The sequence below is a fragment of the Neolamprologus multifasciatus genome, chromosome 12 (assembly GCF_963576455.1).
Source record: "Neolamprologus multifasciatus chromosome 12, fNeoMul1.2, whole genome shotgun sequence".
NCBI classification, from domain to species: Eukaryota; Metazoa; Chordata; class Actinopteri; order Cichliformes; family Cichlidae; genus Neolamprologus; species Neolamprologus multifasciatus.
This window is the reverse complement of record NC_140450.1, coordinates 17,623,627-17,765,952: the sequence shown is the minus strand read 5'-3', so window position 1 is coordinate 17,765,952 and position 142,326 is coordinate 17,623,627. Positions and strand designations below refer to the sequence as shown.

General features: G+C 40.9%; 6 protein-coding genes and 1 long non-coding RNA gene across 16 annotated transcripts in view; 3 read left to right on the top strand and 4 right to left on the bottom strand.

Annotated features, from left to right (window-relative positions):
* Positions 1–1,732, bottom strand: part of gtf2h3 (general transcription factor IIH, polypeptide 3) — a 5,841-nt gene extending 4,109 nt beyond the window's left edge. The window contains exons 1-5 of one of the 2 annotated variants that reach the window (XM_085179683.1): positions 1,445–1,732; positions 1,102–1,219; positions 897–1,003; positions 392–534; positions 239–301 (exon numbers count right to left, since the gene is read on the bottom strand). In XM_085179683.1, the coding sequence (XP_085035809.1) occupies positions 239–301; positions 392–534; positions 897–1,003; positions 1,102–1,219; positions 1,445–1,446 (433 nt within the window). In that variant the 5' untranslated portion in view covers positions 1,447–1,732. Of the gene's footprint in view, positions 1–238; positions 302–391; positions 535–896; positions 1,004–1,101; positions 1,220–1,272 lie in introns of both variants that reach the window. The other variant, XM_085179684.1, reaches the window with a different exon arrangement.
* A 268-nt stretch (positions 1,733–2,000) lies between these two features.
* On the bottom strand, positions 2,001–7,082 carry LOC146506741 (Rieske domain-containing protein-like). Its single transcript, XM_085179687.1, has 5 exons — positions 6,607–7,082; positions 6,131–6,255; positions 4,342–4,563; positions 2,949–2,983; positions 2,001–2,798 (listed from the first exon to the last, which is right to left on the bottom strand). The coding sequence occupies exons 3-5, from the start codon at positions 4,535–4,537 to the stop codon at positions 2,508–2,510; spliced, it is 522 nt and encodes a 173-aa protein (XP_085035813.1). The 5' UTR covers positions 4,538–4,563; positions 6,131–6,255; positions 6,607–7,082; the 3' UTR covers positions 2,001–2,507.
* Positions 7,083–8,114: 1,032 nt separating this feature from the next.
* Positions 8,115–19,513, top strand: LOC146506740 (uncharacterized). 3 transcript variants are annotated; one of them, XM_085179669.1, is made up of 16 exons: positions 8,115–8,457; positions 9,759–9,844; positions 10,555–10,664; positions 10,743–11,429; positions 11,635–11,797; positions 11,908–12,005; positions 12,366–12,575; positions 12,823–12,910; positions 14,418–14,539; positions 15,730–15,835; positions 15,926–15,997; positions 16,102–16,211; positions 16,399–18,419; positions 18,527–18,947; positions 19,112–19,205; positions 19,272–19,513. In XM_085179669.1, exons 3-16 carry the CDS (start codon positions 10,606–10,608, stop codon positions 19,419–19,421), a joined length of 4,401 nt encoding a protein of 1,466 aa, XP_085035795.1. In that variant the 5' UTR covers positions 8,115–8,457; positions 9,759–9,844; positions 10,555–10,605; the 3' UTR covers positions 19,422–19,513. The 3 variants fall into 3 exon arrangements, with proteins under 3 accessions (XP_085035795.1, XP_085035793.1, XP_085035794.1); XM_085179667.1 differs by having other exon boundaries at positions 8,116–8,457; positions 11,629–11,797; XM_085179668.1 differs by lacking the exon at positions 9,759–9,844 and having other exon boundaries at positions 8,116–8,457; positions 11,629–11,797.
* Positions 19,514–21,074: 1,561 nt separating this feature from the next.
* LOC146506739 (ubiquitin-associated protein 2-like) lies at positions 21,075–39,017 on the top strand. Of its 6 annotated transcripts, none has more exons than XM_085179674.1 (30): positions 21,075–21,186; positions 23,071–23,208; positions 23,432–23,509; positions 23,642–23,752; positions 23,904–24,060; positions 24,205–24,282; positions 25,321–25,384; positions 25,611–25,699; positions 25,858–25,910; positions 26,086–26,150; positions 26,327–26,558; positions 26,652–26,901; positions 27,057–27,194; positions 27,415–27,551; positions 28,266–28,498; positions 29,059–29,194; positions 29,315–29,354; positions 29,632–29,758; positions 29,955–30,027; positions 30,133–30,352; positions 30,558–30,649; positions 30,986–31,036; positions 31,226–31,304; positions 31,708–31,908; positions 32,006–32,176; positions 32,750–32,854; positions 32,959–32,991; positions 33,335–33,408; positions 35,543–35,734; positions 38,167–39,017. In XM_085179674.1, exons 2-30 carry the CDS (start codon positions 23,113–23,115, stop codon positions 38,260–38,262), a joined length of 3,471 nt encoding a protein of 1,156 aa, XP_085035800.1. In that variant the 5' UTR covers positions 21,075–21,186; positions 23,071–23,112; the 3' UTR covers positions 38,263–39,017. The 6 variants fall into 6 exon arrangements, with proteins under 6 accessions (XP_085035800.1, XP_085035797.1, XP_085035796.1 ...); XM_085179671.1 differs by having other exon boundaries at positions 28,957–29,194; positions 29,955–30,012; XM_085179670.1 differs by having other exon boundaries at positions 28,957–29,194.
* Positions 39,018–44,177: 5,160 nt separating this feature from the next.
* Positions 44,178–124,629, top strand: pcsk5b (proprotein convertase subtilisin/kexin type 5b). Of its 2 annotated transcripts, XM_085179909.1 has the most exons (37): positions 44,178–44,856; positions 48,520–48,624; positions 58,797–58,949; positions 61,628–61,771; positions 63,693–63,769; positions 69,131–69,219; positions 71,024–71,196; positions 74,342–74,554; positions 76,108–76,208; positions 82,470–82,573; positions 84,542–84,659; positions 87,931–88,119; positions 91,919–92,055; positions 92,523–92,642; positions 92,864–92,966; positions 95,842–96,035; positions 98,444–98,528; positions 101,561–101,664; positions 101,786–101,924; positions 103,089–103,204; positions 111,195–111,297; positions 111,574–111,710; positions 113,557–113,766; positions 114,765–114,833; positions 117,886–117,946; positions 118,038–118,183; positions 118,738–118,944; positions 119,305–119,388; positions 119,625–119,811; positions 119,907–120,121; positions 120,452–120,694; positions 120,813–121,046; positions 121,139–121,319; positions 121,426–121,643; positions 122,117–122,217; positions 122,367–122,577; positions 122,773–124,629. In XM_085179909.1, exons 1-37 carry the CDS (start codon positions 44,677–44,679, stop codon positions 123,177–123,179), a joined length of 5,658 nt encoding a protein of 1,885 aa, XP_085036035.1. In that variant the 5' UTR covers positions 44,178–44,676; the 3' UTR covers positions 123,180–124,629. The 2 variants fall into 2 exon arrangements, with proteins under 2 accessions (XP_085036035.1, XP_085036034.1); XM_085179908.1 differs by lacking the exons at positions 111,195–111,297; positions 111,574–111,710; positions 113,557–113,766; ... (12 more) ...; positions 122,367–122,577; positions 122,773–124,629 and adding an exon at positions 104,922–107,292 and having other exon boundaries at positions 44,198–44,856.
* Positions 50,235–58,800, bottom strand: LOC146506738 (uncharacterized). The gene is made up of 2 exons (XR_014877170.1): positions 58,666–58,800; positions 50,235–51,168 (listed from the first exon to the last, which is right to left on the bottom strand). It is a non-coding gene; the product is annotated as an uncharacterized LOC146506738 (long non-coding RNA).
* On the bottom strand, positions 123,257–131,583 carry rfk (riboflavin kinase). Its single transcript, XM_085179910.1, has 4 exons — positions 131,047–131,583; positions 129,962–130,113; positions 126,209–126,311; positions 123,257–126,036 (listed from the first exon to the last, which is right to left on the bottom strand). Exons 1-4 carry the CDS (start codon positions 131,126–131,128, stop codon positions 125,861–125,863), a joined length of 513 nt encoding a protein of 170 aa, XP_085036036.1. The 5' UTR covers positions 131,129–131,583; the 3' UTR covers positions 123,257–125,860.
* Between the last annotated feature and the right edge of the window lie 10,743 nt (positions 131,584–142,326).

Here is a 142,326-nt window from a genome sequence, read left to right as displayed (position 1 = left end):
AAATGTCCTCTAAAGTCAAGATTAACAATATTTTTCCTGCACTACCTACATATATGTACGTCCATTTGACATTAATTACAGTAATTTTGTAAAAAGCTATAAATATAAATATCTGCTTACAGTTTCCAGCCTCTGTCTTACACTTCCTGGCTGATTCTGTGGAGTCGTGCACTGAATGCACTGTTTATTATTGCACAGCATGTCATAAATGATAAAACGGTTTGCATGAAAAGGATACAGCAGAGAGCTTTGGCGAGGGATCCGGCCAACAAAGTATCTGTTGAATTTCCCGTCACTTCAACTGAAATTATGTGAGATACACTGAATTTTAGGGAGCACTGTACAACATCTTTAAATACCTCAGAGTTTATCCTCGTAAATACACGCTTACTTTTTGACATTATGTTCCTGATCTCTTCAGCAATAAGGCTATTGGCAGCAGACAGGAGTTCATATTTTCCATCTCCGCTTGAGGATACATCATTGCCACCACAGTCTTCTCCACTCCAGCTCTTACTGGGATACAGGAAGTGACTGAAAAAGTGAGTGGGAGAAAAGCGCGTATGAGCAGCGACAGCAGCAAAACATTAAACAGACAGTACTTTATTCCTGGAAACTAAAACTAGTGGAAGAAATACTCAGACCAGCATATTGGATTCTACACCCACCAGCTAAACTGATGAACAGTTTGCACTGCAAACAGATGAATAGTTTTTGTTCATCTGATATTGTATTTCCTTGATTTTAAGACGACTGCTATTTTTTATGTCCTAATATTTATATAATATTTTTCACATGATGGTGATTCTCTTCTTAATATGGTTTACAAGCCTGTGTGTGGACCTCAGAAATTCCTCTGTGCAGTGAAACCCAGTGAAACTATCGTATGAAATTACCTGCCCTGGCAGTGGCTAGCAATGACAGCCAGCTTGTTTGTCCTAGCCATGGCCATGTGAGCGTTGCCCATCACCATGACTGCATCCATACACTTGGACAGGGTGAACTGGGCGGACACAGGGGTACACGGAGCGTTGTTTAGCATCAGTGACATTCAGAAAAACTTTAATGAGTCAGAGTAACCACAGACATCACAGCTAATACCTGTGGATCCCGCTGAGCCTGCTGCCCCCACCATATGGGGTTTACATCCACGACGATCACCAGGAGGTTGATTTCATCCTCTAGGCAACATTTTTGAAAGAGATTCATCAAAAAGCACCTGAGTGTACAAAATAAACGATGCAAAGACTCATTATGAGCCAGGCTACATACCTGATGCCATCACGGCGGATTATTGTCTTGAAAAAGAGATGGCTTCTATTCTGCTGCTCTATCTTTTCTTAGTGCTCATACTTTATCGTAAACTTCAAACAATCTGCAGACAGCTAGAGCGTATTAAAGTCCAGATAGTTTAAGAAAAGCAATTATATGCAGGGATACGGACATTATTTCTCATCACTCACACCGCTGGCGTCTCCAGAGGAAACGATTTCTTTCTTCTTCTGTGGCTTTTCATAGCAGACTACAGACGTCCGGCACACTGCTGCCACCTAGCGCCCATTTTCTGTAGCGCAAATTCTTTGGTCTATACATTCTCTACATTCATGGTCATATAAACCAACCCTTTTTTTCGTTCTTAAATCTCTCCATCTATCCCTTATCTTCTGCTCATCCAATTTAGAGGCCCGCTTGAACCCTTCCCAGCTGCCATAGGGCGGGAGGCAGGGCGGTCTGTAAAATACATTTATGGATGGAAATTCCATCTATAAATTAATTCTAATATTTCTTTACAAGCTTCAGATCATCATCCTGTTCATGTGCTAGAAAAAAACAACAGTTTTTTAATCTTTTATAGAAAATTATATATTAGATATATAAAATTCAGCAGTATCACGACAGGGGGTTATCAGTTTAATTTAACTAACTGATCACCTGAGAAGCTGTGCAAGTGCTGAAGTGCTGCAGTGCTGCTGTAGATTTCACAATTTAAGCAGTTACAGTTTTGAATCTTTTTAAAATTGTGTTTTTTATTGCATAACAGATCAAATTAGACGATGCATGTTTTATTTTTCATCATACTTTGAGTTAAATAGTTAATGTTTCAATGATTTTCAAAATCATTACATTCTGCTTTTTTTGCACACAGTCCCATTTTTTCTGGAAAAATTGATCCCCATTAAGGAAGTTTAATAACAAGAAAAAAATAAAAACATAATGATAATAATAACAACAATTATAAAAATTCACATATAAAGTTATAATGAAACACAATGATTATTTTGTTTAAAAATAACAATAATTTAGAAAATATAACTAAAAACAAACTGTGTATTGGTCAGCTGTTTGTATCAGCTTCAAAATAAAGAGTTCCTGAGGAAGTCACCATGCCAGATATTTACTGATTTTATGCACGTCTGCAGAACACCATGTTTTCTATATTATTACAAGATCAGAGAGTCAGTGGAAGACGAGCAAAGCTCCTTAAATTGTCCCTGAAGCATTAAAGGTTATGTCTTGGGTTTGGCTTTCGGCTTGGCTTTGAGTGAAGCGCGCCTGTATTTCTCAGTCTGGTAGACGTCTGACTCGATGGCTTCGCTGGAGTCATTGAGCGTCACGTATACATCCCTGTTGACCTCAGTGACCTTATGAACTCGCTGTTTGACACCCTTGGAGCGCCAGTAAGTCCTCAGCGGTTTGGCTGTAGGGTCATCCACAGCTTGGTAAAGCGATTCCCCCTCTGCGAGGGTGATCTTGTACTTGTGCCAAGGACACACGATGCACAGTCGTCCATTGAACTCCTAAAGGTAACACAGGTCAAAAGATTTTTTAGATATTACAGAAAAGGTTGAGTGTCAGACTTATGCACAGCTGTTTACAGTAAACGAGTCAAAAGGTGACTGATTTTCTTAATATACACCAGTAATCAGAATAAACAGCAGAAAACTCACCTCAATGTCTCCATACTGTAAAGCACCACCTGAATCTGTCCATGAAAAAAAAACGTGGCATTATGGACATCAACGACGAGCCATAGAAGAACATATACTTTGCAGTGTACAGGGTGGGCTATTTATATGGATACTCCGTAATAACATGGGAATGGTTGGTGATATTAAAGTCCTGTTTGTGGCACATTAGTATATGTGAGGGGGCAAACTCCTCAAGATGGGTGGTGACCATGGTGGCCCTTTAGAAGTCGGCCATCTTGGATACAACTTTTGTTTTTTCAATAGGAAGAGGGCCATGTGACACATCAAACTTATTGGTAATGTCACAAGAAAAACAATGGTGTGCTTGGTTTCAACGTAACTTTATTCTTTCATGAGTTATTTACAAGTTTCTCTTTGTTCACAGCCATTGACATGTCGAAGAGGTTAACACGTGAGGAGCGGATCGAAATTGTGTTGATATCTGGTGAACGCAGTAACCGGGTCATTGCAGCAGATTTCAATGCAAGACACCGTACGAGACCACCCATCTCCCATGCTACAGTTAGCAAACTGCTTGCTAAGTTTCATGAAACTGGTTCAGTGTTGGATTTGCCGAAATGTGGACGCAAGAAAACTGTCACTAATGAAGAAACATCAGTGGCTGTCCTTGCTTCATTCAGCAATAGCCCACAGCGTAGCACTCCCCGCATGTCACTGGAGAGTGGCATTAGTCGAACATCCCTTCGGCGGATATTAGCTACTCACAAATGGCACCCTTACAAACTCCAGCTACTGCAGCATCTCAACGAGGATGACCCAGATCGGCGCACAGAAATTGCAGAATGAGCAAAACAAAAATTGGAACAGGACGCTCAGTTCACGCAGAAGATTTTGTTCAGTGATCAGGCAAACTTTTATGTGAATGGTGAAGTTAACAAACAAAACCACCGCTATTGGTCTGACACTAACCCACATTGGATGGATCCCTCCAAGACTGTTGGAACAACAAAAGTGATGGTTTGGTGTGGTATATGGGGTACAACGTGTTCACGTGTTAACCTCTTCAACATGTCAATGGCTGTGAACAAAGAGAAACTTGTAAATAATTCATGAAAGAATAAAGTTACGTTGAAACCAAGCACACCATTGTTTTTCTTGTGAAAACAAACCAATAAGTTTGATGTGTCACATGGCCCTCTTCCTATTGAAAAAATAAAAGTTGTATCCAAGATGGCCGACTTCTAAATGGCCACCATGGCCACCGCCCATCTTGAGGAGTTTGCCCCCTCACATATACTAATGTGCCACTAACAGGACTTTAATATCACCAACCATTCCCATGTTATTACGGTGTATCCATATAAATGGCCCACCCTGTACTATGGATTATCTCAGCAGAAGCAGTACTTACGGTAGCAGTGCACGTCCATTGCATAAAGCTGCCCCTGGTGGTGCACGACCAGCACATCTCTGCATCCGTTCACCAGCTTTGTCACACGGCCAGCTTTGACAATGTCCTCCTTCTTTCCAATTAAGTGGGAGGTAGACAAGTTTGAGGAGGAGGAAGAGGCAGAAGAAGTCTGAGACATCTCCTCCTCAGAGGACATGTTGATCTCTTCTTATAGCTGATATTCTGAATAAAATGAAAAAGATTATGCTTATGAAAAGAACAAAAAGATCACTTTAATTTCTTATTTTATGTGGACTGCTTATTACACTCCAGTTACAAAACACACAGAAAATATAGTGTTTGTCTGTCTCTTTTTATAACTACACATAGAACCCCTCGGATGTCTTCATACAAGTAAAGTCACTTAATTGTCTACCTACTACTTTCTTCAGAGTAGTATGAATTATCCAAAGGAAAAGCTGTAAAACCTATGAAAATACAGTTAAAAGTCCTCTGGCCACCGGGCCTCAGGCCCAGAGGCCAGAGGCCTGAGGGCACCCCACCCCCGAAAGGGGCACAGCTGGGCCACAGGTGCCAGGCCCTGCCAATCGGCCACCAGGAGTGAGCCGGTACATACATGAGCGCCCAGCCCCAGACACCAAGAACCACCAATACACCAACGTCTGAGGGCATCAGCCACTGGCAGGGAGTGTGGTGAGGGGAGATAGGTCTCCATACCTCGGAGAGCCTGAGATGTTCCCAGAGAGGTGGAGTCTAAGACCCAAGCTGACATATAGACACAGACAAACAGACACATGCAGACACAACCGTGCATTCCCACCCCCATATACACAAACAAATACTCAGCACTCACCTGACGTGGAGACAGACACAAATAGACACTGTACACACATTCACACTCCCCAAACATACTCTATATCTCAGGTCTGGGTACCCCTGCCCCAGAGGGGCAAACCATACACAGACCCAGGAGATGTAACCCTTCTCTCAGGGGTGGAGGAAAGCAGACCGCCTCCTTATCTGCAGTAGCAGGGAGGCTCCGCATCCCAGACCCCAATCCGACGGCCAGCACCTCCTCCCAAATCAAAATAATAAGTGTAAATCTGGTTTCATGTTGCCCACAGACAATTTCAATATAACTGCCATGAAGAGTTTTCGGTTATTCTGGTATATTTGAGATATAGACTGATGTCATTGCTGAAGTCACATGGATGAACACTGTAAACAACCTAATGTTCTTTTTGTACAGTTATAGTTAGACATCTTCTTTTCACCAACCTGCACATTTACTGAAAAATATTTTTTATATATACCTAGATGATGATGATGATAATAATAATAATAATAATAATAATAATAATAATAATAATAATAATAATAATAATAATAATAAGAAGAAGAAGAAGAAGAAGAAGAAGAAGAAGAAGAAGAAGAAGAAGAAGAAGAAGAAACTGTTTTCCTTTCCAAAGTTCATATACTGACTTAAAAAACAAACAAACATTGTAAATCCTTTCGGAAGCGATAATCTGTCACTTTGACTGGCTTTGTACAGATTATGTAAGAAGTCTGTATTTTGTCCAGGGATACTCTCCTGCCACCTGTTTTCATCTATCAAACCTGACGGAGGAAACCAGCGTTGAGTGACTAAAACACACAGAAATATGCTAGCTAATAAGGTTCACATTTACACATAAGAAACACATAACGAGTAACGCGTTCTATTATATTCTATTCTATTCTATTCAGCTCTATTTCTCTAAAACGCCAACTCCATAAAGCGTTTAATTACCTTTTCTGTAATTTCACCGTGAAGTCAATGAGCGGCTGTCATGCTCGGTCTCTTTCGTTGCTGCTGAAGAGCGCTTCGATCACGTGTCAGCACGTTATCTTTCTAAAACAGGCCTCCTGAGAAAACTGAACATGTGTGAAATTATAAAACGTAAACTAAACGTCGAAGTTTCAAGAAATCTACGAGTGTTTGAGGTTTGAACAGGAAGCGCCAATGTTGTGTGTTACATCGAAATACGTCCCCGGTGAAACTATACAGAATGCAACCAAAGGAAAAAAAACTTTCAGACAACATTTCACTTCGTGGCAAATCTGTCCGAAGTAGTTCACTGTTGCGTAATTAGTGTGTATATTTGCGTGTTGAGATATTTTTTTATTCATGCGAGGTAGACAAAACAAAATAGGGGAATAACAGAAAATTAAAAATTTGTGGAAAATGATACAGCAGTGCAGTCTGCACACACTGCGTTTAATTACCTTTTCTGTAATTTCACCGTGAAGTCAATGAGCGGCTGTCATGCTCGGTCTCTTTCGTTGCTCAACAAGTGCATATTGAATTGAGAAAAAAAAAGCTTCACACAAAAAGAAGCAATAATTATGTTAATAAGGACAAATACAATAAAAAGCAAGTACCAAGATGAAGAAGTCTATAATCACCCATTTGTGTATGTCTTGAGCATTTCTTTATATTTTGATTCCAAGGAGCCAGACTTTATTGTGATTTTTAAGTGCTCTTAGGCAGTCGTTCGGCCGGTCTTTAGGAGATTCTTTTTTCTTTTTTTTTAAAGGAAATTTGCTCCTTTTTTACTCATTTCCAGTCCAGTCTTTGCACTGGACTGTTTTCGGAGGAATTTCTTTTTGTTTGTTAATCTACTTAACACTGACTTATAAATCACTCATAAATGCATCTAATGAAAGTGTTTTCTCTACACAGACAACTTAACAATGAACCTATGTTAAACTGTATGTTTAGGCACTTTGTTACTAGCAGCTTGTTCGAAAGCATATAAACTTTCCCATTTCTTTAGTTTAATATGCAAAATAAATAAATAAAAATAAATGCCAAAAGTAAGATACCAGCAAGGTGATTCCCAAAGAGCTTTTTTCTTTTTTTTTACATATTCTTTGCTAAATATAACGAAATGAGGATTGCATCACGGGTTTTGCACTGACCTGTATATTTAATATATAGACAGTGCAACTTTAAACCACTGGCTTTCTACTTACAATTATCTCTAAAAGCAACCATGAAGAAGCTTACAATCGTATTGGAGTGTATCAGAGTGTAAACATTTTGTCTGCCTATACGGGTGTCAAACTCATTTGAGTTAATGGGCCACATATATCCCATTTTGATCTAAACTGGACTATGCTAGAAAAACTAGATTGTATAAACTAGCAAAGAATAATAACCCTGAGAGAACCATGCAAAATAAATCCAATTTTAATACATGTAAGTCTTTACATTCATTGTCATTAAATGCATCGGTGACACATGACAGATCATATTGGATGAAGAAAAGGATAAAAACTTGTATCCTGACTCACTGTAAGTGCAACAAGATTTTATGCATTTATGGTTTAAAATGTTTACTTTCCATTCATTTTTACTTTTCTGAAGCAACACTGGCCTGCATTAGCCGAACATTTTTATTACTTAATGACCTCGCTGTAATCTGACCGATGAGCATATAATAAATTATTTATACAGTCATTGTCCTCGAACAGCTATCCAGTGGGCTGAATTGGATGCTCTGGTCCCGGGACTGCATCCCCCGGAACTGTGCGACAGATATATTTGTGTCATTGTCTTTGAGGATATATGTATACAAGATTTATCTAGACTGAGTAACCCCCCCCCCCCCCCCAAAAAAAAAAAAACAAAACAAAAAAACAACAACAACAAAAAAACAAACAAACACAGTTTTAAAATTCTATATTATATAAACGCAGAACATACACTGTAGCTCGTAGTACTGCCATCTCTCAGTATGCTGTAATACCTGTAAGAAGGCTTTCTGTCTTAGTGGGTTTGTTGGTGGGCATTAAGCCGTCCGAAGGATTATCATCCCTCTGTCATGCTGAACCGACCGGCTGTCCTTCGGAAATATGTTAACATGAACATTTCCTCTTTTCCGTGAGGACGAGCAGCGGGAAAACAAAGCGCTCTTCTTCCTCAACCGTTTCCGTCGTCATGGAGACCCTCTCCGTGTACGGAAATAGTGGTCCTGCTGAAGCTAGCAACTTTGTGAAAAATCAAATTATCTATTCAGTTGGCTCTGCGTTTGCGGCTATCTGTTGCTCTTTGCGTGGTGTGGACTTGATCTGGTAAGCTTTGTAGTGATTTTCGCATTTTAGAAAAAGAAAACTTATTTGTGTCAAAATTAGCGTAATCACTTCTTAAACTAAACCAAGCACAAGCATGTAAGTGGGATCCATTCAGGGGCGAATCCAGGATTTTTAAACCGTGGTGGCACAGGACGGCAGTAGCAACCAGACAGGGGAGTCCAGGAAAATTCTAAAAGATTATATCTGCCAGCTATAACTGGAATCATAATTACATAATTAATATGTAATGTCAATGTCTGTTTTGTTATGTAGAGAACCATGGGATTTAAAATCTTTCAAGTTTGTTTCTGAATCTATACACAGTTGTAATTGACCTCAGGTCAGCAGGCAGCTTGTTCCAGAGAATTAAAAGTGTCCTCAACAGATTTAGATTCAGTTCTGGATAATAGACCCGAACCACTGAGAGCTTGACTAATAAATATATTTTAAAGGCAATTCAGTGTTAAACTGTCCTTACGTATGTTATACGTAAGGACTCTCGCTTCTGCAATCTGAATTAGTTGAAGTAATCCGACTAGTGATTGGGATAATCCTTCAAATAGAACATTACCATAGAATAACCTGGTTTATATTAATGCATGACACATTTTTCTCAGATTCAGTTTCAAATTAAATATATTAAAAATGAGAAAATGTTTAAATTACAAAAATTTTTAATAGGTACAAAGCTGTTTAGTGACATTATTAATATGATTACCAAAAGTAAGATTACTGTCCAAAATGATTCCAAGGTTCCTGACTTGCTCGCAGTGTTTCAGAGGACGGATGATGAATATGAACAAATCTTCTGTCTCTGATTTGTTTAAGTAATTTCTATTTAGTGTAATGTATAATGGTATACCGATTTATTTTTAGGTTTAAATTTTTATTATAATAATAACCTATGACTGCTAAATAAATACTAGCTGAAGCTGAAGCAGTACAAAGAGCAATAAGTGCCTCCAATACAGTGGTAATAGAAAGCAACATAGCATAAGTGCTTACGTCTAGAACTTTAGTAACTCTACTTACTTTCCAGCACTGGTCCCATCCATGCTGTCATGACCAGCTGTGACCCAAAACAGACACTGCGTGCAAGCTTCAAAGATTTATTGAACAGGAACTTAAAAATAAACATTAAGACTTGCAATGGGAAAGCCTCTGATTAGGAGGTTCATTCATTTTGTTGATAAAGATTCAGGTGTTTGATATTTGAACTTAACTGGATTCTTACTTGAATCCAGGCAAACAGGCAGGCAGTTTAGTATTTCGGTGAGTAAGTCCACAGTTTCTTTCTGCAGGAACAGACGAGCTCAGAATATCAGGTAACTGCTATCCACGGGGAGAGAGCTCTTCAGCTGACAAACGGATCTACTTAGAGAAACAGGTGACTGTAGCGCAGGCAACATACTCAGAGAACATCAAAAAGCCTTATTACCACAACCATAGATAACAATCTGGCAGAGAACAGTAGCTCGAGTTAGTTCTTAAGTGCTGATAAGTAATGATTAGATTAGAAATTAGTGCACTGGCTGAAGAGCAGGAAACCAGGTGGCTCTGCTAGGGAGTGGTACATGCCCACCTCAACCTATGGCCCAATGGCAGATCAGTCACATTTCAAGAGATAGGAACTGGGATTTCCTCAGCATTTACTTTATGCTCTGCAGACATGAATATACATTAAACCCCATTCAGTAAGTTATATAGCACAATTTGAAGTTTTGCAGTTACTAAGGCAGGGCATGAAATCCCAGTATGGACTCACCAAAGTGACTGTGGCTTATGTTATGTATGAAGGAGAAGAGGCTGTCTCTCATGCCTTACTGCAGAGCTTTTGCAGCAACTGGTCAATCCTGTGTAGAAGCCAGCAGCTGTTTGTATGTGTTTGCTATATTTATCATATTTGCTACTGTACAGAAATGTGTGACGACTGCAGCACACTCCCCTTTCTCCTTGCTGGCCTAGTGTCAGATTTCGACCTGCTACCAGTATCTTCTGCTTTGCTTACCAACAACAGAGTAGTGTGGTAGTAATGACACAATGACCGGCCATTGGCTGTAAGACGAAAATACTGAGGGATGTCTCTGCCACTTACAGGGCAGCTGGAGTGAAGTAAAGGAAAAAGGGAAAAAAGAAGAAGAGAAGGAAATGACACTTTGTCTGTATGAGTGTCTGAGAGCGGTCGGGCTACAGCATCACTATGCCAGGTAAGAGCAACCACAAGCCATTCAAATTGGCACTATTCTGCTATAAAACAATTTGCCTCCTCCTTTCCTGTGCTTCAGGTTTACCTCAGTGGGTGTTTGTCGTACAGCCCACATCTCAGTGCTCACCATGGAGGACTACCCCCTGCTGGGGATACACACAATGGAGGACAGGACTCGGTTATTTCAACTTGTCCAATTTGTCAAAACTCTTGATCTGGAGGGCCTTGGATATGATGATGATGATGATGATTATCACTATAGCCATGGTGGACGCGTCGAAGGCAGCACTATAGTGGATAGCAGCTTTTGTCATGATAGTGACAGCATTTTTGATGATGAAGATGGTAATGGAGCTGCTGTCAATAATATAATTGCCAGCACTTTTACCAGACCATCACATGTTCGCAGGCGACTTGATTTCAGTAATGAGACCAGTGATCATCATCAGCGGTTGTCTCATCCTGTTGTTCACGTTAACATGAGTTATGCCAGATATGAGGAGTCCATTCGGAAAAAAGGATCTGCTACCTCTGTGCAACATCAATATAGGCGAAAATCCAAGCCTGCAAATGTGACATCAAACACATTTAATCACAAACCTTTGGGTCACAAAGACAGAAAAAGAACCACAAGGAAGAAAACTCTTTATACAGAAATGGACACCGATGGATGCATGTGTAAGCCAACACCTGTTTATGAAGCAAAGAGAACAGCTGGATATAACTATGGACTACCAATGTGTACTCCTCCTGCTCAGTGCAAACAGTGAGTGTGGTCTATACTGTCCTCTACTTAAACTGAATGTCATTGATGACAGCAGTATACATAAATGACAGTTCGAAAAAAGCAAATGTAAACACACTGATGAGACAACATTTTTGATGACTGTCATTGTCTTTATAACAGTGTCTCTTTATAATATTGAGTTTTTCTACTGTGATTGAAATTCTAACTCTAATTTGAGAGCCAGGCAAGCAGAAGAGCAGCGGATTAAGGTGTGTGTGAGGAAAAGACCACTGACATGCACTGAGAGCCGACAAAGAGAGGCAGATGTTGTGACAACTCCAGGTGGAGAGTGTGTGATTGTCCATGAAGTCAAGGAAGCCGTGGATCTCTCACAATACATACTGCAGGTGAATGTGCAGAGAGGAGACAGTGTACTCTAACCAATGTCACGGTATTTGAATTACTACTTTAAGGCCTTTTCAAGCCTTTCCTGTTGCTTTTTTTTTTGTCCACACAGCACAAGTTCTACTTTGACCAAGTTTTTGGGGAGAAAAGCTCCAACGAAGAGGTTTATCACCAAACAGCATATCCTCTGGTGCAGCACATGCTCAAAGGGTAGAGTTGCATTCATGGAAATCTTGCTAGAGTTGTACTAACTTGATTGAGTGTGCAGTAAACAGCATATCATTACACCAAAAAAAGCAGTGCCAATGCTTTAGTTAAATGGACTTTGTGCAACTTTAATTTAACAAATAAATTTTAAAGTATAATAAACTAAATAATAAAAAAATCCAGTACAGGTTGTTAAATGAAATAAACATGCACAACAGTACATCTCAGTATGGGCAGAAAGCACAAAAATGGCCAATTTAAAAAAGTGAATTAGGTTAAGGGTATTAATTTACACCACATTAAGGACATTGTTTGTATCAGTGTATCCTAATCGTCTATACTTCTTTGTGTGTGTGAGCACAGAGGCAAAGTCACCTGCTTTGCATATGGCCAAACAGGTGCAGGGAAGACTCACACCATGCTGGGTTCACCTGCCATTCCAGGACTGTATGCTCTGGCAGTTCAGGACATCTTTGCTCACCTGTCAGCCACACACTCATACCAGCTGGTGTTTGTCAGCTTCTTCGAGATCTACTGTGGTCAGCTGTATGACCTCCTGGACCACAGAAAAAGGTCTGTGTTTAAGTTTTGGGGGGGTTGTGTTAAAAGTGCATGCAGATTTTTGAGCTGGACGCTGCACTGGGGGAATTCATATAATCTCTATCTCACTGGGGTCATTTAGGTTTTGGTAACATTATCATAAAATTGAGATGCCTGGATCTAGGGTGTCCTCACTTCTTTATTTAGTATTTTGCTCAAAGCCTCAGAGTCTTTCTTCTGTATTTGTATCTCTTAATCTTTCTCTTTCTTTCTTCTGCAGGTTATTTGCTAGGGAGGATGGACAGAAAGTGGTTCACATTTCAGGGCTGCGAGATGTCAGAGTGGACTCAGTCAGCTCTCTGCTGGAGGTTTGCCTGATTTTCTTTACAATAAGTTATATTATTTAAAAAAATCAGTGACATATTAGTGTCTCTGGCTTATGATCCATCACAATTCACTGGTTACTTTAGTGTGTGAACTACAGAAAGAAAAATGGTTAATTTTAATGTGTGTGGCTGTATTTCAAAAAGAAATGAGAAATAAAATTTACTGATCGGTCAAGCAGGGTCGCAGGACAAATTAATCTACTTCAACACCAAATAAAGTGTTTGAGGTTTGGAGCATTATGACTCAGGTCAGTAGTAAAGCATAAGTATATGTGAGTGTATCAACAAATTATAGCATTGACCAGATTACTGAAAATAGTATGTAATGCTAATGTGAAGGCCCCAACCATAGTAATGTGAGAGGACCTCTCCCTCCATGATCATGACCAATAACATAATAAAATTCTTTCTTCATCACTTTGTGCATACAAATCAACATAGATATTCTCACAGTAATGACTCTGTTAAATGGTAAATGGTAAATGGCCTGTATTTATATAGCGCTTTACTAGTCCCTAAGGACCCCAAAGCGCTTTACATATCCAGTCATCCACCCATTCACACACACATTCACACACTGGTGGTGGTAAGCTACAATGTAACCACAGCCACCCTGGGGCGCACTGACAGAGGCGAGGCTGCCGGACACTGGCGCCACCGGGCCCTCTGACCACCACCAGTAGGCAACAGGTGAAGTGTCTTGCCCAAGGACACAACGACCGAGACTGTCCAAGCCGGGGCTCGAACCGGCAACCTTCCAATTACAAGGCGAACTCCCAACTCTTGAGCCACGATCGCCCCAAAATGGTTTGAAGTTAATATTGTTCAGTCCATCAGGAATGATAATTTGGTGAAATTGTATGCAGTGTGTATGGTGATTATGCTTTGAAAATGGAAAAGGGTCCTTAAAATGCAGAATATGACCTCAACTTTGAATACAATTTGGGTGAAGATCTGTTAGGTCATTATTTTTTGTAAGTTTGACTCAATCTGACCAATACTGTGGGAGGCGAAGCAATTCCTGTAAATTCTGGACAGACAGACAATGGCGTGACCTCATTGCTTCTTGGGAACAGATGAGCTAATGCACAGAAAGATTCCAAGATCTTTTCTCCCTGGAAATAATAAGAAACAGGTCCCCAGCTATAACTGAACTGAGTGTAGCAGTTGTTCTTGCACTTCACTTTTATATTATGGTCTCACAGGTGTACCAGTGTTATCTTAGGTTGGGGTGAGTCACAATATCAATATGATTTGATACTAAAATTTTTATTAAAATATGCAAGCACTCTAAACAGATCCCCCCAGCAGTTTGACTTACCAGAGTCATTTTGATAGTGTTGCTGTCTCATGGGCATTTTTTTTTCTGTGATCCCCACCTCTGTCTTTAATAACCTTAAATACGTGAAATCTTACCTAACAGTAAGTATGATTTCTGCAATCTCCTCAACCTAGTAAGAGTAGTTTCCATCTCTCCCCTCTTACTCAGGTGATTTCTCAGGGTACAGCCGAGCGGACACAGGGGATGAGTGGCGTGAATCCACTCTCTTCTCGATCCCACGCCTTGCTTCAGATTCAGCTTAGAGATTCAAACCAGCAGATAGCTGGCAGGTGAGTGACAGGTAACGCACTTCATGATGTTACTTTTTTCTTTCTCTGAAACCATACTTGAATTATTGATTATTGATTAGTAGGGATGGGTATTGATAAGATTTTCACGATTCCGATTCCATTTTCGATTCTGTTTAACGATTCGATTCTTTATCGATTCTCTTATTGATTCTTTTTAAAAAAAGGAGAACACTAAGGTCAAATAGCTTAGAACTTTGTTTTATATCTTCTCTTTGAATGAGATAGAAATTTAGGAGTAACATGGCCTTACAAACCCAACAGTGAGATCTTAAGAGATCCACAGCCTACGGCTTTTCAATGGGGTGTCACAGGGTCACCAGGAAAAAAATTGTAAATGTAAAATAATAAAATAAATATTCTTCTGTAGCAATAAAACAAGAATATCCAGTAATGTTCCTGCCTACAATTAAACACATTCACTTACCTAAAATCGGGGCATCTGCTGTGGCAAATGGGTGCAAACCTTTGACCACAAACTTAGTCACTGCTCGGTGACATTCGTCTATCCTGGCCTGAAAGGAGACGCTAACGGTAGACTGCAGCGACAACTGCCAGCATCTGAGCCAGACTCTGTCTGTCTCTCTCATCATGGTCACCTAAATGCAGCGCACAGTAATGGCAGGTTTTGTAATAAGGCAGATCGCGCTAACATAATATGCACTGTTAGTTGATTATTTACCTGCCGCATTAACGGGAGAGGACGTGAAAACGTTACCGCTGCTGCTGGGTTGAGATTCACGAGTCCGGAGCGGAATTAAAAACACGACATTCATTTAAGGTTATCGCGTGTTTTGTGAGCAAATGCTTTTGCATATTCGTAGTGTTTCCTCCCTTAAATGAAATATCTACTTTGCAAGTATTGCAAGTTGCCCTGTTGTCATCCTTTCTCGTAAAGTATAACCAAACTTTTGAGCGTTTGAGCCGCTTAGGCGCCGTGTTTCCTGCCAGGTAAATGACGCTCCGCAACGTGGTGACGTCATTCGGGGCGACTGGAATCGATAAGGGAATCGTTTGCAAAAATGGCAAACGATTCCAAGGAATTGAAACAGTGGGAACCGGTTCTCAACAAGAACCGGTTTTCGATACCCATCCCTATTGATTAGTAGATCAAACAAGGCAACATTGTCGGTGTAAAACGACTGACCTAGCGTGTGTGTGTGTCTGCGTAGAATGTGGTTTGTGGATCTGGCAGGAAGCGAAAGAGCATCCGATGCCAAAGAACCTGACAGGCAGAGCCGCATGGAGGGAGCTGAGATCAACCAGAGTCTGTTGGCTGTAAGCTATAGAGATACGTGCTCACACACTAAGAGGCCCAACATAAATTCAAGGATGTTCATTGACATTGTTGATTTTTATTTCCCTCAGCTTAAAGAATGTATCCGGTCACTTGATCAGGAACAATCGCACACACCTTTTAGGCAGAGCAAACTGACTCAGGTGGTAAAAGCTGATGGAAATAGTGACACGAGTATGCATCATATGGCCGATTTTCTGGTTTCTCCACTGATCCTCTATGTTTTGATACTGAATTCTTTTCCTAGGTTTTGAAAGATTCATTTGTCGGTGACTCAATGACATGCATGATTGCCAACATTTCACCTGGTCACACAGCAACGGAGCACACACTTAATACACTGAGATATGCAGACCGGTAAGTGTGCACATGTCCAGGTATAATGAGGGGAATTTAATATACTGTATTAGTTTCTTAAAATATTTATTGATATCTTTATTGTGTAAAGCCATGCCGGGTTTCAGTGCTCTGATTTTATATTGTATGAAATGGAAAATTCTATTAAATTCAGTCTTTACAATCAAGGTTTCTTTAATATTTTCAGGGTAAAAGAGTTGAAAAGACAAGGAGGGCTGAGAGGAAGAAGAAGAAACAGAGGCAAGACAGCAGCCTCGCCCAAACAAAACCTGTTCAGCAGCACCACTGGTAGCACTGTTAGCAGTAGAGGGAAAAGTCCTCCAAAGAAGCCAAAGTTAACAAGACAAAGCGATTCTTTCGGTCCCACAACTCCTACGACACGGTCACCCGTGAGGAGTGCATTTCTCTGCTCCACACCCAAGAACACCAAATGTGGAGAGGAAGCAAATGCGAGACGGAGGGGAGAGATCAGACTTGAACATATTTCTCCAGTTAGAGGTTGGCTGAGAATAGGTGACAAAAGGCATCGGAGAAATGGAGCAGATGAATTAGAAGGGGGGAGAACAGGAAATGACAGTTTAAAAACTATGGAGAGACAGTCTGTTAGTCAGCAAAGCCCCAGGGCAGTGCTGGTGTCGGGACAACCAAAAGACAAGCATGTATGGAAGGTGCAAAGGGAGGGAGAAGCTCATGAGACTGATTCATTTTTTACTGAAAGTAAATCTGACTCCTGTTTCAGAGAAGAAGAACATGAGCAACATGCTATGAAAGGTGGAATAAAAAAAGGTGGAGAGAATGGAGATGCAAATAGTAAAGGGGAAGGGATAATACAAAGGGAGTTACCAGAGGCCAACGAAAGGGATAAGGAAAGAGAGAGGCATCTGAGATGGTATCACAAGCAGCTGCAGCAGTTTGTGCCCTCTTCTGCTTCTTTATCCAGCCAACTCTCCTCACCCTCTATATATCCATCTCCCTCTTCCTCTACTCAGCCTTCTGTCTCTCACCTCTCCATTTCTTCCCATGCGAATCATGGTTCGGAACTGGTTTTAGATGGATACACAACCAGATCTGAAGATAGAGTTAATGGTAACAGAGGATGGGTGTTTTCTCCCAGCACTGAGATTCTGTTACAAACTGAAACCTCTTCGATCTCCAATAACATTAGTGAAGAGGATGCTAATGGAGACAGTGGTGGTGTTGGGGAAAACTCGAGGGCATCTTTGGAAGGAACATGGACAGGATTTGAACAAGAAAGGGGTAGAAACGAGAAGAGGAGGTCACTTGAGGCAGCAACTGAAGAAAGACAAAGAAGGAAAGAGAGGAGGCCAGCTGAGGTGGAGAGGGGAGAAGGGAGGTGGGTGTGGATGTCAAATGGGACAGCAGGTGCTGTCTGCTTTGACACAAGTGAGACACAATTGTGTCAAAGCTGTGATTCACAAGACAGACTGGGAGTGGGTGTGGCAGGACTGAATGCCTCCGATGACCCAGCTGATGGAGTGTGGAGTGCGGGGAAGGGGGGAGCAGCTCAAAAAGGGTGTTTATTGTCTGCTCACGTGAACAATGAGGGCAACAGCCTCATTAGCTACCCCCCTGCAGAGCGGCCCCTCTCCCTAGACTGTGAACATACCAGCACACTCCTGACCCCAGATATGCTTAGTGCTGCCTCTTTTGAATCAAAGTGTACGAGAGTCATCCCAGAGGCAGTGCCATCAAACACAGAGAGAGAGAAAGAACTATGGTTTGTTGCTAATCCCGGTAAATTGCCAGCTACATTACCTTCCACTACTTCCATCACACCTACTGAGCCCCTTAACAAACCACCAGAAAATCCAGCTCACACTCAGCTACATAACCATTCAGAAGTCAAAAAGTTGGTTTTACCTCAAAATGAGACTCAGGTGGATTCTTTTAGCTCCATCATGGAGCCCCTCAGCATCTCCCAGCTTCAAGTGGATCAACAGGCTGCTACAATCTCTTTCCTGCGAGGGGACAACAAAAACACCTTGCTCAGTCCTCTTAATGAGAATAGAGAATACAACAAGTGGGAAGAGATGGAGGAAGTTGTAGAGGACGAGAATACGGGTTTGCAACTGTCTTTCGTGGAACTGCCACAGGCAAAGACGCACTACCCTCCCTTATCTGACACTGCGACAGCTACGAATCACACAGAGGGAAAACAAGACGTACATCTCAGTAATTGTTACACAGGTATAAGTATAAATTCTGATGGTCGTGTGTGTGTGTGCGTGTGTGCGTGTGTGTGTGTGTGTCTTTAAACAGGTGTGTCCACAACCTTGTTTTGTTTTCCTGTGCAGGTATTCCTGAAGATATTTTGGGCTCCTCACAGGATCAAGATAGCAATCAGAAGCAAACACCACCAGCTACATTCAACAAGCCTCCTACATCACCACTTAAAAAATCTACATGCACTTCTGTGCAAGGGTTACCCAGTTTACAGGATTTAATGATAAATGATGCACAAGTTCCATCAGAATATGCACATGATAACCACGAAAAACTTACATTAGCTTCCATTTTAACACCACAATTAGAAAGTGTCTCAGGTTACACACCAGCAAGCCAGTGTCACACAGTATATTCAAAGCATTCCTCCAACTCAACCACTTCACTCCAACCAAACAATCTTGGAGAGTTTAATGATGAAGAAAGCACCACTAATCACCACGTTAGACCCACGATCCAGCTGTTTAACCTGGACGACTTAGACCACGCAAAGTAGGTCCAGAATTCTCACAATTTTTGTTAGTGTAATCATCCAAAAAATATTAAAATAACACAAACATATTCTTGTGTATTTAATAATATTAGAATGATGCACAAAAAGGGGTTAGTTTAATAAAACATTAATGCATATTTTTTTGTACCCATTCTAACTTTAGGTGGTGTATATTCAAGGCCCACTGGGAGCAGCTAAAAGAGATGGAAGCTTTATGTCGTAAAGAGGGGAAGCTTCTGTGCCAGCAGCCTGATATGGTGAGAAATAAAGCAACAAAAGCAACTCTTTACATTTTTTTAATGTACATACTCTTTTTCTGTTAGGCATTTTTAGAATATGTCCAGCAGCTGGAGGAAATCATGGAGGAAAAGGCTCGGTGTGTACACAGCATGAGAGCTCAGCTGCAGCCATATCTGAAGCCCATCACCTCAATCCACCCACAGGGAGCAGACGATCACAGATCAACTAGTTGAATTTGAGTTAATAATACTTGTGTTTTTGTGCAAGGTCATCATATATGCTTTGTTATATTTAAGTAAATTGAGCTTGATGAGTTCTTGGACAACTGTCACTTGATGTGTTTGATGTCAAAATGCATGATGCACTCAGGGTTTTACTGGTGAAACGTGCAATCATATGTTTTTCTTTCATGGTGACAGTAATATATATGGAATTCTGATTCTGCCACTAAAGATAGTTTTTTCTATCTATTTTTTCTTATTTTACTTATAGTTTCATATTCTTTTTTTCCCTCAGCCTCTGTCCATGAAAACTACTGATTTTGTAATTTTTTCATTAAAGAAAATCTTTGGTTTTAATCTTAATGCATGTTTTATTCACAGCACCACTATCTGGACAAAGCTAAATCTGTGTCTCTGGGACGACAACTCATAGAACCACGCATTTGTTTGAGCTTGATCTCAGATTGTAATAGAAATGCTTGCTTAGCAGACTGTTTTCTAGTGTTAAATTTTTAAGATTTCAAGATTGCTGATATCTGTTATGTTGTGATCTCTGAATTTTAAATCTTCCTCTTTAAATGTCATTGGGTTAGGGTAATGTATGCACATTTTCCCACAGAGTGCAACTGAAAATGAATAAAACAAGGACTAAAAAAAAGTATACCCAAGTACTTCTTTGTATTAAAATTATAGCACATCCTTCTACATTTTATCTAAGCTCAATTTGACATTGAGTTTTGTGCTGAGTCTTCTGATAAATAATATGAAAGCAGCATGCATGAAGAGAACAAAAAAGTGGTGGAAGTGACAAGGTGGAAGTGGGATTACATCAGGGATTGGCTCTGAGCCCCTTGTTGTTTGCAGTGTGATGGGCAGGCTGGCAAATGATGTCAGGCATGGGTTTCTGTGGACTATGATGTTTGCAGATGATGTTATGAACTGTATTGAGAGTAGGGAGCAGCTGGAAGGAAGATGAGAGGTGGAGGTACGCTCTGCAGAAAAGAGGAATGAAAATCAATAAAAGAAAGACAGAGAATGTACATAAAAGATAGGCAGATGGGTTAACAGTGGCGATGCAAGGAGTTGAGGTAGTGAAGATGGATGAGTTTTAATACCTGGGATCAGACATCGAAACCAATAGATGCACAAGAGAGGTGAAGAACAGAGTGGAGGAGGTGGAGATGAGTGTCAGAGGTGGTTTGTGAAAGAAGGATAGAAGCAAGAGTAAAAGAGAAGGTGGTAGTAATAGGATATACAGTTCGGAGATGGTGGCACTGACAAAAAGACAGGGCAGAGAGGAAATTGTTAAGATTTTCATCACCAAGATGGAGAAGATTATAAAGGGACAGCTCAGGTAGAGATGTTTTGGACATGTGCAGAGGAGGTATGGAGGATATTGAATATGGAGCTGCCAGCCAGAAGGAAAAAAAGACCACAGAGAAAATTCATGAACGTAATAAAGGAGGACATGGAGAAGGTAGTGTGACAGGGAAGGATACTAGGGATAGGGTGAGATGGAGGTAGACGATCCGTTTCCACATAGAAAAGGTAAAAAAACAAACAAAAAAACATTAAAATTGAGTCGATGGAACTACCACCTGTTGTAAAGCTGAAGCGCACTCACACACAGGAACGAGTACGTAAGGGCGTGGTGCTTGGCCATCTGACCGGCTTGGCGGGTTTTGATTGGCTGTGCCGGTTTCACAACGCCGAGTGTCGGGGGGGTAGGTCACGTGACAGCATCTGCTGCTGCTGGCTGAGCGAAGCGTGTTAGCAGGTAAACGAAAGCTTCAGATTTGTTATGTTTGAATATTTTTTTATTATTTAGTCGTTTTGAGAGTTCAGGTATTTTATTGTGTATTTTTTGTTTATTTTAACGAACTCGATGGGCCTGTTCAAAAACATTATTCGTCTTATTCGGTTATTAGTCGTCTAACTAACTGCGTTGTATCCGTGCTGAGCGGTGCTGCTTTGTATGCGGACGGGCCGTTCGCACGCCGGGCAGTCGGCATGCCGCCTGTCTCTGGCTCCTGATTACTGCCCAAACAAATCTTAATAACATTTCTCCCCGAATTATGTGCCTATAAATATATTAAGGGACACGGACAGTTAGAAATGTCAACGAACCACGCAGCTCGTTTTAGTTTCAGTTGTTAGCTTGTTGCTAACGTTAGCCACATCTCCCATGAAGTGACTAACATTAGCTCGTTGGGCTACACAAAGGGGAGCATGGCAGCGCTTGTCACGTTTGTTTATTTTTTGGTTGCTACCCCAGATGGACTGTACATAGAATAGACATATTGGCAGACATGTTAGGATACTGATACTCTACACACGGCTTGTGGTAGTTTAACGAATAAATTTGCGTGTTACTCGCACACGGAACAAAGACTAGCAGTTAGCCGGGCTGCTGCTATCGTGAGCTAGTTTGACCTAACATAAACGTTAGCCTCTGCGGTTCATGCTTCTGTCGAGTTTATCACACAAATAAGAGTGACTCTGATATTTAATACGTATAATTAAGGCAAAAATAAACACTGCTATCTGTATATGTACGACGCACGCAAATGCTTTGCCAGATAACGCTTTCCTGTGGATTTTATTTAAGAACCCACGCTGCCTGACAAATTGTCACTTGGTTGTATTATTAGCTACAGCCAGTTGCTTTGTTCGATACTACTCAGGCTGTGTTTGTGCTTTTGTTTTTCGCCTTTTTAAAAAGCCTGTATTTCTGTTGTTGTTGCCTATCTTTTATGCACATTTTTGATATATATAAAAGATGTTAATACCAGTATTAAAATATAGCGGTGCACTGAGTGTTTTTGTGTGGGAGAATAAGGCAGGGCTGTAAGCTGACACCCAACAGGCCCCTCTGGGCTGGCTAAATTTAAACGGGGATGTAGGGAGCGACAGATGGGGGTTATAGTCTTACATGGTATACTAGTGAGTCGGTCTGTTTATATTAAGTGTACAGTATCAGCACTGTAAGTAAGGAAAGTTTACTTACATTGCGATTTTCAAGAGCAAAAAGTGACAACTGCTTTATATTATAAAATACAGCAGTTAAAGCAAAAGTAAGTAAAACAAAAGTAACACCCAGGTATTTGAAAGCTGGGAGAACTGAAGATGTCCAAGAGTTTTACTTACCTTAGGACCAAAGGGGCACGAATAAGAACTTCAGTTTTTTGTGTATTAATAGACAGATAATTGGCTGCCATCCTGTTCTTCATAATATGGATGTAGTCCAAGTTAAACTAGGATCTGTCCAAGTGACAGCATATACAAGGGAAACAAGTTGGGCCCTAGGATGGAACCTGGTGGTATGCCACAAGATAAAGCAGCAGAAAAGGACCGAAAATTGGCAAAAGCATCTGAAAAGGTCCAGAGCAAGAAAGAGATGCCCACACAAGTTCTAAACTCTCATTCAGGATACCATAATCAGCTGTGTTGCGGGCAATAGAGACAAATACAATAGTGCAAGAACCAAATATTCATGTGCATCATTGATTTCATGCATTGGCCTCCCTTGACTTCGTGCATCATTGAGTTTCAAATTATATATACTGCACATTTATTTATTATTGTTTTCTTACTAAGGGGTAATGATGCCGTACCATCTGGCTTTTGTTTCACCTTTGCTTCTGTGTCCTTTGTCTTTCAGATTTTTCTATTTTGTACATACATTGTTTTGTATATACTGTATATGATGACTTCACTGGTCAGCAATCAAGCCCGGGGTACTCGGGACAAAACGCTGCCCACCACCACACAAACAACACAGCAACAGAAACAGATACAGGTGGGTGATTGTCATTGTAAATACAGAGTTATTAAGCAAAATAGTATTTTAACTTCAATAAAATATTGTATCTCTTAGTCTTAAATGTAATTTTTCACTTTTAAATGATTTTAACCCACTTTTCATAAAAATATATAAACGATCCATGTTTTAAAAAACATTTCAATGTACTATTCAGATGGTGATAGTTCTTGATTCTCATTCAGCTCTGTTTGTTTGCCAGGCCACAGCAGAACAGATTCGTTTAGCCCAAGTGATTTATGACAAAAACGATGCTGATTTTGAAGACAAAGTCAAACAGGTAATGTTTGTTCATATTTTGTGCATAGAGAAATTATCTTCTGGGTCACCAGGATATATTTTCCTGGATTTAAAACTTAACTGTGTTTGTTTTCTTTTCTTTCTTTCTTTTCCTATGCTGTGACTTTCACAGCTGATTGAGGTCACTGGAAAGACTCAAGATGAGTGTATGGTAGCCCTCCATGACTGCAATGAAGATGTAAACAGAGCCATCAATTTCCTGCTGGAGAGCACCTCTGACACAGTAAGTATGTTCCATCCCCAAAACATGTGTTGTGCTTGCTTTTTACATATGAATTGATTATTGCTGTTTTGGGACAGACTAAATCATGATGCAAAAGTAGAAGTACAAATGCATTTTGTAGCACCATCATGATGTTCTGTTCAACTCTCAGACCTCTTGGGAGACTGTAGGAAAGAAGCGCAGCCTTGGGAAAGAGGGAGGACCTTCAGAGATAAAGGAGAGCAGGGAGAAGAAGGGAGAGAGGGAGGCCAGTCGTGGGCGTGGAGGGTCCACCAGAAGGGGCAGAGGTATCAGCCGAGGACGTGAGGGTAAGAAAAAGACACGTTGTGCGCCTTTGATTCAAAACGTAATCTTTCACATCGAGGATAATGTCATTATTTTGGCTCAGTGTTAATTATGACTTTTCCATCATCATATTTTCCTCATCATTTTTTGTTGTTATTGAATTTCAGGTCGGTCAGAGGAGAATGGATTTGATGTGGCTCCTGGTGAGAGAGGAGGAGACCGTGGACGCAGGGGACGCGGTAGAGGTAAGCATTGGAGAGTAGCGCATGTCAGATTTATTAAACATATCCAAATGCAGAGTTGGATTATAAGGTGACGTGAAAAGAATGCTAACTGTAGTTACCAGGTTCATGTTCCCTGATGTGACCGGCATCGTATTTGTCTGTTGTGCTTCAAAATTTAAGTCCACCAATTCCATGTGCTTGCTTGGATGGGCATTTGATGCATACAGTCACTAAAATGCAAAAATGGAACAGGGCCAAAGATGCACAGCGAGGAGTTTAATTCCTCCTCCAGCAACAATAAAGCGAAAGAGAAAGTACTACACCAGCAACAGAGCCTCATTTATGTGCCATAAATGATTTAGCCTACAGGAAATGGTGACTGTAAGTGGATGGTTATGAGCTGATTTAAGAGTATTAAGTCAAAACATTTCCTCATGCTTTTTAGTAGTTCTGCTACAGCCTTGATGATACTTTCTGTATCTGCAACTCCACCGGGGTTTGTTCAGAGTCGAGTGATGTAAATTTCATAATCAGTAAGTGTGAGGGTCTGCATGTTTATTGTGACTGCACAGACTCATCTGAGGAGAATTTACTTTACAATGCAACTATGCATGCCCACTAGGCAGTTGATTTAAAAGAACCACCTGTCTTCAGCTGTCCATGTCTGCAATTCAATATCTTTTTAAAAAGTGTATAAAATGGCTCTCTTACTCCTGTCTTCTTAAATTCAGATACAAATTTTAATGAAGCTACAATTTTAAAATGAAGTCAACAGACAGAAACATCCCAACCTGTTTTGAGTTGATGATGGATCACTGTAACCACTCCCCAAGCAAACTGTTTTTAGATTGCAGAGGTGTGCACATGCCCTGACATGAAAATTTAGTGAATCTATTGCTAATCATATTTTTTTCCAATGTACTAATGGGAAACTTAGCTGAGAAGTCACTGACAATTGTTTGTCCCAAGGCTTGATATTCTTAAAAATGCTTAATGAGAAATTTAGACTCAAGTGACTTGGTTTGCGTTGTTCATATGGTTGTTTTGCTGCATTTTCAGTTGCAGGGGTTCGTGGCAGAGGAAGAGCAGCTGTTGGTAACAGGTTCTCTTCGCAGGGAATGGGGTAAGAATATGCATCATGTAAAAGTTTTACAAAAGGAGGTGATGATGTTGATTACAAGCACATATCTTAAAAACAAGTGTGTGTGGAAAAATATGTTTCTTAATCTCCTTGATTGAAAATTTGTTCTGCCTCCCGTTATCAGTAAAAACAGATGTCTTTCAATTCGCTCAGTTTTTTTTTTTTTTTTTTTGCTTTTCACACTGCTGCTTTTTTTTTTTTACTCCAGAACCTTCAATCCTGCTGACTACTCTGCTAACGCCGGAGCTCGCCAGGAGGCATGGGAAGGAGATGGCAAAGAAGCTGCTGAGGAAGCTGGTAAAGAAAATAGTCAGGCATACACTGATTTTTCTTGCAATATATACTTTTTAGTGTCCACTTTCTACATTTGAGCAAATGTCTAGTTTTCAACTATTTCAGAATTGCCACAAGAAATTACAAAAACACTAATTTGGCTATGCTTCTGTTTTAAATAGGGACATGGGGAGGCAACCCAGAAGACTGGAGTTCAGAAGACTGGAATGAAGATGTAAGGCACTGCTTTTCATTGAAAGTGTATTACAGTGCTTTAAATGTGCACGTTTGTGCTTAAAGTCTAGTGTTGCTGTCTAATGATGTTAGTTAACTAAGTCCTGTTATTAAAGGGTGACTTGATGTGGCTCTGTGAGGCTTTTGATTGCTGTACTAATATCTTCATCTTACAGTTATCTGAGACCAAAGTATTCACTGCCTCTTCTGCCCCAACAAATCACATCACACCTGGAAACAAGTAAGCCCTTCATAAGTCATTGGCACCTTGAAAGAACACATAGAAATTGTTTAATTTTGGAGAATGGCATTTTATTTAATCAACACTGTTAATCCTTCTTTCCTCCTTCCAAACCTTTCTACTTTCACTCTTCACTCCACTTTCTGTGTGCTCTCCTGTTTCCTGCTTGTTCCCAGTATGGACCTGGCTGGCATACTTCCTAAGGCTGGAGTGGGTGTAGGGAGTTCTGTGGACTCCGATTTGGGGGCGATAGTCGATGGCCCCTCAGCTGAGGATTTAGGCCAAAGCCTGGTGTTTACCAATTCACATCACAATGGACGCACTGCAACACACAGCTACGCACATGCCACAGCCAACAGCTATGCCCATGCAGCTTCTGGCAGTACCACCTACGCACATGCTGCACTGGTATTCATAACTATACTCTATAGATTTATAGACCTTAATACAATATACATTTAGATATATCCTCATCGCCTTTTTCTTCTGTCTCCCTGTCAGTCCTCAGTCCTAGGTTCTGGTTTTGGGTCACTGAATGCACCCAAGCAGGCACCTGCCCCTGACATCCGGACATCAGAGCAGCTGAATGGGCCTCGGCTTGGTCAAAGAACCAGTCAGATGTTGGCCACCACCAGCAATAGCAGCATTTCCAAAGACCAAGGGCAGTCTCCAATGCAAGCTCCTGCCCCCTCTCCCTCTGCAGACAACAAGGCTCAAAGACTGGAGAATGGCTCTGTTACTTCCCAACACTGTAAGTTTATCTCAGAGTAGTTAGGAATCCAAAACAAAAAGATGTTATTAGGTTTGGAAGCATTTGTTAAAGAAGGGAGTAAAACCCAGAGGTATGGTGAATTTCAGTATTGTAGTCATGGTAATGAATGTATATTTGTCTCCCTTTGTCTTCAGCGGAGATGAAGCTTCAGCCAGAGCCATCAGTGGTGCTCAGCCAGCTGGCTCAACGGCAACAGCAGTCCACAATCCTTCCCACCACAGAGCCTTTGGGCCCTGTCCAGGCACATGCTCCACAGGCCCCCACACCGCCAGGTAGGCCTGCAAAATAGAACTATCCTGTACCACTAAAAGTGTGATTGTAGGCTGTTGCCACCTATAGAGTAGAGAGAGACAGTGAAATATGTAGTGCCCCTACAAAAAAGATACATAACAGGAAGTCGAGTTAGTCAGTTGCTTTATTGCTATACCGTGCTATTGTTGTTGTGACTATAATGACATGGTGAATGGTCGTGGTGCTTTTATTCTCATTCAGGTCATGAGTCCTCTGTCCCTCCTGTAAGAGACAGCGCTTCTCCAGGAGTGAAGCTGCCAGGCATGGAGCCTTTGACCACAGAGCCTCCTCAGCGCCAAATAAAGACCCAGAGACGCAGAGCGCCTCCTCCCTCAAAAGTAAGCCTCTTTGATATTTAGACTTGGAACCTTTTTATGTGGCAGAAAATGTAAACGAGAAATGACAAAAGAGCTTTATTCATTCTAAGAGGAGATAGAAACCGAAGGTCAGTAATTTATCTCCTCTTAAGGGGTTTACAAGGCAGGTCTGCTAGTTAACCAGTTATATGAGCAGACTTAATGAGGTAGTTTCCACAGCCTTATGCTCCCCTTACTACACACACAGGTATGCAAACTTTTTTTTAAAGAATAGACTGTTTATACTTGACTCCTCCCGGTGCTTGTTTATCTGCTAGTCTTGAAGTAGCAGTAGACCAGAATATTCAGCTATTTATGTGTTCTTTTGTTGGCTTTGTTTTCAACTCGGTGTCTTTGTTGTTACAAATAGTGACTTTTCACACCTCTCTGGTTACTGTTTGGACAGTAGCCACTGCTTAGCTGCAAGCATGAGGTCATGCTCACCTTTTACTACATCTGCTCTTGAGTGAGCAGCAGCAGCTGGTGCTTATGCTCAAATCAGCATCACATTGTGTCCTGACCTTCAGTTACTTTTTTTTTTTTTTAATGGGACTGTTTTAACTCAGATTGAACACTGACAAAATGTTGGTAAAATAAATGTTTTCACAATCAATATTTTTGTAATAAAGAACAGAAACTTACCCCAAATCCAAAAATTAGATCAGTTCTGATTACTCGCCCTTCTGTCGTCTTTAGATTCCATCGTCAGCAGTGGAGATGCCGGGATCGGCAGATGTGTCTGGTCTTAATGTTCAGTTTGGAGCTCTAGACTTTGGGTCTGAGGCTAGCAGTGAAACATCAGATATGGTACCAACTGAGTTGGCCAGGGAACACACGCCTGTTCAGGCCCCACCAGCCATGCCAGTTCCTACTGCTATTCCCACACAGCCGCCTCAGAATAGCCTGTTCTCTAAGCCAGGAGCTGTGAGGTATGTGTTTGTCATGCAAGCACGTTGGTTTATGTGAGGTATTTGTTATGTGTGGGGTTTTTGTTTTGTTTTGTTTTTTTAATTCCCCATTTTGTGGATATAATACTGGCAAACCGGGTGATTTGCAACACTTTAAATTCCAGGGACTAAAATCACCACAACTCTTTTTTTTTTGCAGTGTAGCCCAGAGCCCTAAAACATTCAGGAAACTTGGTTTTAAAAAAAATGTTAAACCTCAGATTCAGAAAAGTCTTGTTGTCCGAAGAAAGTTCTTGATGTTGAATTGAAAAAGTTATTTTATTTTTTTAAAATTAAATTAAATTTAGCCTTTTCGTGACTCCATCAGGAATCCTTTGCAACTTTGCTTACATTTATTTAATGTTATTTATTTATTTATGGAGACCCTATACTACTTTATGTCTCCCCCAACACCAAATCTCTATTTGTCCTTTAAACAGTGAACACATGAGCAGCTTATCTTCTGTAACGGACCCCAACTTTCCTTCACCCTCTTTGGGCTTACCTAGTGCCACACCCACACCCTCCCTTGGTCTCCCCAGTGCTGCTGTGCCACCCTCCTCTTCAGCCCCAACCACAGTCAGCCGGGTGGAGAGCAGCGTCCAGAGGTCCCTACCCCCTCATCTTGGGTTCTCACAGAGCAAAGATATCCCATCGGCTCCTGGTGGGCCTCTGACTGTGAGTATAAACCTTTTTTTCTCAGGTCTCAAACAGAATAAAGATTTTATAAACTACTTAAATGTTATTTGCCTGAAAGCTGAATGATGAAACCAAGTCTTTAAACGTTTTCTCTCTTAGAACGGCTACACTGGTATGAAGACACAGAGCACACAAGACGGTAAGTACTATTGTCAGTAATGTAAAAATGCACTCACATGGCCAATAAAGTCTGGTATAATGAACATTGATTGCTTAATGCTGAGGAGGAAATGGAAAGATGCATCTTAGCGAAAGTTGTTGTTTGATAAATGCCGTTTTTATAGCCACCACATCTCATTTTCTTTTTCACCCTGATTCTGTTCAATTCTTTTCCTTCTCATACAGTAACTTAAAAAAAAAAAAAAGATAAATAGACCAAATTTTGCCCCAGATGAATCTTTCTAATTTTAAACCAGGCACAGCATCATCTAGGACAGTGAAAACTGAGTCTCCCATTATGACAAGTGACAGCAGCCCTGGCCACCACATCCCTTCTCCTGCAGTTACAGCTTCCCACTCAACATCCATCTCATCGCTCAGCAGGTAAGGAGCGGCTCGGCTGCACTTTGATGTTTTTGCCTGGAGATGATGATGCTTACAAGCACATATCTAAATCATTTAATGTGGACATATTTTTCACTGAATCTCCCTGCTTCCTGATCACACATCCAATTTGAAGTGCTTCTGCAGATTTATCAGATTTCAGCAGGCTGACAGACTCGCTTTATTCTCTTTGTAGTCACACAAGCAGTACGCAATCATCTGGGTCAACCCTCTCTACGACTTCCTCCCTTACGGTAAACAGATGCTTAGTATGTTTGGATTTTATAATTTTATTTTAATCCAAAATTTTAACTAAGCTCCAGAGCTTACAAACAAACAAAAAGAAAATGCGTTCTCTGCTTTTATTCTTTCAGACGAGTAACGAGGAGAGTAGCAGCGGAAATATCCATGCCTTTACTTCGCCATCGTCCAGCCAGGTTGTTAATCCCAATCCTTCAGCTCCCCCCGTTGTCAGTAGTTCTGCCACCAATGGTCTGCATTCATCTGGAGCACCTGGACTAATTCCAAATGGCACAAACGCCACACTCTCAGCTGCTGGCAGCCGCACAGCACCCCTGCTCACCACCACCTCCGGTATGATCTTTACTACCAAAACACCACAATGGACGTTAAAACATTATTTTAAAATATTTTGAAATATCATACTCAATTCTTCATTTTTTTACTATGAATTATGATTTTAATCTGGCTGTTTTGGACACTTAACTGAGACTGTACTTATCTATAAATGGTTATGTTCATTCAGTGCATAACATGTCCTTTGTGGTGTCTGCTCCAGGTAAAGCTCCTCCCAACTTGGCCCAAGGAGTGCCACCTCTCCTGGCCAACCAGTACATCATGGGCCCTGGTGGATTGCTCCCTGCATATCCGGTAGCTATTTAACTGTATCATATAATTACTTGTTTGTATTAGTCGTGATCGCATGAATTTTTAAGGGAAAGGAAAGACTTAAAGATAGATTAATTGGGTGTCCTCTTTAAAATAAATAAATAAATAAATGCAGGTTTTTCTAGAAGTGCAGAAACTGAACAGAGGGATTGAATTTTCTCTTCATTCTATAGAGGTTTTTAGTCATTTGGGAAGATTTTGGTCATGTACTGAATACACTCATTAGCAGCTAATAAAGATAAAAGGCTTTGTAGGCATAAGCAATGTTTATTAGAGACTCTGACATCTGCTAAATAACCATTGTCCTAATTTCAACAGCAGATATATGGATATGAGGACTTGCAAATGCTGCAGTCGCGTCTTCCTTTGGTGAGTCTGTTGCTTAACTTAACCTTTAATAATGCCTTAATGTTAGTTGCTTTTTAACATGAGAAATATCTATGAGTATTTTGGTCTAGACAACCCAAAATGTGATGTCCACATATGTGGACGCCAGATCCTAGGAGGTTAATGCTGTTTGTCTTTTTAATTATTAATTATTTTCCTCTTTCTGGACAGGACTACTATGGTGTAACATTCCCTGGTGCTACAACTGCTATGCCTGGTAGAGATGGACTTGCTAATAACCCATATTCAGGTAGATCAAATTTTATTCTCCTTTGTACTTGATCATTTTGACTTGATGTCTTTGGTTAAGCACTTTTTTTTATAGATTATGTTAAACTGAAATTTTCTGTTGCCTGTAGGTGATTTTCTTTTTTTTTAAAGGGTGAGTGGCATCTTAGTTTTTTTTTTTCTAAGCTGTGTTTTTAATCTTTGCTATGGCTTGAAGCAAATGAAGGACATTTCCTAAGAACACCAGCACAACAATATCCTGAAAGCCTGGTGTATTTGTTGCCTAAAGGGTGGTCATCTAAGAGCTCTGTTTTTACTGATGGGGAATTGTGTACGGAGTACCTGTTATAAGAGTAGAAATGAGGCTTTAGGGTTCATTTCCACTTTTGTCTTACCTTTCTTCTGTCTCTCCTCATTCTGCTCAGGTGAAGCAACAAAGTTTGGCAGGAATGACTCTTCATCTCCAGCTCCTCCAACCACCCTGTCTACAGCTGGGGTGCAGTCACAGCCCCAGCAGACACAGCAGACAGGCACACAAGGACAGGGGCAGGGGCAGAGCCAGGGTCAGCAGACACAGAACCAGGCCTTCCTCAACCCCCCGCTCCCTCCTGGCTATGGATACACTGGTAAGGGAAAAACAAAATCATGTTTAATCACATCGATGTCAGTCATTTTAAGGTTGTTACACTATTAACCATTTGCACATCCTCCATCATTTCACAGGTCTGCCATATTATGCTGGTATGCCTGGAGTTCCCTCAGCTTTCCAGTATGCCCCCACTGTCTTTGTGCCTCCTGCCTCAGCCAAGCAGCCAGCAATGGGCCTGGCCAACCCCTCCAATCAGTACCACCAACAGCATCAGCCAAGTTATGGACAGCACGCATATGGCACAGGTAAGACCTGGACTAAACAGGGTTTTGTCTGGTTTGTTAGAATTATATTATTATTGTAATAGTAGTTGTAATATATTAGTAAACTAAACTGATATCTCAGCAACACAAAATGTAGTTATGAAGCTTAATTAGCTTAAAAGCTGGCATTATTGTGGGCTTTCTGGAAAGTTATTTTTGAGTATTTTGAGACTCAAGTGTAAAAATAGACGTCAGACTTTATCAAGGTGTCTCTAGTGGGAGGGGAAAGTGAACTGAATTTCCAAACCTTTACACGTGTACACCATATGCTGCATGTGCGTGTAGAGTTGGGCCTGTTTTGTTTTTGTTTGTTTTTTCTGCTTGTGCTGCATGCATAGCTCAAACCCCCTGCTAAAGTTGGACACAGCTCAGTATAGACAGCTGCCATTTCAGTCAGGTTACCTTACTGCCTCTCTCTCTCTCCTGCCCCCTCCCCCCTTTTTTTTCCTTCCCATCCTCCTCCTTCACAAAATCTGCTCCTCATCCTCTCTCCCTCCCCCCTCTGCTTTGCTCTGCCTCCTCTGTTCTTCTATACTCTTCCTCCTCCCCCTTCAGCCTTTGATGACCTGTCTCAAGCCCACGGTGGGGAATACAGTAAGGCAGGGTATGGAAGCACTGCCCAGTCACAGGCCAAGTCAGCAGTCAGCGGTCCAGGGAAAGGTACATGCACGACACATGGTGCACACTCTAACAACACACAAACACACACACACAGTTAGTGGGCGTTTTCCAGTGAGGAAAAACGGGTGTACTCACAATTGCAGATGATTCTACAGTCGAGAGCGTCCTGGAGAAAGGTGTGTATATGCAAGCATGTGATTGTACTTTCATGTGCAAATGGCTGGGTACATGCTAAAGGGCGGCGCGGAAGTGAGAAACATGCCTCTGCTCCTCCTCACTTACTATGCTTCTTCCTCCTGGCTGGCCTGTGTCCTACTAACAGTGGAAACTGGCATTTAGTTTAGAAGATGAGCTTATCAGCATTGAAGTGACACAGCTGCTGGTTTTTTTGTTTGTTTTGTTTTTATGCATTCCCACTGATTTGTTGTTGCTTTTTCTGTTTTTGTCCTCCTTTCCCTCTGAAATCCCAACATTGTCTTTTCCTCTTTTTCCTTCTCCCCCTCTTTCATTTCTTTCCAGCACCAGGATTGTCAGGTTCAGGTACTAGTGGTGGAGTACCTGACATGGGAGGTTCAATCTACAGCAAAACACAGGTGTGTGTGTGTGTGTGTGGTCCACACATCTAAGCATGATCTGTTTGTATATATCTAAAACATTGTGTTTTGCATGACGTTTTTTAAGAGAGGTTTAATCATTTAAATGTGTGGTGCAAAGTTAACTGGTAAAAATACGTTATTTGTCCAAATGTTTCCTACTGAGGGGAGGAGTTAAAACCTCATTGATGGATGCCAGCATTTCTATTTAATGACAGGAAAAATACTAAGCTGTAAAGGTAATGGATTATACCAGACCTTCCCAAAGTGTGGGGCCCGCCCCCTAGGGGGGGGCGCAGAGCCATTGCAGGGGGGGGCGCGCATGAAAAGGAAAAAAAAAAACAAAAAAAACAACGCTTGGACACTGCTAGCACGGGCGCCCACACAAACGCAAAGCAGGAGATGAAGCATAGCTGAATATGTTTCCAAACCAACTTCATTCTAAGCCAAAGACTAGAAAATATGGTGAAGCAAATCTTCCCTTTGGCTTCACCTGCACAAGTGCCGAGGTAGGTCTCCCTGCAGAATTGGTTTTCCCTTTGTCGGGAGCAGCGCTGGGCTGTTTAAATCACGGACAAACAGTATCCCACATTCTTGATTTTTAGTTCACAAACACTTGTTGTAATGACTAACTACTCCTGACATTTTGGAGATGTTTGCTCTTTATACAGTAAAGTTACAGCGGGATACAAATAACATCAGGCTGATCCTGCCACGACTTATTCCCCGGTTCAAATCACGTAGCCAACAGTTGTTTATGTTTTTGAACCCATTTTGCAGAGGAATTTTTTGAAAAATGTATTGATAGCAATGTTGAATATTATTACACAGGGGGAAAAAAAACAACTACATGTAAAATAATCACACCATGAGCCTCTGCCTTTCTAAATGGAGGGACAGTAACTGCGTGTAAAACCTGCAGATAGTCAGATTAACAGTATTTTGTCTCTATCTGCCATTCTGCAATTCATCTCATGTAAACAATAACGTGCACACAACGTGACGTGAAAAAAGGCACCTTTGAACTCTGTATTCCTGTCCACATGTAAATGCAAAAAAGGAGTTTTAAAAAATCTCCGTTCTCGGTGATTCAAAACGCCGTTTACGTGGACGAAACAGCTGCATTTTCAAAAATACCCGTGTAGGTGTGGACGTAGAGTAAAAGAGTTAGTAGTTTATTTTATTACTGCCTGTAATTTATTGCAGATTACTTGTATTTGCTTAATTGTTTACTAAATGTTTGAGGTGTGAAATAAACCGCAATGGAGCAAAATATGGGTGTGTGTGGTTGGAGGATATGTTCGTGCGTGCGCGCGAGGGGGGCGCGAACATTTTTCCTGTAAAACAAGGGGGGCCCAGCAAAAAAGGTTTGGGAACCACTGGATTATACCATGTAAGAGCTCGATAATGTTTTTCTGACAATTCTCTTTCTTGAATTGGAAGAGCTGTCTGATTCACATTTCCAGACTGTTCATGTATATCACACTGTCTTAAGTTCATTTCCTCAGTTCATCCAGTCTCCACCCTATTTTAAAGCCCACTACATGACTGTTTTTATCCTTTGCTCATACCAAGGCTGCTGGCTTGTGGTTGGCTCAGAGTTCTGCATAGCTTTCACTTTGTTAGCTTCTTTAAACCGTTGGCTTGGTGAAATTGATTAAAATGTCTTGTTAGGTTTGTTGTCTTGAACTCTTTGATACGGTTCCCCTGTAGTGTTCTTTAGCTTCCTCACTCATTGAAGAACTCACTAACAGCCACATGCTAACAACGTGTGACTGCTCATAGCTTATGTTTGTGAGTTTGCATGCGACTTTACATACAGAGCAGCTTGAAGTCTCAACTTTTGACTTAGTTGATGCCTTAGTCCATATACTCATCTGGTTAGTACAAACTTTGGCTACATATATTACCATAATCAAGCTCAGTTAGGTCCTCTTTAAATGATTCTGCTTGTAAAATGAAAATGAAGAAATGTGAGCATTTCAGTTTGAATGTCAAATTTTTTTAAATAAAGCTTGGATGAAGAACTGTTTGACTTCAGAAGAATATTAAATGGAAAGATTATGGATTAGATTGTTTTTGCCAGACATAAATGAATCTTTTGTCCTCGTTTTTTATTTTTTATTTTTTGTAGTCATTTGACAAGCAGGGCTTCCACACAGGGACACCACCTCCCTTCAGCCTGCCTTCAGCACTAGGAGGAACGGGGCCCCTGAACCCTGGTGGTGCGCCTGGCTACGCCCCTGCACCTTTCCTGCACATTCTGCCTCCTCACCAACAGCCCCACTCCCAGCTGCTGCACCATCACCTCACACAGGACGGACAGGTAACCCTCTGCAACCAGTGAAAAAAATTGATTAAAATTAAAATCTAATTAAATTCTGCACCTGTGTTACTGCAGTTTGTTTTTTCAAACTCAGTTTTTATTATAATTTACAACATTGCAATGTTCACAAGAACCGCAGTGCAGAAATACAGATTACAATAAGAACTGCAATTAGGAAACACAACACAAAACTGGGAAGCAAACCCCCCCCCCCCCCCCAAAAAAAAAAAAAAAAAAACAACAACAAAACAAACAAAAACAAACAAAAAACAACTTTACATAATATTAAAAGACATGCTAAGTTATTGAAACAGTAAAGCATGTATGGGTCGCCGACGCTCAGTAAACAATTCTCTCTGAATCCGCAGAGCATATGTTATTTCCTCCATCTGGTAAATTTCTCTTACTTTATCAATCCACATATTATATGAAGGTGGGTCAAGATTCAGCCATGTAGTAATACACTTTAGTGCTGCTGTAAGCAAGATTCTTAAGAGATACTTTTTATTGTTTCCTGCAAAACCATTTGGTAATACTCCTAAAATGGCTAAGTGTTGGTCTTTTGTTAGTGGTTGTTGGAAAACTGTATTGAGAACTCTAAAGATGTCATTCCAAAATGAGCAGATTTTTGGGCATGACCAGAATATATGTGAGTGGGTTCCTAAATGAGTACCACAATTTCGCCAGCAGGTATCAGGATTTGTAGGCTTCATTTTGGCCATTATCTCTGGGTTCTAAAATATCTCATGACCACCTTCCATTTGAATTCTCTCCACAGCCCAGAGTTAGTCACAAGATGGGCTTCACCAAACACCTCTTCCCAGGCGTCCTCTGAGATTTGAGTGCCATTCTCAGCTTCCCACCTTGCCTTAATATCCAAAGTTGCACTTGTACTGAAACTCATAAATGCGTTATAGAAATTGCTGATTAATTTTGGGGAGGAATTACTTTGAAATATTTTTAGAAATATTTCCTCAATGGGTGAGGGTTCCAAAACTTGCCTCCATTCTTTGTTTTGTCAAAAAACTTCTTAGCTGCAGAAATCTGAAAAAGTCAGAAGAAGGGAGCTGAAACTGACCTCTCAACTGTTCAAATGAGCTCAGGTCCCCATTCCTCACAACATGACAAAGTTTATGAAGCCCATTATGTGACCATGCTCCGAAGCCAGAGTCTTCCACAATAGGAGAAAAACCCTGCATAAAATTGAAATTTCTTTTGGAAGACCGAATGATTGTTTGAGTCTTCGCCAAATCTTTAGTGTTAATTGAAATGTTAGAAAAAACCAGGGATTCCAATGATCTTTCGCACATTGTCTTCTCAATGTTTAGCCACTGAGTTTCAGACAGATCCCGCACCCATACAGTCAGGGGTCTCATCTGAGCTGCCCAGAAATAATATTTCAAATTTGGAACAGCCAATCCCCCCTGCAGTTTTGACAGTTTTAATGTTTGGAACTTGATCCTTGGGCGTTTGCCTTGCCATATAAATTTGGAAAAAAGTTTATCTAAATTATCAAATGTAGAGTTGGGAATGTTTATAGGCAGCATTTGAAAAAGGTATAGAAGTCTTGGCAATACATTCGTACGTATACTCTCAATCAGACCCAAGAAAGACAGAGGCAGGACTGTCCATCTCTCTAAGTCTTTTTTATTTTTGCCACTATAACTTCATAATTTACTTTAAACAAGTCTGATAATAAGTGAGGAATTTGAATTCCTAAATACTTGATACCTTCCTTTGGCCATTTAAAGCCAGATGAAATGTTTCCTCCTATATCCATTGCCAATGTTTTGTCAATATTAACTTTGTAACCAGAGAGGTAACCGTATGTACTAATAATTTCTTTTAAATGAGGTACACTGACTGCAGGATTTGAAATGTATAAAAGTACATTGTCTGCATAGATGGACAATTTATGCTGTTCTCCATTAATTGTAAGGCCCTGAATTTCATGTTCATCTCTAATCAGCTGCGCCAGAGGCTCAATACTTATATCGGACAGCAGGGGCGACAGTGTCTACACCCACGTTCCAGTGGAAATCTGGCTGATATTGTTCCATTTACCTGTACAACCGCCATTGGGTTGGAGTAAAGAATCTGTATCCACTTAATTAAGTTTGGCCCAAATTTGAATCTTTCAAGTGTATGGGCCAAGTACTGTCAGGAAACCCTGTCGAATGTTTTGTGTGCATCGAGAGACAGAATCGTAACTGCAGTTTTAAGGATTTTATTTGGCCCTGTCACTATCGATCATCACTGAAAGGTTCTCCTTGATAATTCCTGGTTTTCTCCACTGTTGTTGTATATTTAGAATCTACACCCTCTTGTGTGATAAGTTTAATAGAATAGGGCTGACTAAAATGAATAATATAAGCACTTTGAAATGACACAAATTAAACACATCCACTGAATGGACTTCTTTTTCTTAATAGGGCGGTCCTGGTCAGCGCAGTCAGTCCAGCAGCATGCAGCAGAAAACCCAAGGCAGCAAGTCCAGCTATAGCAGCTCTGCATACTGGACAAACTGAGGAATGCTTCCATATGGTTTTTTTTTTGTTTGTTTGTTTATTGTTTTTTTTTTCTCCTCGTCTCCCTGAAAGGCTGCGTGTGTAAAGCTAAAACAGAAAAACAAACACACTACCCTCACAATGAGCAACCATGGGCTTCGTTGCCTTGCTCCCCCCACCTCCAAGTCCTCTTAAGTCTTTTGGGTTCTCTCTTCCCCCCCTTTTCAAAATTGGTTGTACATGTAAGATATTTATGTATTTATATATAAATATATATATATATACTGTATATGTAATAGTAGAACATGAAATGTGGTTGCTGCATTTTATTTTTGAAGGACTTTTTGTTTACTTTTTTTCAAAACTGCAGGAAAAGATGTTACATTGAGACAAAATGAGATGTTAGTGAGAGAGTGAGTGAAGAAGAAAAACGACCCAAAACTTCCTGGAAGAAACCAGAAAAGAAAAGGAGAGAGCTATAGCACTGATTGCATTTGAGGACACTTCAGATGGGGGTGGGGTTTATAATAACTAACTGCATCTGTCTCCTCTTTTTTTCTTTTTATACATGACTTCCTGAATGGCTGGGCTCGTCCCTCTGAGCTTCATTTTGTAGCTTCCTGTCTTTTCCCTCTTTCTTCTCTCCCTCTCCTCTGGAGAGCCGCCTACTCTCCCGGGGTCACTTTCTTTAAAGAAAGACCTGCCTATCTAAATTTTATATTTTTATTTAATTTTAACCCTCATTTTCTCGAAATAAAGTTCTGAGCAGTTGGTAACCGACTCCTTGTTTTATATGTATGTACATTTACACAAGTTAATCAAGTGGGTTTTCCTTGACTGACCCATGTCTTCAGACTCATTTTCAGTGTCTTAACATATTTACTTGTATTTACTGGGGTTTATTTAGGCTTGTCCAAATTTGTTTTGGATGAATGTCTATTGTCCTTAAAACACAAAAGTTACCAGTGATAAACTGGTCATTTTTTGTCAGCACAGTGGTGTGCACTGTTGCCTCACAGTGAGAGGCTCCAGGGTGTCAATCCCTCTGCAAACTGGAGGCTTTCTATGTGGAGATTGCATATTTTCCCCAGCTGGGCATATTTGATCACTATTGTTAAATAATCTGCTCTTGTTCTTTGTGCCGCCCACTGACAGTGAATGACTGTTAATGAAGATGGCTCCATGGTGTAGTAGTTAGACTCTGATTCAAGACTAAGACACAAACAATCAGGCTGTCCCAAGCTCAGATAAATTAGAGTCCATTAAGAAGGCATGAGGTGTAAAATCTGGGCCAAATTGAACCTCCAGAGCCATCTGCTGTGGTTCAGTTCTAAGTAGCAGAACTACTGCTGTCCTATTTTGGTCTAATTTATACCTGTATGCTACAATGTTAAATGATAAAAATCATCCTAAGTTCAAGTCCAAGAAAAAATATTTTCTTTCCATTTCTAAACTTGCATGAGATTCAGAGCAGAGTAGGTTCCTGACACGCAAGTTTAGCATTTTCTGTAATCTGGTCAGTGTAACTGTTCTCTGCAATAGTCTTTTAAGCCAGTTGGCCATATGGTGGCCCAGCTTGAGCAAGACACAGGTGGCTCTGATTACAGTGAATCCATCATAGCACTCTTTTTCCTTTTCCCATAAAATACCAAGTTTGTGATGTTAATGAAAGCTAAACTTATGCACGTTTAAAAGTGTATTAATCTCATCCTTGTTCTATGACAGGGCCTTTTATTTTAAGTGGCTGAATTTGTGCGGCACGGTGCATTGATGCACGGTGACTTTGTTAGTCTTGTGCACGTTCAGCACAGTACCATCACGTAAAGAGAACAAGATATTTTTAAAGGTGAACTATGATGTCACTTGAGGCCCTCATAGTTTTATGAGACATTACATTTTCAAACTGATAAGTCAAGGTTAGTCCCAGCAATGGTTCTGAACCTCTTTTTTTTTGAGTGATGTCATGGTATAGCATATGAAAAAATCAAAGTGAGGAAGTTTAATTCTGTTTGTGTAGAGGCGAAGGCATGGTTAGAAATGGTGACGAGTTCAACTGCAATTGTGTGTAACTTATCAGTCACCACCTGGTGGCAGTATATAACTGCCCTATGTGGGTATTAATTCCATGCCATACACAGATGTTTGACCCAGGAGCCCAGACTGGGTGGATCACTGTTACAGGAACGTATCAAATAAATCCTCTTATGAAAATCAAAATATTCAGACTGAGTGTGCTGGTGAAAACCACTGACAAGGATAACATTGACCGTTTTGTTACAATGCATTATTTTACTGGCAGACACTCTGTCTTTATCAGTATATCAACCTGACATGCTTCACATGGCAGCGGCATGCTGTTCCTCAAAAGTTCAAAGTGCCCCGTGACACTGAAAAAACAGCTCAACTCGTGTAACGTGACAAAGTATCAAGGTGATGAAAGGGCCCCTAAATGTCCCTGATCCCAGTCTGTGGGATATACTGGAACAAGCCTAATTCACGGAAGCTCTTCTGCCAGCTTCCTGCTTCCAGAGGTCCTACATCCATACACAGCTGGTTCAGGCCTGTTTGAGCAGCACAGAGATCTGGGCCTTCGTGAAGCTGGTTTTAATACTGAGAAAAAAAAACACTTTTTTGTTTTTGCAGATTATTTGAGTCATTTTTGCCTGATAAGTACACAGAAAACTGGTGGTGACAACATTCACAGATTCGGACCTTCAAAGTTTTAGCTATACTGCTCTGTCTCCACCCTACATTCATTGTCTCAAGTGAATGTAGAGAGTGTGTGTGAACACCCAGAGGAGCCTATATAACCCTGGAATGTGTTGGACAAAGGAAAGCGTGAAGAGATGAGGAGAATGATGGTTATATGGGAGGATAAAATTCAGCACAGCGAGGAGAGAAAGTTGGTGAATGGCAGGTGCTATTGTGGCCTAAGTGCAGGATTCTAAAACGACAAGGTCAAAGGTCAAAGTGAAGTTGCATGGCTAGCCTCAGCTCCCTGGACGTCCGCCCAGAGAGATACCAATACGTAATAGGCCAAGGAGCCATGGGAAATAACCAAAGGGACATAAAGGTACATGAAGGAAAGTAAAGAGCAAAAAACAGAACATTTGGAGAGAAAAGAAAAGCAAACCAATGACAGAATGTGGAGACATTAGAAAGCAATTTGGATGCATTTACATGACTAGCTCACATCTGATAACATGCCTGTGCTGATGGAAGAAAAATCATGTGGGACGTTCCCCTGTAGAAGTGATGGGCTCAATGCTGAATGAACAAATTAGCTGTGTCCTTGTTGAATGAAGCTTGTTGGCTGCGGTTTCCTGTTGAGGCCTTCTATTGTACTGTATCGTGGAGTCCCCCCCCCCCCCCTCCGAAGTTGTGTTTGGCTTCAAACATGCGATTCACCCTGTTATTCCACTGAAGTGGCACAGGAATGCACACAGGAATGCCCCTCGGAGTGTTTGTTGACACTCGTGTGACCGCTCCGCTCTCAGATGTTGACAAAGACATTTTGTTGGGATTCACTCGGTTCTCTCCCTGGAGAAGACTGGGAGCTGTGAAGCTGTCACGCAGGATATCGCGACAGCTAAGACCTGAATGGAAACCAGGGGGCCCCATTGCTCAAGGCTGTCTCGTGACCTGGGTGCTCAATTTTGATGCCCAGATCAATTTCTGCTGTATCTTGTCTCCTCTTCTTTTCTCACCCTGCTGAATGGAGTGCGATCAGTGGATCTGCCTTTTTAACTCGCTTTCGTCTCTATCTGAGCCGTGAGATGGTCTTGTCCTCCCGCTTGTTGTGAGACGTGGCAGCGGGGTCCATTCAGCAATAAAATTGGCTGTAATTAGTGCAATTATGCTGATTTTTACTTGTGTACCACGCAGAACAGAGTTTTCAGTGCGAACAGGGACGTCGCCAGGAAACTGCTGCAAAACAAAAACCCATCAATCAACAAGGACCTTGAATGAAAGGCTCAATTCTGAACACATTCCACAATGACAGCGTTCACTCGGCTTTGACCTGGGCTGTGATCTGGGGGGCCATGACATCTAGAGCTTCACTGATATAGAAGGAAATGTGCATTAAACCAGTATTGGAGGAAGGCACATAACCCCGACATACAGCAAAGCGGCAGTTGAGCATCCAAAGATGTAGCTGAAAGCAAACCCAACTCAAGCGAACTAACCCAAGATATTTTTGAAACAATCCGCACGGCAAATCATTAATCGTGACGTAAAGAATCATCAAACTGACAAAACTAAAAGAGGGATTAGGTATCTTCTGTAAATAAGAAGAATATTTTCTTTCTGGATAAATAATATTTACACATCTGTGGTTGTTTCTCATTGGATGATGGCTGAGGTGAAGGTCATAGTTTGCTCAACTTTACGTTGGCATGTCTGTGTCAATATTGGCCAGAGAGACTGACAAAGCATGCATTCAAAAGCAGATTTCAAGGTGCGGGAAAAACGAGCTGCATCCAAAGTATAATGAGCCATCTTGTTAGCTGGTGAACTTTTCAGGGTGAAAAGTAAGGGAAAAACACCACAGCTTTTGAAATGTGATACACGGGCAAACATGTAAAAATCTGTCAGTCAGGGAAAGCTTGCGAAACGGTCGATCGTTAGAAAACAGCACTCCCATCGGAGTCAGCAGAAGTAAAGTGCACACTCCTTTGTGTTTTTTATAAATTAATTCGCAGAATATCAAAAGTGTAGATTGTCATATCAGGTCCAGTGAAGAATCTCAACATGTTTCTTTCTACCTTTAAAAGTTTGTCTGTGTTTTTTGGGGGGATTAACAACCACATGAATCCCAAAATCAAGAAAACAGACATAAAAGGTAATCTGTTGATAATACTAATCACTTTTGGGGTCAGTTCTGTATCATTATCATCCCCATGCACTGTCACAGGGACTCCAGAAACTCAGATGTTTCAAGTTCAAATGTATTTATTTGAACAGATTTAAAAGAGGATCTGACCTGCTTTCAAACAGTCAGTCATAGCCATTCATCTACTACTCTTATAAAATATAAATAAATATATAGATATCAAGAAATGAGGTGCAGCTCAAGACATTTCCACAGTACTGTACACATATATATTCAAACTATTAGCTTTAAATTCCTATACTTGCATACTTGCAAAAAGTGTATATTATTCATACTTTAACTGAGCAATTTTAGCCATTTCCCATATCTCCAATATTGATATTTTAAAATATTGGATCCAGTTATGTTGGCTGCCTATTTAAACTGTTCTTTAGCAAATTCATTTAAACCTATGCCTACTTTAAGCAGCACACTTCCTAATTACTTAAAAATATATCCATATAGTTCTATATTTATATATTATATTAACAATATATACATCAAAAATATTTTTTAAGATACTTGTTTTTTGATAAAAAAAAAAAAATCAATTAACAATTAATAATATTTTAAATAATGTATCCATATTTTTTTTGTCTTTCTGCCCCTAAAACATTCGTTTTAGATAACTGTTACCTTTTTTGCTCAAAGCTGCTTAGGCTAATTTACCTATTTGTCTACTTAACCCCCAGGCTACTGCAGTAATACCCCCCGGGGTACTTGCTCCACCAGTTAGGAAAATTACCCTAAGGTACACATCAGCGGATATGTTCACTCTTTGCAGTCACAGTGTCTTTTGTCAGTCAATTGATGACAAAATCAAAAGTAATTAAAAATAAAGTTCGATTTCTATAATTTCCACTCGACTTTGAGATAATTAATTCTTAATTTTGAGAGGGTATTGAGTAAGGGTGAGGGGGCTCTTGGAGGACTCCCTTGGAGCCCCCGGTTTGACCCCTCCCTGCGGCTGATCTGCGTCTGGCAGACAGGCGGGCAGCCGCGGCGGATCCAAGAAGAGTGTCTTTAAGACCCAGCGGAGCTCGGCAGGGAAACCCCGCGGCTTGAGTTGTTTCTACTCTCCAGAGTGTCAGCTAGTTATTTGTGGGGAGGCGCTGTAGCCATTTCGCCACATGAAAGCCCGATGAGCTGAACGAGCAACATCCGAGTTGTTCGTGGAGAAGCAGAAATCAGCTTTGAGGAGCTCTGCGCGCACACACGTACGCGAACTTTGCGCGCAGAAGACGCACAGCGCTCACACACACACACTTCCTCTCTATCCACCGTGGAAAAAGAGAGAGAGAGAAAGAGAGAGAGGGGGGGAATAGAGAGAAGACGCACGAAACTTCCAACTCCCCCATGTGAAAAAGAGAGGTTTGAAGATAAGGTGTATTTTTTCCCCCTCGGACCTCCTTTCCTTCCCTCTCTCTCTCTCTTTCTCTCTCTCTCAGTTCTTTTGCCGGGATATTTGTGTTTCTATGAGAGCCTCTTTCGGCGAGAAGAGAAGTTTGGTTGTTTGCCTGGTCGGCTGAGGAGGAGGAGGAGGAGAAGAGTCTGTTTAAAAGATGGTCCACAACGCCGCTTGGAGAAGAGGCTTGCTATGCGTCCTGGCGCTCTACCTCGGCTTTGCGTCCCCGCCGTGCAAAGCTCGGATTTACACCAACCATTGGGCAGTCAGGATAGCCGGGGGACCCGAGTTGGCTGACCGGATAGCGGAAAAATACGGCTATAGAAACATGGGACAGGTATGTGTCTTACTGCTTATTGATCCGGTCAAAGTTGCCTCTAATTTGTGTCTCTCTCTGTGTTCGTCAACTCTTAAAATTGGGCTTAATATGCCTCTTCCAAGGCGGCAAAGTTGCGCGATTAAACCTCAAAGTCTGAAGTCCAAACCTGAGGCAACTCGGGTTCTTTTAACTCTGCAACAGACCAGGGAAGGAGAAGCTTTAAGGAACAAAGAAAGTAGACCAGTTGCAGGATGGCACAACAGGTGCCTCTTCATGGTGTTTCCACCGAAGTCTCATGTGCTTGGTCGTTTTGGCACCCCAGTGACGGCTAGCAGTGCTGTTTGGTTTATGAGCTTGGAAATGACTTCTCTCTCTCCCTCTCTCTCTCTCTCTCTCTCTGTGTAAGATTTCACTCAAAAGTCCCTGGTGTGTGAGCCAAACACCATTTTATATAGTAACATGTTCTTTCCAGTCTGCTCCTATTAAACGGGGCTGCTCAAGCTGTTTTTGTTTTGTCTTTTTCTCTTTAATTCCCCATACTGTACATAATTCCACTGTTCAAGGCCCTCCAGTATCGATTAGATCAGCCGCATCAGGCTAAATGCAGGTGCCATTGCTTAACATGGTGTAAACTAACTCCTGGATCCATCTGGTGAAGAACATACACGCACAGACACTGGCTTCAGATGTGCCTCTTTCTTTTTATGTTCTGTCATTTTATTGGTAAACACCAGATGAGGAATTTATCCGTTAGCTTTGTCCAAATGTGGTTTTAGGAAATGTTTAAAAAATTTTTTTTTTAGCATAGTACTTGTTTTGTTTTAACAAAAGAGAGAAGGCACACAAATGTGGACCTCACACATACGACTGAACTACGTGGGCAGTTCAAGCCTGCACTTGTCAGCGGTCGACATGAAGACAGCATGGAACAGAGGGGGCATTCTGACAGGTTGTTGTGGGGTAGTCCAGTCAACAGCTATTGAACCTCCACCCCTCCACCTTATCCAGCCTGCCCACCCACTATACACCCTAGAGAGTAGGCCTTAATGGCCTCGTTTATCCCCTCTCTTTGACGGGAACTAATGTGTGGACCCCCCTCTTTCTATACCACCCCCATAGGAATTTTCCTGTGGAGTGGTGGAGTGTTGCTTCCAACCCCCACCATTCGCCCTAATTTCCATCTCAATACAGGAAGGCTCACTGGACTTTGACACCTCATAGACAAGTTTTTACTTCACTTCCTGGTTTGGTGGTCAGCCGAAAGCCGCTCCCATGGGAGCGATAGCAACACACTTTTGGTTGCCTAATGTGAACTCTAACACCCCCCCAGTCCTCCTGATATCAGTGCAGCACTCATGTATGTGCACGAAGAACTCAAGCTGCCAAGCGTTTGTAAATCTAAAAAAAACTTGCTGGGGCTAGTAATGAAATAATTCTGGGAATAGCCGCTAAATGAGATGGAGTTTAAATTTGTGAGGGGGGGGGGGGGGGGGGGGGGGAGATGAATGGATAGAAAACAGTGTGGCGGACAATATGGTCTTCTTCACAGGGTTGGAAAGAGGAGCACAGACAAAGATAACCACACACTGGGAGATGGGAGAAGGAGGGAGTGAAAGAAGGGACGATAGATGGACGGATGGATGAAAAGAGTTGGCATGGAGAGAGGGAGCACCTCGTTGGGGAATTCTGGGTAATCCTCTTAACTATGGAGCCCCCTTCCCAGACTAAGACACTGGCCCAAATTGAGTCTAAATCAGCTGACAAGGCCTCAGACGTGGATCTCTGTTAAAATTGGTGTTTTTTTGAGGAGATGAGAGAGCCCGTGAAAGCCACTGGTCGTAATCTAGAGACACACATGTGCAGGAAGTGTGTGCATCAACAACATGTTACATATTTTGTGCAGTTTGTAGTATTTGTTAACACCTAGAGTCATCAGGCCAATGAGCATTGTTACTCTAGAGGTAACTAAACAAGTGCAATGTCTAGAGTAACACCTTTGTCTTTGACAACGCTAATAATCCAAACACATGAAACGATCATTTTTCCATTGAAAAAATGATTGATTTGATTATTGAGCATTGTCCTCGATTTGTTTGAGAGGCCGTGATAAAGCTGCAGTGTTTGCACTGTGAAGCAAGAAGGTGTCAAAGTACCGCAGTGTCTCAGCCTGTGTGTTTTGTCCTGAAGTCTTTGTCCTGTTATGAGACATTAGTCTTACAGGTATGAAACATTAAGGTCTAAAGGGAAAACGCACATCACCTTTTGGCATTTCTTGGTACTATTGTTCATGAAATATAGATGATATGGAGATTTATTGCTTCTAGTGAAAAAGGTCTGGAGAAGTAAGACATCATGAATCACTGATGAAGTGTTTTTTCTGCAGGACTGAGATGTGAAATTCCCAACAGTTAAGTAGAAGTTGTGATTCACTCTTGAATTATTCTGATAAAATTTCAGTCTACCGTAATGTGCCTGCCCATATGATCACACAGTCATATCTAGAGCAACAAGGGAAGCCATATTTGTAGGCTTAGCTGTTTTTCAAGTTAAAATTGAAAACGCACGCTGAAGGGTAGATGTTATACTGAAAGTCATGGATTTATTGGCACTTTCTTGGCTCTCATTTTATCCATCTCTAATTTGGAGTGTGTGTCGGTACATGAGCCGAAAGCTGATCTGATGGGCTCTGTGGCAGTGGAAGGATCAGTGACATACCACAGGACCCTTGGTAGCCATGACAGTTTGATCATCTGAGGGACTGTTTGGTCTTTATCAATTATTAAAACTAATCACCAACCAGCAGCTCTCCGTCTAACATTGTCTGTCTGTGGATCCTCTGTCACTCAAAATCTTTATGTGTGTGTGTCTATCTGTACATTTGTCTGGCCTCTCTGTGTTTGTCTGTTTTTGCTTTACTTGTCTGCCCCTCACTGTCCCTCTTTTTTCTTTTTCTTTTTAAAGTTCACAGCCTTTTGTCCTTTATCTGATTGATTTAAGAGCCTAAATGTGGTTTCTGTATAATATCTGGGGAAAAACAAATATTAAGATAGAAAAATGTCATTATAATGCAAAAACATGACCTTTGTTAGAAAAATGTTTTGAAATACTTAAAGCTATGGTGGTTCTCAGCCTTTTGATGACAGGCCCATATTCTTTCTGCAGCGCTGCAACAACCGTGCAGCCATAAAGAGTTATAAAGATCTATTTTAAACAATAATGATTAAGAGCCCTGAAATAATGACAGTGGCTCACGTATATATCCTTTCCACAAGTTCCACTTGTTTTAGAAAACAAACAAAAACTAAACTAACTGTTAGCGGTGCTGCAAAGTGCTGGGTCCAGAGCTTGAACCTCTCATGTCAGTAGCTATAAGAACAGCTACGACAAGAAGTTCAAGGATGACTTGCAGATACTATCCAACTTGGTTTTCCTCTTGTAGACATAACTCCCAACTTCTGTTACTTCCACTTCTGCTAACGTTCAAACCAACCATTGTGTGCTGGTTCTCTGACAATATAGTCTTGCTCTCAGCAGGGAATAAATCAGCAGTGAGAAGATGGCGAGACCTGCGCCTTGACTTTAGAAAACTGTGAGCAGCATTAAAAATGAAGCTCACTTTTTAGGAGACTATAGCAGAGAAAGGCATAGTGGTGATGAATAGTCTGTTTGTGTGTTTTGCAGATTGGGGATCTTAGAGACCACTATCACTTCTTCCATAGTCGGACTATTAAGAGGTCGACTTTGTCCAGCCGTGGTCGCCATAGTTTCATTTCCATGGAGCCTAAGGTAAGTCTGTTTATGAAAGATTGAGCATCAGTGTTTCTTTTGTGCTGAAATGATACTGTAGGTAGTTTTCTATGATCTCAATTCAAGTTCCTTTTCCTGGATAACTTGTGGTGTTCAAATCTGTACAAAGTTCACTCACTTGTGATGGAGATGACTGATTATCATCAGGTGACTCAACTGAACAAACTCCATCCGCTGATGAAGATCATGAGGTTCTGTTTGCAGTTCTGGAAAAAGCAAGTGGACCTTGAGTTAAGATGGTTTTAACTGATAAGTTAAATATTAACTTTTAGCATACACTGAGGACCTTTTGTCAGAATTGAACATGTTTTCAGTAGATTTTTCATACACTTCTTACAAGGGCTGTCATCTTACTCTGCAGTGGTTCATCCTGCGAACAGCCAAGTGAATAATGATGAAATCTGCCTACTACTGCTTTTAGTTTGAATTTGATGAGGTTAAAGGAGATAAAAGAAGATAAAAAATATCATTTTCCTTGAAATAAACTTGTCAACAGTGTTGACAATGGTTGATTCACCGTACTCCAGTACTGGGCTGGACCCCTGTTTCCTTCAGAATTACCTTAATTGTTCATGGCACAGTTTCAATGAGGTGCTGGAACCATTCTTCACAGATTCCGGTCCATGTGAACATGATAGCACGGTTGGTGTAGATCGGTCTACTGCACATCCATGATGTGAATCTCCTGTTCCCCCACATCCCAAAGGTTCTCTACTGAACTGAGATCCGGTAGATTACTCAAGAAAGTAGTTTGAGATGATCAGAGATTTGTGACATGGTGAGCAAGAATGGTAGGATGTGGAGTACTTATGTGGAACAACCATAGTTGAACCGAGGAAGGGGCTGTAAGAGTACATCTTTCACCATTTTACGATGGCGTGATTGTACTTCTCTGTGAATAGTGCTCATAGCCTTTGAATATCAATGATTATAAAACTGAGCTCACATCTCACTGTTAGGCAGTCGTGTTGGGGGAAGCCTGCAGTGAGCTGAAGAAGTTACTTGAATAAGCGATGAAACATTTCTTCCACTGAAAACTCGGCTTCCAGATGAACAAAAGCAACTTTCTGGGATTTCCTAACCTGGATTATTGAGCATGCCTCAAGATATTCAGCAGGTTACCTAAACTGTGTCTGGATGCAGTGAGTTGTGAGTTAAGGTGTATCTAATAAAGTGTCCAGTGAGTGTGTGTGTACATATAGCCACCTACGTTATCACTTGTCAGAGACCAGGGGTCAGAGTGGAGCCCTAGTAAATCCAAATTCAGAGAAATTCTAAACTTTTCCGTCCAAGCGTTGAGATCCCAGTGAAGCCACAGCTGCTCTGTGTTTTCCTGATGATAAACCGATAGTTTATCTTGATCTCAGCCAGAGGAACCTGGTTGTGGCAGATCAGATGGCACAACTCTCCTACAGAATCCGTCACGGACAAAACAACATTTTTCCATGATGGTTGTGGATCACCATAACACAATGTGACATAATCATAAATCAGAATATTTGATCTTTATTATGTTTTTTGGTTTCGCATCACTGTGGGCAGGATTTCTTTTGTAACTCTAAAATACAGACTTAGTAAAGTAAATAACATGCTTTTGTTGTTGTTGTTGTCGTTGTCAGCTGAGAAAAAACTTTCCGTTTGAACAAGAGTTTGATCTAAACCGCTGTCAGTGCTCTTCTCGTCACTTCATCAGGTCGACAAACCCGGACCGAATTACACACGAGGCCTCCACATCACAACACTGAGCTTAATCAAAACATGGGGGACAAATTACTAAATCAAACCTGTTGATCGTTCACACGATTGTACAATTGTCTGCTCCTCTGATGTCTTGTTTATGTTTACAGTAGATTTAAAAAGCCTTTGAAGTAAAAGGCCGTTTGACTCGTCCAAGACATGCAAAACCTCCTTATCTCACATTTTGCATATTTTTGTCATCTTAGTACCTGACTCAGACTTGTTGATGTCTGCCTGTTTGATGAAGCGGGTCACTTTCTTGAACAGGCTGGGACTTGATCCTGAGGAAACAGGGCAGCGATGCCTCTTACAGCGTTTACATACAGCAGCGGTGATGTTGCGTGCAGATTCTGAACGGCGAATAAATCTGTGTCGGACTCATAAATCTGTGTCGGACTCATAAATGCACGGCGACTGCTGAAGAATGATGGTGATGGATCGGTGTGATTACTGGAAGACGGGATGAAACGGGAAGAGGAGAAAAGAAAGAAAAGGAGCCGTCCGCCACCTTCTTTACCCGCTTATCTGTTATCCTGTTTCATTGTTTCTCTTCAGTTTCCTTTCTCTGTATTTTCGGGCCACTCAGCTGTTTTCTGTTTTTTTTTTTTTTTTTTTTTGTTCACCTGCTGTCATCACCTGTCAAGAGCTCCCTCTTCCCTCTTTTCTCACTGTTGCTTTCTGTGCACTCGTCCCCCTCCCTCTGTCTTTGGTTCTCTTGCCCTCTTGGGCCTGACACTGTGCCACGCTGGAGGAAGGTCTGTGTCCGGATGCCAGCTGGCCGGGAGACTGAGAGATTTAAAAAATAAAAATAAAAAAAAGACTAGATTAGAGAGAAGAGGTTAAATGACAGAAAACAGCAGATTGCCTATTAGAACGCATGGAAGAAGGAGAAAGATGCATCAGAGACACAGAATAAATGAAAGGTGGAGCGAAATAGAGCTGTCGGTGTTTCCCTTGCTGACTGGCTGTCCTTTTTGCGGACCTGTCTATGAGGTTTTGGGATCAACATGACAGCCAGTTTGGCAGCAGCGATGTCTGGCATTCTGCTAATGATGTTTTGCAATCAGGTTTTGTAATAATGACAGCCGTGTGTGTTTTGTGTGTGAGTGAGTCAGAGGGGTGTAGCGATGCCGTGAAAGGCGCACCCTACCATCCACAGTAGACTCTGGCATGCATGTTACCATGGAGATGAGGCACAGCACAGATTACCACTTTATGGCACCCGCCTAACTGCAGTGTCACTTGCCTCTCAGGTCAAAGACCGCTTATTTTTCCAGGCTGTGAGAGGGCACATGGCGTCACCTTGACCCTTAAACAAGGACAAACGGGGTTCATGAAACAGATTCTACACAGATAAAGTACTTGCGGCACCGCTAGCTGACTTTCCTTTGTAGTCCATGTAGTATTGATGAATCACATTTGAACAGCTTTTGACTGCATGGAGGTGAACAAGAAAAAAAGGGAACACTGAAATGCAATCTTGAAGCTGTTGGCCCCTGATGCCACGTAGCTTTTTAAAATCGATTGACAGTCGTAAACAATGACAAGTGGACTTAAGAGGAAGTATTGTCCCAGATATCTGCTGGCTACAAAGGAAGCCCTGAAATATTGGCTCTGTCTACAGAGGCTAAAGCATCAGAGGGTTGCCGATGGGATCCTAGATTGAGTTTAGTTCAGCTTGGCACATTTCCTATAAACATGGCTGTTGTGGCTGTGGCTGCTGTAGTCACTTTGGACTCCCAGGATGTAGAAATCTGGGAAAACTTGCAGAAAGTATTTCAGGACAAGCCATTTGGAAACATTTTAAAAGCTTCTTGATCAAACATGATTTGTTAAAGGTTTTGCATCCTCTGATTTCTGTCTGGAGTGCGACACAGTTTACATGCGCGATGACGTAGACGGCTGTCAGTGCTGTCGCAGGGGAGAGCCTGCGCCGTGCTGTATCTGTGAAAATATGCATGACTGCATTGTTGTTTTTGAACGTTACTTTTGGCTTATTTATTAACCTTTTCTTTTTTTTTTTTTGCTCCTTCTAAGCTGTCATTGTAATTTTACATCAAAGTAGGTCAAAGAAAACTTTTGATCATATGCTGTTTTGGTGCTGGTGGCAGATGCGATGCATGCCGTAAGTTCTTTGTCTTACTGCATAGAGAGGTCATAATCTTTATTCTGTTTCATGCCCCTAAATATCAACTAGGAAAAAAAATGTTGACCCGAGCCACAAGTGTAATTGTTGTAGTTGCACAGCTGGAATCTGTTAGTCGTGTGTGGACATATCTATTTTTCAAGCCTGGCCTTAACAGCCCTTGCAGCAGAAGTTTTCTTCCACAGTTGGTTGTGGAGCGTCTGAAGTTTAGTACAGGTCAGTACACCCTCTTTCTGAGTAGATATTTACCCTTCTCTACCTTTTGCCTCTCAGTGGCCTCTTCTCCAATCCCTGTACTTCAATTCAAATGAGCAAAGTTGGGAACAAAAGTAAAAATAACTTCAACTTTGGAAAAGAAAATATCCCAACATCACCAACAACAACTTGAACTGTTGATGCCAAGCAGCATGGATACATGCTTTCATGTTGTTTATGCCAAATTCTGTCCCTTAACATCTGAATATCACAGCAGAACTGGAGACTCGTCAGATCAGACAACATTTTTTAAATCTTCTGTTGTGGAATCCGATATCCTCTTTTTAGCTGTTCTGACCTGACAGGAGTGGCACCCAGTGTCTTCTGCTGCTGTAAGCCACCTTTCTTCTTGGTTTGACCTTCAGCAGGTGGTCTTGACCATGTCTATATCCCTAAATGCACTGAGGTGCCATGCCATGAGCAGCTTAACAAGTGTACCTAATTAAGTGGCTATCTATACAAACTTGTCTTTTTGTATTAAGCCGTATTCGGCATGCACCTTGCTCAGTTCTGCTGACGCATGCTCGTGAGTCATTCATGCTGGGAGTTCCAAGAGAGTTTGGACAGCCGCAGTCTTTTCTCTTTTTTTGTTCAAGTACACTTAGTCTGCTTTGCCTGAAATCTATTTCCAGACATTTCAAGTTTACTGTAAACAACAATTACAGCACGGCAGTGGTTTTTTTTTCTCCTTTTGTAGTGTCCTTTTGATGTGTGCGCAGAGATTAGTAGGGAGAAACAACTGCCGAACGCCTTCTAGCTGAAGGAGCACGGTGCTTCCAGCCGGTTTCACTTAGAAAGGCTCTTGTTTACTTGAAGTCATCTATTCAGATATGTGCATGAACACTGAGAGCCAGGTGTGGTTTGCAGCTGAATCCTCACTGGGATAGACTAAAATGCAAAATGGCCGTGACAACAAAATGAAATTTGAATGTTTTATTGCTCTGCCACGTCAGGACAACGGTTTACCACATAGTAAAACTACCAAAATGAGCTCATATCTACTTATTACACAGTTAAACAATTAAAATATGCTCAGTGTTTTTTCCCTTTTGGCTCACAGAATTTTTTTGTTCACCGCACAGATGCCTTGCTGTATTCATAGATATGCAGAAGATGAGGACGCTCATTGCATTACGGAGACGACATAGCTAGTGTCTTGACCTCAGGGATAATGTGCATACCCTTAGATTTTATTTTAATCCTGAATTTTTTGTTTGAATTTGTTTAACAAATGAACCATTAAATAGTCTAAGCTTTGAGACGAGCCCCCACAGCTGGCCGTAACGGCCCATGCTGTTTGTGATGGCCGAGTCTCTGAAATACCCGAGAGAGAGGACAAGAACTGGTTTCTCATGTTACTGCAAGGGTTTCACTGGGTGTTCTGCTCACTATCCATTAGCTTTTTTGCCTGGAGCTCTAACATCGTCACACAAACAGCAGTAAAAGTGGATCAATTTGTTCCCATTTGTTCTATTGAAGTGAACTCTTCCCCAGTTTCCCCTGGTTACTGACCCAGCCAGCTAGAGCCACCTGCAAACCCTTATACAGAGTGAATGAGAGTGAGAGCGAGGGAGGGAGGGAGGTTGGAAGGGGGTTGGAGTGGGAAAGAGAGAGAGACAGAGACAGGCCATCTGAGAGAGAAATGGGCACCTGCAGAGAAGAAGACTGAAAAATGCAGCGAACGAAAGGAGGAGGGGGGGGGGGGGGGGGGGGGAGCTGACGAGGAAAGGGATTTAAAAAGGGGAAAAAAAAGGAAGCGAGATAGGAGCGGGAGTCAGACTGGGAGTAAAGGCAGGGTGACAGAGGTACAGGTGCTACCAGATCATTCCTCTGCTACACCAGATTGCAGTTAAATGAATGGAGGAGGTCGTTATGCCCCAGAGCCAGCCAGTGAGTTGGCACTGACACAATGGTAGTGATACATGGGGAAGTTTTAGAGGAAATAATACAGGGCGATATTGGCTTTGTTTGGATAGGGCCTCGCATTCATGGCACAATTGATGCGGATAACTGCAGGCTGTTATCAGTGAGTGATTTTTAGCAGACACAATAAAGGATGGCATTATTCTCACCAGCTTCAGAAAAAGTGTTACATAGGCCGTTATCTGCCTCTGGTAATCCAGGAAAAGAGAGAATAAACATGTATTTTTAATAAAAAAAAAAAAATCAAATCTCAGTAAAGAAATCCAACATCAACTGTAGCACCAGCAGTGGAAAGTTTAAAAATTTTTCATTGTGGCAGAGTTAAACGCGCACAATATACAGCGCAGTTTGTGAAATGATCTCGACCTACTCTGTCAAGTCTTGTTTCTGGACATGAAAACATGAAAACCCAAATCTTTTGTCTCTGAGCCCCATTTTTTTATCTGAAAGATCATCACACAATCAATCTTTGTGTCCATGTACATGAAATGAATATTTTCCATTTTTAAAAGGCGGCTGGAGGCGTTCCTGGTGCACTTGGTTATTTTGCCGCTCACAAGACCCAAGTTAAAGCTGTAACACCTCACAGATTTTTAAACATTGTAGGGTCTATGCTTACTTATAGACTATACTTTCATATTATTTACTTGGTTAAGTTTTTAGCTGTTTAAGAACAATTTGATTTTGGTTAGGAAGTACCATCACTTTTTATTATTATTGTTATTATTATTCTTTTAAATTGCAATGGTGACGCATATCCGTTTTGTCTGGGCTAGATTCGTGCCGGAGACACAAAATACACTCCCTGTTGAAATGCATTACTCACAAATTTGCGCTGACTGTTCCAAAAAAATGTCAGTTCTTAGCCATGTACACAAACAAATGATTAATTTTTCATAACGGATTCATGTTTTTCTTGAAGACCAGGCTTTTTTTGTTGCTCCTTAAGAATAGAAGTAAATGATATAAATGACTATGGATGGATGGGTGCCATCGGTCTTGAAATTATGATGCCAGTGTTGGCATTTCCACATCTAGACCTTTAAGCTGAACCTTCTTCCTTGGGATGTAAAGAATTTGTATACAAATGTCTGCGATCTCATGTTGACATATAGCACCCCCACAGCCAGCACGCTGCCACCCACTGAGCTCTTATTGTGTTAATAATGCAGGCATAGATATGACACACAGATACTGAAAGTAAGGCATATGATTTATGTTACAGACCCTGCAGTGTAATGCTGCAGGGATGCTACTATGTTAGCAAAGCTGTGGTGAAATACATGGTTCATCTGAGCAGCTTTTTTCGTAACCAGTTTTTAAATTAAGGGCAAGTTTTTGTGGTGGGGTGAGCAGCAGAGTGTAAATGGAAGATGGTGTAAGGATGTGCTCATGATGTTTGTGCTGTTTGATGAAAGCTGTAATATTTAAAGCTCACCTCAGGTAACTTTTTAAAACTGGGATGCACTGGGATAACAGAGTTTACCTCTTTTCACAATCTAGTCATGATCAAGGGATCTACAAGGTTGCAGTTGTGTTGATGTTGTTGGTCAAAGTTGGCTTAAATAATTTTTTGCTTTCAGAAATATTTTTGAATCATCGTAGCCTTCATAAAGAGGAAAAAAGAGCCCCTTTGTCAATAGAATATGTGAAATTAGCAAACACCAGTCTGCAAAAATGCCTCATCTAGAGCAATCTCCAAAAAAGTAGTATGGTTTGTGCTCATTCACCACACTAAGCTTTTAGGTAGCAAACAATACTAAATCCCAGGAGGTGGCAGGTTCAGTGTCTTGTTCAAAGGCGCTTCAGTAGGGTGTACACTTGCTGGCATGCAGAAGCATTTTAAAATTCCAACTCTGTGGTTGTTGACCTTGTTCATTAAAGCCACTTTAAACTCTTTTAAATTCCTCTGAACGTGTGTTTCTTGCCCCGCGACATCTGAGACAAACTTCAGCAAAAAATGAATTTATTGTTTTTGTTTTTTGTTGTCGTTTCTTGAAGCGTTTGCGTCGCCCCTGATGGCGGTGAAGGAGGATTTACGGGTATACGCGGGGCAGATATCCTCGCAATTTGCCAAGTTGCGAACAAGAGCAGTTAAGAGTTACACTGCTGATCAAAGATTGTGGTTGATGGTATGCTAATGTATGCAAATTGTAATGATACACCAGTGGTTTTGCGCAGACACACTCACGCACAATTCTTGATGACAGTGTTGTTTTGAGGCTAATGGGCTGTGTAAACGGTTGCTTTGAAGCTGATGGTCCTGATAGAAGTTGGAGTGAAATGAGCTGAGACCTTGGCAGACGGGAGAAGCATCATGCTAAAGTAAAATATCTCACTGGGTTTTTTAAAAAATAGTTTCGTTTCTACACTTTATCTTTCTCTCTGCGCTGGTTTGCCATTTCCTCTTCCTTTCCCATCTTTTTTTCTTCCTTATAGGGAGGTCATTTATTGAATTACATCATTTGCACTTTATTCCTTTCCCTCCTTCACAATTTCTAAAGAGGTACATACTCGAGTTATTAAATCAGTTATTTATAAACTCAATTATCCTTCCTTCACTTGCTGTCTTTTGGTCTCTCTTGCTGTTTGTTTTCCCTTCCCTTCCAGCTCTCTCTCTTCTTTCTTTTTTTATATTATTGACTCTCCCGGGACTCGTTCTCTTCAGCTCTTTATCGCCTCTCCTCTCGTCTTATCTTGTCTTGTTGCCTCGCCCTCAAACTCTCCGGAGAGAGCCTGGCAGATTGTTTCAGTGCATGAGACCAGATAATCACTCTGCAGTCATTATGTCAGCTATTCTCTTCTTCTCTCTCTCTCTACTCCTCCTCTTCCTCCTCCTCCTGTCTGCTGGAGCTCTATTGATGTGGAGAAACGCTTTGTCTTTTACAGTCGGACATAGCTCAATAAAACCTCAGATTTCTGGGACTGTCGGGGCTGAGCGGCAAAACAAAAGCACTTGCGGTGTGAAAATTATTCTGTCTATACATCGTCTATACAGCTAGAAACAGAAGCTGGTGTGGTGGACATCTCAGAAGAATTACACACTTTTGTAAACGCTGTATAAAGAAGAACTACCTTGACATTTTGTGCCAATGTGCACCGTTCCCCCATCCCCATAAACTGTTGCACAATTGTGTTTGGGTGCAAACTCGGTGCCGGAGAATCCCTGGATCATTTATCACACAAATGTTTACGTCTCAGAAAGAACTGCTCTGTGTTGTGCCAGTCACATACCTGCTAATATTTCAGATTCTGTGTTAACATCGCTGCGTAAACTTCTGATCGGGCCTTCTCAGACAGATGAAGTCTTCTAGACTAAACACAAGGTTTGCGGGTTGGTCCAGCCGTCTCGTTCGGATCCAGGCAGCACAGATTTTGAAATTGGAAAATTCCGCCTCAAAGTCTGAATGAGGCTCCTGCCAAGGAATGCCTCTGCGCCTCGAAGCGAGCCCATAACATTTGAGAGATTGATGTTACCTGTGAGGCCTTACAGCCTTTAGTGCATCTGTGTGCATCAAATGTCCTAACATTTCTTTTATTTTCCGTAAAGGAGAAGCGAACTGATGAGCCTACAGTAACACTGACATGGTTAAAATCTCTCTTTAAAAATAAATCATGACTTTGCGAGGCCTCCACATCTATAGTTTGCTTTTTTTCCCTTTTTTTTTTTGGGCTTGTAGTGGCTTGTTTTACTTCAGCAGTCTTCATTTGTTCACCTTTTACCAATTTTAAAAGAGGAGACAGCACATAAAACCTTATTACGCTTATTTATAGGCAGTCCATTGGGATAATGGTTTCTGTCTTGCTCGGTTGCGTACAACAGTATAATGTAGTTTAGTCTCTGTAGGTGGTTTCTTTGTTTTCCTTCTGCGTGTTCATCACATAAGGCAAATAAGAGCAAACATAGACAATGTATTTGCACTTTTTCTTTTTTAAATCCTCCTAAAATGTTGTCTCACCTTCAGTATTCAGTTCATTGGAACTTCACCTGTATACTGGTTGTGTCATCTCCGAAGTGATTCTGCTCCCCTGTTATTATTGTAAGCCTCCTCAGTTTCTTCTATCGCATGTTTCTGTTTGTGTGTTTCAGGTGGAGTGGATACAGCAGCAGGTGGTGAAAAGGAGGATCAAGAGGGATTTCAAACAGGCCCCGCTCCTTTCGCTGTCAAGCCCCGCCCACAGCAGCCCAGCCCAAAACAACATATTCTATAATGATGCCAAGTGGAACAGTATGTGGTATATTGTAAGTCCAGTGTATACTTATTCTAGGCTTCCTCTCTGTTTACACCAGACAGAAGAATATAACAAGGGCCCATGAACTCTGTGTATGCAGCACACATCTAGTCTGTTCGGAGGATTGCATGCTGTTCTTTGCCCACATTTATCCAGTTTGTGGGTCAAAGGTCAGGTTAGGTCACGGCATTGTCCTGATTACTGCAGTTGAGCTGAGGGATTTGTGTGTGTGCGTGTGTGTGTCTTTGTTTGTGTCTAATAAGAATGAAGAGTTGATATAGGATTTTTTCCCCTATAGAGAAATGCTTATGCATCCCCACAAAGATGTTTCATAAAAATGTTATAATGGGTATTTTTTTAAATTTAAAAAAAAAGGATTGCTTTTGCAAAAATATAATGGGGATTTGATGACAACTAGGGAACGATTGCTCTCAAATAAACATTGTACACCATTCTGCTTCTGCTTCACCATTCCAACCTGTACCTTGAAAATCCCGGAATTAATGATGAAATTTAGCTTTTATCTGGACTCTAATTGGAACAAGGAAATTGAGGGTCAAGGTTCTTTGTTTATTTGTAAGCATTTGTCACAGGAATGCCCACACAGAGGCGTGTACGTGTCTCTGTGGTGGGGGGGGGGATACTTTTTTTTTGCTGGCTTATCACTCCTGTTTGAATACACCGTGAGATCATTGCTCCTTAGTTATGTTTGTGTGTGCGGTCGAGTGTTCCCAGCTCAGTCAATTGTTAACTCAGTGTAGATAACTGCCGATACTTTGACCCGAGGTTCTATATATTTCAGAACTTCATGTGTGTTTTGAACCTGGAATGGAAAACAAGCTTCCTCTGGTCATTCCTATCAAAGTGACCTTACACAGACTGATAGTTCTGTCCAGTTGTATAGTTTGTATTTAATCTAAGTGCAGTGCAATATTACACCATTAATTGTTTGAAATAACTAGAATTTTATTGAGCTGTGTGAGAGGCATAGCAAAGTGCTTCTAATCGATGAATAAAGTGTGTGAAGGAGCAATTTGGGGTTAAACATTACACATCTAAATGTCACTTTAACCTTTAGAAAATAAACTATAGCTCGTGACACACGCCTCTGAATAAGATTTGCTGTGAACAATATTGAAATGCCAGGGTTACACTCGGCAACAGTGACCATGTAACTGTTTTCAATGAAGACGGTGCGGGAGACGGGACTAAAAAAAAATCCCGTCTGTGCTAGATGAAACGATATCTGACGCCTGCCTCCTGATTTGTCACGCTCCAGTGGAAGCAGAGTGCGAGAAAGCAGAGGCACATCTGCTCATGTTATCGATCTGCCGCTGTCAGTTTGGGAGAGATCGGTGAATATTTGTGAACTAGGTGGTGTTGTCTTTATTTGCAGACAGCACACAGCTTTCGGTGGTGTAGCTCTGATTGCCTTCTACAATCCACAGATGATGCATGTTAGCTTAATTGGTGATTTTAAATTGGCTGCAGGTGTGGATGTGAGTTATTGTCTGTCTCTCTGTGTTAGCCCTATAATGGGCTGGGGACCTGTGCTCCCGTTTAGCCCTGTGTCGTGCCTGCAGCCTTGAACTGGATAAAGGTTTAAGAAATTGGTTGGATAGATGTCTTTGGTTGCTGGAATTCCAAATTATCTGCCAGTCACACATCGTGATCCAGGATAATAGTTTAGGATTGGCAATTGAAGTCCCTCAAGATTTAAAGTGTAAAGTGTCTTTGTTAAATTAGAGACTTAATGTAGGACAATAACTGTGTTATTGTGGGAAAAACTGACACATTTTATCTCTCTCTCTCAATATATATAGATAGATAGATAGAGAGATAGATAGATCTCTCTATCTATCTATCTCTCTATCAAGAGAGAATGTTTGAATTATGTTTTTGCTCTAGTTTTGTGCAGAGAAGTAATGCCAGGTTTTGGGATATTACCTCCTTAGTGGGCTTGCTTAAAGAGCAAGGATGCAGTTGACATCATAGCTAACAAAAGGACTAACATCCTACCTTTGACCGGTTTTCTCCAGGTGGGGAAAAAATAGGCCCACACAGGTATTCGCCATGAGCAAAACTGTTTATCTTTGAGTTTAAACACAGTTTTGAAACGGAACAAAAAAAGACTCAACTTTCAGGTGTGCAGAAGCTCCTCTTTGTCATGAGGTTGATGTCATTGTTTTTTTTTCTTTTCCACTGTCAGAGAGCATGCCAGCATTGACAAAGGGAATTAGTATGCCTGGAGGCAGATGATTCCGGTGATTTGGACAATTTGGAAAAGGTTCTCAGTTGGAACTGGTTCTGGATTCCCATCCCTATTCTTGGCACCCTATTCCCAATGACATCATGCAGGTCTTGAATGGCAGCAAGTAATGACTGGTTGGTGATCAGTGTGTAGTTGCAGTTTGAGTCTGTTTTAAATGGTTGAAACACACTGTGTGAGGTATTTTTCAAAAACGCTGGGCTTTAACTCGATTGGAGTTGTTGAAGTTAAATCGTTCCCTTCTAAGTAAAACCAGAACTCTCCTGCTTGCTCCAAGTTGAAAGAAAGTGACATGAGTACGCTCATAACTTGTAACTCCTAGCTGAACATCTGCAAGAACATGATGGAGTTCCTAAACTCCCACCTCATATGTTTATCCCCACCTGCTCTCTTCTCACCATCTGCTTCCATCTCTGCAGCACTGCAACGATGACGTCCATAATTGCCAGTCGGATATGAACATCATGGGAGCGTGGAAGAGGGGCTACACGGGTAAAGACGTGGTGGTGACCATATTAGATGACGGGATCGAGAGGAACCACCCAGACCTCTATCAGAACTACGTGAGTGTGTATGTATGCGCGTGTAGGGCGGCTACGAGTGGCAGTGTGTGCGCATATTGGCTTTGAGTCGGTGTGTGACAAGTGAGGAAGTGTATGAGTTCAAATGTAAGTGCCCCTGCATGTGTTTGCATGAATGGCTATGAGTCTGCCTCATTCAGGATTAACAAGTCACATATACAACACAGTGCACTGATTAATACATGGCAATGCAGTGCCACACTATTGTGATCCTGTTTCTCTTTATTCTTTATCCTTTATTATTCTAGTTGCTCCGTTTCTGCTTAGCTACTCCCTCAGTTTTCATCCGATTTTCACCATTCAAATTTTAACCTGTTCTGCTCTTTCTGCTAATGACTGCTATATCTTTTGGTGCTCATAACTTTTATACTTTTTGAAATATTAAGCTTTTTATGCCATATTTTGTCCCATTGAGATGACTGGGACCACATGACAAGTGTGGTCACTGATATTGCTTGCTGGGGTCACCTGTGTTTTGGTTCAGTGAGATGAGCAGCCATTCTCAGAGCGGGAGGTCTGGGTTCGAATCCCGCTTATGGCAATAATTTTTCAGTTAAAAGTTCAACCTTTTTAACTCTTTTCAACACAAATTTCAGCTTCTTCACCCCTTTTCAGCAGAATTTTCAGATTTTTCATCTCTTTTCAGCACAAATTCCAGATTCTTCAGCTGTTTTCAGAAGAAACTACAGCTTCTTTACCTCTTTTCAGTTTCTTCACCTCTTTTCAGCTTTTTTCAGCAGAAAGTTTAGATTTTCCACTCTTTTCAGCATAATTCAGCTTCTTCTGCACAGTGCACATTTTGTCTCTCATCATATCTTTCTGTGTGACCAGAACTGGCTTGGCTCAGTGGGATGAGCAGCTGCCGTGTGATCCGGTGGCAAAGGTTCGAATCCTACCTGTGGCGGTTGCCGCATATCTTCCCCGCTTGCATATACGCTTTATTGACAGCAAAGAGTTGAGCTTCTACACAGTGTTTTCAGCAGATAGTTCTACTCCTTCTGCTGTTTTTAGATTCCACTACACAGCATTCACACTGCATTTTCACAGGAAATGCAACTTTTTCTAGTAATGTAAATGTGGAGGAAGAAAAAAATCTGAAGATTATAATTGTGATTTTAATAATACAAATTCTGCTTTGTAATCACACTGTTTCTCTTTACCATGTAACCAAGTCGTGTTCCAGAAGACAGCAGTCATGTGATGAACTAGGTAGTGATATTTGCTGCCATTTGGATCATCAGCCCATCATGTGTCTGCAATTAAATTCCAGAGAAAAACTTCCTTAAAATTGCAGATGTGCAGTTATGCTGTGTGTACATGTTTATCTCTCTGTGGGCTCATACTTTAGTGTTTGTGCGTGCTGAGGTATGTCTACCTACGACCGAGAACTGATAGTTGAACTAACTTGTTGGCTTGAGGCAGCAGGTAAAGCCATCAATCAGCTGCGCAGATGAAATGATTCACACCCTCTTTGCGCTGCTGTTATTAGCTACTCTTAATGCTTAGATTTGTTTATGCCGAAGGGTGAGTGGTGCCGCAGATTGAGTTAGCTCTGATTGCATTCGATTTACAAAACTGTTGTGAGTCGTGTTGATGTGAACTCTTTGATTGGGTTAGAGAAGCTTTTTGGCGATCTACAAGCCAGTTATACACACACACTCACAGAGAGTGTTGGACCTACTCTACTAATAAATTCACTTGTTTGCTTGATATTTCCCCATTGTGTGTGTGTGTGTGCGCGTGTGTGTGCGCGTGTGCGTGTGTGTGTGCGCGTGTGCGTGTGTGTGTGCGCGTGTGCGTGTGTGTGCGCGCGTGTGCGTGTGTGTGTGTGTGCGTGTGTGTGTGTTACAGCCATCGTTATGATGTTTTGTTATACTTGTGTTGACCTCCATGTCTCCTCCAGGACCCTCAGGCAAGCTATGATGTCAACAGCAACGATGTGGATCCCATGCCTCGATATGATGCGACCAACGAGAACAAGTAAGGAAAATAAATAAGGAAATCTACCCCATAATAGAGAGAGCAAGAAATTAAATTTTAACTGTAACAGGGTTTTAGAAAATAAGCATGTGGCTTCACTGTTTTGTTTTTGCCAAAAGCTCTTCAGGATAATTTTTTTTTCCTTCATTGATTTCTACAACAAGCTCTGTGCTTCAATATGTTTGTATTCGCTGAGTCCTGACTCTGTTGTGGTGCAGTGAGTTATATTAGCATATTTGTCTTCATGCATGCTCAATCAGTCAGGTAAGGAAATCCCGAAAAGTTGATTCTGTTCATCTGGACGTCGCTTTTTCAGTGGGAGAAACGTCACTCATCCAAGTGACTTCTTCAGTCTCAGCTGACTGCAGTTTCCTCTTAGTCTTATAAAAGGTACATTAGCATAATGACTAAAACTAGCACCACTGACGAACAATGGGCTGTGAGGTCAGTTTCTGCGTCATTAATATGCAAGTTGTCATGACCGTTGATCAACAACCACTGAACGCATTAAGTTCACCAGGGAGGATGTGATTTATGACAGTTTAGCCTTCTTAGCTGTGAGATTTCCATCAGTAATGGGGGACATTTAAATGTTGCTGTGTACCGTAAACCTACACATATGGATCAGTATTTAAGGTTCGACTCTCATCACTGGAGCACAAACTGGGTGTCCTCAGGACGCTACAATACGGAGCGAACACCAGCCCTACAGATACAGCGGCCAGCGAAGCAGAAGAACATCACATCAAGAAGGCCCTGAGTAAATGTTGTTATCCCAGCTGGACATTTGTCAAAGCTGGGAAGGCACCTAAAGAAAGCTTTCTTTCTTCTCTCCAGCCGATCCAGGAGAGAAGAAGGACAAAAACCCTTGGTGATCCCATATGTGTCAGGAGTATTGGGACTGTCGAGAAACATTTTCTCTAAACACCACATATCTGTGGCTTTCAAACACCAAAACACGCTGTTTTAAAAATTTGTCCGCATCAAGGATCTGGTCCCCCGACACAAACAGAGTAGTGTGGTGTATTGGGGAAACCAAACAACCTCTGATGAAGCAGATGGCTCAACGCAGAAGAGCTAACTCGTCAGGCCAGGACTCGGCAGTCTATTAACACCTACAGGCCAGTGGACACTCTTTCAATGATAAAGATGTACACATCCTGAACAGGGAGGAATGGTGGTTTGAGCGGGGAGTCAAAGAGGCCATTTACAAGGAAGAGGGAAAGACCATCTCTGAATCGAGGAGGGGGCCTAAGGGTACATCTTTCGCCCTATTACAATGCTGTGATTGCAGCCATTCCCCAACTCTCTGTGAACGGTAATCATGGTCACTGATCAATGATCAATGAGCTTTGATCAGTGGTTGTTGGTCAATGGTCATGACAGTTTGCATGTTAATGATTCAGAAACTTACCTCAGAGCCCATTGTTCATTCAGTCGTGCTAGTTTCAGTCATTATGCAAATGTACTGTCTATAAGGTCGGGGAAACCTGCAGTCAGCTGAGAATGAAGTAATTTGGAACTCGCTTGCCTGTGCACTTGTCTTGTGCCAGTTTGGCTCAGTGAGTGATTTTTGGGTGTGTGTGTATGTGTATTTGGCACAGCAGCTCAAGTGCCGTGGCAATGGCTCAGTCCCTGCTGGTAATACGTTGTCTTAAAGAGACACGAGGGCCACGATGCAGCTTAACGAGCTGGTTTCTGTTTGGGTTTGAATTTATATTTGACTGTGATGCATGTGGAAGAGAAATCTGGTTTATTTTTGTTTTTTGAGTTTATCATTCTCTATATGATGATTTTCTGCAGATAATTTTATCTGAATACACGAGGCACGTAATCTGTTAGCTATGTAAAGGGATAAGCTAAATTTAACTACATCTGGAATCAAAATGCAGATTATTGTCAGCAGTTACATAATGCTTGTGGATTTATAATGTCTATGTGTATAAGCAGCAAGCAGGAGGGGATAAACAACTGCATTATCACTATATTAGTCTCCTTTACAGCTCTCTGAAGTAATGTCTTTGGATCATTTATTTATTTAACAGTGAACATGCATATTACCCACAGTTTATTGAAATATAATTTGACAAAAATGGGGGAAAAAATATCAAAATCGCATCAGCCAAGATGCTCTTAAAGGTACAGTCTGTAATTTTTTTGATTAGTTAGTGGGAAATTACAAACTGATGCATTCTCATAAACTTAGAATTAATCCATGAAAAATACATAGGAATGGGCGTCAGTTTGTGGAAGCCACCATGTTGCCCCTTCATCTTGAATACAGTGGCTGAGAATGCCAAATTGGGTGGAGAAGAGAAACTGTAGGTGCACGTGGGGCTTCCCGGCAAAACTTAATTAGTGTCTGACCTTCAGACTCGAGATATAAAGGGTCATACACATGTTTTATCATCTGAGAAAGGGTGCACCTCACCAAAAAAGCAAAAGCGCAAAGAGACAATCCAATAATAAAATTTTATCCTCTCCATTATCTTCAAGCCCCACCTATTGTACTAAAGTCGGAGCTCTATGATGCACAAAAACCTGCATTAAAAATGCTCATTTTTTTCCAGATATTGTTGCAATTATTTGTTGTCAGTACATTAGACATGCGTCCCTCACAATCTCAAGATGGCTCACAAAAGCCACTAATCAATAACAACAGCTGGTTATAAGCCAACGTAACTCCAGCTAAGTGTCTGTGAGTCTAGCAATGTTGGGTTAACAGCTAACAGCGGCTAACGGCAGCAAAAACAGCTGCATGTACTGACAAAAAAGTTTGAAATCGACAACAGCTCACCTTAGCATTGCTGTCATCAGACGGAAGAGAGATTCACGGACTTATCGAGTTGTTTCAGACTAATTTCACAAATTAATTTTGCAGGCTTTTTGAGTAATTGAACATGAGCACATATTGATGGCTGCGGTAAAAAGCAGACTGACAGCTTACACTGGCTACAGATGGTGGCCGGAGTTGTTTGTCCTACTGTGGTCCCACCATAGGTAGGATTACACACTGGAATTGGGAGGGGTAAGAAAACAGTTCTAAGTTGATTACAATCTATGAGTGTATTGACATCGAGTGGTTTTACACACTGTGGATTAGGTTAAGGAGGTAAAATTTTATAGTACAATATTTTTCTATTGTTTAACCTATTCATTAACCTACAATTAGGATCATAGGTTTTTAGGATCCACATTTGCTGGGTTTGATGTTACCACTATTTATACAACAGTACGACTCTGTTTGATAAAGTGACTTGAAAATGTAAGATTTAGTAATAATATTCAGATGGATTGGGGTTAAACAATCCCAAGAAAAATAAAAAACAAAAATTAGAGATTATATCGAGCCTAATTCATAAAGAACCAACAAGAATACTTTGCACTGGGGCCAAAAGCAACAAAAACTAAATCTGATGGCTTTACCCTTTTTAAAAAAATTTACAAAGTTAAAAAGTTAAAACTCTGTCTTCTTTTGAAACAGCCCCATATAGTGTCATTCATTGCACAAATGCATAGTTCTGGGTGAACTAAGAGACCCCAAGTGGCTGTGACACAGATGTGCAAAAAATGGAAAATACAGGCAAACAAAGACTGGAGAGACAGCCACACAGACGATTTTATGGATTACTGGAGTGAAGTGAACTGAGTGGGCTGGGACTGTTGAAGCATTTTGAAAGAAGGAGCCAGCAGCTTGGCTCATTAACTTTGATAAAGGGGCCTATCACTGATGTGCAGCTATTTGATGTGTTATACTTTAACCCTCACAGCTGCATTTGTGTTAACTTTTCTGTATCCATGACACAGTATCTGAAGGTTACCAGACCTTTACAAATAGCATATGCATTTACTATCTAGGCTGGATTAAATTGAGCATAAATCAAAAGATCCAATGCATGACACTAAGGTCATGTTAAAGTTGCTTTGTCAAGTGGTAATGGTTTGATAAACAGCCTATCATGTAAAACATAATGCTTAAAATTTGAGCATTACTATGACTATTGGCAAAGGGGTCCCCAAACTAATTTGCTGTAAAGGATTGCACTCTGTTTTCAAGTGCAAATCTGCAAATTGGAACCATTTACAGCAACAAAGCCAGCATAATGTGTTCTTTACTCTCACCCATGTTGTCTCTGTACGAAACTCTGACATCATTGTAACACATCACAGCACATACATCTGAAGTGTTTAGTCTGAAAACATTTAAAATTGAAATGGCTCCAGTCGCTTCTAATGTGAAAATAGGCATTCGCCCTACCAGTGTTAGGTTTATGAGGTTGTAAATTGGGAAAGTGGCCCCTCAGTGGGGAGAAAACTGTGACCCCACAAGTTTGGAAATCTTTGATGTTGAAGCAATATAGATTTTCTGCTTATAAGTATTTCTTTTTTAAATTTATTTAGATTAATAGTAGCAGAAACACAGCACCTTAGTTAAGTGAGGACAGTGATTACAGATAATTTGAGTCTATCATGTAACTGTGGAGCAAACTTTGCTCTGACTCCCCTGGGGTCGGGGGGTGTTCATGATAGCTAGATGCTGGGTTTCCGTGGCAACGGTCAGAGCTGTTTCCGGGACAAGGGGGAGGCGGGATGATGCAGATGTTCTCTGCAGGAGGTGAATGCGTGTGTGAGTGTGTTTGTTTCGATCCAGAAAGTGGTGTTTTTGAGCAGGCGGCGGACGCAAACATGCCATGTTTGTTTACGCTGGTCCCTGGCCTGGGCCGATTGTCACCACTGCAGTTGCTGGTGGAATGTTACCCTGGTGTGTGTCTCTGTGTGTTTTTTGTGTGTACATGTGTGTATTCTTAACTGTAAAAGGAAGTGTGAGCAGTCTAACATACTAGATTTTTTTTTTTTTTCATTTATTTCCTGTGTGCTCGTAGGGAGCACATTACTTGCATGCTGTGCTCAGAAAATATCACAAAAGGACCTGTGTGTGCGTGCATGCATTTGGGGAGCATTGACTACTCCAAACATTTGTCCTGATAGTATTACAAATGATGAAGTACTCTTTCATCCTCTGTCAGAAAAAAAAAACAAAACAAGAATTGCAGAAATATTTGTAGCGTTTCTTACATTTGTACACTTCAAGCGTATAGTTTATGATGACTTCAGCAGAAATGTACATATTTGTCCATGAAAAAGCGCGGTTACACGTGTGTCGATTCCCCTTCAGATGCAGCATGTTTATGTGGTGGTTTGCGTGTGTGATCCTGCTTGTGTATATATTTACTCATCTGGGACATTCTCCAGCTCAGTTACATGATGTGTGAGTGTGTGTGTGTGTGTGTGTGTGTGTGTGTGTGTGTATGTGTGTTTAGATTTTTGTAATAAGCTTCTTCATTCCCACTCTTTCCCCAGACATGGCACACGGTGTGCGGGTGAAGTTGCTGCAGCTGCAAACAACTCCCACTGCATTGTGGGAATTGCCTACAATGCCAGAATAGGAGGTGAGCGATGTGTTATATTTGCACTTTATCAACAATGTTTGACATGACATCTCTTTCAGCAGAGACCTACGTCATAAGGATTTATTAGTGTGATTAAGAGTTAAGAACCTCTAATGCATTTCAAAGGATGCTGAAGAGAACTGCCACTGCTGAACTTTGTCTCTTCTGGTTTCACTGCTTTTGTGAATGTCATTAACCTATGCAGTTACTGGCTAACCCTAAATGTTAGGGTTTTTTTTATATCTCATGCACATCATAATCTCACCGACAGGTTACCTGCTTCTGTTTATATTCATTACAAGGCTCGCAAAATTTCAAAATCTCTGGTAGCCCTTCGGGCAGGCATTCTTCGGTTTTTGGTAGCCCAAAATAAATTTAAGTAGCCCGAATAAAAAAGAAAGCAAATTTTTTATGTTTTGTTTCCATTACAATATTATACATTAAAGTATAATATTGTAATGGAAACAAAAATTAATCAAAAAAATTGTTAAAATAAAAATCACAACAACTGTATAAAAATTACAATCATCAACTCAAATACTTGGTTCAAATTGAACAGAAATTTCTATGAACTTGTAAGAACTGTGTAGAACATGAATCAGTCTGTGTCAGATCCTGAATCTGAAATTTCCACTGAAGTCACGGTAAGAAGTAAGTGGAACCAAGATCTAGGCTAGTTACCATATAAGCCATTTCGAGTCAGCTGCTCTTAAAGATAAAAACAAAAACACTGAATCATGTCTTGTTTTTAAACACTGGATGTTCCAGAAAACTTTGACCTATTCAGCTTTTGACTGTGCACACCAAACGCACAGTGAAGCATGGTGGAGGGAGCATCGTGGTTTTGGGCTGCTTTGCATTTAATCTCTTGGATGCCTTAAAAATCACTGAGGAAATAAAGAATTCAAAGTTGTATAAAGAAGCAGCCCCAATAATTATTTCATGGCGGATGTTGCTGAAAGAGGATATAACTTGAGTTCACATCAGATTGAGAGCCTGAACTGTAATTACCGTAAATCCCGGACTACAGAGCGCACCTGATTAAAAGCCGCATGCTCTAATTTTAGAAAGAAAATCAATTTTGTACTTGTACAGGTCGCACCGGATTTTAAGCCGTATGCGTTTCACTTGTAATATGAGATATTTACACAGAAATATTATACGTGAGGATTTTTAATGTTTAATTTAATCCGTAAGGTAACATAAACGTTATGGTAACATACAAAATACATACTGCAAATGCTTTTTTTTCCTCGAACAGTGCCTGTAACACGGCTACCTTTAAGTATACGTACGTATCGGTAACACACAAATTACGTTGCTTATGGTTTTTTTATGGAACAGTGCACACACAACATTACAACGTCTCTTAACAACCCGTAAAAATATATACCGTATATATACTGCTTATCAATTTTATTGGTCTACTGTTACCAGGCAAAATGTTTTTGGCCGCATGAAAAAAAATCTGCATTAGCCGCACGTCAGTATAAGCTGCAGTGTTCACAGTAGCGGCTTATGACCCGAAAACTACGGTAATTGGTGTATTGAATGAAGATTCAGCTATTTTTCTGTGATTAGTTTGGTTTTTCACCAGTTGTTTGTTGAAACAGAATCAGGCTACGTGTTATGAGCAGTAATTCCATAGATGCTTGAAATTATAGAGGTTTTACAAACTTTTTACTTTTTATTTTTTCTTCTTCTTCTTCTTCTTATTATTATTATTATAGCTTATTCTGTAGATTCTTGAGATATTGATCTAACTTTATCAAATGCATGCTTTATTTCTGTGTTTATGCATCAGGTGTGCGAATGCTGGATGGAGATGTAACGGACATGGTGGAGGCCAGATCTCTTAGCTTGAACCCACAGCACATCGACATCTATAGTGCCAGCTGGGGACCCGATGATGACGGAAAGACTGTGGATGGACCAGCAACTCTGGCCAGGCAGGCCTTTGACAATGGCATCCGCACGGTGGGTACACGTACACATGGACTCTCGTATACATGTAGAAACAAGTAAACATGTGATTCATTGTTTAAACAGGACTTTGGCATTAGTATTCATGTGGCAAGAAAAGATGTAAGCACACACACAAAGACACACTCAAAGCAGATGTGCATTTCACGCTAATATAATTGTAGTCCATGCTGCTCCCAGGCTATCTCTACCTGTGAAGCTCCTCCGGACATTAGAGAGCAGCTCTGCTCTATTAGCATATATTCATTTACATATTCATAGCCTGTTTTGCATAACTGCAAGCTGGTGTTGTGATGTCGGCTGAGTGGAGTGAAAAAGCAATATCAGAGGTTAAGGGGGGTGAAGTCATTTACTGGTTATGTCTCACAAATGTGCTCATTAACATTAAAAGTTTACTTTAGGTGGCTGTTTCCATTCTGGGCAAGCAGATGTTGACCTTTTGAGGGGTGATCCAGGGAGGGAGGGGAATCGGTGGGGCTGGTCAGCGGTTATATGGACCTTTTTCAGACTTGACTCTAGACGATGAGAACGAAAGGCTCCTGTCGCAAAACAGGAAGGAAGGGAGAGAAGGAAAAGAGTGATGGAACAGGCTGGGAGTGTTGGAGAACAGGCCAGCCTGTTGATGACAGGCTGCCTGTCATCAAGGCCAGCAAGGCCAGCCTGTCATCAACAGGCTGGCCTTTAACATGAGGTGAAGTGAGGGGGATATCTGTCCCACTGGTATGGGTAGGGCACGTGTGTCCTTGCATGCCCACCAACCGTTTGAGCCTGAGTGGAAATGGCATGTTTGTGAGTGTAACAAGTACTTGTGCATATCTTGAAGTGGCAGTTTATCACAGAGAACCAAGGTGTTAGAAATAACACTGACAGCTGTGGGGAGATACCCTGGCTTGTCCCAGTTTAAATGCGATTGTTTGAATGGGAATTGTTGTTTTAGGTGTTAATTAGACTGCCTGTGTATATTTTGTAAGAGGAAAATTCCATTAACACATTTGCAGATTTATTTTTTTTTTTCAATAGTTTTCTGAAGTGCTGTTTTAATTTGACTCGATCAGTTATTTTTTTTAATGAATAGAACTTTTAATCAAGGTTATTTGTGGAGGTATTGCTTTTTTATTTTTCTCAGCTGCTTATGAATGCTGTTTATCCCGTGTATCACCTCTCTCCTCTCCTTCATCGTCCTCTCTTATTCTTTGTCCCCTTCTTTCTTTCTCTTCAAAGCGCTCTCCGTCCCTCTCATCTGTCAGCGTTTGCTCCTGTCTGATACCCTCCCTTCACAGAGGGGCTTCGCTCGCTTATCGCTGCCTGACAGAAGCCCCCTTTTGAAGAACTCCATTCTACCTTTTATTCCCGGCTCTATGTCTGTCTGTGTCTGTGTGTGTGAGTGCGCTTATTGTGCGAGTGTGTCTTGACAAACGTTGTGAATTTTAGCACCTGTGTGTTTGTCAGAGATCTCTTCTGCTGACTCCTGGGTGAACTTTGACTGTGACATCCTCAGCGTGTCTCCGCTGGGTTCGTGGTGTAGATCAAAATTAGTTTGAACAAATGTGGAAGTATACTTTCTAACTGAAAAGGTAAAAGAAAAAACTGAGGCAAAATTGTATTAATGTGAGTGTGAGGCTCACCGTTAACATGGGCTCTCCGTTAGGAAGATTTTCTGAATACGACTGGGATATTTTTTTGTTTGTTTGTTTTTTTTAAATGTTCTGAACACCAAGATTTGTATTTTCGGTTTGTGTTATGTTTATGTCCTGTGGTAAACTCTGGTCACATAGGGGAAAAAAAGTATTTCCTTACTGGCTGATGAATGGCTGCTAGCAGTTGCTGAGTAAAATTCGTCACAAAGAGGTATACGGTGCTGCAGTGGATGCATACTTTGCTTTAGCGATCAGTGGTTGGCAGGGAGGGAGGAACTGACAGGTCTCTGACTTGCCTGCATGGCTCGGGCTTCGGGAGCTGATTTCACAGCCACTGGCAGCAACCTCCAGCACCCACTGACCAGTCAGTCGAAGAATGCAGTTTACTTATAACCGGTTGTTTTCAGATGGTTGAGGCGGTCTCTGTACGCCCATGTAACCAGGGCCTAAAATCTGGAAAACTTGCACGTAAAAAACTTCCCGTCTTGAAGTCGTGAAGACTTCCTTTCTGCCAAGCAATGCCAGTGATCTGTTGTCTGTATTTGTTCAGTGCTTTCTATTTGTTCAGTGCTTTCAAAGCAGTCACATTATAATGTGACTGCTTTGATGTTTACATGGCAATTTCAAAGAAAAGCCACAGAATACTAAGCAAAACACAGTATCTTTCTCTAGGATGTAACAAAATGGAAATGTTGAGTAGAGGGGAAAGACGGTGCGTACAAAAGTAACAAGAAGCAACAAAATTGGAGTTGAAGGGTAGAAAATGTGGAATTAAGGGAATTGAAGAGCCTGAGTTACTGTTGATATGCAATTCCTTTTAATCATACAAAGTATTTGACAAATTTAAGTTTATAGTTTTTACTAATGAAGTGTAGTCAGACTTCAGACGTGATACAATGCAATGTACAGTTCAGGAAAGCGTGCATCTTTTTAATGTAATTTCCTGTAGCTCAATTATTGCAATTTAAAACAAACGTAATAGTTTCCAGTAACATCTGTCAGTCAGTAAACGATGCTGCATGCTCTGCTGCAGTGACGTGACAAGACAGAAGTGAACCTCGCTCAGTCCAAGATCCTAAAAACCCTCACTTACACAGCATGGCTCCAAGCATTGCCAACATCTTTTTTTCTTTTTTTAGGGGGAGGCAGGCACACACATCCACAGTATTTGGCCAGTTGAAACATTATGATTACTAAACTTGGATCAGATAACATCAGTTCTGTTGCCAGACACCCATAAGATCGTTGAGGACTTTAACTGTCTGGCTTCTCTCTGATCTGTTTCTGCTCTTTTGCTGTTGCTGGTAAAGATTTCTTTTTTCTTTTTTCTTCAAGCAATAATTTCTGCACATAAAGCCCAGAATCTATCGCTTTCATTTTTAATAGACATTAAAAGATCATTTTAAAATAAAGCCAAAGGTCTAGCGGGCAGCAACTGCCTCCAAGTACTAAGACAATGTGAAGTCTTTTAATAAAAACCTTCTCGTTTCTTCTCCTGTCAGGGGAGAAAGGGCCGCGGCTCCATCTTTGTATGGGCTTCAGGAAACGGCGGGCGCAGCAGAGACCACTGCTCCTGCGACGGCTACACCAATTCCATCTACACCATCTCCATCTCCAGCACGGCTGAGAGCGGACGCAAGCCCTGGTACCTGGAGGAGTGCTCGTCTACACTGACCACCACTTACAGCAGCGGGGAGAACTACGACCGAAAGATTGTAAGTGTTGAGTGAAGGAAAATAAGCACCAGTGGGTGATGACTGATAATTTCAGTTAAGCACCAAACACCACACATTTATTTGTCCACATCCAAATGATCCAGTTTAGGTGATTTAAGCGTCTGCCTAGGATGCCTCCTGGGTGATGTGTTCTGGGTATGTCCTACCAAGAGGAGGCACTGGTGTAGACCCAGGACACGCTGGAGGGATTATGTATCTTGACTGGCCTGGGAATGCTTTGGTCTTCCCCTTCTCTTTTGCTCAGTCTGCTGCCATGGATGGGTGGTGATGGATGGCTGGATAGATGAAGGAAAACCCAGTATAGTATAATTTCAAATAAGCAAACAGCATGGCTCCTGTGCACCTCCCAGGTGAAGTATTTCCAGGCATGACCTGCTGGTAGGAGACTCCAGGGTGGGCCCAGGACATGCTGCAGATATTATTTCTCTCAGCTAGTTTGAGAACACATCTGTTTCTCCCAAAAGAGCTGAAGGAGGTGGATGGGGAAAGAGAGGTTTAGGCTTCTCTGCCTTTAATGCTTCCCCTTTAACAGAGTTAAATGATGGAAGGATGGATGGATGGAGGTATGGTGCAGCATGATAAAAACCGACATGAACCTGGCCTCGTGTGTGCTTGTAGGTCCAGTTTTGTAGCCTTGTTTAACTCAGATCAACCACATCAGTCCCGCTGACCTGCTGGGATGAGCAGTGCCTGTTAGCTTGTCTGGCAGCGTCTTGTTGCATTCCTCATACTGATGCTACTACACACACACACCCCTGAACACGCATGCTGTGTATGATTTATTGCTGGCTGTGTACTCTTTGTTCACAGTAGAACTTCATATATTTGATATATGAGTGTCAGCATGTCTACTTGGGCACATACTGTCGACTTTGATACTATTGAACCACATTCTGTTCTCGTGTATATGTGTGTGTGTCTCTTCAGATAATCCCCCAAACTTTTCAGTCCAGAAAAGGTCCTTTGATGAGGGCTAAGACTGGAAGTTAGCCAGGCTTTCCTTGGCTAACTGACTGTCAAGCTGTCTGACTAGTTCGCTGCTTAAAGTCCATACAATCAAAGGGAACATGCAGCTTTTTAATAACACGTTTTTATGCTACTTTATACTTCTTACACAGCGTTTTTCCTTTCTTCTTTAACACTAAACTTATTCCCTGTGAATCTGGTGATTTTGTGTGCTTGCGTGTTGAGTGTGTGTGTGTCTGTGTGTGTGTGTGTGTGTGTGTGTGTTATCTATAGAAAGGCAGCGTATCAAAGCTGGAATGGTAGTTTAAAGAGTTTCAGGTGTGTCTAAATCCTGCTGATCCTCATGACTTCAATCTCTTCCCGTCTTTTTCTCCCTCTGGTCTTCCCGGTAGTGTCATTGTTGATTCCTTTCCTCCACCTCTGTAATGCCCTTCTCATGGTTTCCTTCATTGTTTGCTTACGGCCTTCTGATTCCTCATCCTTTCTTTTATCATCTTTGACGTTGATTCATCATCCTGCGCCTGTCTCTTTGTTGCCTCTGACTCTCTTCACTTCTCTTTCCACAGATCACAACAGACCTGAGGCATCGGTGTACAGACAGTCACACAGGGACGTCAGCCTCGGCTCCCATGGCTGCCGCGATAATTGCTTTGGCCCTGGAGGCAAAGTAAGATCCACTTAACTTCATCCTTTCACTTCATCCCTTTGCCCTGTGCTCACCTTCTAATGCCTTCTTGTCCTCTGGCCTGTTTTGGTGTGTAAAAGGGACCACGTGAAATTGCTCTCTTCTTTTTTTTTCTTTCTGTTTTTTTGTCAGAGTCAGCAGGACAGATGCATTTAATTACACGGAAATGCTGTCTTTCTTTTTATCAGTCCACATTTGTGAAGCTGTAAAGAGTTTTACAAGATGAGGTCATACTGGATAACAGATCATCTGCTTGTTTTCAGTTTAAGCGGCACATCTAGTGAAGTGTAAACTTACTGTTGGACGGTGGGCCAGAAAAAAACGCGTGCCTGTTTTTGAATGTGCAATAAACTTTCATCCGTTCAGTGATGCATTCACTGCTTTGCTGCACTTTAAGCTCAGCATATTTGTGAGTGTGCGTTGTGGTGAAAAAAATGCATGAATGCAGGATGCTTGTTAGCTGCTGTAAAGCCTGTTTGACTGCCAGAAATTTGCGTTGAACATCCACAGATATGTAACAAATTAAAAGAAAATCCAGTAGACCTTGGCATTGATTCTGCTGGATGGATGAGCACATTCCCTCATTAGAAGAGTGCTGCCAAACACATTGGTTTAAAATCTCCCCTTCAGGTTTAAATCTGGAGAGCTGGTGTGTTCGGTCACCCCCTCGTGCCCTGTTGATGGAGGCATTATCACTGTAAACAACTTTGTATTTGTAATGACCCTGTAATGACCTCTCCCTAATGCTACATTAACAGTGAGATGGCAGCACAACCAAAATTTTTGCAACAGTGTGCAGCAAACTTGGATCTCGCTGCTTTTGAAACAGTTGCTTTGAAGATGGGGACCAGGTCTGTGACTACGCCGGTGTGTGATAGTGAAGGTGACCAAACGGCAATAAGACAATCAGTCTGCTGTCAGTTTGTGTCACGTTATCTGCATTTTCTTTCTTTTTGCAATAATATAGAGATTTAACCATGATAAGGTAAACATCTCTTTGTGTCTGCATTCACATAAACTACTTACATTCAGAGCCCAGTTCAAAGCCCACAGATGTGAAGCAAAAATTTAGAAATTCCTCCACAAATAGTGACGCAGCTGCTGCAGAATGGTGGTTTAACTGCATAATGACACAGGTGCTCAGCAACCTTCAGCTTTTTATATCCAAGTATATAAAGAATACAAGCAGTTGGCAACCAGTTGAATTGAGTCCACAATTAGAAGCAGACAACACACTCAACATGTTAGCATGTTAGCACTCTTTTGTTAAAAAATAAATTAGACAATAGTTATTAGTAAACCTTTGTCGACCTGTGTGAGAGTGATTGCAACCACACACTTACATCGAATCTTATTCTACTAGTGTGACCGAGCTATAACAGGTCAAGTGGACCCAAACTGTGCCAGCTAAATTAATTTGGCAGAATAAGGTCAACACTAAAGGTTTACTGGATTTTTAAGCTATTTGTAACAAGCAGATAGGACATTTTGGGCGTCTTTTTCCCGAGGACTTTTTATTTTCTTTTTAGATTTGACTAAAGTGCCAATGTGAAGAAGCGAGATGAGAAAAATAGGAGACAGATATTAAGAACAAACAGGGTTTTTTTTTTTTGCCTCGCCCCCCCCCTCCCCCCTCCCAGTTGTTTTCAGTTAAGCGTTCATGTCTTCTCAAAGCCCTGGGTGAACTGTGCTGGCCTGTTCTCACTTTAAACCTGTTGAGGGGCTCAGTCTGTGATACATTCATGAATTGGAAACAGTGCAGGTGCAGAGACTCTGAATTAGGCCCATCATCACATGTTGAGCGGCTCAGTTAGCTGAGGTCACTTCGTTTAACCTGGATAATCCAAATCCTCCCTGTAGAAAATATTCTCCGTTTCCAGGCAGTGCTGGACACATAAGCCTGTTTCCTCAACAAGATTATCACACACTGTTTCTTGTCTGCCTGCTTTCTTCTTTTGCTGGCATTCACGTCGTCTCTGTGGTACTTTCTCTGCCTTTACTATAGTCACAATGCTCTGAGTTCTTACTCCTCCAAAATCTTTTTTTTCCCTCCATGCCTATTTATTCAAAGAGGATGGGATGAAAGACGAAAAGGGTAAACGGTTTAGAAAAAGTCCGTCTCGTACTGATCATATCTGCTCTTATCTGGTGAATGAGGGCAAGCAAACTCTGTGATAAACACATCAAGATGCCATTATGCTAGACTTCACTACAATCTCAGTTTTGAGGCAGTCTTTGTTGGTATGAGCAAAGATTGGAATGGGAAACTTCAGAAAACTGCCCCATGTGATGTGATGTTCTCTGTGATTTTGCCAAGTTTAAGATGTTTCAGTGAGTGCTAGATTTAGCACGGCAAGCTTTTTAAAGCCCTTCACGTGTTCATTCGTTTACCCGTCTTTGTGTCCTTAAAATGGAGAAACGTTAGAGAGAGTGAACGTGGAGACGAAAGGCTTCACTGACGAAAGAACAAGAAATGAGAATGAGCTGCCTGACATATGAACCTCATCTACAGGGAGATTTTAAAAAACCAAAACAGGGACAGATGGATTTCAGTTTTTTCCCCCCCTACATTTTCAGATTTAAAATTAAAGAGAGGCATGAAAAACTGTATCACTGGACTGAAGTAAGAGTAGAAAATAGATGGAGTGTTAGTGTTTTGCTTCACCCACCTCTTCTGTCACTGTGCTCTTAGCTGTCTCCCTTCAGATTGTGTGTTTTCAGCCATAATTACGCTTGAGAGAAGCACCAAGAAACCTATATTAGATGTCTGATTTGCTGCTGGTTTCCCCCAGCATGTGAGCTGTTCCATTAATTAGTATTGGCTTGTTTATGGGAAGGCAGTCATGGCCTAGATAACGATGCCAAAGTCACTTTTAATTAATGACCATAAAACATTTATGGACCCATAATTACACACTGGCAGCTAAGCCTATTAATATTGATCTGACCATTAATTATTCTGACTTTTCATTGGACTTATTTGTGCTGCCATCCCTTATTTATTTCTTACTTGACTTTATTTTAAGACATTAGGTCTGTTCTACAATTACAAGTCTGGTCTCATCGAGAGCATTAGTGAGTTTTGGGCATGTGTAACAGCTTGTAAATGTCTTGTTGCATTCTTGGCATTGTGGGGATTTCTTTTCTCTGGATTTTATTAGAAATTTAAAAAGGGGGGAAAAAGAGAAAATGTGTTGTAAAATCTCCTTTTTTTGTCTAATCGTCCTCATGTCCAGCAAAAAGTGCTTAAACTATAAACTCTTATAAGTAAGTGAATTTGATTATATTTCCCGTGGTGTCAGCTGTAGGTTAGTGAAGTCCTGTCTTGAGACCTCGAGCTGAGGAATTTGAACACCATCTTGATGCTTTGTGCCTAACGTGCTTTCTAAAGGGTGGATCTGACTGAGATGCTCATTGACACTTCCTGCTCATGTAGTAGAGACATGCCAATCCCAAGGGAGCCTTGCCCTAAACCATAACATAATTTATCACCTACTTTACTCCAATTTGGGCCATAATTCACAAACTAAACATCACACTGGAATTAAATAAGACACAAAAATGATGATAAAGACCCATTAACCCATCAGGAGATTATTTATTGAGCTCTTATGACAGGGGGCAGAGGAGAGGTTTTCTAAGATACTAACCAATCAGGGGGTTCAACCTCTGCTGGCAATCATAAATAATGCAGGTTTAAGGCTACTAGAGACATTATTAGGGGCGTTCAAAGTCAAAGAATCTGAAATTAAAATCTATGGGAAGATTCATCAACAGCAAAAATGGAGGTAGAAGTCGACGTATCAGAGGAGAAACAAAGATACATTTTTGGCGATTGTTGAAATTGATCAAAAACAGGATGCTTCAAATAATTTCTCATCTAAGTCTCTGGAGGCGTTTCTAAGCCGTATCTTCAGATTTCCTTCTTGTTTCTGCATTGGTTTTACTGATCAGACCCAGAAACTGTGTCCATCTTTTATACTAAATCAGTGTTTTGAAAGAAAGAAATGCTGGACAGATTTTTTTTCTAAGCTCTTAAAATAATTTTTTAATTAATTAATTTTTAAGTAAATATTCTAGGGTTTGGGTCTTGGGTCCAAGTTGGAACCTGACGAGTATGGAATTTTTAAGACTTAAAAAAATTGGATGTTAAAAAATCTTTTTGTTCCTGATGAGACACATGAAACATAAACATTCATCACATGTATTTTATTTTTAAAGTTTTTTTATTTTCTTGGTTATGCTCTGCCCTGCTTGGATCAGCTGGTTGTTGTGTTTTTTGGGGTTCCAATAGGGGTAGGGGGGTAGACAATATGGCCCCCAAATTATATCACATTTTAAGAAAATTAGCAGTAACTATTTCTGAATGAATATTTAAAAAATGTAGTGAATGTTTTATTAATGCTTTTAGCTTGTAGGCCGTAACTTTCTAAATGTGAGTAATTAAAAGATATTTCCTGTCTTTCTTTATCAATGAGCTACTGCTACCATTAACACACTTAAACATTTAAAGTGTGAATCTATTGAAACAAGCTGCCTGCAGCAGTCTAGTGTAGTGTTTTTACCTGGAAATTTTAAGTATAAAACAGCTGCATGACGCTAATGATTAGCAATAACTAAAGTAGCTCAAACTTCTAACAAAATTGTCACACAATAAAACCCACAAATATTTTCTACCTGGGATGTTGGAGCTTTTTAATGAACTGTTTATAGTCCTGCTTTACCAAGCAAGCGTCAGTAAAGTCACTGTTTGCTCTTTCTGTCATGTGGAGCACAGCTAGCAAGTGCTACAGTGGGGTCATTTGTTTACATTTGAGTCGCACAGCACCAGCTGCTAGCACCTCCTCTGTGGCTTGTTGTACTTGGTTGTTTTTTTGTTTGTTTTTTTAAATTTGATCTATATTTATTTATTTATTTTTCTGCCTGATTTAATGTTTCCACATTTAGCAAGAAATTTTTTTCTTGCCCATTTTGCTAAGTACCGTGTTTTGTTGGAGGCTGTTGAAGTAGCTCCTTTTTTTAGGTAGTAAATCATCATTGGAGGATTTTCTTTCTCATCCTGGCCATGTGGCATTATTGCACAGCTATAGATAAAACTTCAAATGAAGGTCGTTATGAAAGTAAGCCGTGCTTGAGTCTTCTTGTTTGAATTTTCCATGTCTTCTTGGCCGTAAAATAGTGTCTATGGTGACATACCTATGCTGGTTTGTTACACAATGTTTTGTTTGCCAGACTTGATTGGTGCACTATCAGGATGAATAAGTATACGAGGTAAACCGTTAGGAAGAGTTAATCTATCTTGCATTCATTCTAATAAGTAAGCCATTAGCGACAAACACGGGTTGCCATCGGTGTTGCTTTCCTCGTTGGAGGCATATATCACAGGCATAGCCAGTTGGCGGTGAAACAAAACTCTGTACAGCAGATTTCACAGACCTCAGGTAGCTCCTCTAATGTTAGCAACTCAACAAGCCTCGTTTATGTCTATATCTGCCCGAAATTGGGGCAGATATCGGTCTATTTTGTTTGGCTCTAACACTAAAATGTGAGGTTGAAAGCCTAAAATCATAGTTTTAGGTCAAAAGCTTTGGAGAATTGCAAATTCTGGAGGTCTCAGATGGTGAGGGAGTGACATGAGGGGAGAGAACAGAGCATCTGGCCAACATATGAGATGGAAGGGAATCCCAGGAAACTTGGTGACCCACTTCTTCCTGGTTTTTTTCCTTTAATGTAACATTTGGACATCAAAGGAGTTGAGACACATGGCTGCCATCCTGTAATGGATCTCACGTGAGATCTAAGAAACTAGAGACGGAACAAGCATCTATGCCCTCCATCTACGCCCTCTGTAATTTTCTCTCTCAGTAATTTTCCACCTACTGTATATTCATTTTTCTTTACCTACATTTCGTCTTTCTGCTTTTTTTTTTTTTTTAACCCGCTTCACCTTTTGTACTGGATTTGTTTTTCCCGACGTTCCTTTCATCTAGCCAACGGCCGACTCTTCCTCCCCTCCCCGCCACGATGATGTCTGATTGTTAACTCTCACAACAAAGATCTGTCTGTTTATCTCCATTCTGCCTTTTTTAATGTCTAATCGTTATCATTCCTGGATAACTTCCTGCTTTTGTGAAGGCAGTTCAAATATTTAGCGGTAGTGTAGGACAGCTAAGCAAAGTTTCTTCTTCTTTTTTTTGTTAATAAATCGATGGATTTCTTTTTATTTGTGTTTTCCTCTGCTAGTCCTCTGCTATCATGGAGAGACGTTCAGCATATCATTGTGAAAACCTCTAGAGCCGGACACCTCAGCGCTCCTGACTGGAAGACGAATGCTGCTGGTTACAATGGTAAACACTCACTCACTCAGACGTAAACCTTCAGTAAATGAAAGCAGTAAAATTCTTGAATCTCTGTTGCATCCAAACCTGTTTACTTCTTGCTCAAAAAGAGAGCACCAAAATATATCTGCTTATGAATTCAGACCATCTACCACAGTGTTTTCTCAACCATGAACCACATTGAATTTCAATATGTTATCAGTGCCTCTACACAATAAAAATAATCTGTTACAAGTCCTATGTGACTGATTTTAATTAATTTTCAAGAAGTTCACTGAGCGGTGTTTGAAGTCTGGATGGGTGATAATCATTAAAAAACGTCTTTGAAATAAAGTTGATTTAACTTAATTGGAATTTGTCTTTATAAAGCTGACTTTTTGCCCCCTAGAAGTGTTTGATATTTGTTTGAGGCTTTTGATTTACTGCTAGAAATCTGCGCTTCTTCGTTTCATACCGCCAGAATATCAAACAAACAAATAAACGTTACACAGAACGGAGTCCGTAGAGCTTTCACATAAAGCTTCCTTTGAGCTGTTTCTCTAACAGGTGGAGCTGACGGTAAAGGTAAAAAGGAAATGTAACAGCTCTGTGTTAGAAAAATCAGATCAGTTTGAACACAGGAGGATGATGTAAGGAATTTCTTTTTCAGCAGATCTTATCTTAACTAACCAATTATTGCATTGTGAAAATGTATATTTTCATTAGATTATTCTGAAGGCGGCTGATGAGAAGTTTCCAAAAATGTCTTGTTCTTGCTTGCTTAAGTACGGCGCTGCCAGCTGCCATCTGTCAGGGTCCATGTGGTGGGTGCTATTTTGTAACTTTGAGTGCGTACCTGTGTGTGTTATTGTGTGTGTGTGTGTGTTGGAGAGAAACCAAGAGAGGGAGAACTAAGGGTCAGCCAGGCTGCAGGCCCAGTGTGCCTGGAGATTTTCCAAGTGACAGAGGAGAGGAGGAGGGGTGAGGAAGTATGAAAGGAATTCATATTTGATTAGCTGTACATATAAGCAGTCTTATTTTTTTTCTAACTCTTTTCTGACTAAGAGGGGCATTTAAAACGTACGTGATAGAGTTTCACTTTGGTTGACACGTTCTGATTCTTCTCAGGCAACAATTGTAGGACTCTAAAAACAACTACACTCATCGGCCGCTATATTAGGCACACCTCTTCATGAACACATTAACATATTTAATCAGGCAATCACATGCTCAGTTTTGAGGTGTAGGTGTGGTTAAGATGACCTGCTGAAGTTCACAATGAGCATCACAATGAGGAACAAGGTGATTTAACCCTTTATCACCCAAGTGTTATAGAGGGCGTCTGGACTAATTCTCATCTGTCAGGAAGCATCTGAATTTTCCCTCTAGACCAAAATTGTTGAGGAGCTATGGTTATGTGAAGCACGTAAAATTTAGATGGAGCTTTTTTTTTTCTTTTCTTTTTTCTTTTTGTTGTTTGTCTTCAGACACCCGTACTTGGTGAAAGCTTTGTGCTACTGTGACACATCAGACATAACCTCAAAAGTCATCTTCTCTTCTTTCTGAAACCGCTTGCCTTTTATTATGGTCATTTGAAGACTGGTTATGAGATTGACCGATGGTTTAAAAACAAAAAACAGGAGCTAGGTGACTTTGAATGTGGTGTAGTGCTTCAAAAAAGAGAAAATATCCAGGGAGTGGTAGTTGTCTGGGTAAAAATACCTTGTTGATGTCAGAGAGGACTGGTCAGACTGCTTTGACCTGATAGGAAGGCAACAGTGACTCAAATAAACCCCTCTTTTGTTCAACCTGGTGCTACCCGGTGAGGGCAGATTCTGTAAAAGGATGTTGACGCCGATGTTGTACTGTGGCTGCTTAAAAACGCAAAATCTTCTTAAGGAGCTTTAAGATGTAACCCTCTTTTGACAAACTGTTCGTAGCCAAAAACAATCGAATAAATCAGCCTGACTACCTGTGACTTTCTGCTGTTTCCTGCAGTCAGCCACCTGTATGGTTTCGGCCTGATGGATGCCGAGGCGATGGTGAAGGAGGCAGAGCGATGGAAGCAAGTTCCCACTCAACATGTTTGTGTGGAGAGTGCAGACCGACAAATCAGGTAAAACATAAGGCAGGTTGCATAATCTCTTATAAGTCATAAGTATGTGGACAAAACACTTGAAGCAGATTCGAGATCAGACTTTGGGAACCTGGCTGCAGGAATTTTACTCCGTTCAGTCACAAAAGCATCATTAATCTCTGCTGTAAGCTAATGAGCGATGTTCGTAGTTGGTATTCCAAAATGATCCCAAAGGAAGCACGGGATACGAGAAACAGCCTCCCCCAACTGTTGCTACAAAGCTGGATCACTCCAGCTTTGTAGCAACAGTTTTAAAAGAGCTTTAAAATTTCGCCAATTAAATTAAAAGCTTGGTGTTCCTGCATTAAATAATCATGGATGTCTACTGCTAGGGTGATTTTAATTTTATGTTAAAAGAGTATATGTACAGTTTCTATGACACAAAGGAATCTGATCCCATCTAGTGTCCTCATATACCAACAAGTCTCATTAAATATGCTTCCATTCTGGCAAAGTCAAGATTTTGTAAGCTGTTGTGAGAGCCGCTGCCGCCCCCACTCTTTGTTTCAATCTGTTCCCCCCTCTCAGTTGTACTGTCTTTCTTTTTTCTTTCTTATTTCTTTCTCTCTCTGGTGTTTTGCACTGGCATGTGTTTCAGAGTGCAGTTGTGCAAGCTGTACCTTGATAGGGGCCAAGCATTAGTTCTGGCAGGGTGGTTCTCACATAAGACCTTTACTATGTGTGTACACACACACACACACACACACACACACACACACACACGCGCGCGCACACACATGCGCACACACTTGCATAGAGAGAGCCAGGGCTTCACAACTTGTTATTCTTGATGCAGCTGGAAGCCTGAGCTCTGTTCTGTGTTAAGCAGGCTGGCTGAACTTGGGCCCCGAACTGGTTTGCTTTCAGTCGAAGGCTCAGTGGCCAGCGACTGCACCATTATCACTGTCATTCTGTCTGTTTTGCACCAGTGCACAAGCCAGCCCATACGAGGCTTATGTAAAGTCTAATTCCTGTCGGAGGCTGTTGTGTCAAGCAATCCTTACTGGTGGGTAATGGAGAAATATATGTGCTGTGAATGGGATTAAAGCATTGTTTTTGAACAGAAGTAACACTTCCATTAAGCCACAATAAGAAGAAAGTAAGCAATCAACAGAAACAAAAGGCGTTGTATTGTTTTTTTTTTGCTTCTGAAGTGAAGGCAAAACAATCATAAAAGTTTTATCTGTGGCACATTTTCAAATCTGGATTCGTCCCAAAAGGAGCGAAACGACCTCCTCCATAAACCAAAGAGTTTGTTTAAAAATAAAGAAAAGACGACAGCAGGCACACATGTGCAGTTAGTTCGCTGCCACATCTCTCTGGGCGTGTATTCTGTGCTTCTAGTGCAACTTGCGACATAAGTGCAGTCATCACCTCACTGCTGTGCTCCCACACACCCTCTGGCTGGCCCCTCTGACCACGTTTGGTAATGTCTGTCTGCAGCTGATCTCAGCACCACTTGGAGTATGCAGCAGGAAAACTGCATAATCCGAGTGCAATCAGACTGGTGGTAATCAGCCGTGCATCTGCTCGGTCCCAGCACGCACGGTTCAGCTATCTGTGCGGTGTCATAGAGCAGAGCTGCTCTGTCGGCTCCAGACTCTCCAGACGTTACCGCTGACCGCTTTCCAAACATCAAAACGGACATTCAGTGTGTTCACTGTTATTCACTCCATCTAATCTGCTTCACCACCAACAGTTGTTTCTGTTTTGTACTTTATGTAAAAATAGTTGCGTCAATTAGCTGCTCAGACTTCCATTATGGAAACGCTCAGATAGAGATGAGGGACAAATGGAAAGATTATCGTAGATTATTTTCCTCTCTGCATTCAGGAAAACGTGTGCTGCTGATGTGCTGCTTTTAATTATAAATCGCCGTCGTTCCTTTCTTCACCGCTCTAACCGATGTGAGACAGATTAATTTAACGTACCAGCTCGGGTAATTTAAGCAGCATTTCTCAGCGGAAATCGTTACTTTATCTTGGTGGCCAGTGTTGGCCTTTTGCAAACACATCAGTCACAACAAATTGATGTTTTTTAGCAGTAATTAATAATCAGAAGACCAGCATTAATTACATGGTCGGAACAGACAAAGCTGAATATTTTTATTAATGAAATAAGCCACTTTGTTACTGTTGTTCTCAATCAATTCTCGAGCCAAATGCGAGGAAGTGTCGCTCCTGGAATCGCTTTTGATATCACAGGCTAGTTTGTAATTGCCTCGGGGCAATTTTACTGGCAAAGATGAACATCTGTACCGCATGGCTTCATAACTAGAAAATGTCGTGGTCGTGATTGCAATGCTTAAAACGGAATCTTTCAAAAAAGTTTCCAATATATAATCAAACAACAGAACTCACTGGCTGTTCTCTCAACCCCCTCCAGCCTGCAAGAAATTATTTTAGTAACTCATTTTTGTAATGTTTTGAAGAAAGTGTAATGTTTTAGTTTCCAGTGAGTAAACGCTGCATGTAATCCATTGGCAGCAGTGAGCTGATGTGTTAAGTTGGCTCAGCTGCTCCATGTGTGACTCCTTTTCTCCAAAGTGTTGCGCTGGCAAGATGGTTTTCATTGTCCCCTCTTGTGGACTCGTCCAGGTTTTGGTGCTGTATCGCTGCTCTATTAAATCATAGCACAGATGTTATTCAAGGGGCCATTAGATGTTTATGTTGGCTGCTCGGTGAGCTTTCTGCTGCTGAGCCGTGCATAGCAGACTGAACAAATAATGTTCTTTGTCTTTCTTATCGTGTTCAGGTTCTTGGTTTCTTTGGCAGAGTGAGGTTCAAGAAATGAGAAATATTAATATGGACTTTTTTCTCCCTCTTTTTTTTGCATGCCCTTTGGTTTTCGGAGGTTAAATCAAAAGAAGTGAAGTGAAACTTTATAATTACATTAATTGTGTCATGGCAATTAGAGCCATATCGCTATGGAGACGGCCACAGTCTAAGGTTTAAAATGCCTCAGTTCATGTAGAGTGATATTGGGCCGATAAATCCTGCACATCCCTTGCAGAGAAAATAACTGTCAGTATGGTAAGAGAGACACCACAGCTGCAAGTTTATATTATTATTTTATATATTGTGTATATTTTTTTTATTGGAGCTTTTTTGTGATAGTGGTACTTGTTCACTGCTGTCCTTGCTGTTTTGTAGCATCTGTGACCACATCATTTCCTTTCTGAAAAACTTAGTGGTTAAACTGTGCTGCAGCATGTTGGTTCTTTTGATGTTTACACTCTGTTTTCCTCCAGAACCATCCGTCCAGAGCACGTGGTTCGGTCCGTGTACAAGGCGACAGGATGCACTGACAACCCCAACCATCACGTGATCTACCTGGAGCATGTGGTCGTACGCATAACGATTACACACCCTCGCCGTGGGGACCTGTCAATCAACCTGACTTCACCCTCAGGGACAAAGTCTCAGCTGCTTGCCAACAGGTACAGAACCTACTGTGAATGATCTTTTGCAAAGGTTCAGCTTCATGAACTTGAAATAAAAGATCACTTTTTCTACTTTCTTTTTATGCATTTTTTTTTTATTTGGTTTTTTAAAATTCCATGCATGTGTATATTATACATTGCCAAACCAACGCCTTTGAGAATAATTTTTGGTAGCCCAGCGGGTTTGTGCCGTTCCATTTAATGAAGAATAGCTGACCTTAATCTGTTTAATATTTGGGTTAGAGATTTATTTATAAAGCATATTGTCATGACAGAGGAGTCTAACAGGGGTTTATATGTTAGCGATAAATCTACATGGGTACCTAATAATTGCAATTCCTTCTGAAACCATATGCTGAACGTAATGTGCACCTCTTTAGAAATGTAATTACACAGTCCATAGGATCTGTGATTGGCCCATTCAGTACTGTAGGTTCCTCCTAAACATTTCCAGCTGCTGCTGCTTCTTCTGGTGTGATTTTTCAAACCAGCTTAAAGAGAGAAACTGCACCACAAACTTGTGTTTTGGTGGCTATACTTGCTCGTCATGTGCAAATACAAATCCTGGCAAGGGCATCGGGCACTTAGATGGTAAATGGTCTGTATTTGTATAGCGCTTTACTAGTCCCAAAGGACCCCAAAGCGCTTTACACATCCAGTCATCCACACATTCACACACACATTCACACACTGGTGACGGTAAGCTACAGTGTAACCACAGCCACCCTGGGGCGCACTGACAGAGGCGAGGCTGCCGGACACTGGCGCCACCGGGCCCTCTGAGATATTACATGAATTTATTGTAGAAGTATAAAGTGTAGCAACTTACACACATGCCTAACGAAAGATCCCTGGTCCAATCTTGGGAGGGAATTTTTTTAAGGGGTTATGTCAGGAAGGGCATCCTCTATAAAAATCCCCCAAATAGAACATGTGGAGATACCTTGTGTGGTGATATCTTGTGAATAAGGGAGCAGCCGTAAGTTGCTGAGTCTACAACAATGCCAACTGTGACCCCGTCATCTTTAACAGGCTAAAAACCTTCTTTACTGTGTGTGACATCACAACAAAGGAGGCCCCAAAACTTCAGCCATAAGGAACCTAAAACGAGACACTGCAGTGCCCAGGGCTGTATATCCTTTAGCTTTAGCTGTGTGGAGTAAATCAGATAAATGACACACTGGTGGAGATACTTTTTCTTCAAAGGAAAAGTTAGTAGCACTTCAAGAAAGAACTTCAAATAAGAAAGCAGGCCCTCTGAAGTTTAGAACAAGCTAAGTGTGATTGCATTACTCTCTTAAATTATTGTTATTTTTTTATATTTGAGCTCCAGAGGTTGGGCTGGATGCTTCTATAGCCACTTGCCATCAAAATAAGTAATTTACGTGCTGTCGTTTTGAAGAAAACACAGAACAGTGCTGTGTTATTTCACAGAACATTGTAAAAAATACCGGCACTGCCAAAAAGCTGTTAAACCTTTATAAAAGGTAGTTGTTATCTATCAGTCAAGAATCAATCAGTCAGCTCCTAAGTAGGAATATAACCTTGCGGCTCATGCACTGAAATAGTGTTCTGAACAAGTTTGGGAGCTTAAAATAACAGATGAATGAATGCATAGGTAAGACAGCTTCCTTTGCACGGGCTTAAAATGGCTTTATTCCACTTATTCATTTTGCTTTAGCATAAAACACAGAGTAAACAATTTTGTGTATAAGCTATAGAAGCTATTAGCTTTTATAGCTTATACATCTGAGTCCTATAAGATCAACATAGCTTGAAGCTACGTTGATCTTATAGGACTCAGTTGTATAATTTAAACTCTTCAGAAAAAAACTTGCTCAATCCACCAGTTTTTCTGACTCATGCCTGCCACGTCCTTTCATATAATTGCGTGTTTATCTGAATATGTCCAAAGTCCACTTACTACAACCAAAGAGCATGCAGTTGAGTGCCACAACAGACAGGAACAGCTTGAAGCTTGTGTGATGATGATGCATTTAGAGGGCTGCCAGTGCCAGAGTATTTCTATTAAAAAGAAAATTAATTTGAATATGAATGAAAATCAAATTAAACTCCTTACCTAACAGCAGTATCTGCAACTTCTATGGGCTGAAGTACACTGTTTCTGATCTTCAGTTATTAATTCTCTCGTCTGTTTATTTTCTATTAAATTAATACCATTGCCGGACTTTAGGTCAGCTAAGACCTCTTTTTCATTGGTCTGCTGTGGAGTACTCCCCACAGTTTGTCTGGTTAATTTAGGAAAAATATGATCAACTGACAACAGATGGGAATGTGTTAAGATAATAAAAAAAAAATCATGTGGTTTATGTGAAAAACAGCTGCTCTCCCTTCAAAAAGCAAAGCAGCCCTCAGCCCATCATACAGTCCTCATCACTTAACTGTAATATATTCATGGATTGATCCCATCTTTGGTCGTTATTGTTGGCTCTAAGACCTCAAGCTGAAGCTTGGTGTTTACCATCTACAGTTTACCTACAGTTGAACAGTGGCAAATATATCACTTCAATAGGAACATCCGCTCAGCCGCTTGTTAAGACAAATATCGAATATCAGCCAATCAAATGGCGACAACTGGGTGCATTTAGGCATGTATGCAAGAGCAAGACGACCTGCTGAAGTTCAAATTGAACATCAGACTGGGGAATAAAGGTGCCTTTGACCGTAGCATGGTTGTTTGTGGCAGTCTGAGTATTTCAGAAACTGATCTGATCATCTGGAATTTTTCCCACGCAACCATCTCTAGGGCTTACAGTGAATGGTCTGAAAACGAGAAAATATCCAGTGAGTGGGAGCTCTGAGAGAACTGCCTTCCTAAGGTCATAGGAAGGTAGCAGCTACTCAAATAACCGCTCGATACAACCATGGTATGCAGAAGGGCATCTGTGAATGTACAGCATATTGAACCTTGATGCATATGGGCTGCAGCAGCAGAAGACCACACTGTGCGCCACTATTGTCAGATAAAAATGGGAAATTGAAGCTGGATCAAAATAGGAAAACAGTAGATTGGTCGGCAACATTTGGAAAAATGTTGCCTGATCTGATGAGTCTCAATTTCTCTTTGACTTAGAGTAGGGTCAGAATTTGGAATGAAAATGGATTGTTCTGCTTTGTAATAATGGTTCAACCTCAGGTTCTTAGCATATTTTGGACCCCTGGGTACCAACTGAGCATCATTTAAACACCACATGCCTATTGGTTTATGACCACAGCGTACCATCTATCCAGCTTACAACAGAATAATGTCACAAAGCATAAATCATCTTGAACCAGTTTCTTCTACGTGACAGTGTTTTAACTGCACTCAAATGCCCTCAATGGTCCTCAATCCAACAGGACACCTTTGGCATGTGGTAGAACAAGAGATTCACATCAGTCAACCAATCAGCAGCATCTGTGTGATGCTATCAAGTCAGTATGGACCAATATCTCTAAGGAATGTTTCCAACAGCTTGTTGAATCTGTGCCACGATGGCAAAAGAAGGTCCAATCCAGTACTAGCAAGGTGTAACAAATAAAGTGGCCACTGAGTTTATGTTTACAACACTTTATCAACAGTTTTTGCTCATAAAAAGTGAATCAGCATCTTCCAACCAATCAGAATTCAGAGTTTTCACAGGTTTACTTAACCTCTAGTAAATCTCAGTACTGTACACTGCGCATAGCTCATTAAAGGCTCTGAATGTTTGCTCTTGTATTTGCAGGGTTTGAAACACTTCCTCATCCGATAAGTGTCTGTGTGTTTGTAACTGTGTGTACTTCTGATGCACAGGTTGTTTGATCACTCCATGGAGGGTTTTAAGAACTGGGAGTTTATGACCACCCACTGCTGGGGAGAGAAGGCAGCTGGCGACTGGGTCCTAGAGATCTATGACTCACCTTCACAACTTCGCAGCCAGAAAGTGCCTGGTATGACAGTGTGAATAGTTTCTTTAACTGAATCATGTTGTATTAATTTTTTTACATAGATTTTTATGTTATGGCAACAGAAGAAGCAGAAGAGCCATTAACTTTCTCTGGAATAGGTGAAGTGCCAACAGGGCCATGCATGTTGCTCGGGAAGCCGTGAATTTTGTAACTGAAATTACCCACTAATTTACTGTCTCAGATGAAGAGTAGTAGGTTCTTAAAAGCTGTTACATCAGTCACTGTAATGCCATATAAACTACCTAGCTTTCCTTGGGTATCATTAAAATGTTTCGTGGTGGTTTCTGAAAATGCAGGGCGTAAAAATGTAGTCGGGTTTATAGTGTGACCTGATTATACCAGTAACTCTACAATATGAATATGAGAACACCCCCATTTGCCCACCGCAAGGAGAGACCGAAATACCTCTATTTAGGATAACTTTTATAAGTCTCATCTTGTCTTTTCAGGCAAGCTAAAGGAGTGGTCACTGGTGCTGTATGGCACCTCTGTGCACCCATACTCAACTGGGCACATAGATAAGCCTCAGTTTACAGACCCTGATGAGGAATTCCCAGAGGAGTACCCTGGTAAGTGATAAATCCATTGCCGCCCACAGAAGGATTGGTTACAATAGCAGCCTTTAGTAACATGTTTGTCATTGCCTTTTTTACTTCCCTGCTGTTGTGTCAAAATATTAGTATTGTAGTTTGTGATGTAAGGGTACTTTTGAAGTGCAATCAATTAAAATAGATCATTTTAAGAGGCCATAAGACTTGAAACCCCTTTTTCTTTCTGTATTTGAATCCAGGCCCCTGTGACTCTGAATGCAGTGAGAATGGCTGTTGGGGTCCTGGACCCCACCACTGCATTAACTGCCTTCATTACTTCCTCAAGTTCAAGAACAACACCAGGTCAGACTGCTTTAGATTGTCAGAAGTTATATTGCTCCTTGATTGTATACATCTACTCAAAATCAAACCTTCAGAATCAAACTGTATCACTCTTTGTTTTATGCCACTTGACTTTCTGCCAGAAAAGCTTTACATGGTGTGCTTTAGCCTTGTGTAGCACTGGCTCATCAGAGCAAGAAGGTTTTTGTGTTGACTCTTTTGCTCTCCCCCTCCACATGTAGGTTTTCTCTGGGTACTCCAGCTTTCTCCCACAGTGCAAACGCATGCATCACGTGACATTTCTAAATTAGCTGAGGTGTCAATCTGGGTGTAAATGGTTGTCTGTCTGTTAGGACAGTAGAGTCCTTGCAATTTGGAAAAAAATGGATGATTGTACAGTCAGCCTTATTCGACTGCAGTCACTCTCAGAGAAATTGGTGAAGGTTTGCAAATACTTTGCTACATGTTGTAGTAAGTCTCCACCGATGAGTGCAACATGTCCACACGTGTCTCTTTGCACTCATGGATTCGACCCAAGTGGTTGCCATCTAGTTATAGTCTGGTTATACATTCTCCTTAAGCGTGAAAGAACCCTGGTTGGAGAAAAACCCAGCCTCAGTGACTTCACGGGCTTATATGCTCCTAGTGCCAGACCCAAGCGCAGATAAATGAGAGTATCAAGGGTGGGCAGCCACTATAAAATCTGTGCTAAATCAGATGTATCAAATTTTAACAAAGAAGATAAAAGATTTCAACACATGAATAAACAAAAAAAATCACAGACTAAAAAACATGATTGAATGATTGTCCTGGCAAAACTTTTATTCCTTTATGTTCTTCGTTGTAGAATTAGGAGTGAGAACTACTTAGATCAGCTCAAACCCTATGACCCACAATACCAAAAAAAAATCTTGTTTAATGAACTCCAACAGAGCCATTTTTCTCTCTCCTCTGTTAATTTAAAGGCAACACATGGAAAACCCATGTCTGGCCCAGCAGTTGCTTCGTCTTTTGATCGTTTTTAGGAGTAAGAGGTCCAATGAGCAGACGGATCAATATTAGCTGAGGGGCTTTCAATCAGATAGTTTTCCAAAGGTAAAGTGAACATTGGTGCATACAAATCCCTCGATCTGTAGCTTTAACCAGCCGAAGGCAGCATTTCAGTTGTTTACATACCTCAGAGAAACATCTGTTCGCCAGCCTGTTTTGTGTGATTGGGTTTGATCATTAGGAAACCTACAGAAATTTAACACCTGCGTTTATTTTTAGTGCATTTTATTTTATTTTTTTTCATGTGAATCCAGAAAAAGAATGTTTCTACATTTTGACAAGTAAATCTGAGAGAGTAAAACAAGAACTGAGAAACTGGCTACTGAGTTTTTGGAAGCTTTGCACTGCACTGTGCTTTATATAAGGAGATTGTTACATGGTGAGCTTGGAAACTCTCCTGATGGTGGCCTGATTAATTACACCACATCAGTCTGATAAGAGAAACGCTGTCAGTCACGGTGTGTCCTGTTTGTCCTTTCCCCTTCTTAATTGTGTGTATACAAGCCCGTGTGTGACTGTAAATTTGTGCATGTGTCTACATTTTGTGCTTGACCCCGGGATCAAAGTCTGTAGTAATTGCCTTTGTGTCGGCCTGTCTCTGGTCTAATAAAAGACAGGCCGATGCAGGTGCATGAGAATGTGCAAGCTTAGGTGCTGCCTTATCATTAGCTCACTTTAGAGGTGTGCTGCCCTTTTCTGCCACCACAGGGAGCAATTGATGAATGAAGATTGGAGGAAGGAGGAGGGATGGCAGCAGCATCTAGTCATCAGATAATTACATCCCTACATGCGTGTTTGATGCTTCACATACACCAAAGGATGTGGGGGTCTTTAGAATTTCTTTTTATGTATTTTTGAGTTTGATTCTCAGGGTAAACTATCAGCTTGTAAATATTAATTGATTACATTTTAAAAACATTTTTAATTGGTGTCCTGGGTTTAGAGGTTACACTACAGTACATGCTATCGTTACAAAATATATTTTTTTCTTTTTATATAACCATTTCAGCAAACCAGGCATGTATTTAAGTTGGAGGATAAAAGCATGTCTTTTGTACTTACACACATGCAGTGTGTGTTTTTTGGCAGAAGGTGCACACTTGTGTGTTTTTTTTTTTGTTTTTTTTTTTTTTTTTTTTTTTTTTTTTTTTTTGCTCTTTAGCTCTATGGAAGTCATTACTTCAGGGTGTGAGCTCGGGTTAAAATGATGGGGTGCTAAGGAGCTGTGAAGTTATTCAGTAGATCTTGGCCTGTTCGTTGTGTAAAACCTGCAGGCACACATTTATTTTTATATTAGTTCCCAGATATTTTATTTCATTTTAGATCATATTTGCTGCAGAGATTATGTATTTATTTATTTTTTACATTTCGGTCCTTGGTTTTGATTTGGTCTTCACTGGTCTGCTGTTGAAGAACGCTGCCCTTCAGAGGAAACTACAGCCTCAATAAATCTTTAAGAAAAATGTGCTATAGATTTTTTTTTTACATGCTTTCATGACACTTTTTTTCATTCTTCATTTTTTTTTATACTAAGTCTTCCTGTTTTGTATCCAAAGAAGTTTTTTTTTAAAAAAAGCTTTGATGTTTTGAGCTCCACCTGAGTGATAAACTTGCATAAACATGTTTCCAAGTCTAACTGTTCACTTATTTTGCGCAGCGTTGACTAATCAATCTGAATTGCTAGAGTCGCTTTGTATAAGGTTGTAATTTTTATTTTTTTCCCTCACCTTTTTTTTGTTGTCTTTATATTTGTCTTCAAAACCTCCAAAATTACATCTCAAGGAGGTTATCCTAATGCACTAAATGTGAATACTTTTTTTCTGTCTTCAATGACTTCCCTTTCCAGGATGTGTGTATCGGAGTGCCCCAGTGGATTTTTCCGTGATGATAGGAAGCGTTGCAAGAAGTGCTCCTCCTCTTGTGAGACCTGTGTTGGTAGTCGTAGTGACCAGTGCACCACATGCAGGAGTGGTTTTAACCTCATCGAGGGCTCCCACACGTGCGTCGCCAACTGTCCTGACGGCTTCTACCTCGATAGCGGTAGGTTTCCCCGCAGGTCACACCGGGTTTGTCATGGCTAACCTCCGGGTCTGAAAAGTAAAGCTACTGCAGAAGTGCCATATCCTGCATATTTTTTGACGGCCAACAGGGGGCGACTCCTTAAGTAAAAAAAAATCCTGACGGGTTTATGGTCTCAGTCGCTAGTTTTAGGTTTTATTTGAGAAAACACAATGTTTGTTTCGTAGAATAATAATAATAATAATAATGATGGATTGCATTTATATAGCGCTTTTTGGGGCCCTCAAAGCGCTTTACAATTCCACTATTCATTTACTCTCACATTCACACACTGGTGGAGGCAAGCTACAGTTATAGCCACAGCTGCCCTGGGGCAGACTGACAGAAGCGAGGCTGCCGTATCGCGCCATCGGCCCCTCTGGCCATCACCAGTAGGCGGCAGGTGAAGTGTCTTGCCCAAGGACACAACAACTGGGGCCGGGGCCTGAACCGGCAACCTTCCGGTTACAAGACAAACTGCCAACTCTTTGAGCCACGATCGCCCCGAATAAACATTAGAGTAACATAAACGAGAAGCAGGGAATGTGTTATAGTATATTACTGTTTCTCACTCAGATCTATGCTTCACTCGGTTTCAAAACGTCAGGTTTTTTGAAACCAATTAGTCACATCACGGTGGCTGCGCATTTCTTATTTACAGGCTGTCACACAGTTTTGTTATAAGTTTCTTGGGACTTCAGTTGTGTTTCTGTTGTGCACCTGTTTTCTTAAAATGCCAAAATCTCACTGTTATTCTCTGTGTCCACTGCATAATCATCTGTGCCTGAAGTTCCTTAGATTAAGACTGTAGAGAAATACACTGTCATTTGTAAATGGTGGAGGAGGTTTCTAAAAACCTCCACCCTTAGCAGTAACTATCACCAGTCTGCTTTCATTCACCACACCAGAATGATGCCATTGTACCCTTGAGGTAATGTCTAGCCACTTGTTTATTGTAATGCACTTGCTGATTCAAGCTGAACTGAAAAGTTTGTGGTAGGGAATCGTTTGGCTACGTCAAATTAAAGTGGAATAAAACATGAAATAAAGCAGATCTGCAGGAAGGTTATGCTTGGATTAGGTTTACGATCATTTTTCTTTTCTTTTTTTTCTTCCTGTGTTAAATTCTGGCATGTAAAGTATTCAGTAGTGCAGTAGTATTCACAGAAAGTATGTGCTTTACGGGTTCAGAATTTTTGCCAGTGTTTTTTTTTATTTATTTTTTTTAATAAAAACTAACCAGAAATGAGAGACTGACACTATGTATATACAATAATTATGTCTTTGTATTTGCCAGGATAGTGTGTAAGCCCTGGCAGCTCTGAGAGTCTCTGGCAGCAGATCTGAGATATTCTGATGCAAGTTTAATCATAACATTTTAACAGGCCAAGATGTAGTGGGTACATTTTCCCTTTTGGAATGGCAGCATAGCCGAGGGTTTTTTGGTTGTTGTTTTTTTTTTTAAATAAGAAAACTGGAGTTTATTTTCTTTTTAACATTCTGACAGCGACGTTGACATAATTTTGTTACCATATCACGGATAAACCAATGTAAGCTAGGCTCGCTGTGCTATTGATGTTAAGATTAGTGCATATATATACTAAATGACAAAACGTTTGACCAGGATTGTACTATTTATTGTGGTTTCACTAAATCTTTTCTAATCATTAATCATTTTGTGAATTGTTTAAAATGCAAAAAATATTCAAGAAACCCTGATATAACATGGAAAAGAGTAGAAATCAGCAGCAGATTGTTTTTATACCCATTTTAAAAACCCTAAAATTTCTAAAGAATTTATATTGATTGATGAGCCAAATTACACTCTAATGTTCTCCTACAGCTCTGAGCCAAAATGCCAAAACAACATATCGTCCAACTTGGAAACCAGTCCGTAGCCTGCCCATGTCCTTCCTTCATCCTGTAAGGAAAAAAAATCCAAAAAATCCAACCAGCATTCTTAATTACAGTCTCCTTGTCCTTTCAGGGAATGATAAAACATGTTATTACCATAACTTTTTGGCAATCACCATTGCTACAGAGGAGTCCATGTGCTTTGTGTCAAAGCGTGTCATTGACTTTAGTCTGCCTTTTGAAATATTCATCTAGATTCCCATCCTCCCTCAACACTATAATCTTCTTTCAGCCCCACAGAACCTTTCACCCTTCATCTTGCTATCTCCATTTCCTCCTCTTTTTTTTTGTCCTTTTTGCCTCTTCTTCTCCATATTCTCTCATAACTTTACTCGCTGGTCTTCCTCACACATTCGACTCCATCTGATACTCTTCATCACTCTTTCGCCTCTATTCCCCTGCTGTTTTTTTAATGCAGCCAGACTTCTGGTTCCTATTATGTGCTGTGTATGACTCGCACACTGTGTGTCTTCCAGATTCCAACATTTTTAGGCGATGTCAGGAGAACTGTAAGAAGTGTACAGCCTCCAATATCTGCACAGAATGTAAACCTGGGATGAGGTAAGATGGGTGCCACGTTGAGCAATTCCTGACTAGAGTCACTGATTATAGTTTAAAGCATTAATAATCTTCACAAACAGCACAGCCTTGAACTTTTTTAGTCATCACGTGAAAGAGGTGCATATGAACAGTCAATGTAGCACTGTGCAAAATCTGTTAGTGTTAGACCACCCACAGTCCTTTAAGTCTTGCTTCACAGGAGTCCTACTGTCTTTTTTCAGTTCTCCAGGCTCTCTGAAGGTGTTTCAGTTTTTCTTTGGATAATGGCTGCTTTCTCACTCATTATCAGTCCAGGCCTTGTACTTGACCATTTTCAGAAGAATGATTGTTGTTGTTGTTTAAAGCCACCTATTATTGACCTATAAGCAGTGATGGGAATAACGGCGTTACAAGTAACGGCGTTACAAGTCGATTCGTCTACTGTTTACTGTAGCCTCATTGGAATTGGTCTGAGTGGAAGGGTGGCTGTCAAGAAGCCAAGTTTTTTAACCAGCCAGGTATGACATATTACACAAGAACTGGATTTGAAATCAGTGGTTTATGGGGTGATGAATCCAATTAACTTTTTGGTTCAGATTGTTGCCAATATGTATGGAGGCTGCCTAGAGAGAGGTAGGACACAAATGTCTACAGCCATCTATAAAACATGGTGACATTGATGCATTTTCATTGCTGGAGATCTTATCAAAACTGATTTAATTTCAAACATGGACTAGTGTACAAAAGGCCAGCCAGTCGGCAGAACTCACGAACGGAGCCACATCTGCTGAGTAAGATATCAGCATACTGCTGCCGTTTAGCCAATGAGCGGTGAGGCAACCCATTCTCTTCACCAATCAGAAGACACAATTCTACCTCATCGTTACGCACACGTCGACACAGAGAGTTCGGTCGGAGCTGCAGGTGGGAAAAGTCAGCAGAGTTTTACTCTCCGTGTGGATTTTCGTTCCTTCTAATGCTGTTAGCGGTGTGCGTCCATGAGACTAAACCACACCATCACTCCCCACATGGCATATAGCATTTTACAGCCTGTTAAATCACCTCACTCACATTATGGATGTGTGCTTTGGATTCTTGTTAAATAAATGAGTGAACGACAGATACCTGAGTGGCAGTGGATTTTGTGGATACGCCATCTGTTCTTATCGGACAACCCTGTTGAGATTGTGGATTCATAGAGTCAGCACCTTATCATCTACATCATTCATAGTCAGGAGGTCAAGTCCATCCCTCTTAAAGTGACCTAGCATCAGATTTTGACTCGCAATGCAATACGAAGTGTAAAGCATCTGATTGGCAGCAAATTTATTTTTCAGCATGACAATGATCCCAAACACACTGCCAGTGCAGTAAAAGGTTAGCTGTGTAGAGAAAAACACAGTAATGAAACAGTATGGGATCATCTCGACAGAGAATAGAACAAATGCCAGCCAACATCCAAAGAAGAGCTTTAAATGTCCTTCAAGAAACCAGGTGAACTATTCCTAAAAACGACTTAAATTACAAGAAATCCTGCCTTGCATTTTTCGTGACGGTTGTGTTTTGGCTGTAAGATGTTGGGCAGTAGGAGAGTGTTGTGATGTTTTGTGAGAATCTCTGACAATCAGATTTGATTTGATATACCTTTATTAGATGTGAACATCAACTTCTTTTAGAAAATGGTCAGTTGCATGACGGTCAGAAAGTAAACAGGACTCAACTTCTGTCTGTCAGCTGACTAACCAGGTTTTAATGTATAAGGAACTGCAACAGGAAAAGATTGGTGTGAAAACTTCCAAATTTTGCCCCTCATTGCAAACAGTTGGATGTTTTTTTCACCATCTCTTTATATAACATTCACATTTAAATGTGGTCAGAAAATCGTACAAACTAGCTGGTCTCAAACACTCTTGCTCAGTGATGCTTCAACAGGAACAGCCACTGAACTGCTGTGATCATTGGACAACTCGCTTTAACCCCTGAACCGCAAGTGGGTTGTGGTTCTTTATACATGGACCGCTATGAAGGGCTTTGTGCTTTGATAAGCCTTGAACATAAAGTTTGACATAGATTTCCCCCCAAATATCACTGTTGTGGTTCCAGGATAAAAACCTTTTGTGTTCATTGACTGTAATGCTGCAGAAGTGCTGCCATTTTATTCCAGAACATTGTATACTTTGTGGTTTGTACAGTGCACCGGTGAAACGAGGGTTTCCCAACTTTTATCCACTTGGGATCCATATTGAGTAAACCGATAGTTATCCAGTGGGGTCAGTGGCTTATTAAAGCCCACATATGCTTGTGTAATGTGGAGACCCAAAGGAAGAGGATCTGTTTTGTGTTGTAATCCTTACTTTGAAGAGGCTATGATCTGAACCGTTAAGCCAGCCATTGAGACATGGTTCAGTTCATCATTTGGCCACTTCCACAGGAGCCTCTTCAAAATGACCCAGCTGCATTTGACCTGACTGAGGATAGTTTCTAAAGTGCTGGAATTCCAGCTAGGTCAGGAAAGAAACACTTGTGAAGTGTTTAAACATACTGTGGTCTTGAACCCAACTTTTAAGTGCATAGTGTTGCCAGAGGTGGAGGTGGGGAGGGACACTTGTAGGCCATAATTTCCTCTGAACGCCTCAGAGACCACAGTAACACACACACACACGCAGACGCACACAGTCTCTCCTCTTCCACTTAGTCCACCATTAATGCTCAGTTAGGAGTCGGAGAGGAAGACGGGACCAGACGAAATTGTTTCTGGGAAACCTAAGCTAACGCGGACCAGCTGTTTTTCAGCTTAGCAAAGCTCACCAACCTGTCCTCACTGTGACTCCACAGAGCTGACTTTGTAACCTCCAAACCTGCTGCATATCTGACCTCTTCTCCACCATCTGCCACCTCTAAAATCAATGCAAAAATCAGAAGCATGTTGTTTTGATGCACACTGCATGCACACAAAGGAAAACATGAGGTTTTTTAATGTCCAGTGATTTTACTGCAGGATTTTCTGGTTTTACTTTAAAGTTACGAGTGCCTTGTTTCGCTTCACTTTCCAGCCTTCAGGCAAACAAGTGTCAGATGACCTGTGACCCCGGGACTTACTACAACGGCCACAGAAGGACCTGCGAACCATGTCATCGGGCCTGTGCCACCTGCGCAGGTAGGAACCAATGCTTGCAGGATTTCATTTGTAATGTGCAGTAAATCTGTGCGTTTTAAAGACACGATCAACATTTTCTATTCGCCAGTTTAACGCTCAAAAATGCATTTGTGTCTTGCAGGCACAGGAGTTGAGGCGTGCACAAAGTGTGCGGACGGCTACTTACTTGAGGATTGGCGGTGTGTTTTAACATGCAGTCCTAGCTACTACCTGTCAGAGCAGACCTCAGACAACGGGCAGGTGCAGAGGTTCTGTAAGAAGTGAGTCAGCACACCTGCCAACACCTCTATGCCACGGTGAAAAGGGGTGGTGTGGGGGACGACTTTCCAGTCTGTAGAGATAAACAAGGAAGTTTCCTTTGCTAGTGCAAGTGCAAATTTCCAACTTAAACCTAACTTTAGCCTCTGCTGTTTTTCTTATTTCTCTCCCTGCTCTGTGCATTTCTGGTTTCTGAGATAGCAGGCTGAAGATGATTCTCAAAACTCGGCTGCACTACACCTGTATTTAAAAATTCAAACAGGGTAATTCAGCAAAATTGCAATCAGTCACTGATGACAGTAAAGGTAAATGAGAACAGAAAGCCTGCAATGAAGGACTTCCCAGTAAACCGCAGTCACAGAGCCAGTCAGCGCTGACATTTGGTGCCGTCATTGTTTTGTTGTCTTTAAGCTGTGTGAGCTTTTCCCACAGACGGCTCTGTTGAGTCACCCTTCGCTAATGTTAACCTGAATGAGGACGGAAAGAACACGTAAACATAATCATATCCCCATGATTGACAATGGTTTGATGACTACTTTGCTAGTTGAAACTCATCCACAGCATCAGACATCTTGTCTGTTCCTCTTATGGCCTTACCTCCCTGCTATGTTCCCTTCCCGTCTTGAATTATTTATTGCCCACTTGACCCTTTTACCGTACTGGATTCCTTCATGCTCAGCTTCAGATTTGTCTCAGAAAGTGATGTTTTCTAGCGGGATGATAAATGTGATAACTGTGTCTAACACTTGCTCCTAAAGGATTGCTTCAGGTATCTTCTCCTCCAGATTTTCTGTGTTCAGAAATCTGGCACATTTGCAGACACCGCGCACCAGCAGAAACCGAATAGGCCAATAATATTACATATAAGAAAAGTAAGAGAATAAATAAGAGAGTCTACATAAATTACAGCTTTTTCTCATCTTCATCTCTTTGTAAATGTCTAATACTGCAGTATAATATATGCGTCAGGGTTGTTTTCTACTATTGATATAGTCATACCTTTAATAGTTCAGGAGTTTGTAGACTGACAAAGTTGAAATGTGAGCTCTAACAGGTATCATTCGTCATTGCCTTTATAGCGATCGATTTACTTCAGATTTTGGCGTGCAGGAATAAAGTTTGTGCTGCCTTAACTAGCAACTAATTCCTCACGCACCCTTCGGCAGGTGTGACAGTAGCTGCTATGAGTGCTTGGGGCCCGGGGAAAGAAACTGCAGCAGCTGCAACAGTGGTTACAATCTGGAGGCAGGAGCCTGCGTGGTGAGCACCATCTGCAAAGATGGTGAGTTGTCAGCTTTCTTATCAATACCATGATCTGGATAGTTGTTTATTATTTGGAATGGTTTTTATTTGGCTCACAGGTGAAGTAGTTTGACAAAGAAAATGATTCACTTGCGGCCATTTTTAAGAAATTTGAACTCTGAACTAACACGTTAAATGAAACCGCTCACTGTTGAAGCTCCTAACCAACAAACCTGTGCTTTTGGCTTCTGTGCTCTACATCCATGTCCTGCATGTCACTAATATAAAACCTCTCTGGGACTACGTGCTCACACCTTTCTATCATGTGACATTAACACAGTGCTTTCCTGGGTTCCTGAACTTTGTTAGACCGCATGGGCAGAAAAGATTGTTGAGTATCTACTTATGCGCTACCTCTTTTATGTTTTCCTTTGTATTTCTTGTGCTCCATGTTGGGGTCATTCATTTTCAGCAACACGCAATCCTGTTTGAGAGATTTCCTGAGATTTGGCACAAATGTTCACTTCAATATCTAAATCTTGTCTTCCACTAGTTTACTGTGACCTCACAAATACATTTTGGTAATAACTCGAGAAATCATGTGTTTATTATGGCTTAAGTTTAGAAAACTGTCAAACAAGATAAAATGCTGAAGTGGAAATATTTTTTGAGATCTTAAAGGTCTAGATGAAAAATATTGGCCCGCGTTACCATTGTTTAATGCCATAACTCAAAGGGGGTGGATTGTGACCATAACGGTTCAGTTTCTAAACATTATTAAATCCCTTCCAAGTATTCATTTATATATTTTTATATTTATTTAAATATTCTGCTCAATCTTCTCCTGCCCTACGTTGTGTTCTCCATTTTCTGTCATCCACGCCTTGTGGCTTCTCCTCCCCAAATTGAGCATGCTCTGCTGATGGCTCTTCTAAATGCAAACATTCCCTTTCTTTCGTTATTATTTTTTCTTTCCCCCCACTAACCCCTGTGATGTGATGGTCTGATTATGAGGCTTTGAATAAATCCTGTGATTTTCTGCTCTAGCCGTGACCTTCTATTTAAAATGAACCCTTGGCCACGAAGTCTCGGCTTGTGATGAGATAAAGCTCCGAGGATAAAATATCTTTACTGCGAGACCTTTCTGTTAATGATGAGGACTTTAAGTGCACACTCAGTCTGTTTCCTGTCTTCCTAAACCCCCACCCTCCGCTCCAGCTTCTTACTGGTGACGTTTTGATTTGCAGCTCAGATGTGAACTGCTGTTGAGCTGTGAAAGAATTGGCTCACAGGATTTACAGACTGGCAGTCCACTTGTTGTCCCCTTTTTTTTGTTGTTGTGCAAAATGAAACCACGTTGTGAATTTCAAAAATCTTCAATTTTCTAATTGTGTGACGTTTGTTTTGTTTTCTCTCTCTCTGTCTCTCTTTTCTCTCTTTTTTTTCCCTTCCTGAATCTGATTCCCTTCTCCTGACATGGATTGAAATCACTCCACCGGACTGCAATAATTTTCCTCCTCGATGAACATCACCTGTGATTGGATAAAACAAACAAACAAACAAACAAAAACCTCTTCCTGTCACCTGAACCCTGTCTCCTGACCAATCACACGGCTCTAAACCATCACAAATGGTTCTGCCCTTCTTGTGTATCTGTGTGTGTGTGTGTCTCCTTTCTCCCCTCTCCATCCCCACTACCCTCCTCCAACCCCCCCACCTCCCCACCTCTTTATCTCCTCTTCCTGCTCTGTGGAAAGCAAATGAAGAATCTTGGGCGGAAGGCAGCTTCTGCGTGCTCGTTAAAAAGAACAATCTCTGCCAGAGGAAAGTGCTGCAACAACTGTGCTGCAGAACATGCTCACAAAAGGGGTGATGGGACGTAGTTGCTGGGTGTTAAAGGGAGTGCAGGGGGGGATGCGGGGGGAGGGGGGCACAGGGGGCACCCCACTCCTCTTCAGACCCCCTGCCCACTCATTCACAGTCACATAATTTATAAGAGAATCTGTGCCTCTTTTAAAGGGACTGCATCGGAGGTGCGATGACAGGACTACAACAAACCTACCTTTTTTTCTGTACTGGGACACACACGAGGTCAGGGCGTAATACGACTGGGACTTACTTCAAGAACAAATGAGCAAATGAAAACATAAGCGAAAACAAACAAAAGAATAAGTGTCGGTATTTTGTGACCAAAGCATTGATGCCAAAATAATTGAACCTCCTTTTTTTTTCCTTCCTTCTTTTTTTTGTTTTTTTTGTTGCCAGTATAGGAATTATAGCTAAAATGCAGGAGCCGCTCAGCCTGTGAATCTTCAAATACGTCTGTGTGCATTTTTATTCTGGCTCCTCTTCCTCCTCTCTTTCCAGTGTTAATGATAAACAGATGGAAAGCGAACATACAGTAGGAAAAGTCGTGGTTTTATGCCTGTAAATATACGTCAAAGAGGGGGGACGACAAAAAGAAAAAAGTAAAAACCAAGCTCACGCAGTAATGTGAAAATAATGTGTGTCTGGGCTGACTTTGGCTGTGCGAGAAGACAAATTTACACACATTTAATACACACACACACACACACACACACACACACACACACACACACACACACACACACACACACACACACACACACACACACACACACACACGGCACACAAATGCGTCCATACCCCCTCACACACACACACACACTATGCAGACACTTAATCTGTGCACCACTTGAATTCACTGTATACAAGGCGGATGCATGTCGCTGACCAGAATCACCCCATTTCATTTACTTAAAACGTAAAGTTACCCTTTGAAGAGCGTGTGCGTTTGTCTTTACTGGTGGGTCTCGGAGAATGCCATTAATTCTTGATGTAAGCCCAGACAGCATTGATCCATCAAGAGGTACTACAGGACGAGTCAATAGTCATTCCTTCCAGAGCTTCTGCAGTGAGTTATAGTAATTTTGTGGTACTAGGGATGTACCGATGCAAATTTTTCACACAAAATGATGATTATAGATACTAAACTTTTTTTGTTTCCCCCCCAAACCGAGTATCGATTCCATCCGTCTCTGTGATTAAACGATTTAAGCCTCCTCTGTCATTTTTGTTGTCACTGGATTAAAGTAATTGAAGTTTATTCATTAAAGGGAACTGAAATTCTACTACATGTTGGTTATATTTTCCACACAAACAAAAGGGTATGTGTATCGGTGCATCCCCTACATGTTACTGTTATCAAATAACATAGAGTTTTAGAAGTCCAAACTTTTCGTCATCCCATTATTATGGCAAAGCATATCAAGCTGAAATACTGCTCTAAACTCTGACCACGGTGGGGTCAGCGATTGAAGCAGAAAAATGCTGTTATCATGTTTCATCGGCAGGTAAAGCTCTGCGACAGCTGAGCGAAACGGCAGGGTGCTGGGATGGGTTTTACTCTGAAAATTCATGTTCAAAGTCTTTCTTATTTTATTTTTTGGCAGCAGAACTTTTGGCCAGTTAATCCAAGGGGGGAAAAAGCCTAAAACAAACATAATGCAATCAAATTATTATTATTACTTTCTGTTTAGACAGAATCCATTGTGTTAGAAATTCAAATCGCATCGCGTGTGCGACAAGGCCGACAGACGTCAGGTGCCCGGTTTCTCCTCCTGTCCCTGAACTTTACCTGATCGAACTCAAAGGGTTGTCCTGGAGGTGCTGGCTTCTAATAAAGAACAGCGAAACAATAAAAAGTAAAAAATATTAAAAAAAATGTTTAAGATTGTTATTTTGTGTGGGTTCTCGCACCCGCAGCTTGAGCATTTACAGTATTAGATAAATTGTTGTACCGTTATCTGGTTATGGTTCTTGATGATTTGTAATAAAGATTGATGAATCCCCTGTTTTGTTTAACAAAAACTTAATCTTGGTCATTGTTTAAGATGACATGTCTGTACGTGTGCGTGTTCGTGTGCACGTGTGTGTGGTAGAAGACGCACACACATACCCACCCCTCATATAAAAGCTGTTTTTGTTGTGTACCTGTGACATATCTGTGACAATGCATTATTAATGTTACTCAAAGTCCTAGTTTTGAAAATCTTTTTTTTTTCTTTTTTTTTACTTAAGTGTTCTTATTAAAATGTTTAATCTGTTCATGTTTTTTTTTCCTTTCAGTTCCATTAATTATTTTGAGGGTGTATTAATCAGTATTATTTCATTCATTAGCATTTTTGTTTGCTCACTTTCCAAGTCATTAAGTTTCCCTGTTTTCACTCTATTGAGTTATGTTTTACAAATTCATGAAAGGCAAAAACATCATTGAAATTCAGATCCTTGATTTCGTTTTTCGGCCCTCAATCGCATTGATTAAGTGAATGTTGCACATGCCACAGGCGCAGCTCTTAAAGGGAGATATGTGCGCTCAATTACAATTAGGTGGAAGCTGAAACTGGTCAACAGTGTGTGTTTTTGGGTGCAAGATTCATTTAACATCTTTGGATTTAACTTTTACATTTATTAGATTAAATTTATGAATGTAGAATGTTTGTCACAAAGCAGCAAATAATAGCAAAAATATGAAGCTGTATGGGACGGTGCAGATATGTGGTGGTTTGGACTGATACCTCACAGTAAGAGCGTCTGGGGTTTGAATCCACTGGCCGGCTGGATCCTGCAGACGTGGGGTTTCTCCATTAGCATGTTAGTTGAGTCTAAATCTAGGAGTACGAATGAATACATGTCTGTCTCTGTGTTAAACCTGTCCAAGGTTTACAACCAAGATAGTCTCCAAGCTCTGTCACAACCCCCAAGTGGATAAGTGGTGAAGAAAAAAAGTAGTAGTTTGGATACATGAATAAATGACGTTTGTGGGCTTGTGAGGACCAAAGCAGCTACAGTGCCTCTTTCTAGTAATTGTCACTCAGAGAATGAAGAAATCTACAAACCTTATTTAGCATCGTTCTTACATCGAACAGTTTGAAATGAGGAGTTTTAGAGACTTTAAATGAAACTTAATCACAAAGTAGTAAATGAGTGCCGTTTAGATGTATCTACATCTACAAAACTGGGCACCTCAACACATTCTGGGGGGATATGTAGTACTACAATAATATTCAATTCAATTCAATTTCTTTATTGTCCCACAAGGGGAAATTAGTTTAGCAGCAGGATAAAAAATAAACAGAACAATAAAATAATAATATTTTCAGGTTAAATGTCCCATTAAATACTAATCACTGTTTAATATCAGCCTTTCAGGAAACATTTCAGTGCCAGGATGCAGTCTTCTGACACTTGTGTGGCTGTTGTATATTCATTATCAAAATTAGGTGTTTTTTTTTTTTAGTTGCACCCCACTGCAACTAGATTTGGTTTTGCTCCTGCTGTGCATAAAATAATTTTAGGTGTCTGACTGATAGGACAGTTCGGGAAACTCTTTAGTTTCCAGCAATCAAACATTTTTTTCATAATAGTAAAGAAGAGCGCCAGCATCCTTTATATAAACTAGCACATAGGCATGATGCAGGACTGTTCGGCCTGCTCGTGATGGTAAATAAAATATAATCACATTGAGAAAAAGCAGTGATAGGTGTTGTTTATGTAAATGAATAAGAATTTATTTAAAAAAAAATACTGTGAAAATGAAATTATGGTATAAAGGTATATCTGCATAAATGCTAAAAGGGGTCTTTTTAGCCTGTTAGTAGGTGGGTGCTAAGCAACATGATAACTTCATAGTAGCTGATATAGACAAGCGTCTTCAGGAGTCTGAGATATACCCTCAAATGATGTCTTACATTATTATTTTATTATGTTATTGTTTTTATTGTTTTTCTTTTTCCTCTGGTTTTTGTGAGTTCAGCATCCCAAATACGTCACTTGGGGTATGAAACACTAAGAAGGGTACCTTGTGATAAATACACAATGTTAAATAACCACTGTGGCTAATAAACACCTAATGTATTCAATAACCACTTGGGTGGATTGAAAAGAATAAATATATCTTGAAACCTTCTTAGAGTGAGTGGGCGCAGGGACCAGCAGGTGAAAGAGGGGAAAGGAATCGGGATTCATGATCAGGTGTGTTAGACGTCAGTGTGACACCTGCCAACAGAGCGCACACTCTCCGTCTCTCCTTACAAAGTAGAGTGTCACTGTCCTCACAAGGTCAGCCGAGTCCAGAACAGAGGAAAAGTTTTACTCCCCTGAGTGACAGGCTCCCTTTCTTCTCCGCTCCATTTTTCTCCTGTCTGGCGGTGGGAGTCCAAAGTTTGCTTTTGCTGAGTGGAGTTGTGCAGCTTTCTGTCCCTTGAGAACTTGGCTCTGTTTGTTTGTGAGTGAAGGGGAGACAAACATAAAGACAGGGAGACAATTTGTGTGTGTGAGTAAGAGTGACGGCGTGTATTCGAGGGCTGCTTGAATCGTTTCAGCAGAGCTCTACTGAATGGGAAGCCACCGCCTGTTGTGTTTGTACACAAAGAGGCTCTTTTGTTTTGAAAGGAACAATTGAGCTTTTCACAGAAAGCCAGAGAGCACAGACAAACCCCACCGATGCCTTGAAGGCTGCTCACACACAAACACACACAGCATCCATCTTTACGCCTGAACCAGTGTCTGTCACCTTTGTGTAATACAAAAGTAGAAGAGGAGACAATATTGTTTTCAAGGTTGATTTATTTATTTTTTTGTAAAGTTTTGTTCTCCTCTTAATCTTGGGCACAAACGCTTACAAACATTTCATCTGTGGGCAAAGTTTAGGTATTCATTCCTGAGAAAGAAAAGCACCACTTATTAATTTTACATTTACAATAAGAACTACCTGGAGTGGGATCCAGTGACTCAACGATTGCTTTGCCAGGTGTTGAGGTTTCTGGCACCTGAAGCTGAATTTCCAGTCAGTAATCTGTTTTGTAAGAAAAACTTTCCGGCCTTCAAGAACCTACGCACATTTTCAACACGTTCATCAGTGGAAGATGTGGTTAATGGGCTGCGGGAAGGATGTTTCCTTATGATATAGCAGATGCCTCTGTCGCATTTCCACTCTAATAAGCAAGCTCACTTCTATGGCAAGAGGTTGTAAATATTGCCGTTACCTGGCTACAGATGCTGGTGATTAGAGATGATGTCTTCCTTTAAGACTTTGTATATTATCTTGGCTCTTCCTGTTCATGGTGTGAAAAGTCGTCGTTTCCCCTCAGAGACGACTTTAATTAGACAAATGCTACACTGGGTACGACTGCTGACTTAAACTGTGACTCTTTTGGATAGAGAACAAACCCAAATGTGAGCGAGGAAACGTGCAAAGTCAACACACAAAGTGGGGAACTCGTGCAGAAACGCTGTGCAGCAAACTAGAAGTGCTTAAAATTTGTAGTCACGACTGAAATGGAAGCTGAGTGGCATTTATATTGCTCTTTCTCTACTCATCCTGAGCACACACGAGGCTTTACAATACAATCCACATTCAGGCAGCGCCTTATTCAACGCGCTGAAGCGCTCACATCGACACGACGGCCAATTTAGAAACGCTAATGAACCTAACATGCAAGTCTTTGGACTGTGGAAAGAAACTGGAGCGCCCAGAGAAAACCCACGCGTGTACTGGGAGATCACGCAAGCTCCACACAGAAAGGCCTCAGGGAGGTTCAAACCAAGAGTCTTTATGAGGTGAAAGTGCTAACTACTGCACCACTGTTGTCCTTTCCCATAAGACAACAGCTTCCCTTTAAATAGATGAGAAATGATTAGATCAGTACTTGGTAAATTACATTTTAACACCTTAGTTTTTTAGCAGAAAAAGATGTGTGAAATATATTTGCAAGATAAAGAAAAGCAGATATACAGCTGTTTCTGTGCAGGAGAAGTCAGAGAAAAATGTAATGAAATGAAAACAAAAGCAATTGGCTGTTAATTGGTGCAACTAGGATACATCAAAGCATCAAATCGCTCAAGTGATACGACAAGTAAGCACGGTAAGTATGAAGTGAGTCAAATAGAGGCAGATAAGTGAGGCAGAACGTGTGGTGATGCTGTTTTCTGTGGCTCTCTATCGGCAGGAGAGTACTTGAGTAAACACAACAAGTGCCACCCGTGTGATCCTTCCTGTCTGCGGTGCAAGGGTCCAGAGAGAGATGACTGCACCAGCTGCCCTGCAACACGGTGACAGCCACTGACACACAAACATCTGTAGTGTATACTGAAAAGATTGACAGTTGACTGAAAAGAAGACAATTGAGCCAACCCACCAAAGGAAGGAGCTAAAATAATTACACAAACCTAAAAAAAAAAAGTTCCAGTGGGTTTGGATTAACCTGTTTTAATTTGTGAAATCTTCATCTTAAACTTGTCAACTTGTCATGCAAGTGCAGCAACTTGTTACACTATAAATATGGATATTATATACAGTAGCTGGGCCTAATTTTGTTCCACCTGCAGGTTCTTTGATGAAGGACGCTGTGATACCCGCTGTCAGAAGGGCCGTTATTCCGTGGGAAGACAATGCCACCTTTGTCACCACACCTGTCAGGAGTGTACTGATGAGGGAGTTCATAGCTGCACCACCTGTGACACAGGTATATTTAAAATATACATCAATGCCCCTAGAAAACATAAACATCAATCACAAGTGCATTGAGTTAGCTTTCAGGGAAATTCAGCACCAGTTAGTGCAGATAAAAACGTCCTTTATTTCTTCACTGCCACATAAAAGCTGTACTCTTTGAACTGACGCAGGTTTTTGCAAAGGTTTAGCTGCAAATCTATCCATCAGGCCCATCCATCCATCCAATCGGGCCTCTTCATAGTATCCTTTGGTTCACACAAAGACTCATTTGTGCCAGACTCCATCAATAAATCCTCCAAAAGTGAGTGAACCTAATTAATGCAGCAGGTCACCCAAGGTCTGCTGATAGATGTGGATAAAACATATATTAGTCATTTGCGTGCTTTAGAGGTCACTGCACTTTGGTCAGCTTTTCAGATCAGTCAAAAAAAAAAAAGGTCTGTATTTAATGACTACTTTTACTTCCTCTAAAACTGCGTGTTTTCCAATCTTGTGCAGCCAATCAGTCTATCAAAAAGCCTTTTTCCCCCCCTCATAACAGCAGTTTTAAAATCCGGACGTCATTAGGCAACCACAGCTGAAGAAATATCAACCTGAGGATGGTAGTAATAACTGTGTTTATCACACTATTTCAGGAGGTATTATGGCTGTTTGAATGAATGTATTTACACTGGGGAGATTGTGTTACTCACACACCTAGCCCCCACTCACGCACTCACTTTGAGATACCAGACAGCCAAAAGAAGATTAACACCAGATTTTTCTTTCTCTCTTTCTCTTTCTCTCTCTCTCTCACACACACACACACACACACACACACACACACACACACTCTCTCTCTCTCTCTCTCTCTCTCTCTCTCTCTGTCTCTGTCTCTCTCTCTCTGTCACCTTCACATGTGCATACACTCTCAATTAGCCGACAAGCTTGTCAGACTGTTTGCAAATGTGGTTCCATTTAATTGCCGGTCTGTCTGAGGCTCAGTGAGACATAACAATAATAGTTTGAACAGACCCTCTATCTGCCTCTGCCCTTGTCATTCCTCTCTCAAAACAACCTCTGTTATCTTGGCCAGTCACACTCACATGCGTACAGCTCCGTACTGAGAGGACAGGTCTTTGAAAGTCATGTTCGACGCCCCTGCTCGTCACTACTACGAGTAGCGAAGATACAGATGGATGAAACAAGCAAAATACTAAAGTGTCAGTTTAAAAATGTTGACACACGCGGACAAGCCCGGACATGTATGAAATTACAGCCAGACACAGATTTTTTTTTTTTTTAAAAATGTAATTACAGTGAAAGCAAATACAGAGTGGCAGGCTGGGGGTGTTTAGCTGACTAACTGTGAAAAACTGGGTTAATGTTGACATTTAAATATCATTGCATTTACAGTTTAAAAAAAAAATTGACTTTGAAAAGCACGTGTCCTGATTTAAAGCCAATAAATTGTTTCATTTGAATGTCCAGCAGGTTTAAAACACTTTTTAAGGATCAAACAAAATGTGTTAAATGTTGTAAAAAGCTTATTATTATTGTTTACATAAATATTTATGCCAACAAAAAATGTAGATTAGCAAAGGGGTTGTTGACTGGTCTCTAAATAATTGGGCTGCCTATGAATTTGGGTTATTTTATCATCTTTCCTGGCTTCCATACATTTTACAGGAGAAGCTCCCACCTGTGACTGGCTGTGCCAAATGTCCTTGCGGTGTACCAAAACATCCATGTACCCTTCCTTTAAACGCCTGCAGTAAAACTGCTTTGTCCTAACCTGTGTATGACTCTGTGTCTGAGTATGTCCTCAAAGCTGTTTTCAGCACTCCTTCTTCTTCAGATTTCTTTTCCTTCCTCAGATATGTTTGGCGTGGCCAGGTACCTCTTTCAGGGTCAGTGCCTGGATGTCTGCCCAGAGGGGTTGTTCCAGTTTGAAGGCTCAGAAGGGAGACGCTGTGACATGTGTCCGGCACACTGCATCATCTGCACTGAAACAGATCGCTGCCTCCAATGCAGCCCAGGACACAAGCTCAGAAATGGCCACTGCATCCCACTGCATTGCAGCACAGGTGAGATACGCCGGTACAGAATGTGCAGGTAGTAGGTCACCTTCTATAAAGAAAAAGTGCATTAATAATATAATTTGTAATAAAACAATATATACAAATCTGTGAGAACACGTGTAGCCGTATTTTAAAGAATACATAAAAAGGAAAATGGTCTCCAAAAGACAACTTCAACAAGCTACAACTCAGCTGAGCAGGTTTTAAAGCGAGGATTTTACATTTGCAAGCAGCTTTGCAACCCCCCTCCCCCTTTTCATGCTGTGTTTGACTGAATCTGTCTCATATCTGTTGTAATTGAAGCCTTCTCTGTTCATAAATGAGCCTTAGTCTCTGGAACAAAGCTGCACTGTCAAATATAAATTAGAACAAATGTTGGTCCCGACTGGAGTATAGTAATACTTCAGTCAGTTTATTCAGTGAAGCAGTTATTTTTGTAGCAAAAAGCTCTATAAAAACTGATCCCCTAGTAGAGTAATACAATCAGACTTGTCTTAACTTCGTTCATCGGCACAGAGCTGATGTGAGCTGATGTGTTCTTACATCTACTTTCTGTTCCCGATTTGTTCAGCCCAATAAACACTTGCCAAATGTTTTCTTAAAGTTGAAAAGATTGAGAAGGACAAACCCGTTGCACTTTATCTCATCGTGGGAGATCAAATGCGGATGCCAGCAAATCGAGTATTGAGTAAGAGCTGAAATTTTTGAGTGAGATGTTATATTTTTTGAGATACTGCGTTTGAGATAAGGAGGAGTGGTGGAGTTCGGTACTTAAAATTTCACAACAGTGAATCTGAGATGGAGGAATGATGGCAGTGTGTAAGTGAGGAGATCAAGTTTATGAGTTGGAGAATAAGGCGAGATGCTGATCTTATGTGGAAGGCAGACCTGCACAGACAGGCTGAGGACCTTGCCGGGGTTCGTTAGCTGTGCTGTATGTGATATCTCTGCCTTTTTGTCCTTATATATAATCTTATTAATTTGTGTCCATTTGTGTTCATCAGGTGAGGCCTCGGATGCAGAGGATGAAAAGTGTCTTCTTTGTGATGACGGCTGCGCACAGTGTAAACGCAGTAAGCATTTTTTCTTTCTATCGTCTGGCTGATCCAACCTTCTCCATCAACCGACCTCCATAAACAAAACCAGGCCCTAGAAAATAAGAGGCAGAGGCAGTCACAGGGCGCTGCACAAAATCATGAATTAATAATCATGAGCCAACCTGCTCATCGGTGAGATACATTTGTGAAAGTGCAAACATGACACCTACTAAAGAGGGATACTCTCTAAACGTGTTTGAAAGGATAGTTGCGAGGCATCGCCGCTGCATTTAATGATGTTGCCATTGATTTTAGTTGCACCTCACGCTCTGCTGTAGGCTCTCCATTACTGCAGGTACATCAATTCACTTAGAGGAGCCCCCAACAACTGAGTCAATTTATGAAAAAGTCAGGCGCTCTTAAATCTCTGAGAACTTTCCCTTCACTGGGAAAACCATATAGACTTAGTGTGGATGAGATTTGTGGAGCACTATCAGTACAAGTCACGTTAAGGCGAAAGGGCTGAGGGGTAATTATCAACATACCGTGGAAAATTGTTATTGTGGAGCTGAACTAGTCTGAGGTGGAGGCTCACTGTTATTATGTCATTATGCACTCTGGGTGGAATACGTTTCTTCAGTTTCGCTCTTGCCACCCACCCAGTCGTAGCAATCGCAATTCTGCAAGCCAAACAAGTCAGTCAGCGCATTAGAGATTTGAGATGATTGGCTGTGTGATTTGAGATGATTGGCTGTGACACGAAACCGTGTCGTTTTCTGTCATCTGACGTGTGTGTGTGTGTGTGTGTGTGCCATACTCGTGCCAGAGGTCATCCTCTGTGTGTCAGCGTGGGGAATGCAGCTTAATCTGAATACTGCTTGTGGAGCACTTTTGGCTGTCAGGTTTGGGTGTATGATATTAAGCCTTAAATCATAATTATGAATAGATATACGAGGGGATTAAATCATGCACTATTGTGTTTTATAAGAAACCAAATTCCTAACCGCTTGGCATTGGATTTTGTTTTCATTTGCCTGAGAGATTAAGAAACTGTAGGCTCGAGGTTTGTAACATTGGATGAGATCAGTCAATGAATTCATGCCTGACAGTGTGTGATAAGGTGCAGCAGCTGTTTCTCAGTCCTAGCTTCACCATCTTATAAATTCAACGCGTCTTTTTTGACTCGACATCAGCTTTATGTCCTGTAATCCTCTTAGGTTACTACGATTTGTAATCAGTGGCGAGAGGTTTGAAAATATTTTACAATTGGATTAGTCAAGCTTTTGGTTCTGGGTAATGGCACTGATGTGTGCTTCTTGTGCACCTGGGTGTGATCTGATGAAATCGCCGTATTTTGTCCTTTACCTGGGACTCGAGACCTTCATCTTGCTTATTTTATCACATAGGGCGTGTACTGCAGTATTTTTCCAACATTAAATAAAAAAAAGGCTTTTCTGTCTGTCTGGGTCCCATCCTTATTTTCATTCCTCATAACATCTCTACATGGCTGTTCGTGTCACACTCCATTTGATACAAGTGAGGATGGCTTAAATAGTTAATGGATTTCCATTTGTTTACTAAATTTTCAGGAATTGCAGCTACCGTTGACCTCTTCCCGTCCATTACAAAAAGGACTAATAAAGAGTTAAACCTCTTGCTCAGAGGCTGTTTGCATGCCAAAGCTCGGTTTCACCCCCAGAGTTCAGCCCTTTTAATGCAGTGCATCTCATTTCTATGCTTGTCTCTTTGTATCAGGAATATCAAGGAGTTTTTCATAAACACACTTTCTCAGTTTCTCTTGCTGAATTGATGATTTGTGTTTGTTGACGTTAAAAACGACTTCAGCCATTCCCCATCCTGAGCATGTATAACTTTGACCTAATCTTTTGCTTTAAAGTGTGATTGTTGCTTGCGTAATATGTGTGAGTGCGTCCACATTCCACAAGTGAATAGTTCAGGATGTGCGTACAGGTTTTAAATTCTGTTGAAATCCCCCCCTCCCCTGGCGTGCACAGTTAATATTTATGCGGGCGCTATTCTCTCTCTCCCTCTCTCACACACAGACACAGCCTGGAGGCATGATTTCCGGCTCCTCGCTTGCTGTCTCCTCTTCTATATACCTCCGTCCCTCCCACCTTTCCTTTCTCTCAGTCTCTCTCTGTATGAGTAATTGCTTTCACAGGTAGTGGCTTGTCGACTGCATTGAAGTGCAAACCAGTGCAGTGCTAAGTTGCAGGTGCTGGAGAGAAGCAGGGAGAGGAAAGGGGGTGTAGAGGGGGTCGGCAGAGGCTTTTTCTGGAGAGGATGAAGGTCCCAAGGGAAAGTCTGCAGATGCAGGGTTTTAAAAGCCCACCCCCATGCTCTCTCTGTCCTTTGAGATGTTTTGACATTGTTGGACTAAGGGATGACAGCGTGACTCTTTCCCACTTACCAGTTGGATGGTTTTGAGTGGCAGCACAAATTAATTAGTTTGCAAGAAAACAAGTTTCTTCCTTTGCTGCGTGTAGAAAAACAGTCACACGCTCACCTGAATTACTTATTAATATCCCCTCCATATGTTTCCTGGTCTAACGAAAACAGGGAAAAGAAATTCATAACCTGTCACTCACATTATGCATTTTGTGTGTGTGTGTGTTTTAAGCAGAAGTACACCTGCAGTGCAAGCTTGACAAACAGAAAATCACACACTTGCAATTATTGGGGATGAGAGAAATGCACTGATCCTAAAGATTGGAACCAAAGTGAGCACAGAGACTCGCTGACTTTTATATTTGCTTTGTGGATTAGGTCTCTTTCTTGCTTTAAAATTGATCACACTCGGCTTATGATCGATCTGAGCATGCCATTCATTTCTCTGCTGAGCTGAACACATTTCATATGTGTTGTCAGAGTGCCTCCTGCTGCTGTCTAAAGAAACTGCATTCGAACAGTTACTACCTGCTTCACTGGTTCCTCACCTCACTTGTTTAAAAATCATCATATTTAAATTAGATTTAAACAAGAATTTCAGAAATGCATACTAAGGCAGTTTTTGGGGTTTTTTTTACCCCTTTTTCTTGTGTGGTTCAATTTCTGCTTTTCGCCACAGATGATTTGGGAGATCAGGAGCAGGAAACTGTTTGCCTTAAATGTGAAGAAGGTTACTACCAGTAAGTCTCCTCAGTTGAGTAAGTCATTAAGATCCTCCTCCACGGTCACACAGTGTGTCCTCATCTTATAATGACTCTTTTTGTCTGCCAGATTAGGAAGCGAGTGCCATCGGTCATGTCCTTATTGGACCTACAGTGTGGAAGATGCCATGGCGTGCGCTCCGTGTGAAGATAAGCAATGTGTAATCTGTGACCAGTCCCAGTGCTACTGGTGTGAAGACGGATTTTATGTCTCCGGTAACATTTGAAACATTTCTTATTTGGTGTGTAGCAAAAATATCAGATAATAAACTGCCGATGGAAAAATATGTAACTACATTTGGTAGACAAAGTGAGGAACTGAAAACCAGAAATGATGCTTTATGTTTGTGTTTTAAGAATATACACTCACTGGCCACTTTATTAGATATAGCATGCTAGTAGTGGTTGGATCCTCCTTTTTCTTTCAGAACTGCCTTAATTCTTAATGGCACAGAGTCATAATTTTTAATGGCTAAATTCTGACCAAGTTCGACTGAGATTTTCATGCACCGACAAGGAAAGCAGGCACTAAACATTTGTCTCCTGACAAGCCAGCATGACAAAGCAGTCAAGATTTACAAGGAAAACTCACACAAATGCACAGAACAAATCCAATTCAATTTTTTTTTTACTTCAGTTTTATTTATGTACCAAATACCAGGCAAAAAACCCCAACAACAATAAAATACCAAAAGCATCAAAAACCTAGACGCATCTGCACATGTGACATTTTTCATTATATGCATTACACATTTTCTTTGTGTGTTTAGATGGCGAGTGTGTGGATCGTTGTGAAGAAGGTTCCTTTGTGAATGAAAAAAGCCGGCAGTGCGAGCCTTGTCACCGCAGCTGTCGTAGCTGCAGAGGGCCACGATACAATGGCTGTGACTCCTGCGAGGACGGGTTTATGCTGAGGAACGGAGAGTGTTTAGAGGGAAGCCAGCGTGCCTCTTCCCTTGAGAAACACTTCAAAAAAAGTACAGTAAATGATCATTTGACCTCAGTTCTAACTGCCATCAGCACGATCCATCTAGCATCCTGTGGATTGGTGATAGACTCGTATTGTTTTACATGTTCTGTGTAAAATTAGGAGTTTCACATATTTGTTTAATTGTACTAAATTCTGAGTTTACTTCTGTAGTGTTCTTATGCTAAAACATCAAACTTAAATGAAGCTGGAGAAACTGAAAGTCATGTTTCTATTGTACTCAGTAGCAGAGCCTTCATTTTTTGGGGCATTTACATATTTAAAAGTCCCTTTATTTTTTTCTGTCACTTGTATGTCATTCCTTTTTTAAAAAAAAAAAAACACTTCCCATTTTTCTTTTCTTCGACAGCTCAGTACAAACGTGAGGCGTGCCACTCCTCCTGTAAAACTTGCCTTGGTGAAGGGAAGGAGAACTGCACCACCTGCCCCCCAGGTAAGCAGGCTGTATGCTGTGTTAGCCTGCCTGTGAAACTAGAACATACTTTAGCTTGATTTCTATCAGAACCCATGCTTTTTCATCAACAGGTGATAAATCATTTCATCAACCATGATGTTTTTCATATATCCTATGGAACAATATCAAATACAGCAAATGCCAAAAGATGTTAATCACTGACAATATCATTTAAATTTAAATGAGTGATGTGGTTTGTGTTGTTTTTCTTTTAGACCATTTTTTGACTGCTCGACACACTTGCGTGGCTCACTGTCCTTCTGGCATGTTTGCCAACGTGGAGACTGGCCAGTGTGAGGAGTGCTCAGAAGGCTGTGTCATGTGCCAGACTGCCAATTTGTGCCAGCAGTGTCACAGTGGACTTTATATGGAAAACAGGAAGTGTGTGGTGGAGTGTCAGAGGTGCTCATTCAGTTTCATCTTCTTTCCCTGCTGGACTCACACAAATGTAAAACGTCCGTAACACCTTGTTCTTATCTCTCTGGCTTGCTTCTCAGAGGGATTCCTAAAGATCTCAAATGCCTGCCATGTAGCACAGGGTGTGGATCCTGTGTGGAAAGTATCTTTCACTGTCTGAGCTGTGAGAGGCCGTACTTGCTGCTCAACAACTCCTGCGTGCTCCAATGTCCTGAGGGTTATTATGCCAATGATAAGGAATGCTATCACTGTCCAGCTCACTGCACTGAGTGCAATCAGTATGGCCTGTGCAAGAGTAAGTATGATCGGTGGAACAGTGAAGCGGAGAGGAATGGAAGATGAAGATGTGGAAAAGAGCTGTTTTGAAAGGCAATACTAGCTGAACAGATAAGGGAGATGAGGAAGGGGTGCAGAAGAGGGATAGACAGGAAATGCAGAGAGCTCTGTCGCTGCTGCCTTGACTGCTAATAATTCAGGCCTGAAACCTAAATTCAATAGCTGCAGAGGGTCAGGAAGTGAGGAAATGAAATAACAACAAAGAGCTGAATCCTTTGCTTTTAATTATAAATACTTAGACTTTGGAAATCACAAAAAAATGATTTTGCCATCTCCTTCTTCTTCCCAGACTGTGCACCGTACTACTTTCTCCATGATGATCAGTGTGTGGGTGATTGTCCTGATGGCTACTTTGAAAGTATGAGCCAGCAGGAGTGTGTGCGTTGTCATGATGATTGTGCTTTGTGTGATGGACCCGACATAGATGACTGCACTCTATGTCAAAGTGACAAAAATGTACGTTACAGTGGAGAATGTCTTTCTGAGTGTCCCAGCCAAACGTATTATGATGAGACTAGCAAAGAATGCAAAGGTAGGAAGGTGGAAACTTAACATGACCACACAATGAGAATGAAAATAAATCAGTGGAGTTGTTACAGGACATTTATACTTAGATTCTAGTTGGCTCTAATGGCTTCATATTTCCCCAGATTGCCCCAGTTCATGTCTGACCTGCTCAGGCTCTGAGCCTACATCCTGCCTCACCTGTGCTGAAGGCAGGCAAAAGGATGCCACTGGACATTGTGTGTGGTACAGTGAATGCTCCCCGAGCTCATACAAGGACCAGAATGGGAAGTGTCAACAGTGCCATAAACACTGCCATGGTTGTAATGGGCCAGGCAAAGACCACTGCTTAAGCTGTAAAAGCCCACACTTCTTACTAGGTAAGAAAAAAAGATGTACTGTAGCTCATATTATTTCATGTATGCTTGTCCTTTTCTTTTTGAAATGCTGACTCTGTGCCTGTGTCAATCAGACAACACATGCGTGCCGCAGTGTCCTGAGGGTTACTACGTTAAGGACCAGGATGAGCGCTTGTGTGGGCGCTGCCACTTCAGCTGTAAGAAGTGTACTGGCCACCACAGTGTGGAGTGTGTCACCTGTAAACCTGGATTCTTCAAGCAGGGAGAGACCTGCGTCGAAACCTGCTCAGAGGGGTCAGGCAAAAAAACAAAGACGTGCTCGCAAATCTCAGGAGTAGTCTCACATGCTTTAATAAAAAAACACCATGAAGTAACCAGATATCCTCTTTCTCTTTCTCAGTCACTTTGGCAACACAGCCACCATGGTGTGTGAGCGCTGTGACCCGTCCTGTAGCCAGTGTCAGGGTGGTGGTAGCGGAAACTGTCTGAGCTGCAGAAAGGGCTATGTCTACATGAAGCAGTGGGGGCAGTGCCTGCAGAGCTGCCCTCCAGGATACTACCAAGTCAGTCATTCCATGAGCTGTCACAAGTGTCACCCTACCTGCAAGACCTGCAACGGTAAGGGGAGTCTATTTATTTATTCTTATCTGCATTGTAGCTCATTTTCACCCCTCAAGGCTGATGGGAAATTGAGCCCCATTGAGCCGTGTGGACACCGAACTTTGTGAACTCGATAAGTCGAGAACTACACGTAAGATTTTCAAATTGGTGAAAATTCTACATCTGCTAAAAATCTTAAGTTAGAATCTTGATGACCTTGATGACATCAAAGGTCAAGTTTTCTGAAACTCTTATAAAAACCAGAACTTGAAAAAGATGTGACCTATGATTTTAAAATTTAAACCATATGTGCCTCTATTAGGAGGCTGAGGGGTAGCTGAGATAAAAAAATATATATATACTAAATTAAATAGAGAAGAATTTTTCTGGAACATGGAATAAATGGATTTTCCCATTAAATCTAATCTTAAACTGTAGCAAAGATGAATGCCTATTGTAACTGCTCTTATCTGTCACCTCTCTCCTCTCAGACAACAGCGCTTTAGCCTGTAAGTCCTGTTATTTTGGCTACACGTTGATGGCTACCATGTGTACCGCCAAGTGTTCAATAGGCTACTACGATGCATCAGAGGTGACAGATCTCTTGTGTTTTTTTTATTTAGCAAGTGTTTTTGTTTATGTTCAAATCACTCATTAATCTTACACTTATCATACGCAGCAAATTGCCAGACCTGACCAAATGTGTGAACCCGCGGATTCAGTCTATGTTTTCTTCTTCAGGACTCAAAGTCAAGGAGCGAGAAACTCAAGTGCAGAGCATGCCACCCGTCTTGTTTGGGCTGCCGAGGTCCCGGCATATGGAACTGCACCATGTGCCACGCAGGCCAACTCCTCTCTGATGATGGCCGCTGCTTGACCTGTTGTGGAAATGAGATACGCCACAAAGAACAACAAATCCCCAGGGAGTGCTGCAACTGCAAGTCATCACAATGTAAATGAGCAAAAATCCCTCCCTTAGCTTTTTGAACACATACTCTCGTCCAAAAATTTATTCTTTCCTTCATATTTTCCAAAGCCAGCGGGCCGGTTTAACACTCCCGATTTAACAGTTTTCAGTTGTTAAACCAAACACACACTTTAGATTTGTGCACTTTAACCTCATGGTCTGCTCTCTCCTTTTTCTTAGTCGAGTGCATCTTGGATGTCAACTTTGTGGTGCTGCAGGGGGAAGCTCAGAGCAGTGGAGCTAAAGTCTTTGCCTTCGTTTGTGTTCTCATCATCCTCTCTGTGGGCGGAGTGCTCTTTCTCATCTTCAATGCTCGGTCTAAATCCCGTGCCGCGACACCCAAAACCAGAGCTGGAGGGTACCAGAAACTGAGCACCAAGGAAAACACTGCACCACAACCTGCCAGCTCTTCATTTGGGGAGTACAACGACAGAATTATTGACGGTGACGATGACGAAGAAGAGGAAGATGATGATATTGTGTACATGTCACAAGATGGAACGGTGTATAAGAAGTTCAAGTATGGGCTCTTGGATCAAGATGAGATTGAACTAGAGTATGATGATGAGAGCTACTCGTATAGATGAAGAGAGCGGACAGGGATGGTTCTCCGTTTGATGTTTATTTTGCAACTTTGTTGTGCAATGCCTTTTTTTGTAAAAAAAAAAAAAGAAACCGATCAGTCATGCTAATTTAATCCTTTTTTAAAAAACAATTTGTATTCCTTTAGAAAATATTTAATTTCTAACAGTTAATCAGCTGGTGGGGCAAAGCTATGTGTGGGAATGGAATTATGGGTATAATCAACATTTTTTGCTACATATTGAAAATTTGAACCATCATTGTTTCCTGTTTTCATATCTACACAGACAGTCGTTTAATATTTTGGAGAAAATTATTTGGTTCTTTCAAGTTTGATAAACAGTGGGAAATAATGTTGTGGTGAAACAAAATGTTATTTATCTTTTTATGCTGAGAAATGGCCTGTTGCATACATGTAAAAAATATAATAAACATTTAGAAACTGATCAGTATAGGATTTTTAAGACAGACACCTTTTATTTGGTGATTTAAAAATCAGATGTCAGCCAATATTTTTTTTCCTTTCAGATACATGAAACAAAAACAGACTTCCCTAGCTAAGATAACATGTGCAGTTTAAAAACAATCTATTTTACCCTCTACCCGACTCTGCTCGGATCAGCTGGTTGTTGAATTTAAAATGCCTTTGGCCAACAGGGGAGTTGCAGCGTGCCCTGTACAAACCATGCATTGAACTACTAACACTGGTGTTTCTCCCATCTCGTCTTCATTTTTTAAATTTTAATTTATCAACCATTATAAATGCCGACACTGAGCTATCGGCAAATGGCTAATAATAGCTGATAAATTGGCTCTGCTATAATAAAGATGCTCTGCAAACCTGCATGGGTCATCTAAATTAGGTTTGAATCTTGAAAATATGTTTAAGAACTGATTTAATCTGAATTAACATGTATATCTGTGCATATTTGTAAAAGCTAATACGAGTTCAGTAACAAAATTCAGGTTGTATCAGCCAAAGATGTAATGTGGCAAAAAGTATTAACAGGTCAGACAGCTACATATTGTTTAATGTGGGTTTCTTGTTTTCATCATTTTTGAAAATACGTCGAATGTATATAAAGCCTTAAAAAAGAAAGAGAAGAAAAGAAAACTTTGATACAATTGAATTAAAATGATTTGATTTAATGAAACATGGATGAAAATAAAGGTGGATACGCTTTAATGAACTCTACATCAAGTATCTGTGGTCCCTGTGTAAACTAGACTAAATAACTGCAACATGTGAAACTAAAACACCAGACCGCCCTGCAGTAATTAGACTGGGGAAAAAAAAAAATGTATCTATCGATATCACTATATCTTTGATAGGCTTGATAAAGCAGCACAATTAATTAGTTCAGTCCTTTGCACGCATTAGAAATGGAACAACTAAAAGGCATCTCACCAGCAAAAACAGCTGAGTGTATGACAAATGTCTTTTGTTTTAACTCTCTAAATAACATTTTAATGTCTCATGTAACACAAGAGTTTATGAGAGCTGAAATCACATCAGCAAGCTTCCACATTTCTTCAACTAATCATCAGAGCTTCGAATGAAAGTAAACATTTCATTGTAAAAGCCAAACAGGTACAGGCACGCGCGCACACACACGCGCGCACACACGCGCGCGCGCACACAGGGCTAACACCAGCCAGGGCTTTGACAACGGTTTCTGAATGTAAATATATTAAACGCTGACCAATGCAGATACTAAGAATAGTGTGCTTGTTTTAGTTTGATCTGTTCAAATTCTCATAAATTGGTGTTATACACTTCCACTTGTACTAAAAAGATCTTTTAGCATCTCCACCTGCCAGTGTTTTTCTATCTGGAACAAAGCCATCGACACTGAAATGAAAAAGCTAAAGGGAATAACAAATTCCAAACGTGCTTAAAGCCCTTTTCAGCCTTAGTGTTCATCTATAACTCACTGCTGATTAAAAGGGCCGGTCACTGACAAGACAGTTAAGTGATACCTAAATCAAGATAAAATAAAAATAAAGATTAATAAAAGCCTTTGCTTAAAACATATCTTTCAATAAATAACCATCTTAACCATTTTCTTCCTGCGTCAAAATAAAACTGAATTTCTGGCCAAGTGTATAAGTTTTAGGGCAGTGTCCTTTTACTTTCTCCTTTTCTGAAGAGGGACATGTAAGGAGAAAACAAGAAAACTGAAGACTTTCAAAAAGCCTCAGATTGCACAATGTGTGTTTTTGTTGCAGATAATAATGCCCAGACCTTCTCTTTACCCATTGCTGAATCAGAAAAAAAGATAAGTCATGTATTTCCAACCAAAATAAATAGTGATCAGACATTTAATAGTCTATTTGTACCTTTTACACACAATATTTTACAACTGCCTCTGCAGTGGTTGCAATTACCTTAATCCCAAGGTCTGTTTTTAGTGCCTTCTCTAGTAAACGATTCCAAATATACAGCAGGACCGTTGAGAGGCAGACATAATCAGTCTGTGTGACAAAACCAAGCTTAACAGCTCTTTACAAAGAGACACCAACAACATAAAAGAAAAACAGAATTAAAAAAAGAAAAGAAAAAAGGATTGCTTATGATTAGGTCCATGTGCATGCATTGTGACAGCGAGGCTGTGCATTTACATAAACCTTTGTGTAATTCTGGTCTGTGTGAGTGTATCCACAGCACTGCTGTCCTAGCCAGCTGTCAGTGACCGTTCATAATAGTCTGTGATGTGGACGGGCTGGGTGTGGCGGGCAGGACTGAAGAGGAGTTGGCCGTGCTGGTGAAGAAGTTGTCATCTTTCAGCTTGTGATGCTCTGGCAGCTCCAGCTTCATCTTGGCCTCCTCGATATCACTGTTGATTGCCGCAATGAGGGCTTCTGTCAGGACGGAGGCAAAGGTGTGCAAAAAGGTGAGAAAAGTGTTGTGAGAGTAGAGAAAAAAGGGATGATGGAAATGTATTCATTAATACTGAGCAAAACTTTAAAAGGGCATTACTGGCATCACACTACATCACTTCTGTGTTGAGATGAGTGTAACTAAAAGGCATACCGAGTGAGTTAAAGCTTCTTTCTGGGCGGATGTAGCCCACAAGGACCACACTGAGAACTTCTCCATAAAAGTCTTCTTTGAATTTGTGTATCACATGAGTCTCCTATAACCAAAAATGCATAAAGTTAGATTAGAGCCATAATTGACTGAATTGCTTTTTTGTATTAGAAAAATGTTACAATGTTGCATTCGCGCCTATCCTGTATCTGGGGGGGAAAAAGTGACTTGCAAAATAAAAAGCCAATCAATGCCAGCATGTGGAGGACACGCCATATCCAGACTGCTTTGTTGGACAAAATGATTTGAAGAATTTGAAGTTTTTAAATTAGTGCTGACAGAAATCAGTTTTTAGTCCAGATGTTGGGTTTTTTGGCATACATCAGGGTTCTCTCACAGTTTCCCAGCCACCCTTCCACTGAGCCCACTTCTGTTGAGGCTTCAGTGAACAGTTGATGCATCAGCTAAAGGCCCAAACTCAAGGTTCTGCGTCAGCCTATTTTAAATACGGTTCATCTGCTATTCTGTTTGTTCTCCACTTGTACAAAGATACAAAAATACTATTTTGTTAGTTAATCTGTTTTTGTTGGAATTATTTTATAGATTTTACAAAGAAATGGGAACAAATATTAACAAAGTGTCAGAAGATACAATTTAAAACAGATTCTTTGCTAAACTGTGTGTTGCGTTTACACATCACACTGGTTAATTTCTTCAGTTGTGTTTTTAATGCTTGGATGACTCATAAGTCAGTTGTAAATGGCTTAAACAAAAACCTTCCTCTGAAAGTGGCGAGGGCCTGACAATGAGTGAAAAAGCAGGCAACGTTTGAAAGACCTGCAGAAAACTTAACAGAACATTTAGAAGATTATAGGAAAGTCAGAGTCCTTGAAAGCAAGTGACAAATGATGGCAAAAGACTTTTGCACAGTACTGAAAACTCAATGTAAAACACATACAAACAGTAGTGGACAGTGTCAATGTGAAAAGGACCTTTGGTAGAAAAAGTAAATATTGGTGAAGAAAAAAAAAAAAGGACAAATCAGTAATAAGAATGTCTACAAGCCATCTGAAAAACAAACAAACAAAAACAACAAAACAGTTTAAACTAATACTGTCAAAATGATTTTATGCACAACATTATTAGAAATATTAAAAACAGACACGGGGGGGGGGGGGGGGTGAGGCGAGTTCACAAAGAAACTAGAATGCATGGCACTTTCTAGACTCGAAACACAAAAAGCATTTTAACAGCTCAAGCCTTTAGGGCTTTCAGTCTGTAGTGCACATAAGCTATATCTGTCTCTCTGTAACAATAATCGGTCTGAATCTGCACTTTTGAGAGGAGGTAACATTTCTACACATTGAAAGGGAAGGGAACGCACAAGACAGACAGCTGCATTAAAATGTCTAAACACTGGAGCTCTCATGTCCAATTCTTGCGCTCCTGTTATCTTCAGAAATCCTTATTTTTAAATCTGCTTAGTTTTACCTGAATATGCTAGCCATATGGCCATTTTAACAAGTAGAATACAGTTTTCTTTTCTACAGGAGATTCTGTTTTTTAATTTAAACTTCTTCCCACTGTGAGGATGCAAAAAAGTATCCTTTTTTGATATACAATGGGCACGATTGAGACAGGGGAAATTCCCATCTGGTAAACTAGACAAAAATTAAATAAATAAATGAATTGCTGAGGAGATTTGTGAAAATCCACCCTGACTAACATGTGTCTCAAATTGTTGACATGGTCATTAGCAAAAATATAGTGGGGCAAAAAAGTATTTAGTCAGCCACCGATTGTGCAAGTTCCCCCACTTAAAATGATGACAGAGGTCAGTAATTTGCACCAGAGGTACACTTCAACTGTGAGAGACAGAATGTGAAAAAAAAAATCCATGAATTCACATGGTAGGATTTGTAAAGAATTTATTCGTAAATCAGGGTGGAAAATAAGTATTTGGTCACCTCAAACAAGGAAAATCCCTGGCTCTCACAGACCTGTAACGTCTTCTGTAAGAAGCTTTTCTGTCCCCCACTCGTTACCTGTATGAATGGCACCTGTTTGACCTCATCATCTGTATAAAAGACACCTGTCCACAGCCTCAACCAGTCAGACTCCAAACTCCGCCATGGCCAAGACCAAAGAGCTTTCGAAGGACACCAGGAAAAGAATTGTAGACCTGCACCAGACTGGGAAGAGTGAATCTACAATAGGCAAGCAGCTTGGTGTGAAAAAAATCAACTGTGGGAGCAATCATCAGAAAATGGAAGACATACAAGACCACTGATAATCTCCCTCGATCTGGGGCTCCACGCAAGATCTCATCCCGTGGGGTCAAAATGATCATGAGAACGGTGAGCAAAGATCCCAGAACCACACGGGGGGACCTGGTGAATGACCTGCAGAGAGCTGGGACCAAAGTAACAAAGGTCACCATCAGTAACACACCTCAACGGCAGGGAATCAAATCCCGCAGTGCCAGACGTGTTCCGCTGCTGAAGCCAGTGCATGTCCAGGCCCGTCTGAAGTTTGCCAGAGAGCACATGGATGATACAGCAGAGGATTGGGAGAATGTCATGTGGTCAGATGAAACCAAAGTAGAACTTTTTGGTATAAACTCAACTCGTCGTGTTTGGAGGAAGAAGAATACTGAGTTGCATCCCAAGAACACCATACCTACTGTGAAGCATGGGGGTGGAAACATCATGCTATGGGGCTGTTTTTCTGCCAAGGGGACAGGACGACTGATCCGTGTTAAGGACAGAATGAATGGAGCCAAGTATCGTGAGATTTTGAGCCAAAACCTCCTTCCATCAGTGAGAACTTTGAAGATGAAACGAGGCTGGGTCTTCCAACATGACAATGATCCAAAACACACCGCCCGGGCAACAAAGGAGTGGCTCCGTAAGAAGCATTTGAAAGTCCTGGAGTGGCCTAGCCAGTCTCCAGACCTCAACCCCATAGAAAATCTGTGGCGGGAGTTGAAAGTCCGTGTTGCTCGGCGACAGCCCCAAAACATCACTGCTCTTGAGAAGATCTGCATGGAGGAATGGGCCAAAATACCAGCTACTGTGTGTGCAAACCTGGTAAAGACCTATAGTAAACGTTTGACCTCTGTTATTGCCAACAAAGGTTATGTTACAAAGTATTGAGTTGTATTTTTGTTATTGACCAAATACTTATTTTCCACCCTGATTTACGAATAAATTCTTTACAAATCCTACCATGTGAATTCATGGATTTTTTTTTTTTTCACATTCTGTCTCTCACAGTTGAAGTGTACCTCTGGTGCAAATTACTGACCTCTGTCATCATTTTAAGTGGGGGAACTTGCACAATCGGTGGCTGACTAAATACTTTTTTGCCCCACTGTAAGTATGTTGCTAGATGGAATAGACCAGTGTTCTTTAAAACCAGGCACATTGCATATTTACAAAGATTTGGTGTTGAGTGCAACATTATGTGTTTTGTGGAAAGGAGATTTCCAGATTATTACACATGGTGATGGCTGGAAAACTCTCTCTCGCTACATATACACAGACGGGGTTAAAAAAAACAAACAAAAAATCTATATTCACCCACGACTTTTTAAAGAAGTTCACATATTCAGCTTAAATATGTTTGTGTGAAATCTAATTTTCCTGCCAAAGCTGTACAATTGATGGACACTTATAACTAGATCATAATTAGCTTAGCCCTTTACTATCAAAGACATCTTTTATGGCCACAACACTATGGCATTTAAGTGCTTACCATGGATTTCTTGGTATTTTTGTAGTAAGGGTTCCAGCCGATGCTCATCACCATTTTGTAGACATCACCATTACCCACACAAGCCCAGCCGTAGTAGATCCCTGTGCTGATATCTGCTGGAAGATTGTCCACCACGGAGTCTGGGAAGTTTGCTGTAGGTCAGAGAGAAACATCAGATGATGGGAATAAAAAGGATGCTGTGGAAGAAGTTAGTGATTTTCTCAAAATTACTTCAAACTAGAAGAAGACTTTTTATTTAACTGAAGCGTTCAAGTGCTTCTTATGATAATGAAGGCCAGAAATGTTTGCAGAAAGCATTTGATTAATCTGTTAACTTCAGTGTATTCAAAACTGGTACTGTGAAACTAGACAAACTGCTTGAGAAACTTCTGTGGAGGACAAAAAAAAAATACATGAAAGACATTTATTACAAACAAACCACATCCAATATCCTATGCAAGTTTGATTTTAAGCCAAAAATCTTGCAAAATGCTCAAGGCCATATAAACTCATGTGTTTTGGTTTTGTCCGTGACTGCATGCTGCCCAGAGCTCCATTCTGATCTCTTAAAGTAAAGCCCACAGTTCATTAATTTGGCCATTTCTTACAGCAAAAAAATGCTGAACGCTGCCTGGTCAACAGATGTTTAAAATGCAGTCCTCTTTAGTTGTTTTCAAAGCTATTAGACTGATACTGGTTAAGTGTAAAGATCTTAAAGCCTAAACTCATAGGTGGTGTAAAACAAAAACTGAGCTTGTTTCGAAAAGTACACGTGAGGATAAATGAAGTAATTAAAAGCTGTGAATCATCGTGACATTGCGGTAAAAAACGGAGCGATATTTACGTAAAAGGTGCAGAGCAGTTCAGTCGTGTGTAAAGGGGCAGTACAAAGAACAGTTGGACTAACAGAGTAACTGATCACACGTGCTATAACGTACATGTATTATATAAAATCAGACCACTAATGTTAACTTTGTCTACGGTTGTTTCCAACTACTAATTCCAACTACGTTATTTGCGTAAATCGGTGTTTAGGTAAGCTTAATTAAAAGCCCTGCAAACAAATGGTAAAATAGTCAACTCACCTGTGGGAATACCGAGTTCTTTGCTTCCCCTTCCAAATCCTCGAACGACCTCTCCCCGACAGAAGTACGGCAGGCTCTTCATGACTAGAGTCTGGGATAGAAGCTGTGTCTCTTGAATGAGCGCTACAGAATGACCTCGAACGACACACGGAAGTCCGGCTAGCTAAACAGACAGGACTACACGGTTATCTAACGTACTCTTTTTGCCGAAATTTTGCCCCTGTGGAGTTCAAAGTTCACATTAGTCTTTAGCTATTATGCTGTCCTCCTCGAGTAGGTTAAGGTTGAACCGTGAAAGTTCACTTACTATGCTATCAGCGCTAATAACTGTTAGCCTTACTGGAAACGAATAATTCCTAAAGCGGTTTTCTCCAAAAGTGCTGCTTACACCAGATCTGACAGACAGAAGTCTCCGCTTCAGACAGATCCACTCTCCGTATGACTGAGAAAACGAAGTCCAGATCCTCACAGGTAGCCGGTTATATTACATGTGTTGCACCATCACATATCTGCGTCACCAACGCTTCGTCTGATGTCACTGACCGCGTGACCAAAGACGGACGAGTAGCCATGTGCTGCCTTCAGGTGCTGTAGGAAATATAGCGATTACAGATACTCTGGCAAAGGAGTTGAGGAGATGTACGGACAGCTCGATTAGTTTTTAATCAGGAGGGTTGACTTGGCAGTCTTTTCTTTTATACTAATGCCACTTGTCAAAACGACATGAATTTGAGTTTGCTGGTTTGGGATGCCAGGTAATGAGGAACCACATGTTTATGCATAAAAGCTGTACTATGGTTTTCCATATCCATTTTTTATACTCCTGTTAGTATTAGTATCAAAATAAACTTCTCCAATATATCCACTGCTGCTATTTTTCTGTCACAAGTCCCTCCTGACCAGTGACTTTAGAAATATACTATATTTTATACAGCCATTGCCCCCGCCACTTATCTCTAAGCACTTCAGTCTGCCTTCTTAACCTCGTGTACTGTCTGATGCTTTGGATTGTTGACCCCAGGTATTAACACTTATCCAAAAACAAAACAAAACCTCCCACCTGATTTGTGAATATTATACAAGTGACATATTTCATTATTTACAGGCATATTTCTTGTAATGTTTCATTGGGAAAGATCAGCTCAAAGTGTTGAAAGTGTTGCCATATGTCCTGCTCCACCCTCACATACGTTTCTGTCACTCCTGACTTCCTCCTGCAGTATCACAGTTCTTCACTTGGCACCCTACCATATGCTTTCTGTCGATCGACAATGACAAAGTTCCAGTTTCTTCTAACCTTCTCTGCACTTCTCCATCAACACTCTAAAAGCAAATATCACATCTGTAGAGCTCTTTCTCTGCATGAAGCCATACTGTTGCTCACTGATCATCACCTCTCGTCTTAGCCTAGCTTCAGGAACTCTTTCCCACAGCTTGATGGTATGGCTTATGAACTTTATTCCTCTGTAGTTATTACAGCACTGCAGATTATCTGAGTTCTTGAAAAATCTGTACCAGCAAGCATTTTCTCCACTCCTCAGGCATCTTCTGATAGTCTGGATAAAAAGTCTGCTACCTTCTCTCCAAGGTTATTAGAGTTACTATATATATATATATATATATATATATATATATATATATATATATATATATATATATATATATATATAACTAAACTAAAACCCGAAATAGGTGTGGAAAAACATTTTATTTAACTGAACTAAAAATAAAAAGGGTTAGGTTAGTTCTTTTATATTTTAAACCAATTGTCTTTAAGGTCTGAGTTTTGTCACCATCCTTTGCTGAATGAAACAGACCACAAGAGGGCAGCTCAAGGCCATTCCCTTACCAAACTAGGGCCTGTGTAGACGCTACACTTTTGTAATCTGAAATTTAAAATCTAGCAGTATGCTGTTGGGTAATTAATTTTGAAAAATCTGATTAAATATTTCAATATGAAATACATTTAAATTCCAAAATCTAAGCAATGGATAGATCCTATAACCAATACAGACCTGTGTGTGTCTTTAAGCAAAACAAATGCAAATACACGACAAATAAGGAAAGAGTAAAATTTTGGGAAGATGATATAAAACATTTAAAACCCCAACAGTTTTTAGAGCGGAGCCATGCCATGAAATAATTCCAAAGTAATCAATGAAATCCTAAAATGGATTCTGGCAAATGGGAAGACTGTGTAATTCTGCCATTAATGAGGTGATGACAGACTGGAAACTTCTGTGGTAACCTACTAAGGTTTTTAGACATGTACAGTGAAGGTGAGAAAAAGGTCTCCCATGTCTGATTTTGATCAGTCTCTCCCATCGCGGTGGAGAATTTTTTCTTCAGTTAGATACCCAGGTCCTGTGGCTATTAGACCAATTGTGAACTTGAATTGAATTTGTGGGTTTGTGGCCAAACCCACTTTGTCTGCCATGACTTTTTCAGCTGTTCAAATGTTCAAATCTAAGCTGTGCTGCTTAGTTCTTTTTAGAGACAGGAGGCTTTCTCAAGCCATGCTTTAATCTTACCCACGGCTATTCCCCGCTTTCTTAGATTCTCAGCAGCTTGGTGGTGTTGTATAGGACACTGCCTGACGCATAAAACACCCTTGTTAAGTGGTGTCTGAAAGCGTATGTCTTACAGAGCCTTCTTAACGGGGATATATTCCCGTCTCCTTTTCTGTATTTCCAGGGAGTAGTCATGGTCAAAATACAGCGGTTTGTTTTGGATGTGTACCCCCTTGATTCATGCGACACAGAGAATCTCTTCTTTAACAGTGAACTGGAGGAAGCGAACTATGATTGAGCATGGTGGGTGGAGGTGGTTTTGGTCCTAGTGTGCGGTGGGCACGCTCGATGCCAAGTGCACCGTCTGGGCCAAAGTCTTCGCCCAGCTGGTCCTTGATCAGATTTTCAACGAAAGCAGTCACAGACCAGCCCTCCGAGTTTTCCAGTACACCGTACATCCGGATGTTTTTGCGCTTAGCGCGGCCCTCCATATCTGTCACCTTTTCCTGAAGTGCCCGTTGATTTTCCAACAGCTGCATAAGTGTGCCCTTAACTCCAATCTCCCAGCGTTCTGAGTCGGCCATGTTGTCTTCAACTTGCTTTAACCAACCAGCCACCTCCTCTACCTGATCCACAGCCTCACGTTTTCTTTGGTTAATTTCTTTAGAGAGTTGGTCCATTTGCTTCTTAATATCCTCAGGGAAATTTTATACAGAATTCTTTGAAGTCACCTTTCAGTTCGGCCCGCAGTGTAGCCATTTCAGCCATCAAAACACTACTCAAGGCATCCTGAAGCCAGTCCAGGCCTGTGCATCGGTTGCCATCTTGTCACGATGCGAGGCTTGCGTCATTAACCATGGCTTCTTTCTCCATATCACAATCAGGGATATTTTGTAGTCCATATCCTCCTTTCTTAGATTTATCCCCACTCATTATTTAGTATAGCAGTTTAACCCTAATACAACTTGAGTCCGGGGAAATACATGGTCGGTGAGATCACTTTTTGTGCGGCCATACTGTGTTACTGTGCCACCAGAAGTCCACAGGTAATAGTTTTATATTGCAGTGCAGAGATATTATTGGACATCATTTATTGTCTAACAAGTGAGTCTGTTCCTTTACTTATATTTTTCTTCATTAATATTGCCCTTTTACCAGTAAAGACAGTTTTAGTACAGCCAAATGCCTCTGTGTTATCAGTAATTTGGTGCAACTAGATTTGACTTTATATAGAACATTCCTTTTTTCCTTTGTTATGACTGCTGTCATAATGTTGTCTCATATGCAAATCTAAGTGTGCGGGTGCCTCTCCGTGATTGGTGGATCCAGGGGATGGACTATACGAATTGTCTAACCAACTGGAGAAGACTTATATAATGACAATGCCATGGACGGCCAGTCATTCATCCTCGGCTCATCCCAACCAGCAGATCTTTTCTTACTTGTTCAGTGCTGTTTGCCTTATACAGGATTATTTAGGGGTGACTGCCTTTTTGTTTGATTATCATTTTCTCATGTTTTTCTTATTTAGAGAGGCAAGTTGCTGTCATTTGGTTTAATTCTTTTAAGTAGGTAAGTTTGTTAAATCCTCGAGATAGGCTCCCCTTTTGTTTGTTGTTTTGCTGTTAGGTCCACCCCGAAGTTATAATCCGCTCCTTCTTTTGTGTCAAATAACCCTACAAATCAACTCATTGTAAATAAATCATCAAACTTTGTCAGTTGTGTGATGTGACTGCTTGGGGTCTGACGAGGATGGATCACCCACCTGTCACCCACCTAAGGTTGTAGGCTCAATGACCAGTTAAACGTTGTGACAAACTTTGTGTGAGTATGAACATAATTCCTGGTTTTGTTTTTTGTTGTTTTTTCTTCTTTGTTTGTTTCACGACGGCATTAAGGTGTCAAACGGATCTGAATTCAGTGTTTGAGGTTTATCACAGGTGATCACATCCCTATTACCATCTCCATTAACAGCTATAGTAGGGAGGAGTTTTCTCACACAGGACAAGATCCCTGACTGGAGGTCAATGACCATTCCCATCTGGAAGGGTCATGAGCAGAGATTGGCAGTAACGCATTACTGTAATCCGATTACTTTTTTCAAGTAACGAGTAAAGTAAGGGATTACTATTGCAAAAACGGTAATTAGATTACCGTTACTTTCCCGTAAGCACGCTGCGTTACTGCGTTACTAAAACCATGATTTTCTTGTGAGAATGTCTCATGGCAGTGAAGTAAGCGAGTGCAATGTTCGTGACAACAGCTGTGTGCAGATCAACAATGGATAATATATCGAGTGCGGGAGAGAGTATGAGCGTGCAGTGTTTAAGCGTGGAAAAAACTGACCTTATTTTGAGTTTGATTCTGCAAAAAGTGACAAAAACATTAGCGTCTGTTGTGCGTGGGAAGAAAACTTCTTTTTACAGCGAAAAAAACCCCTAAACTTCCAAGCAAGCACCGAGTGCGCTATGACGTAATGGAAAATTCACAGAGAAACTTGTGGATTCTTCCACTGATCGCTGCGGCTCACCTGCACCAGGGCAAACCTCCGCCTACCTCACTCCTGCTTTACAGGTGAAAATATATGGCGTTATTTTTGTGCCACTATTCTGAGAGCACGTAAAAAAAAATTGAGCGCACGTAAAAAAAGTTTGCAGGTGCAAGTGTTATATTTTGAGGAGAAATTTATTTTGAGCGAAGAAAAGCTGAATTTGAGTGAACAAAATTCCTTCCTGCATGCAAAAAATGTATTTCAGCGTTTGCTATTATCCATACACACACACACAATAGCAGCCCCTCTCGCTCAGTTTTTGCATTTGCGCTCGCTCGCAATGTGTTGCTCACGCTCTCAACATTTCTGCCCGTGCACGCTCAACTCTTTCTCTACACCGTTATATTTGTGCTACAAAACCAGCCAATCACAGACTTTTGAAAATAAGTAATCAATAAAGTAACAGGATTACTTATTTGGGGAAGTAATCAGTAATTAGTTACTGATTATTTTTTTCAAGTAACTTGACCAACACTGGTCATGAGGAGAACAAATCAGGGAGTGCAAAGTCAAAAGCATGGCTCTTTACCTGCTTCATTATTCAAGCATTATTCATTATTCACTCATATAAAACTTTGTGTAAAGCTAAGATAGATTACTCTCTTTTTGGGAAGTTGGCTGCAGCTAACTGCTTGCAGACTGTGGCTGTCTAAACAGAAGAGATCATGTAAATGCTCATTTTGGATCATCCAGTACTTTAATAAATCCACCAAAAGATGAAGTGTTTCGACTGGTGATTTCTAAAGGTGGATAAATGATCACGCTAACACAAGCAAGGAGCTTTATGACAGCACTCTCTGAGATGAAAGGAGAGAGATCATTTTGTTTTGATATGGCTGAGAAATTTGTAACCATGGTTGACATACTTGAAATGACAATCTGCACTGGTTGGTTTCGATATCTTGAAACAATATTAGAAAAAAAAAGTCAAAATAAAGACAAATGATGCCAAGATATGGCTGGAATCTGGCATTATTTTTAGGTTCAGCCAGAGAAATAGTAACAAATTATGTGTTTTTGCAAGAGTTTGTTACTTGGCACCCACATCCCTGCCAACTTCACCTGGACCCACAACACCATTGTTGTTTCTTTGTTATTTTTGGAAAGGACTTCAATTTTAAAGCTTTAGAATTCAAGTCTTGCCAAATGAATCCTGCATTCTTGATCCTGCAACAGAGTGCTATATGACAAAAACAGGGTACTTATAAATTCACTTTCAATTTAATTTGGTTTCTTTTCAAAAAACAAACAACAAATAAATAAATTAAGTGCTGTAAGATAAATAAAAGCAAAGGCATCATGTTGGCTGGTTTTCTGGATTGGTTGGAAACATCCGACCAGCCCAACCAGTCTAGTGTTGCTTTGCATTTATTTTACATAAATGTAGGTTTTGATGAGACTGATAAATAGATCTTCACACAATGTTATGAATCAAGAGGAAAAACAGATGGCTGACCAAGCTTTCAAAATAAGAGCGTGTCACTCTTGGCGTCAAGTCTGCAGAAAAAAAAACACTGCACTTGCCAATTCTATGTTAAAGTTCTATAGTGTATAGTTCTGTTTGCTATAAGACCTCTTTGGTATCTGTTTATTTAAACACACTCTTTTAATGGCTACAGAAAGTGTGAAACAAAGTTGTTTGTTAAAAATGTATTAATCTGAAAAATGCTGAGAGGATGTTTTCAGATGTCATTTGCCTCACTGGTTTAACTGAAGGACTAAAAGGTTCCGTACAGGTTTGATGCACCAGAAAACTTACAAGGAATACCAGAGCAAACTATCATAACAAAATAAGGTTTTTCTGTGACGATGAAGATCCCAGGTAGGAAGAATTGACTTTTTCTTTTGCTTAAGTGAGGGAAAATTCAAAATGAGTATCGTCAAGATCAAGAACAAGACGTTTATGATTATATATACTGTGAAATACACAGTGGTTATGCTGAGCAATCATGTCATAATTTACACCTGTTTGGAGTATAACAATTCTTTTTCCTCACAGAATGTTTTATTTATAAACAGAGGCTTTTGTTTTATTTTCCTGTAATGCAAATTCCTGTTATGTTATTGTGTCATGGTCTGCAGTGGGTGGCTGGAATTTCCATAAGGCTCCTGAACCTACCTGGGATCCGCCCCTGGGCAGGGCCAACTCCTGCACACCTGGAGCCTATTGCAGGCAATCAAGCCAGAGGGATTTAAGCCACACATTGATATTCATTCACTGCCAGTTCGTCATCAACACATTTGCTGTTTTCACCTTGGCTCACGCTCCACCTCCAGACTCAGGATACCAAGCAATCATTTTGAAAATCCCTCTGTGCCTCACCTGCCTGCCCTCCTGCCATCACACTCCATCTGAAGCCCCGGATCTCAGGTCAGCCTTTCTACGCCACTCAGCCCTCCCTGGATTCTCTTACCCCCCTCTCAACACTCCATGTCCCCTACTGCAATGTGACTGTTCCCTGCTCAGCTCCACTCTGCATCCCGTTCCCTCGCCCTAGCCACGTTTCCCAGGCCACGCCACGTCAAACTCCACGTCTTATTGTTTTTTGTCTTTGCTACGTTTTTTGCACTACGCCTAATAAATTGTCACATCATCTGCTGTCTCAGCTCTGGGTTTCTGCACCTGAGTCCTGCTCAGTACAGGCCACTCGGCCCCGTGACGGTTTGTTGCCTAAAACTTTTGAATTTCAAAGTTTTATGTTGGTTATTGTTCTAAACTTCAGATTTTTATATTTTGCTGCAGGGGAAACTCTTTGCTTTAAAAGGTTTCACAGGCTTATACTAAAAGAAAAAAAACATGGAAGAAGAAAAATGAATACCCATTTCACTGCGGGTTGTACTCGTATAACTATGCATGTGAAAAATAAAGAATCTTGTATCTTGAATTGAAATTAATCCATTCACTTTTACGATGTCAAAACTATCGCGATTCCCAAACATACAGAGTTGTTTGGCATTTCAGTCCAGCATGTGATTATTTTCTTCTAAAGTTAAAAAAAAATACACTTTCAGGTGAAATTTGGCAAAAACAAAAAAGAAAAATCTGACATTGAAGAAAGTTGGTTTTAATATGTGATATTATTATTAATCAACAACACAAGCAACTTTAACTTTAAAGGGTCTGTGTATGTTTTTTTCCTACTACCCTTATATCATCTCTTGGTTCCAGGTGCAGTAATGGATGGACTGATTTGCATACCTTCATGAAAAGATGTTATCTGCATATCAGCAAGCATTAATCATTATTTTTATTTTATGGTGTGAGAGGTGTCAGACATTTTTAGCAGCTCTTTAATATTGCTGAATTCATATTCTCCTCTTACTGTACATAATGCGATATTTAAAATGTGCATGGAAGCTACGATCTTTGCAGTTCATTGCTGTACTGGGATTGCTATGGATGCTTTCCCTACTTAGTCAACTGAAAATAGGCAGAAGTGCTGCCTACATCCTCAGGTATCAATGGCTAGAGTATACCAATGATGATGAGAGCCCAGAGAAAGTTTGCAACTGCTCAGCAATCCTGCAAGGAGAGAAGGAGGCATTGCAGCGAGCCAAATTATTGACCATCAGCAAAGAATTTCAGAAGAGTATTCAGATTCCTGATGAGTATTATATTAATGCAACCCAAGACTGCAGGTTTGTACTTTAAATAGCAGGTTTCAACAGAATCTAACATGATTTAAATATATGGATTTTAAAAATAATATTATTTCCTCAAAACTGAATTTACAGGAAATTCAAAATAACCAGGAAATACATAACATTCCCGTTAAGCAAGGAAGAAGAGGACTTTTCTCTGGCTTACTCTATGGTTGTCCATCACAAGGTATGTATTTTCTATTATCAGAATTTACTGACAATTATGTCAATGGGTTTAAAGAATGCTTAAACTTCAGATTGATTAAAAAAAAATCTATCTCTACATAGTTGTGTGTAAAAGATTTCCTTTCCTTTCACACTTAAATGTTTGAGATTCATCCATCCATTCTCTTCTGCTCATCCTGCTGAAGCCAATCTCTGCTACCATAGTGCAAGAGACCAGATCATCAAACAAATTTAAATATTGGTCAAAAATAACTCAAGTTAACACAAAATGAAACTGCTTCAGTTTCTAAATTAAGTTGTTTATTATGAATGGGCTCTCAGCGGAGGCGGCTGCATCTTTTTCCCTCTTCCTCCCTTATCTTTCCTGCTTGGCTTTTATGTCCTTGTCTGGTCTCGTCTAACTCTAACCTTCAGATAGTCTCTCAGTCTTGTTCTCTGAAACCTAAAGAATTATGGATTTGATGAACTCTTCCCTTAACAAAATTGGTACCCTATCCTCGACAAGAAGCCTGGGCTCGGGAGAGCCCGATTGTCCTGCAGAGACATTTGCTGCTGGATACGCGATGGTCGGTTGCATCATGTGCCTGGCGACACACTCTTGATGGAGGGCATTGAACGAGATGACAATGATAACAGAGTTCAGGCTGATCAGAGCTGGTTGGGACCTGGCTTATCGAAGAACAAAGAAAGCTGTTCAAAACCCCACAAGGCTGGCCGACATGACTGATGATGGGCAAGCCGTTAGTACTCAGGCTGTGTTTATTGAAAGGAATATGGATAAGATCTTGGAGAAGCTCACGGCTCTGGAATGGGAATTGAGAGACCTGATGACCAGTGACAGACATTAGACCAACTGCGAAATTGGAATGCAATTGTTCATTTGAACCCAAACAACCGTCTCCTTCATGCAGCTACCAAAGGCTACCAAAGGCTGGCTGGAACAACAATTCTCCTTGATATTCTCCTTGATGAGTTTTGACTATGTACTCCTATTCTTTAAGGTCACCTGCGTCAGTTGGAGGACTGTTGATTTGTGCTTAACCAGGTGAAAGGACACTGTCTCTCAGAATACACACACACACTCTGTCATTCTCGATCACCCCAGGGGGCATTTCCCTTTTTGACCTTGGGACTTCCAGGCCATACTCAGCACAGATGTCATCATGTGTGAAGTCAGGGCAACGGATGCGTTCTTTTAGGGACTGGCACCAAGCAGGAGGTCTTCCATAGAATGGGGACCCTCTCCAGACTGAGACTAAGGTTAAAGATGTATGTGATAACCTCACAGAGTTGATCTGCACAGTCCCTCAAAAGTCTAGAGCGGATTCCATCCCGACCCGTGGCCTTCCTGGTTTTCATCTTCCTCGGCTGACTTTGCACCTGGTCAGTTGTGATGGAGAGGCTGCAGTGTAGGGTGTGGGTGGGTGGCTCTTGATGACTGGCGTGGGGGAAGGAGGCAGAGTTGTTGAAGGAAAAGGTAAAGTGGGGGCAGGTGAGGTGCATTTGATGTCACCGGTGTTATGGGGGGTCCCAGAGAGGTGTGAAGGAGGCTTGAAGAGCCCTGGTCGATGGGGGAGGGAAGGGCTACTGAATCAAACCTGTTAAAAAACTGGTTCAATCTGTTAGCCCAAACCTGGCCTCCAGACTCTGGACCCCATCTGCTCATAGTGCTCCGTCCCGTGATGGTGTTCAGTCATCTCCATACACCTCTGGTGTTGCTCTGCTGGAGCTGCTCCTCCAGCTTCCTCCTGTAGCTGTCCTTTCTTCTCCTTATCTCTCTCCTTAGCTCCTTCTGGACTCTCCTCATTTCCTCTCTGTTTCCATATCGGAAAGCCCTCCTTTTCTGCTCCAGCAGGGTCCTCAGATCTGGAGTCAGCCATGGCTTGTTGTTGGAGTAACACCGTACTTTCCTGGTCCGTACAGTGTTATCCATACAGAAGTTGATATAGTCTGTTATACAGGTGGTTAGTGTGTCGATATCCTCCCCATGTGGGCTGGATAGCACCTCCCAGTCTGTAGTTTGGAAGCAGTCTTTCAGTTCCATTATCAACAACAATATAAAAGTATGCACAAAAGGAATTACTAATGTAAAAAAAGTGTTTTTATTGATATATGTTTATATAAAAATATGCTTTTATATATCCTTTTAAGACCTACCATAGATCCAAGTCCACCAGAGCTTATCTTTATGTTTTACATGCTGTAGTGCCATTTTTGGGAGCATTTCAAGTTGCTATACATCAATACAACCGTTATATCCCAAATATTAATAATATTTATGCATTAAGCCCATAGTAACTGCATAAATTGCAAAAAAGTGCAATAAACTACACAAAATTGAAATTTGTGAAATTTAAGAGGTTTATCCCTCAAAAGTGTAAATACATAAAA

Coding starts and splice junctions, on each gene's coding strand:
- pcsk5b (XM_085179909.1), top strand. CDS start 44,677: ATGGTCCACAACGCCGCTTGGAGAAGAGGCTTGCTATGCGTCCTGGCG. Junction 114,834..117,885: donor CTGCGCACAGTGTAAACGCA/GTAAGCATTTTT, acceptor TTTTCGCCACAG/ATGATTTGGGAGATCAGGAG. Junction 118,184..118,737: donor AGACGGATTTTATGTCTCCG/GTAACATTTGAA, acceptor TTGTGTGTTTAG/ATGGCGAGTGTGTGGATCGT.
- LOC146506739 (XM_085179670.1), top strand. CDS start 23,113: ATGATGACTTCACTGGTCAGCAATCAAGCCCGGGGTACTCGGGACAAA. Junction 23,209..23,431: donor AGCAACAGAAACAGATACAG/GTGGGTGATTGT, acceptor TTTGTTTGCCAG/GCCACAGCAGAACAGATTCG. Junction 24,283..25,320: donor ACGCAGGGGACGCGGTAGAG/GTAAGCATTGGA, acceptor CTGCATTTTCAG/TTGCAGGGGTTCGTGGCAGA.
- LOC146506741 (XM_085179687.1), bottom strand. CDS start 4,537: ATGTCCTCTGAGGAGGAGATGTCTCAGACTTCTTCTGCCTCTTCCTCC. Junction 2,984..4,341: donor AATGGACGTGCACTGCTACC/GTAAGTACTGCT, acceptor TTTCATGGACAG/ATTCAGGTGGTGCTTTACAG. Junction 2,799..2,948: donor TACAGTATGGAGACATTGAG/GTGAGTTTTCTG, acceptor TGTTACCTTTAG/GAGTTCAATGGACGACTGTG.
- LOC146506740 (XM_085179668.1), top strand. CDS start 10,606: ATGACACTTTGTCTGTATGAGTGTCTGAGAGCGGTCGGGCTACAGCAT. Junction 12,006..12,365: donor GTGCAGCACATGCTCAAAGG/GTAGAGTTGCAT, acceptor GTGTGAGCACAG/AGGCAAAGTCACCTGCTTTG. Junction 16,212..16,398: donor ACACTGAGATATGCAGACCG/GTAAGTGTGCAC, acceptor TAATATTTTCAG/GGTAAAAGAGTTGAAAAGAC.
- rfk (XM_085179910.1), bottom strand. CDS start 131,128: ATGAAGAGCCTGCCGTACTTCTGTCGGGGAGAGGTCGTTCGAGGATTT. Junction 130,114..131,046: donor AGAACTCGGTATTCCCACAG/GTGAGTTGACTA, acceptor TCTGACCTACAG/CAAACTTCCCAGACTCCGTG. Junction 126,037..126,208: donor AAGAAGCTTTAACTCACTCG/GTATGCCTTTTA, acceptor CCGTCCTGACAG/AAGCCCTCATTGCGGCAATC.